Here is a 144179-nt window from a genome sequence, read left to right on the forward strand (position 1 = left end):
TTTAAGTCAGCTGAGAAAGCTGGTTCAAAAGGAGGTAGCTTAAGTTTTTCCAGAACAAAATTGAGGTCCCAGGTTGGTGTAGGTGCTCTCCTGGGGGGCCTAATGTTTTTGGCCCATCTGAGAAACCGCCTTAGAAGCGGATGTGAAAATAAGGGAGGATCCGTGTTGTAGTGAGCTGAAATAGCTGAGGCGTGGATTTTGATAGATGAAAAAGAAAGTCCTTTGTGTAACATCTCAGTTAAATACTGTAGAATCTGAGGTATGTCTGGCTGAAGGGTATTTTGGCCTTTAGCTTGGTTCCAGGCGCAAAACCTTTTCCATTTGTCTGAGTAGGCCTTCCTGGTGCTGGGCCTCCTGGCTTCCAGAATAACATCCATAACCGCTTGAGAGAGAGGAGCTGGCTGGTTGCTTAGGTGATTTGCCATGCAGCCAAATTTAAGGTTTTGAGCTGGCTGTGTAGAACCTGACTGTCTTGCTGTGTGAGCAGATGAGCAATTTGTGGTAAAATCCATGGTGGGCCCTGGGTCACATTCCTTAGTAGTAGGTACCAGTGCTGGCGTGGCCAGTCTAGGGCAATGAGTATCATTCTGGGTCTCTCCATCCGGACTTTCAGCAGCACCTTTGTGAGAAGGGGCAATGGAGGGAAAGCATATACTGTCAGGTTTTCCCAACTGAATGAGAGTGCATCCACTTTTCCAAGCTTGATAGTTTTGGGGGCTGGCAAACCGGTCTATGTCTGGGTGCCCCCATTTTTGAGTTATCATTGCAAATACTTGTAGATCCAGTTTCCACTCGTGGGGATCCATGATGTTTCTTGCTTAGGTAGTCTGCCAATCTGTTTTTTCCAGGCAGGAATTGAGCTTGCAGTTGAACTTGGTAAGCCAATGCTGTGTTCCACAAGGTCATTGCTTGCCTACATAGAGGGTAGGAGTGTGTACCCCCTTGTTTATGTACCACATTACAGTGGTGTTGTCCGTCCTTATTGTAAGCTGTCCTGGATGTAAGAGGTCCTTGAAGGCAGTCAGGGCATTCTGTACAGCTAGCATTTCTTTTCGACTGATGTGCAGATTCCTTTGATCTGCAGTCCATATGCCTTGAACGCACTGTCCTGCCATGTGTGCCCCCCAGGCATAGTCCGATGCATCTGTTGTCATAGTTTGCCTGGCTGGGGGTAAGGTGAAAAGCTGACCCTTGTTGAGGTGACATGCCTGTGACCACCATAGAAACTCTTGTTGAAGGCAGGGAATGAGAGATCATTGTGTCCAAGCTGTGGCTGTGTTGAGTCCATATACTTTTTAGGTACCATTGCAATTTCCTCATATGCAGTTTTGCAAATGGTATTAGTAGTATGCAAGATGCCATGAAGCCCAAGGCCTGCAGAATTTTTCTTGCAGGGAGTTGGGTCTTTTTTGCCAATGTTAAGAAGTATTGAGTCATTTGTAGTTTGTCTGGCATCAGATAAGCCATCTGGGCCATTGTATTCAAGCTGGCACCCAGGAATGTCATTTTGTGAGGGTACTAGTTTTGATTTTTCGTTTACTGTGTACCCTAGGCAACTTAGGTGTTTTACAAAAGCCAGATGTAAGAGAATGTCCTTGTTTTCTGCTTGGATGAGGCAGTCGTCCAGGTATGGGTATATTTGAATTCCTCTTTGTCTGCAGTATGCAATTACTGGTGCAAAGCATTTTGTGAAGACCCTGGGTGCAGTGGATAAGTGAAAGGGCAGTGCAGCGAATTGGTAATGGGTTGAACCTGCAATGAAACGGAGGTATCTTCTGAAATTTTGTCTGATAGGGACATGCAGGTATGCCTCCTTGAGGTCCAACGTTACTAGCCATGCTTTCTTGCCCAACATGGGAAAAAGCTGCTGTAGTGTTAGCATCTTGAATTTGGGTACTTGTAAGAAGGTGTTTAGAATTGAAAGGTCCAGAATGGGTCTCCAAGCATTGTCCTTTCTGGGGACTAGAAAGAGCCTTGAGTAAAATCCTTGGCCTTGCTCCCGTGTAGGTACCACTTGAATAGCTCTCATGTCCATGAGAGCTGTAATTTGTTTTTGTGCCTCTGCCCACTGATTGTGGCAGGTTTGGCATTCCTTTTATCGTTGGCAAGGTGTGGAAATGGAATCTGTATCCTTGTGAGATAATGGCTAGGACCCATATGTCCTTTGTGATGATGCGCCAGTTGTCTGAAAAAAAATGCTAACTTTCCTCAAGGGAGCTGCCAAGAGAGTTTTGCTTGGCGATTTGAGGTTTAAGTCATTGTGTTTGCCTTCTAGTAGTTTGGGACCTGTTTTCTCCTCCCTTCTGTGTTGCAGTGCCCCATTGTCGAGGTTTGTAATGGGTTTGTGCTTGTCCTCTGCCCCTCGGGCGTCTGTATTTACCCCTCTGTGGTCTATCAGTAACTGGAAAAGACCAATTTTTTGTTGGCCAATTTCTGCTGAAGCGTGGGGGGTGAACCTGTAAGAAATCTTTGACAGTCTGCATAGATTTTGCCTTATCCTCCATTTTCTTTAAGACTTCTTCTGCTTTAACCCCAAATAGGACATCCTGCTGTAAGGGTGCATCTAGTAACTTTGCTTAAACATGATCAGGCAGAGTTTGTTCCTTTAACCAAAAATGCCTACGTATAACAGACCCAGTAACAGCTGCTCTACAGGAAGCTTCCAAGGAATCAAATCCACATTGTAAAGTATGTTTGCCCACCTGTTCAGCTGCATGCAACAGATTCTGCATTTCCTTCAATTCAGACTGTTGAGGATGTGTGCTCATCTTTTGTTTTATTTGAGACATTAGGAATTGTTGGTATTTAAGCATGTGAAATTGACAATTTAGTGCTCTCATAGCTAGAGTGGCTGAGGTGGAAACCTTCTCCCCCCACCTATCTAGTGCTCTGGAGTCCCTTTCAGAGGGTACAGGATTTTTAGCCATGGAAGCCTTAGCTCCTTTGGGACCCTGGGAGATAGTCTCTGGGGGACTCTTATAAAGGAATTTGTGCGAGTCAGGCACTCTATAGTATCTATCTGGTTTGGCTGGAGCAGGAGGCAGAGAATCTGAATTTAGACTAGATTCTAAGTAAACATCATCCACAATGTCTAAAACTGGGGGGATAGCAAGTGGTTTGTGCTGGGGGAGTAAAAGAAACACTGAGCCTTTTCTTTGAGTCGGAGTAGTCCTGACCTTCCCAGTGGAAATGTTCCCTCATGGTATGCAAGGTTTCCCCAAAGGAATAGTCTTCAGGGAGAGAAGCTGAGGGAATGGAATCCTCAGCATCAGAATCTTCATAAGGGGGAAAATGAGTAATCTTGTTCCTCAGAGGAGCCTGAGGAAATAGACACTTGATCAGAGGAGGCATAATCCTCCTCTTGTCTAGGCCTTTTGTCGGGTGGGGGTTGGGAACCCCTGATTAAAGAAATCAAATCTTCAGCCATTTTAAGCATCTGTTTCTTAGGCATGGGGCCTTGAACTGGAGACTGAAGTGCAGTCTTTTGGTTTTAGAGAAGTCTTAAGCTTGGCATAAGATTTTATGGTGAGAGTAGTCTGTCTGAAGACACCTTCAGAAACCGAAGGTGTTTCTGCAGCACCGGCTTCTCCTTATGCAGTGTCATTGGTAGGGCCAAAAGAAAATGGCTGCATCTGCCTAGCTCTCCACCAGAGGATCTGAAGCGGTCTGGGGTTCCAATTCTGCAGTAGCCAGGGCTGCATAGGCGCCTCACTGAAAACCAGTGAACCAGCGACCGGCCCAGCCAAGGCCTCGGAGTCTGGCTTGGATCTAGGCTGCCTGTCCTTATATTTGCGTTTTTTGTGCATGCCGGTAGTCGGTTGCTCCGACGGCATAGTGTAATTAAATTTCCTACCGAAGTAGTGTCGTGCGAAATCAAAGTGTCGCTTTATAGTTCGCTTATTGAACCTAGCACAAAATTGACAACCAGTGATGTTGTGGTCTGGGCCTAGGCATGGTATACAACAAAAATGAAAATCCTTAGGAGGTATTTGCTTCCCACAAGAAATACAATTGTTAACTTTTTCTGACATCGGTCTGAGGCAAGAAAAGTTTCCCCAATGGGGTACTTAGCTTTATTGAAGACTTCGGATCTGAAATTAGACTTCGAAAATCTCAGGAGTCGGCCGACCGGCACTTGCGAACTGCTTCTGGTACCACGCGGCAAGAAAGACTGAAGAAAATGGCGTTGGATGCCTCCTATATACCCCTGATGCACTGACGTCAGGGAAGAAGCGACAGCAACCGACGCCGGACCAAGACTTTGGAATTCAGGCCGACTGCGGGACCGCCTGACGACAGGATAACCCAAGTGTGATGACTGCAGGAAGGGAACATGATGAACATCTATGACTTCATATTGTAACAAAGGCATAAAGTTATTTGAAGTATCTCAGTGTGTAAAAGTGATTACAGTGTGTGCTTACTACTGTGCATGCATTTTGAAGAGTTTGTGTGCAAGGTGCAACAACTGTGTGAAATACAGTCAAAGTACAACCATTTTGAAAAGTTTCTTGTGCTGGGTGCGTCCATTTGCAAAGGGCCACCATGACAGTGTTCCTTGCACTATAAAGAGTTGCCTAGCAAGATACTGCCATTTTGGGGACATTTCAGTGTGCTGTGTATAGTTATTCGCCAAGTGCAATTACTTTGAAAGGTTACAGAGTTTTGAGCAAAAAGGTCCTGTTTATTCACATTGTGCAGTTGATACATTTTTTACACTGATGATAGGTGATTTATTGCAAAAACGATATGACAGTGTTTAAGTGCCCGAGAAGATTATTTTGCAAAGTCCAGTTCTTCAAAGGTACTAAGAGTCCGTTCATTAGCATAATTTTGAAAAGCTCAAAAGGTATAAATTCAGAAGCACAAAGGCATTATTCAAATTTCAAAATACTGGCATACGTTTCTGGCATATGTGCATGTGTGTGTTTGTGCTCATTTGAAAAACCCTTCACTGGTATGTGTTAAGATGGCAGACTGATTTCAAAAGCCCCAACCACTTGTATTTGATTAGCATACTGTACAGAATTGGAGTATTTGAGCAAGAGTACAGTATTTTTATATAAGCAGCTTATGCAGATACACACACCAGTGCATTCATTTTGCTAAAACTAGCTGGGTCCGAGGACATAGAAAAAGCGCTCATTTGTGTATGCACCTACAGTATATGAAAGAGAAGGTGAAAACAGTCACATTGTTGTACAAACTGAATCAAGAGAAGACCCCAAGTGGTTGAAGTGCAAGTTCAGAGAAATGCGTAACTCCAGACAAATATTACATTAGAGAGGCACTTGTTTTACATGCGATCAGAAGCCAGGGGAAACAGCTTATAGAAAGTACATTTGTGTACACTTTACTGATGCAGTCATCACACTTGGGTTATCGGCCTGAAGGTAGCCCTCAGTCGGCCCGAATACCACAGACTTAGTATTTCTGCGTCAGTTGCTTTTGTTCCAGGTCTGACATCAGGTGTATAAAAACAGGCAGCCAATGCCATTACATCAATTTTGCTTGCCCCAAATGTCAAGAGCTCCCAGAGAGGGAGCTAAGTTATGGTGGAAAAATCTCCATCAGTAAAAAGTAAAAGTAAATACCAATACCCCTGCAAGGGGTGAGTAGTATACACAGAGAGGGGAGAGAGAGAAGGGGGCTGGAGGGAGGGAAACCAGGACTGCAACAGTGAATACTGTAACATCTACATTTATTTAAGTGTACACAACTGAACTATGTTCTTCGTGTTTCATTGTTGCAGTCATAACACTTGGGTTGATTCCCAAAGCTGTAGAAAGGGTGGAGGCAGTCAAGAAGTGTTTGGGCTGGCTAGTACACCCTGCAGAACTGCAGTTGCAAAACCCGCCCTGGATTTGGAAAATATAGGCAGGTGGTAATGCTTGGTTAATGTGTGCACAGAACTCCAGAATGTCCCTGGTAGGGACTCCCCTGAGGAATGTTGTAGAGGTAGAAGTTGCCCTAGTGGAATGTGTTCGGAACACCTGAGGGGTTGGTTTCCCATGGCGTTTGTAGCAGAAATGGATGCAGTGTGCTATCCATTTAGAAATTGTTTTGAAATGGCCTTGCCCTCTGCCCCTGGTGCAAAAGTGAGTAGTAACTAGCCAGATTTCCTGAAGGGCTTAGCCCTATCCAGGTAAAACCTGAGCTGTCTGTGCACGTCCGAGTGCACGATCCTTTCCCCTTTATTTTGATTAGGGAAGAAGGTTGTCAAATGGACAGCCTGTTTGAGAGCCACACTGGACACTACTAGTCATAAATGAAGGATCAGTCCTGAGGGAGACCTTGTCAGCATGAAAAAATGAAGGGTCCCACTGCCATAAGTGCTTGTAGCTCAGACACTTCTTGCTGAAGTGATGGCCAGGAGCAATGCTGTTTTCCAAACAGGAATTTTAAGCCTGCTGACGCAGCAGGCTCAAAAGGGGGTAGTGTGAGCTTTTCCAGTACAAAGGTAAGGTCCCAAGCAGGAATGGGTGCTCCTCCTTGGTGGCCTTAAAATTGTGTACCCCTCTCAAGAACGGTTTGATGAGAGGGTGAGAGAATAGGGGTGGCTCAGAGTTGTAATGAGCCAAGATGAGAGAGGCATGGATCTTAATGGAGGAAAATGATAGGCATCTGCGGAGTATTATCTGCCAAGTAATCTAGGATTAGAGGTAGGGAGGGCAGAGCTGTGTCCTCTCCTTTAGACTGAAACCAAAAGCAATACCTTTTGCACTTAGCATAGAATTTCCTTGTACTGGGTCTACTGGCTTCAAGAATGACGTCCAGCACCTGCTTGCTTAGGCTGGTTACTGGGGGAGATTTCAAGGCATAAGCCAGGCTGCAAGATTTAGGGTTTGCAGCTGCGGATGCAAGATCTGTCGCCCCTGCTGAGTGAGCAGGGTCAGGCTCTGGGGTAGGTGCCAGGGTAGCTCCAGTGAAAGGCTGCACAGGAGTGGGTACCAGTGCTGGCGTGGCCAGGCCGGGGCAATCAGAATTGTCCTTGATCTGTCCTGTCTTATCCTGAGCAATATTCTTGAGAGAAGGGGCAGAGAGGGGAAATGCACAGATTGAGAGGTTTACCCACTGGAAGGACAGGGCATCCACTTTCTAGGCCCTGCTGTGGTGTGCCTTGGTGCAGAATTTGCTGAGCTGGTGATTGCAGGGGGAGACAGATTCACCTTTGGGGTCCCTCATTTCTGAATCAGAAGACTGAAGGTGCTGGGCTCCAATTGCCACTCGTGTTGGTCTAGGAGATTGCTGCTCAAGTTGTCTGCCAGTGAGTTGTTTGCCTGGCAGGAACCGAGCTTGCAGATGGACCTGCATGTCCAAGGACATGTTCCACAGGGCCATGGCTAGCCTGCAGAGTGGGTTCCCACCTGCTTGTTGATGTACCACATAACTGTGTTGTCTGTTTTTATTAGCAAGAGTCCTGGTGAGAGTAGGGATCTGAAAGTTGTTAGAGCATTCTGCACAGCTAGCATCTCTTTTTGGTTGATGTACAGATGAATCAGACTTGGGCTCCAGTGGCCCTGAATGCACTTGCCGTCTAAGTGTGCCCCACCACCCAGGCATAGTGTCTGAGTCTGTGGTTAGGGTCTGGGCAGTGTGGGGTTGAGTAAAGGGCAGTCCCTTGTTGTGGTTGCATGCTGCTCCCCACCAAAGAAACTCTGTCCTTAGACAAGGTATGATAGGAATGACTGTTTCCAGGTCCTGAGAATGTTGGCACCAAAACTTAAGTACCACTGAAGTTTCTCACATGCAGTCTGGCTTATGGAATTAGTAGGATGCATGAGGCCATGAACTCTAGGGCCTTGCAGGATTTTTCTTGCAGATAGCTGGGTTCTGGTGGCCATTTAAATGAAATAGTCTGTCAGATAGGCTTGTTTTTCCTGGAGTAAGGAATGACATTTGGGATGCTGTGTCCAAGCTTGCTCCCAGGAATACAATCTTTAGACTGGGGACTAGTTTTGATTTATTTTCGATGATGTACCCCAGGGAAGTTAGTTTCTTTACAAAAGTCAGGTGCAACAGCATTTCCTGACTGCCTGAATCAGGCAGTCATCAAAGTACGGGTAAATTTGAAATATTCTCCGTCTGCCGTACGCAATGGCTGGAGCCAGGTATTTTGTGAATACTCTGGGAGCAGTTGATAAGCCAGAGGGAAGTGCACAGAACTGATAATGTATAGATCCTGCCCTGAAGCATAGATATTTCCTGCACGAGTCCCTTATAGGGATGTACAGATAGGCTTCTTTTAAGTCTAGGTTGGCTAACCAGGCATTTTTGGTCAGCATAAGAAGAAGCTGCTGCAGGGTGAGCATTTTGAATTTTGGTACCACCAGGAAGGTGTTTAGAATGGAAAGATCTAGGCTTGGGCACCAAGTGCCCTCTTTTCTGGGTACTAGGAAACGTCTGGAATACAACCCTTGACCTATCTGTTCTGCAGGAACAGGTTGAATTGCCCTTAGAGGCAGGGATTGAACCTGATTTTGTGCCTCTGCCCACTGGTTTGGAAGAAAGTCTGGGAACCCTTTTGGGGTTGGTAGTAAGTGGAAGTAAAATTTGTACCCTTGGGATACAATGTTGAGGAGCTATCATTCATTGGTGATGGAAGTGCAGTTTTATGCATGATGGGCAAGTTTTCCTCCTAGGGCCACAAGCAGTTGGACAGAGGTGGGGAGTGGAGTTGAGAAGTCATTAGGAATTCTTTCCTTATGAAGATGGCTTAGCACTCCCTGTCTTGGAGGTGGAAGCACTCCATTGCTTAGATCTCTGCATATCCTGAGACTGTAGTCTGGGGGGTCTGTTTCCCCTGGGTCTAGTTAGACATGGCCTTGAGGGGGCTGGGAAAGTACCAATGTTTCTAGGGGCATTGCCTACTGAATCTAGGAGGCTGTACTTGCAAGACATCTTTAACTGTCTGCATAGATTTAACTTTTTCTTCCATCTTTTTAAGAACCTCTTCTGCTTTGGTGCCAAACAGATTGTCCTTGTTCGAAAGAGCATCTAGTAATTTTGATTTAACATGGTCTGGCAAGTCTGCTCCTTAAGCCAAGCATGCCTTCTCGGTACAGAAACCAGTGACTGCTGCCCTGCAAGATGCTTCTAGGGTGTCAAAGCCGCACTGTAATGTATGCTTGCTGACTTGGCTTGCAGAATATATAAGCTCTTGCAATTATTTTCTGCACAGTCTGTAAGGTAGCTATTTTTTGCTTAATAAGTTACATATGTTGTTGGTACTTCAGTATGTGAAACTGGCAATTCAAAGCCCTAACGGCGAGAGTTGCTGAGGTATACTTTCTTACCCCATCTGTCAATCTCTGGAATCCCTGTCCAAAGGGGTGAGTTTCTTAGCTGTAGATGCTTCGATACCTTTAGGCCCCTGGGAGGTAACCTCTGGGTCAGCAGTAGGATGTCTGAAGAGGAATTTGAGAGAGTCAGGAACTCTGTAGTACCAGTCTAGTTTCTTAGGAGCAGGGGGTAAAGTATCAGGAGTTGAACTGGATTCCACAAAGATATCCACAACAGCCAGGACTGGTGGTATTACTAAAGGCCTATGCTGTGGCAAATCTAATAGTCTTGGCATTCCCAGTGGAAATACTCGTATGTAAGGTTTCACCAAAAGAAAAATCCTCTGGAGGAGAAGCAAAGGGAATGGATTCCTCTGCATCTGAATCCTCATAAGCAGATAGACGCGTCTTCATAATCGGATACCTCAGAGTCCGACTCTTGGCCTGTTAAACCTGCTGGGGACAGGTCTCTTCTCTTTGCAGGGGAAGACCGACTTCCCCTAATCAACATAAGGTCTTCTGCCATTTTAAACATTTGATGTTGTGGCAAGGAAACGGGTGCATGAGTTTGGGTAGCAATTTTTTTAGGCGTAGCGCGTACTCTTGGCTTTAGAAACTCTGTAGTTTTAGACGGAACTGAAGGAGCGAAAGAAGTCTTTGTCGAATATCAGTAGTGCGAAGAACTTGCTCAGAAGCTGGTGCCTGCTCAGTGGCTCGAGACACATCCAAAGTAGAGATATACGCAGGTTCCATAGTCGAAGAGTTTCGTGGCATTTCAGACTCCAAGTGGGTCTCAGTAGAGGCCTGCGAATCCACTGAAGTGGGCATCAGGGGCTGCATAAGCACCTCACTGAGTACTGGCGACTAGCTTAACTGAAGCATCATCGGCAGTTCTGGACCTGTGCGGTCTTGTCTTTACCCTTACATTTTTTCGGAAGATAGTCAGATGGCTCAAAGCCATTTCAGAATATGGACATAAAGAATGAAAATATTTAGCGACAATAAGGACCAGACGACAAACAGTTTGGGCGTTGAACAAGGCACAAAACCGACAACGAGGTACATCGTGGTCTGGGCCTTAACAGGTTACGCAGTAAGAATGGAAATCTGTGTGGTATTTGCTTTCCACAGACAAGACAATTAACTTTTTCTAACATCTGTTAGAGCAAGAGAAAGGATCCCCAACGGGATACTTAGCTTTAGAAGACTTCAGGATAATTCAATTTGAAAATGAAAACTCAGGTAGCGGCCAACCGGCACTCATGCAAACTACTTCAAGCTCCTTGGAAAGAAAGATATAATGGCGTCGGCTGCCTCTTTTTTATACCCCTGACGACAGACCTGGAGTGAGAGCAACAGACACAAATAGTAAGTTTCTGATATTCGGGGCAGACTGAGGGCTACCTGCAGGCAGATGCCCCAAGTGTGATGACTGCAACAGTGAAACACAAAACATCTGATCTGAGAAATAAAGCTAAAACATGTCCATTTGGTGACTTAAATGATGAGCTGATAATACAAGACAAAAGCCTGTCCTTTAACAGTGTTGCTGTGAGAAAGATTTCACTTTGTGACAGTGATTTAAAGTTGAACAAAAACAGAGATTTGTCAAATCCATGAGGTGACGCACACTAGTACACTGCGAGTGACAACAGCATGGTTTCAGTCGGCTCCAAAGCAAATGTAGATTACTATGCAAGACGTGGCGAACAAAAGCAGGCCCAAGCACATGGCAGCTATGAAGTTTCCAAGGAAGACGCACACAGCTTTCCAGTAAGTTCTATGAAAGGAGCTTGCTCTAGCTCAGTGCCAAGCATGAATCAGCAAAAACCCAAGTCTAGCTTTATCGTTAACTGTCGCAACTGTGGTGCAAATCATGAGTCTAAGAGAGAGAAGTGTGTAGCATTTGGTCAGCAATGTTACAAGTGTAAAAAATGGAACCACTTCCAAACGTTTTGCAAATCAAGTAAGCCTCACACAGTTGTAAAGAAAGGTCACACAGAAGCAAGTTGATCAAGTAGAGACGAAGCAGTTAGCTTTCTATGTAGACCGTTTCAATAAGTGCTTGATTAGAGTTGCAGTGAATTTTTTAACAGGGAGCAAAGTGTTTTGTACTGTCCAGATTAATAGAAAATACAGAGAGCTTAAAGTGGACACTGGTTCAAAGTGTTATATCAGCAGACATTTTCTAAAGCGAGAACGAACAACTCAATGTAGCTAGTAGTGCGAGACTTGTTGCTTATGGAGGTGATGGCATTCAAACCGAAAGTTCAATGATGCTTTCATGTTATCTGGCAAGAACAGTTACAACTTGTTATTCTACGCAGTCTGAAGACCAGTGCAATCTTTATTGGGTGGGTCTCAGAATGAATCTGCTTTCTTTTGCTAAAGTAGTTCATCATGAAAGTGCATTCCTGACTTCTAATTTTTCTGAAGCCATTTACTCAGAGTATGCTGATGTTTTCGATTAAAAGTTAGGCAAACTTCCAGTTGTGTATGCCATGAAGGTAAACCCACAGGTCACTCCACTGGTCAGACCAGCAACAAGAGTTCTGACAGCTATGCAGGATAAAGTTAAGGTTCAGTCAGATAAAATGGTGCAGCAAGGTGCGAGTTGCCCAGTCACAGAACCAACTAAATGGGTGCCATGGTAGCAGCTCACAAAAAAGGCTCAGATGAAGTTAGAATATGTATTGACCCAAGAGATCTGAACCAAGCATTAAAGAGACTATTATCCAATGCACACAGTCAAAGAGGTTGCAGCCTTAATACCGAATGCCACTGTTTTCTCCATCTTGGATGCAGAGAGTTCATTTTGGCAAGTGATGCTTGATTGCATATCTTCATTTCTAACTACTTTTGGTACTTCCATTTGGCAAATAGATTCCCAAGGATGCCATTTGGACTAAATTCTGCAAGTGAAGTCCTTTAGGGTGCACTGGAGCCAACTTTTTTCTGGTTATCCTTGTGCCTGAACAGATTTATTGGTTGGAGGCAATGATGAAGCAGAGCATGACAGAAACCAAGAAAATTCTAGACAGAGCACGTGAAGTAAGCTTGAAGCTCAAGCCTCTGAAGTACAAATTCAGACTTCCAGAAGTCACATACGTAAGTCACTTGTTCACAAGTAAAGGCTCGAGACCAGACCCGACCAAGCAAGCAGTTATTCTTCAGATGTCAGCACCAAATAACGTACAAGCTCTACAACATTTTCTATGCATGGTCTAGTTTATACCAGACTTCAGTGAGTTTGCAGCACCTTTAAGAGAGCTAAATGTTGCATGGTCATGGTTGGAACAGCACCAGAAGGCATTTGAAGACCTTAAGTAGAAAACGGACACCCCACCTACATTAAGATACTATGATGTGAACAAACCAGTTACATTTTCCTGTGATCCTTCAAAATTTGGTCTTGGCACAGTTATACTTCAAGAGGGAAGACCAGTAGCCTACGCATCTAGAACACTAACCCAAACTGAGATGCAGTATGCTCAGATTGAGAAGGAGCTTTTGGCAATAGTAGTTGCATGTTCCAAGTTTCATGATTATATTTATGGTCGAGCTATTCAGATTGAAACTGACCACCAACATCTAGTTTCTATTCTACAGCCTATGCATACCACTCCAGTGAGATTACAAAGAATGATGCTCAAACTGCAAAAAGTACAATTGCAAAAAGGCCTGCACGAAAGGCAAATTGCTCTATCCAGTTGATACCTTAACCACATTACCCAGAAATAGGACAGAACAGCTCGACAGAGAATTTTGACTTCTAGTGGTAGAAAAATTGCACACTGACATCACATAGATTGAGTTAAGAGGTCACACGCAGAATGATCTAATTTTACAGAAGCTCAATCACTACATTAGTTGAATGGCTGTCAAAGTAATCTAGTGTACCACCGGAAATGCAAACCTAATTTCCTTAGAGATGAATTGTTGATGGAAGATGGCATTTTCAAACGTTCTAAAACAGTTATGTACTCACCATAACGTTAGATGTATGTAGTCCATCTCGCCTCACTTTCTTCACTTGTGGGTTCAGAGCCGAAAGTCGGCTCCGACTCGGCCTATTTACTAGCTCGAAAGTCTTTGATTGGCTGGGCTAAGATGGTATTCCACAATACACTGCTCCACATCCCCAGATCTAGTTTGCTGCCAACATAAGTATCGTATCCATCGCCCAAACATACACACACACGCATAACAATGAGGTCCAACAAATTATCCAAAGGGACTCTAACATCAAAAGTACAAGGAGATCCTCCAAATCTTCCAGGCGTAGGGGACGGTGGGGGGTAATGAAGAATGTGAGGCGAGATGGACTACATACATCTAACGGTATGGCGAGTACGTAACTAACTGATGTTATGTAGTCCTCTCTCGCCTACATTCTTCACTTGTTGGACAGCGTCCCTAGCACCTACATCCTGGGTGACTCAATGGAAAATACTCCAGAGCACTGTGGAGCCAAAAGATGATCTGCCCCTGGACACCACATCCAATTTGTAATGGGAAACAAATGTGTGAGGAGAAGCCCATGTTGCAGCGGCACATATATCATCCATCGATAAACTAGCCTGAAAGGCTGTGGAAGTGGAAACTGCTCTGGTAGTGTGCGCTCTGACAGGAAAAGGCAGGCTCTTTCCCCCTGCCTGATAAATAAAGGAGACGCAATCAGCTATCCACCTAGAGATGGTGACCTTGGAAACCACAGACCCCAAGCGATTCTCCGAGAACAAAACGAAGAGCTGGTCTGACTTCCGCCAATATTTAGTTCTGTGTAGATAAAAGCTTCGTTCCCTATGAACATCTAACAGATGAAACTGGTACTCTGCCTTACTGGAGAAGTTGGGAAGAAGACCAGCAGCTCAATGGACTGATTAATATTAGATAAGGAAGCCACTTTGGGAAGAAAGGACAGATTTGGTCTGAGAGAGACACCATCTTTAAGGAATACCAAGTATGGGGGCTTGACTGATAGGGCCTGGAGTTTTGATACTAGTCTAGCCGATGTGATCGCTATCAAAAAGGCAGATTTCCATGCAAGAAATTTTAAATCACAGGAAGCCGCGGGCTTAAAGGGTGGGAGAGTGAGGGCCTGCAGAACAAAGTTGAGGTCCCAGGGCATAACAGGTTGAGATACAGGGGACGAAGGAGAAGAGTGCCTTTCAGGAATGCTCTACACAGCCTGTGTGCCATTAAGCTAGGTTCATAAGCCACATGATAATTTGAAAGAGCCGCCAGCTGAACTTTGATGGTGGCTGAGGCAGATCCTTGGTAGAATAAATGAGATAAAAAGTCCAACACAGAGTCAATGGGGGCTGTGTAGGGGTCAATTCCTTTGGACTGGGCCCATATCGAAAACCTTTTCCACTTGCTAGAGTAGATCTTCCTAGTGGACGGCTTATGAGAGGATGAAAGAATATGGACCACGTCTGGAGAAAAATCATGACACTTTACTAAGGATGGAAGTGGAGTAGCCAGGCGGTCAACCGGAGGGTCTCCAGGGAGGAGTGGAGCTGTCCCGACATGTGTGTCAGCAAGTCTGGACGAGGGTCCAGAGTCCAAGGAGCATCCACGATGTAAGGTTGAATGAAGGGGAACCATACTTGTCGAGGCCAGTGTGGCGCGATCAGAATTTGCTTCCCAAGGATAGCGCTTTCTGAATCACCCTCGAGATAAGGGGAAACTGAGGGAAAGCATACAGCAGACCAGAGGGCCAATTGTGCGCAAGAGCGTCCCTCGGAGATTCCCCCGGTGGGGGGGATCAGCGAGAAGTAGTTACTGCATTTCGCATTGAGGGGGCTGGCAAACAGATCGCAGCAAGGCTGACCCCATTTGCTGAATATACTGTCCGCCACCCGACGGTTCAGGGACCACTCTTAAGGCATGAGGATCGCCCTGCTTAGCCTGTCTGCAATCTCATTGGTTTTCCTCGGGATGTGCGTTGCCACCAAGGCCCGTTGGGATGCTATTGCCCAATTCCACACTCTCATGGCCTCCCTGCATAGTGGGTACGATCTGGTTCCTCCTTGTTTGAGATACACTCAGACAACATGTCAGTAGTGTGGTATCGCAATAGTTCCTAGAGGGAGGACATCCTGAAGTGCCTGCAATGCTAGGAGCACTGTCCTCATCTCCAAGACATTTATGTGCAAGTCTATCGCGTGCTCCTGCCACGTGCCTTAGACCATCCTGCCGAGATCCACCCTATCCGGGAGGCATCCGTGGTCACTGTGGCTACTGGGTTGGGTGGAACAAAGGGTTTCCCTACGTCTAAGTTGGTGGTGCATAGCCACCAACTGAGGTCCTGCTTGCATTTGCCTGTGATTAAGATAGGATGGGATAGCGGTAGTCTTTGGAAGGACCATTGGGCGAATAGGAGCCATTGTAGGATCCTCATATGTAACCTCGTTAACAGGACCATCAGGATAGTGGACGCCATTGTCCCCAGTAACTGAACTAGCCTTGCCCTCACACGCGCAAGAGACGTCATCCGAACCGGTCGTTGCAACCCTGTGATCCTCTCCATAGGTAGGAATGCTCTCAATCGAATAGTGTCCACCTCTGCTCCTATAAATGAGACACGCTGTGAGGGTAGCAAGGCAGATTTTTTCCAGTTTATTGTAATGCCTAACTGGTGACAGAGATCGATAGCAGTATCTCTGTTTTGAAGTAGTAGATGCTTGGTGGGGGCGGATAGGAGCCAGTCGTCCAGGTAAGGAAACACCTGGACTCCTTGACGTCTCAAGTGAGCAGTCACCACTGCCATGCACTTGGTGAACACCCTGGGGTCTGTGGCGAGACCAAAGGGCAGGGCTCGAAACTGGAAGTGCCTGGCCCCCAGCCTGAAGCGTAGATGACATCTGGATGCTCTGTCCATTTTGATATTGTAATAAGCATCCTTCAAGTCGATGCAGCACATCCATACTTCCTTTCCCAATAATGGGAGAATAGATTGTAGCGTGACCATCCGGAATTTGGACTTGTGTACGTAATGATAGAGTCAGCTGAGATCCAAAATGGGTCTCAGGTCCCCCGTTCTTTTCGCCACCAAAAAGAATCAAGTCCCCAATTCCATCGGGTCTGGGGGGGGACTGGTTGGATGACTCCTTTTATAGCAGCTGAGAAACCTCTGCATGACCCCTTTGACTGGGTGGACCGTCTGGGATCCTTTTGACGGGGGGGGGGGTTAAATGGGATGGTGTAACCTCTGGCGATTATCCCTAATACCCATATGTCCTGGGTGATGTTGACCCAGGCTTCCGGATACCGTGAAATTCAACCCCCGACTGGCTCCGGAGAAGCACAGCCGGGCACACCCACAGGAATGAGAGTACGGGGAGCCGTGAAAGAAATCACAATACCCAGAATTGCGGGGGTCCCTGCTGCCTCTGGGGCAACGTCTCCCTGAATATAACCCCCCTCCCCTGCCTCGGGGGGGGGGGGTGTCTCACCCTGTGCGGTAGGAAAAGACCTTTGAGATTTTTTGAACCATATTTCTCCCCCCTCGCTGAGCCTTGGGATAAGGCCTCGACGGGAGGGAAAACCTGACTCCCACGGCAGACAAAGTCTTTCCCTCTTGCTCGCACCTGGTGAGTGTGTCTTTCACTTTGGTCCCGAACAAGGAGGAACCATCGAAGGGGGCATCAGTAAAGGAAGACAAAGGCCTCCGCAGTGACACAGGCATAGCCAGGCTTGCCTCCCGAGGACCACCCCTGAACTAGCTGCCCTACTAGCTCCCTCGGCCGCGTACAAAATCAGTCGCATGGACGAGTTAGCAATGGAGTTGAGGGTAGAGAGCTGAGCGTTGACCGTCTGAGCCACCGCCTCTGGGACGTTACCCGTTAAGAGTATCTCCTAACCCTCAAGGAGGACTCTCTGGAGCAGTGTGAAATGAGACAAATAATTCAGCGACCGCAAGGTAAAGGTCACTGAAGACAGTGTACGCTTCCCGTACCGATCCATAGTCCTAGACTCGGTGTTGGGAGGATGGACCGAAGAGGAAGACTCAGCAACTTCCTTCTGTGTGGCAGCCGCCACCACCATTGCATCTACCGGGACTCCTTTGTCAAAAATTCTTTCCATGGGGGGAGCAGACAAATTTGTTGGGGTGTCGAGGAACAGGCACCACGGAGTCAGGAGTCTCCCACACCCTCCGACAAATAAGGTCCAGGAGCTCGAAGGGTGGAGACACCCAGGAGGCGGAGGGCTGAGTGCCAAAGGCCTTAAGGAATACTGACTCCTCCTCTGAGGGGGTTTTGGAGGGCCAGTCTCCTCTGTTTCAAAATCTCCAGTATATCGGAGAACGAAACGTCCTCAGAGGAAGACCTAGGGGACCCCTCAGATTCCTCGATGTCAGTATCGGAAGTGAGAGACTCGTCCTGGGAGTCTATACTTCGTGCAAGATTTTTCTGGGGGGTTCCTCAGGCACAGGCTGTGAGGGCCCCTCAGAAAGAAGGGGACTGCTCGTGGGGGTATCATTAGGCCCTAGCGCTCTGCTATCCAAGGATAGGTGGGTGTCAGAAGCTCTCGCCGGAGTTGTGGGGGACGGAAGAACCGATCCGAGAGAAGTAGCTGACCTAGCCAGCGCGCTCCGCATAGCCTCGAAGGCGGGACCTCCCCGAATAGGAGGACCGACCACCTTCCAAGGCCATGACCAGGACCGGTGTCCCCGCAGCCGAGGCACTAAGGGGGAGGCTCGGAACCGAAGGGTGTTCCAAGACACCCCTCTCAGGCCTGACAGAGGAGACCAGAGTCTCAAACCCTGTGGACGGAACAGACGAGGTCGGAGCCAATACGGGCACCGATAAACCCTGCTGGGGGATCGGCGCAGGAATTTCCCTCGGAGCAGAACTTACCGGCTCCAATGACAAGGATGCGCCTGGAGGAAGAATAGCAGGTACAACTAACAGAGCTGGCTCCGGAGCCGACTGGGTCGGAGCGGAGAAAAGTTTGGCCAACACCGGCGACTATAGGAGCCTCGGCACCACCCTATCTACATCCAAATCGGAAAGTCTGGAGGATTTGGAGAAAATGGATGGAGACCTGGACCTCCTATCTGGAGAAGCTTGCCTCAAACTTGGCAACCGGCTCAGAATCAGTTCCAAAATTACTGGAGCTGACGCAGACTCAGTCGACCCAGCTACCTCCTGCGGCCCCAATGTCGGTGGAGCCAAGGAAGCAGATTCGACAATGGTAATTTCACAAGGTGGCTCCTAAACAATACATGGAGCCGGAGACCTTCTTGGAATTGGAGGATTTAGACTTCGACTGGGAGCTAAACCTAAATCCTCTTCAAAGGATGGTTTTAGCAGTCCCTTAAGGATCAATTTGTTTTTCCTCTCTAGGAGCACCCGAGGACTAAAGGCATGGCAGAAACTGCATGACTCCTGAAGGTGGATGGCTCCAAGACAGTAAACAGACCGAATGTCTGTCTGTGATGGACATTTTATAGGCACACTTTGTACACTTCTTAAAGCCCGAGGGATTATGCTCTTTTTGTTCTTTAGACATGCAAAGCCAACAATTGTAGCAGCCGCTACTGACAAAAGGCAGGAAACCGCCAACACAGAAACCAGTGAACACGAAAAACACAAACAAGGCACAGGGGAGAACCTCTAAATAAAATGGTTCTCAACTTAAAATAAGAGAGACTCACCTAAAGACAGCCAAACACCACAAGGACGACTAGGTCCTCTAACTTAAACGGGCTTAGCCTGAGGGAGTAAGGGATACCACACACAAACACACTTGCAACCTACAAAAAGTAATGCAACAACACTAACGACGACGCTATTTGAATACACACAATTAGCTAAAAATCTTCACAAGAAAGTTTTTTTGCAACACTTGGCCACAGCCAAGGCAAGACCACGTCCGAGCTCTAAAAATGGCAAATGAGATCTGGGGATGTGGAGCAGTGTATTGTGGGATACCATCTTAGCCCAGCCAATCAAAGACTTTCGAGCTAGTAAATAAGCCGAGTCGGAGCAGACATTCGGCTCCGAACCCACAAGTGAAGAACGTAGGCGAGATAGGACTACATAACATTTGTTGTTCCTGATTCCTTACAAGAATATATCCAGGCTTTGTATTGTGGTCACCCAGGATCTGCATCCATTAATTGAAAAGCAAGAGAATTAGTATTTTGGCCTTCATTATCAAAAAACATCGATAAAGTACTTTCTTCTTCTTCAATATGCAATAGTACTAGACCACATTTGTAAAGACCCACTTCAGCCAAGTCCAGTTCCTGAACTACCTTGGTCAACAGTTGCAGCAGATTGGAACAAATAAACACTACTTGGTTTTGGTAGACTCTTATTCGAACTGGTTCGAGATTGCTGTACTACCTAACCCAACATCCACTGCTATTATTACCAAGTTGAAACGTCATTCCTCACAGTTCATGGTAGTCTACAAAGTTCTGACAATGGTACTAGATTTACTAGCCAGTTTCAGAAATTTCCAAAAGGATGGGACTTTGTACAACTGACTAGTAGTCCTGAATGCCCTCATTCAAATGGTCTAGCTGAAAGTGCAGTGCAAAGTGGTTACTTGAAAGGTCAAAGAGTGCCAATACTAACGTGTTCTTGAATTTGCTTAAACTCAAAAATGTAGCCCGTGACTATATTCTTGGCGCACCTGCTCAAAGACTGCTGTGCAGGCAAACTAGAACTATGCTACCCATTACTTCGTTTACTGAAGCCTAAACCTAATAAAACCATCAAGGCTCAATTGAAGAATATCCAGAAATCTAGTTACGACCGATCAAGCAGATTACTTCATCCATTAAGTTATGGAGAGATGGCACGAATCCAGACAACAAAAGGTTTGGATCAAACTGGACAGTTAACAGTAATCTGTGCAGAGCCAAGATCCTACCTGTAGACTCAGAGGGTGTAGAATATAGGAGCAACTGTAGACATCTTCCTGTACCAGAATCATTAACATCAAAACACTGTTTGTGATGCAGACAGAATCCGACACTGTTTCCATACCAAAAGGTGTTCAAAAAAATCTGATTCCATTCCAGAAAATGTTCCAGACATTCCACAGGTCAAACATTTTGCAAAGATGGTTCCTGTTAGTCAGTAAACTTCTATAGTGATGTGTTGGTATATAATAAAGCTGCCTGAACAAAACCCACAAAGACTCTTGTATTGTGCCCAAAGTAGGAAAGAGACAATAGTGAAAGTTCTAGTCACACAATTATTTGTAACAAATATGCACACATCTGGAGAAATTGAGATCAAGGTTAGTGGAGGGCGACAGCAAGTGTTATAAAATTTTGAATTAGTGTATGCTGCAGGAGAGCTGAAAGTGGTTGGAGGGGTGGTTAGTGAAGAACAGGACAAGTTTTGAATGATCAAGAAGGGTGATTTGCCCTTTGTGGGGATAGTAGCATTTGGCTTGAAATCAGAGATGAGAAAAGTTCATTTTTAAAGTTATTTAATTCAGTGTGCTCCTTGAGGGCTGAGAGGTTCCCAGAAAGGGAGCAAGTATGCAAAAGCCATGCTTTGTGGAGTGCAAGGAAGATCTTAGTGTGGACAGACAGGGGCCAGACTGTGATAGGCCACAAACGTGAGAACGATTAAATTTTTTTATTAAACACCAAGATGCAGCTGCAACATTGTCTTGGGGGGGGGGGGGGGGGGGCATGAAAGGGACAATATAAAGCTGTTTTACAGGTAAAATTGTTAACATTCCCCTGCAATTTCACAAGGAAATATGGGGACAGTCTGCTGCACAATGCCTCACAGTATTTCTGAATTCTTACCAGTTTTTAATGGAACAAAAAAACAATTAAGTGCATTTTTAACTATTTCTATAATTAGAACACTGTAATTATAACAGAACATTGTTCACCAAGGCAAACAACCTAATATACTTGCACCCCCATCCTTCTGCAAAACAAATTACACTGCAAACAAAAGCAATTCTAGGGACAATGAGAAAAACAGTACAGATATCAGACCTGCAGTGTTTGTGGAATGCGAGTATACAACTACCAGGCAGAGTTCATTCAAGTTAAAATGATTAACTCACCTACAATACATCCAAGAAGCTTGTCACCCTACTGGAATTTTCAGGCTTTTCAGTGAGTGCCCAGAAACACTGCATTGCACCTAAAAAGCATTTCTGCAGGTTGAGAGCCCCCCCCCCCCCCACACACACACACACACACACACCACTATCCTGTACTTTATAGAAGAGGGATTACTCCAAGACGCAGCAATTTCAGAAGAACTAGAATACATTTCGTGGATTTCCTCTACAACACGGTCAAATTCTCTTGGGAATTTTTTTTTTTGTATCCTAAAAAATACACAGGTTATGAATTACTGCTGTCACTCCTCCAGCTGAGCTCAAGTCTCAGCACAGCTGAATAAGCATTTTTTTTTTCTAATCGCACTATTAAATATTCTAGACGCATTTAAAGATCTCAACTGTATACCATCACCCAAGTCTGGAAACATCTACAAGCTGGGTTGTCCATCAAATCCTTGTTACAAACTTTTTTCTCAAAGTCAGGAAGATTCCAGTTAACAAGTGCCTATCACTGGAAATAGTATGGGCCTTTCAATTTTATTTCCATGAACCACATGGATTCAAAAAAAGGTTATATGTATAAAATCTTACCATGACATTAGATGTCTTCCTCTCTGCTGCAGTATTTTTTACATGAGGGCGAATGCAAAAGCTCATGAGAAAAACAAAGAGGAAGTAGGAGCAATGGAGCTTTCTAGGAAGCAGTTCAAAATGGCCCTAGTGAAGCCTGTCCTGGATTTTGTGTTCCTGTCCAGTTTGTAGTGCTCGGTGAACGTATGGACTGAAGACCAACTAGCCGCTTTCAGAATAGAGTTGGTGTCCAGTCCTTTGAAGAATGTTCCAGATGAGGCGGCTGCTCTCGTGGAGTGTCTCTTATTTTATTTATTTATTCCAGTTTGGTAACCAGGGAGGTCCACTGGGCCAAAGAGCCCATTTTCAGTGGAGGCCCGGGGAGAAAAGCTCCACAATACAATGTTACAAGACATAATAATTAGACATACAAACAAAATTCAAAGCTAAAAAATGAGTTGCATACAAAAGAACATTGTGTCAACCTACATCTTTAGATCACATTTTTAGAAGTACAAATAGAATTCAAAGAGAGAAAAATGATTTATATACAAAAGGTTGAATTACTTAAATCGTACGAGGGGAGGCATTCAAGTTGGTAGACTACCTCCTGCAAATTCCTTCAAATCAGTAATTCAGTAACATTTGAAGTTAAGGAAAGAGTCTAGGAAAAAAATTGTATAGGGTTAGCAGTAGTTATTTACCTTGGCAGAGTGTGACCAAGAGAGAACTAAGAAGGTAGTGAAGGTTAGCCAGGAGAGAAGGAAGAGGGGAGTTTGGGGGGTATAGAGTGAAGTCTGCAGTTACATTTTCGATGAGTATGCAGGTAGGAGAGGAGTTGAGTTTTGAAGGAGTGTAGGTTTGTCACAGGTTCTCAGGACAGAGGGAAGGGCATTCCATTTTTTAGCAAGGGAAAAGGAAAGTAAAAGTTGACCTGCTGGGCGTTTGGGTTTGTGGATGGAAATAAGGTTTTGGTTAGAAGATCTAAGGGGTCGGGGGGGGGGGGGGGGAGTAAGGTTGAAGAATATTGGATAGTGCGGGGCAGAAGGTGGGTTGAAAGATTAACTTGTGGGCAGAAACAATTTGGAGGTAGTCTAGTTGATTTGGGAGTTCAAGCCACTTTAGAGTTTGTAGTGATGTGCAGTGATGAGAGAGGGAGTTTGCCTTGGAGGCAAATTTTGAAATTTTATTGCAGCATACTTCCAGTTTAGAGGTTAGGGTAGAAGATAGATTTGTAAGCAGAGGGGCACCATATAGAAGAGATGGGAGGAGATATGTAATAGCTAAGGTATGACAAGGAGAGGGGGAGAGGAATTGATTATTTCTGTATAGCAGGCCGAGTTTTATATGGGTTTTTTTGATGTTAAGTTGGATAAGGGTAATGAATTTAAAGTGTTCATCGATTGTGACACCTAGGAGTTTAGCGGAGAGAACGGTGTTAATGTTGGAGTTAAGGCAAGAAATTTGAAATGAATTTTTTTCAGCGGTGTTGAATTTTGAGTGGGTAAAGAGAATCTTAGTTTTGTTAACGTTAAGTGAGAGGTGATTTTCATGCATCCATTTTTCTGTGGTTGTGAAAGCGGTTTGAGTTAGAGATTGGAGTTCTCTAAAGCTGGAAGCAGAGCAGATCAAAGTAGTCTCGTCTGCATATTGGACAATATTGGTATTGGGAATAGCTTTGTGGAAATCATTTACGAAGATGTTAAGTTTGTCTTAACTGAGGAAGAGGGGGTACTTCCATAGTATTCATAGCAAAAGGTTTTACATTTTGAGATCCAGTTGGAAACGGTTTGCTTAGAGACTGGAAGCCCTAGGGCTCTAGGATGGAAGGACACACAGTTGGGGTCAGATTTCCTGATTATCTTGGTTTTGTCAAGATAAAACCCAAGCTGTCTGTGTACGTCTAAGAGTATGCAGAGCTCTTCCTGCAGAGTTTTGTGGGGAAGAGAAGAAGATAGGAAGGTGGACAGCTTGGTTGAATGATGATTCATTTACTACCTTAGGCATAAAGGAAAGATTTGTGCAAATGGAAACCCTGTCCTTATGGGACACTAAGAAAGGAGCGATTGCCAGTAGCAGGATTGTTTTCCAGGAGCAGTATTTTAGAGAGGCAGAAACTGCTGGCTCAAAGGGAGCCAGGGTCAGTTTTTCCAAGACAAACTTAAGATCCCAGGGAGTGGAACTGGTTTCCTGGGAGGTCTCATGGGGAGGATGCCTTTCAGGAATGGTTTGGCCTCAAACCTGGAAGACAAGCGAGGTGAGAGGCAGATTGGCAGAGATGGCAAACATGTGCACTTTCACTTCAGAATATATTGGGCCAGCCTTCAGCAGTTCACACGGGTATAAGACTGTTGGGACTCTGGCATAAAATTGAAGTTCTAAGATGCTGTCTGAAAACTTAAGGGCCCTGGAATGAGGAGAGAAAGGCCTGAAGTGCCAGGAGTAGTGCTCTCATTTCTTTTATATGCTTATGTGATCTTTCCTTTGAGAGGGTGACCAGATGTCTTGTGCTTTCATGGTTCCAAAGGCTGCTCCCCAGCCTGTAGGCGTCTTGTGTACATCTCTTGTACTAGAGGCAGAGGATAAAGTGGGAGGCCTGGGCTGGCAGAGAGTTGTTAAATCTACCAAGTTACTTCCTTCAAGCAGGGAAGAAGGGGAAATGGGTACTGCAGAGGGTGTGCATGTTTCCACACCTACTTAAAGAACTAGTACCATTTTCTCATGTGCAGTTTTGCCAGAGGAAGCGTTGGGATGGTGGAAACCATAAAGCCCAGGGTCCTGAGAAAGGCTCTGGCTGAAATGTGGGACAGATGAAAGAGGTTCTGAAAAAAGGCAGTGATCTCCTGGACCTTCTGGATGGGGCAGGGAAACCTTCACGAGGTCAGTTTGGATCCTGTAGCCCAGAAAACAAATATGGTCCTGTGACGGGGAGAGAACTGATTTTTGGTAACTTATAGTAAATTCCAGGGAAAGGATGGAAACTGTGTGGTTGTGATCTTGCTGTAGCACCTCTGGAATGTGTGCTTGGAAAAGATCATCCAAGTATGGGAAGCTTTGGATGCTCTGCAGTTTGCAGAATGCCATCACTGGTGCTAGGCACTTTGTGAAAATGCTTGGGGTGGTAGAAAGACCAAAGGGCAAGGCAGAAAACTGAAATGAAAGTTTCCATAGGCTACAGAAAATCTTAGACATTTCCTGTAGCCAGGATGGATGAGAATATGAAGACAGGCATACTTTGAGCCCATAAAAGCTTGGGGTAAGATCAAAGGGAATAAAGTTTGTTGCCGAGAGCATCCTGAACGTGGGTACTTTCCTGTTGGTAGTTAGGAAGGGCAGGTCTAAGATGGGTCTCTCCACAGGTCCCCTTTCCTTGGGACCAACAACCTGGAGTAGAACCCCCTGCCTCTCTGATCCACAGGAACATGCTGAATGGTGTCTTGATCCAGCAGGGTTTGTAGCACCTGTGGAAACAGTGGTAGTTGGGGAATGCCCCTGAAGGGCAGCAGACTCCCAGACCAGGAAACATGTTCATTTATAATGGAAAACACCCAAGAATCTTGAGCAATGTTTTCCCAAGCTGGACTTGGAAAGGAGAGGGAAAGGGGAAGGGGAGCAATGGGGTCCAAATAGTCAAATGGACCCTGGTCTGGCTGGAAAGGGCCATTTTGGAGATGGGGTTTGTTGAGTCCTAAATGGTCACCGCCTCTTTCCAGATCTCTTGGTGTGACATTGAGCTGGCCTGGACTGTCTCCTGACAAAGGCTGGTATAGAAGGGGAATTTCTCTGGAACTTTGGGGCAGGGGATATCAGGTGGTGTTTTATGCCTTTCATTTCATTCCCTTCTCCTGCAAAGTTTTGAAAAAGGTTAGCAGTAGCAGTGCCAAAGAGGGCTCATTTGGCCAGGCGGGCATCCATGAATTTGGATTTGGTATCATCCTGCAAAGGTTGTAGTCTTAGCGATACAAATCTCGTAAGGTCAGACCTTGAGGCAGCTGCCCTAGAGGATGCCTCTGAGGCATCAAAGCTACATTTAGCCAAGTGCCTGATTACCTGAAAAGTTGTAGCCAGCAAGGATGTAGGTAAAGCTACTACAGGGTTGTCTGTGTACATGAGGCAATTGCTGCATTTTCCCAGTATGCCCAGATTCATCAGGTGGACAGGAAAAATCACGAAAAGCTGACACTTGGACATGCCCGGTTTGGTTAGGCTGTATAGTGCTTACGATTAATTTCTCCTTATTAACAAGGAGAGTTGAGTGCTTGTATCAGTTTAAGACTTCCTAGTGCTTTCCAGCAGGTTTTAAAGCAAGTGCTAGTCACAGGGATGCTTAAAGGCAAGAAGAAAAAAAATGGCTTATCCTAAACACTGCAGTGTGCACTACAGGAGTTAGATGTGAAAATAGGTAACTAAGTTTTACCTGTCTAAAAAGTTAAGTTTTAGTGGAGAGTCACTATTTTTAAAACGGAAAGATAGATTGAAAGGGGATGGTCACTTTGGTATTCTGGCACTATGGAATACAGTAGGATGGCCAATAAATTTAAATAGTTGAAGGGGAGTGATTTCACAAACTTATAATTTTGCACTTACTCACATAAGCCAGTAGAGAGAGGAAATTAGATATATAGTCAAATTAACATAAGGGGAAGGCAACTAGAAAGGCAGTGGTGTTTAAGAACACTACAGTACCCAGGTAGGAAAAAAAAAATCTGCCCGACTCATGATGCAGAGCTGTGGTCTCTTTTCAAGTTTTAATATGCAGTTAAAAGCAGAATACAACTAAAACAAAAGGTAACCAAAACAAATCACAGTATTCAAAATGGAAAAAGGTAATAAAGTAATACAGCAAATAAAGAGCAAACTAACCTTTCCCTCTCAGCAAAGTGTAGCAGAGTCTGGGTGAGCCTTTCTAGTAAAGCAATTGCCTCGTACACAGACTATCTTCTTTTCCTACCACACTACACTACAACCTGCAAGAGATGCACTTACATAGCCAAACTGGAAGCAAAGCTCTCCAACACCCAAGATTATGCCAGACAGTCAAGAGGAGAAAGTTAACACCCACACTACACCTCAAGCAAACATAGCCCTTCTAAACCCACACCACCAACACACACACATATATCAACACTAAACCCACATATGTGGAGGCCCGTAACAGTAACCTGCTCAAGCAACAAGGACCTCCTAAACTTAAACACAAACAATCACAACCAAAGTGTCACATAGCTCATAACATCAGTGTGCCACCCAACAACAGCCCCTAAGGTAAGACAATGTACCCAACACTTTAGTCATAGGTGACTATAGTCAGGCACACTGATGTCCCACTCACCAGACTGAACAAGGAGAAAATTTACAGTCAGCTGCCTGTCGGGTGCCAGGATCCACCACATAACGCATGCACTCAAGTCACTTCACAACAAGTACAAATAAGACTGTCACTGTCTATGTTGGAGTGAATGACTAGAGACATACCTCCCTGGACTACATGGAGAGACATGGAAGAGCTCTTGGATCATGTGGCCCAGGCAGGTATGACCCTAGCCCTGAGCAGAATCCTGCCTTCGACCAGAAAATGAAACCACAGTATAAGGACAAAATGATTGACTTCAACAATTGGTTAAGCTTCTGGTGTCATTCAAAGGGGGTCCAGTATCTGCCTGGGACGACATGATCGACAGACAAAGATGTTTTGCCAGAGATGGTCTGCACCTGTCGGCCCTGGGATTCAGGTTACTAGCCAAGGCTTTTGCCACCCCTACAGTGACGTTTTTAGGCAAAGTTCAAAGGACAAAACCACCACCGTAACAGGTACAAGCATGCAAAATCTGAAGGTAATGCTACTCAATGCTAGAAGTCTAAACCTCAAAATGCACTCTCTCGAGGCACTCCTACAAATGGAGAACACTGAATATCTGTGCAGTAACTGAGACCTGGTTCAAGGCTCCAAAGAGTACCCTTGCAATACCAGGCTAAAACTCTTACCACACTTTTCGGCCACCAAACCAGGACCGAAACACTAAAGGTGGAGGAGTGTCCATATTCAGCAAGGATATTCACAACACCAGGCTAGCTGCCCAACATGAGTCTGATATTCTCCAGGTGCAACGAACACAAGGTAAGACTGCAATCCAAATTGTAGCTTGCTACAGATCCCCCACCATGCCCCAAGATTCTCACTACACCTTTCTAAACATACTGGAAAATATTAAGATACAATCAAACACCCTAATACTGGGTGATTTCAACTACCCTGCCATCAACTGGGAAAACTACTAGTGTACCAACACCTTTGCCCAACGGTTCTTGGAATTCATAAATTCCAACCCTCTGGATCAACTGAGCCTTAGTCCCACCAGGGGCTCCAATATACTAGACCTGGTCATTACCAACATGGGAAATAGATTATCCACACCTATGGTCACCCCCTCGTTGGTCAGGTCTGACCACAAGCTAATCACCCTTGACATCCACATCCCACCCCCCCACCCCCCAGTAAAAATTCTCCAAGGCCAACTTCATGCTACTTATGTAAAAAGTGATAAACTTCATGACACCCATGCAGACGGGAACTGAAAGTTCAACTGCTGAATCCTGCACTAAGACATTGTGCGAGCACATCCACTAGTGCATGAATCGTGCCATCCAATAGAACCAAGATGCTCTCCTCCAAAAAAATGAAGCCAATCTGGTGTTCCCTTGCCATAAAAAAAATATGTACTCACCATAACGTTCCATGTTTGTAGTCCATCTCACCCTTCATTTTTACATATGGGTTCGGAACCGATCCTCTGCTCAGACTCAGCCAATTTTCAAGCTCGAAGACTTCTGGTTGGCTCGTGGCTAAGCAGGTATCCCATGGTGCACCAGTGCAATCCCCATATCTTATTTGCTGCTCACTAGAAATAGAAAGAAACCCCTAGCCAACAAACCAATACTAAAGGGTCGCCAACCAAGAAATTTACAGTATTACCTCCAGATCTTCCAGGATGGGGGCAGGAGGGTGGGTTGGTAAAAATGAAGAGTGAGGTGGACTACCAACATGGAAGGTTATGGTGAGTACATAACTTTTATGGTGAGTACATAACTTCTTTATGTTAGGTAGTCCAATCTCACCATTGTTACATATGGGACAGCGTCCCTAGTGCCTTATTCTTGGATGGATCATTGGAAGATGCTCCTGAGCACCGTGGAGCCAAAGGAGGCTCTACCCCTAGAAGCCAAATCCAACTTGAGTAATGAAGGTGAGGGGTAGCCCACATAGCTGCTGCACAGATATGATCAATTGGTACCCTGGCTTGAAAGGCTGCAGAGGTAGACAGAGACCTGGTAGAATGAGCCTTGATCCTGTGGGGTAAAGGTCTGACCTCTGAACTGTAGATGAAAGCTATGCAACTCGAAATCCAGTTAGACAATGTCACCTTAGAAACTGGTAAGCCCAACCTTGAAACAGAAAAGGAAACAAACTGGTCTGACTTCCAAAATTCTTTGGTCCGCTGTAAATAAAAACGTAGCTGCCTGTGAACATCCAACTGGTGGAAACGAAACGATATTCAGCTGCATTGCTATGACTGGGAAAGAAAACTGGAAGCTCAATGGACTGGTTCAATGTGGCAGAAGAACAAACTTTGGGAACAAAGTATTGGTACGTAAAAAAACCCTGTCTTTAGGAAAGACTAAATAAGGTGGCTTAATAGACAGGGCATGTAGCTCAGAAACACGTCTGGCTGATGTAATAGCTACCAAGAGCGCATTCTTCCAAGACAAATATTTTAAGGAAGCTGAATGGGACGGTTCAAAGGGAAGGGATGTTAGTTTGGACACAATTTAAGTCCCAAGAAGCCACAGGTTCCTGCAATGGTGGTCTCAGTAAAGTGGCTCCTCTCAAGAAAGTTTTGCATGACTTATGAAACATAAGGTTGACATTTGGAGAACCCAAATAAAAATGTGAGATAGCCGCCAACAGTACTTTGATGGTGGCTGCGGCAGATCCCTGCTGAAAAAACTCCAAAAGAAATTCCAGAATCACAGGAATGGGAGCGGTGTACGGAACCACTTACATTTTCTGTGCCCAAATAGAGAACCTTTTCCATTTACTGTGAGACAGCCTTCTGGTTGATGGTTTATGCGAGGATAAAAGAATATGGGACACTGATGACGAAACATCATGAAGCCTGACTAGAGATGGAACTGGAGCAGCCAAGCTGTCAATTTGAGGGTGTGGAGAGAGGGGTGTAGCGAACCAGACGTGGGTCAACAGATCTGGAACTGGGTTCAGGATCCAAGGAACGTCCAGGAAAAGAGGCTCGAGGAAGGGGAACCAGACCTGACGAGGCCAGTAAGGAGCAATGAGGATTAACTTGCTTCCCAGTCGGTTGGCTTTCTGTATCATTTTGGGGATAAGAGGGAATGGAGGAAAGGCATAGAGAAGTCCCGTGGGCCAATCATGGATCAGAGCAACTCCAGAGAGGTAATTGGGGAAAAACAATTGCTGCACTTGGCATTGACTGAACTGGCAAAAAGGTCACAGCAAGGTTGTCCCCATTTTCGGAAAATTTGTTCCACTATTTCCCATTTCAGAGACCACTCGTGGGGCAGCAAGATTGCCCGGCTCAGCTTGTCGGCTATCATGTTGGTTATCTCCAGAATGTGCGTTGCCACCAGAAAGCACTGGGAAGAAATCGCCCATTCCCAAACTCGCATGGCCTCTCGACAGAGTGGGTAAGATCTGGGACGGCCCTGTTTGTTGATATACCACACAACAGACATGTTGTCAGATTGTATCGCATCATCCCTAGAGGAAGAAGGTCCAGAAGTGCTTGCAATGCCAGCACCGCTCATCTCCAGAATGTTGATATGCAGATGAGCCTCGTGTTCTTGCCATTGACAGTCCTGCCAATATAATGCCCCCAACCCAACCTAGGAGGCATCCGTGGTCACAGCGGCAAAGGGATGGGTAGGCACAAAGGGAGCTCCTGTGAACAAGTTGTTGGGGGCTATCCACCAACGAAGATCCTTTTTGCATGATTCCGTCAGCAGAACAGGGTGATTCAACGGTAGATATGGGACGACTACTGGGAGAACAGGAGCCATTGAAGGATTCTCATGTGTAACCTGGCTAAAGGTATTAACAGAACGGTTGAGGCCATCGTTCCAAGAAATTGAAGAATCCATTTTGCTTTGACCTTCCGAAGCGGAAAAAGATGCTGAACTTGTGAGATGAGGTTTTGTGCTCTTTCGTCGGGAAGACAAACTATCATATCCACTGTGTCTACCTCTGCGCCTATAAAATTCACAGATTGCGAGGGTAGTAATGCAGATTTTTTTCCCAGTTTATGGAGATCCCTAGTTGAGCACAAAGCTGGATTGTGGCGTCCCTGTTTTGGAGAAGTAGATGCCTGGTGGGGGCGGTCAGGAGCCAGTAGCCCAAATTCGGAAACACCTGGAATCCCTGATGTCTCAAGTGAGCTGTCACTACTGCCATGCATTTGGTTAACACCTTGGGGGCTGTGGTGAGACCAAAGGGGAGAGCACAAAACTGATAATGGCTGGCTCCCAGCCGGAAGCGCAGATAGCTCCTTGACGCCTTGTCCATTTTTATATGGTAGTAGGCGTTTTGGAGATCCAGAGAGGACATCCAATAGTCCTTCCCTAACAATGGAGTATCGACTGCAGTGTGACCATCCGAAACTTGTCCTTTTTCACGGATTCGTTTAATCTGCTGAGGTCCAATATTGGCCTCCAGTCTCCGGTTCATTTTGGGACTAAAAAGAACCTGGAGTAAGTTCCGGATCCTGTCTGGTCTGCTGGGATGGGCTGGATGACTCAGAGCAACTTGTTTATTTCCATAGTTGCCTGATCACTGTGAATGGTTGGAACATCTGGGATCTTCTTGGGAACAAACAGTGGAAGAGAAAAGGGTATGATTATAGCCTTTGGTAACAACTCTTTGTACCCACTTGTCTTGGGTTACATTTAGCCAGGCTTCTGAATACAAAGAGATGCAACCCCTGACTGGCCCCACAGAAATGCAGTCGGGCCCCACATCAGGAGCACTGAGGCCGCCCTAGAAAAGAACCATGGCCTTGTTGGCATTGGACCCTGCCTCTAGGGCGACGTCTACCATTTCCTCCTACTCTGCCTCTGAAGGAGTATTCACTGTGCCCGGAAAGGCCCTCTGGGACTTTTTAAACCACATCTCAACTCCTTTGACATTTGGGGTATGGTCGAGAGGGGATGGTAAAACAGACTCCCACAGCACAGAGAGTCGTTCGTTCCTGTTCAGAGTGTGTCTCTTTCACCTTGGAACCAAACAAGGAGGAACCATCAAATGGGGCATAGGTGAAGGTGGACTTAAAGGCTCCACAAAGTTACACAAGCGCATCCAAGAGTGACACCTATGGGCAACTCCTGAACCTGCTGCTCTGCTTGCTCCATCAGCCGCATGACAGACAAGTCGCACGGAGGAGTTAACTACCAAATTTAAGGTGGACAACTGAGCAGAGATCCTATCAGGGACTCCATCAGGACAAGCACCCTGTATGGAATCTCCTAACTCCTTGAGGAGATCCCTCTGCAACCTCGTGAAATGGGTAAGATAGTTCAGAGATCGAAGTGTAAAAGCCGATTAAATACACGCTTCCCAAATCTGTCCATCTGTCGAGACTCATTGTTTGGTAGATGAACAGAGGAAGAAGTCTCCGCAAACTCCTCCTTCGTGGCTGCCGCCACCACCATGACATCTACGGGAACGCCCTTAGACAAGAATTCTTTTCCAGGAGGGGCAGACAGGAACTTATTTGGTCTTCTAGGGACTGGCTCCATGGCATCGGGAGTATCCCACACCTTCCAACCAGATCCATTAGCTCGAAAGGTGAGACCCCCAAGAGGTAGAGGGTTGAGACCAGAAAGCCTTCAGGTACACCGACTCCACATCAGAAGGGTTGACAGTGGGCCAGTCGCACCTCTGTTTAAGGATGTCCACAAAGGAGACAGAGGATGACTTGGGGACCCCTCAGTCTCAAAGTCAGTGCCGATGTCACTCATCCGGGGAGTCAATATGCTTCCTCTTGCATACTCCACCGCGGGGGATCCTCGAAAGGACCTTCTGGGGAGGCCCCGGAAAAGTGGGCCTCTGTCTCCGGCATAGGCACCAAGACCGTAGGCACTGAGACCTAAGTGGGAGCCCTGGGGGAAAGAGCATTTGTATCACTGACAGGGGCTGTAGATTGTAACAGCACACTCATCACCTCAAAAGCAGACCTCTCCGGCTCCAAAGACCGTCCCCGCACTGAAGAGAAAAAGGACGGTGCTGGAGCCCGAGCCATAGACTCAGAAATAGATGCAGGGTCCAAGCTCACCCTGGCAGAAACACCGAGAGAGGAAGGCTTGGAACCGACTAAGACAGATTCAAACCCTCCCCCTCGGCGCCAACAGAAGAGCTTCGGTCCCTGGACACGATGGATGGAGCAGAGTGTCTTGAGTAGAGCTCTGCTCCAATGAAATAGCAAGGGGAACAGAAGGTTCCTCCGTTGGTAACAAGCACTCCGGCTCCGAAAAACCAACATGGCTCGGAGGAGGAATCACAGATAAGGACAACACTGGTTCGAGTGGGTCGGAGCCAAAAAAAACATAGGCAGGGCAGACTACTTCAGGAGTCTCAGTACTACCCTCGCCACATCTTCCGAAAGAATCCTGGAAGATCTAAAAGAAAGTTGGGGATTTCAACTTAGCAGGCACTGGAGACTTGACCATCAAGGAGACCAGTAGGGACTCTACAGACCGGCTCCGAGAAGCAGAGTCAACTATTTCCAGGGGATCAGCAGTCGGCACTGAAGCACCTGTGACCGACAAACCACGGTGCTCTCCTTCGCCTCCGGAGACGGAGTCGTCGAGGAGGCAGATTTTGTTAATTTGGCAGGCGACTCCAAAACACTAGCCGGTGCCAGAGAAGGCCTTTTTGAACCTTTTGATTTTGAGTCAGATATTGACTTTGAAGACTTGCACGAGGAAGCCAAAGAACCAGATAAAGCTTCCTCGAAGGTTGGCTTCAGAAGACCCCTGGGTATCAGTTTGTTCTCTCTCTCCTTCAACACTCTAGGAGAGAAAGCATGACAGAACAAACATGCTTCTTGCAAATGGATGGCTCCCAAGCAGTAGACAGCTACTGTGGCCATCCATCAAAGACATTTTCTGGGAGCACTTCATACATTTTTTAAACCCAGAGGGTTTGTGCTCCCCGCTATCCTTAGACACTGCAACACACAAGCAACGAGAGGAGAAAAGAGAAAGAATGACTGAGGACTAGGTCCTCTAACTAAAACGGGCCTAGCCCTGCAGAAGAATTACACAAGGACTAGGTCCTTTAAGTTAAATGGGCCTAGCCTGGTGTAAGAAAAAAAAAAAAAAAAATAGGTCTTTCACTAACAGACATTTAGCCACACAGGAAATATTTTCAAACAAAAATACAGTGGAGTAAAAACATGAGGACTAGGTCCTCTAAGTTAAACGGGCCTAGCCCTGTGAAGAACTGGGTCTTCCAATTCAAACAGGCCAAGAATACCACAACACACACAAAAGGTAGGAGACAAATCACTGTAAAGTGATTAAGACTTTAGCGGGTCCCCACTAAAGACCACCAGTCAACCAGAAATCAGGAAAGTAATCAAAAGGAGCCCCTATCGATTAAGAACGGTGAAACCACCAAAACTAGACAATAAATCTCAACTGTGCCTAACTACTGATACACAGGAGATTACTGCTCCTGGTCACACAAGACCACAAGGCAATTAAGGTAAACCCTATATGTATACTTCCAGTAAACAGGAAAATGGCGAAACCGCTAAAACTAACGATTTATGCAAAAAGCGCAACTGCGCCCAATGACTGGTACACAGGATACTACTACTATGGCCACACAAGACCATAAGACAATTAAGATAAAGCCCTATATATGTATACTTTCATTAAATATGCAAAAAAAAACACTAATGAAAAATGCAAAAACTTAACCAGAGCCAAGAGAAGCACGTCTGAACTCCGACGCGGCAAACGAGATCTGGGGACTGCACTGGTGCACCATGGGATACCTGCTTAGCCACGAGCCAACCAGAAGTCATAGAGCTTGAAAATCAGCAGTGTTGGAGCAGAGGATCGGCTCCGAACCCATATGTAAAAATGAAAGTGAGATTGTACTACCTAACATCAAACTTTACAACAAAAGTAAGAAACTGTTGCGGAAGAGGAAAATCCCAGGATGCAAAAAACTCCCCTACCAGCCTCAGTAATAAGCTGCGACCCCTCAAAATCCTCCAAAGCTAGTTACGAAAATAAAATTGCCAAAGATTCCAAAGACAACCACAAGGCATTTTACAGCCATTTCAAGAATAGTACAGTTTTGTACCTACCATAAATGTAGATGTTCAAGGATCCACATTGCTGCAGTCATAACCTGTGGGTAGTCCGCTGTCCTCGGTCAGCCCGAATACCAAAGTGTTAGGCTGGCGTCGGTCATGGGCACTCAGAACTGACGTCAGTACGCAGTAGTACTTAAGCGCATGACCGACACCATATCCTCAGTCTTTCTTGCCCCAGATGTCAGAAGGCCTAAAAAGGAAAGGCCATAGCCAAAATAGAAATACCCAACAACCAACCTAGATAACATAATAAGAACCCCAACAGAAACAAAGCAACCCCAAACTATAGAGGGGAAGGAGGGAGGGAAAATTGGACTGCAGCAATGTGGATCCTCGAACATCTACATTTATGGTAGGTACAAAACTGTACAATGCTCTTCCGTCTCACATTGCTGCAGTCATAACCTGTGGGTAGAATCCCAAAGCAAAGGTAAAGGGAGGCTGGCAAACAAAAACATTAGGAGCTGCCAACATGCCCTGTAAAACTGCAGTGGCAAACCCAGCCCTAGACTTAGAATAAAGAGGGAGATGGTAATGTTTAGTAAAAGTGTGCACTGAACTCCAAGTAGCTGCCTCCAAAATATCCTTAGTAGCTACCCCCCTTAAAAAGGCAGTAGATGTGGCGGTAGCCCTAGTGGAATGAGGTCCGATCCCAGCAGGAACATCCTTTCCATGATGAGAATAACAAAATGCAATACAATGGCCAATCCACTTAGAAATAGTTTGCTTAGAAACAGCCTTCCCCTGTGAACCCAAAGCAAAAGAAATAAATAACTGTTGAGTCTGCCTGAATTCTTTAGTTCTGCTCAAATAATAGCGTAACTGCCTGTGAATATCCAAAGAATGCAAGACTTTTTCCCCTTTATTTTGGGGATCAGCATAAAAAGTAGGCAAATTAATAGACTGGTTTAAGGCCACATTAGAAATAACTTTAGGCATAAAAGTAGGGTTAGTGCAGGACACCCTATCCTTATGAAATATCAGGAAGGGTTCAACTGCCATGAGAGCCTGTAATTCAGATACCCTCCTAGCAGACGTAATGGCCAACAAAAAGGCAGTCTTCCAGGACAAAAACTTCAACTCAGACGTAGCAGCTGGTTCAAAGGGAGGTAAAGTAAGCTTTTCCAACACAAAATTGAGATCCCAAGAAGGAGTAGGAGCTCTACGTGGGGGTCTTATGTTCTTTGCCCCTCTAAGAAATTGTTTAAACAAAGGGTGAGAAAATAAAGGAGGGTCACAATCATAGTGAGCAGAAATGGCTGCAGCATGAACTTTCACGGAGGAGAAAGACAAACCCTTGTCTAATAATTCAGTAAGGTACTGTAGTGTAAAACTCAAATTAGGCACTGAAACATCAAAGCTCTTTGCTGTGCTCCAAAGAAAAAATCTCCTCCATTTATCAGCATAAACTTTTCTAGTACTAGGCCGTCTGGCTTCCAAAATGACATTCAAAACTTGTTGAGGAAGCTGAGCCCCCCCAGGATCTAAAACAGAATACGCCAGGCTGTCAGATGCAGGGACTGTACCCTGACATTGAGAAAATGATTGCTTGCCTGGGACAACAGGTGCGGAATTGGTGGCAAAGGCCAAGGAGGCTCCTGTACTAAACTCCTCAGCAGAGGATACCAGTGCTGACGTGGCCAATCTGGTGCTATTAGAATCATGCAAGGCTTGTCCTGTCTGACTTTCAAGAGTACCTTGGGAAGGAGAGGCAGAGGAGGGAAAGCATAGACGTGAAGTTTGTTCCAACTGAAAGATAGAGCATCCACTTTCCAAGCTTTTGGGTGAAACATCTTTGTGCAAAATTTTGGCAGTTGGAAATTTAGTGGAGAAGCGAACAGATCTATGTCTGGAGTTCCCCAAGCCACTGTCAACTGTTGGAATACATGAGGATCCAATTTCCACTCGTGGGGATCCACAATTTGTCTGCTCAAAACATCTGCTAAGGAGTTCTGTGCTCCTGGCAGAAACCGTGCTTGAAGAGTGATGTGCAAACTCAGAGCAGTCTCCCACAAAATCATAGCTTGTCTGCAAAGAGGGTAAGAATGGGTTCCCCCATGCTTGTTGATGTACCACATGACTGTTGTGTTGTCTGTTTGAATCAACACCTGTCCTGGTTGAAGTAGATCCTTGAAGGCCATCAGGGCAAATTGGACTGCTAACATCTCCTTCATGTTGATATGCAAATGCTGTAGTCTGGGAGGCCACGTGTCTTGAATCCATTTCCCATTGAAGTGTGCTCCCCAAGTCAGGTCTGAGGCATCCGTCATTAAGATCTGACTCGCCTCTGGTCGGGTCACAGAGTCCCTTGTTTAGGTGACATTCCTGAGCCCACCACAAGAATTCCTTTTGGATGCAAGGTATTATCTGAATGACAGTGTCCAAATCGTGGCAGTGTTGAGTCCATACACTTTTGAGATACCATTGTAGCTTCCTCATATGCAGTTTGGCATTGGGAAGTACCAGAATGCAAGATGCCATGAACCCCAAGGCTTGAAGGACTGTCCTTGCAGTCAGCCTGGACATTAGGGATAATTGCTGGAAGTATAGGTGAAGATTTCTTTGTTTGTCCGGGGTCAAAAAGGCCATCTGAGAGGCTGTATTCAGTCTCACACCCAGAAAGCACATGTCCTGAGAGGGTACTAGACTGGACTTTGTTTCGTTCACAGAATACCCTAGGCACCTTAAAACTGCCATTACATACTGTAGATGTTGAAGTAACTTGACTTTGTCTTGAGCAAGAATCAGGCAATCGTCCAGATAAGGATAAATTTGTATTCCTCTCAGTCTTAAGAAGGCTATCACAGGAGCCAGGACCTTTGTGAACACCCTGGGCGTAGTAGATAAGCCAAAGGGCAATGCAGTGAACTGATAATGAAAAGTACCAGCCAGCGCAGGAATCTCCTGCAGCTGGGCCTGATAGGAATGTGAAGATAAGCCTCTTTGAGATCCAGAGTTACCATCCAGTGATCTTTGCCTAGCAGAGGCAGAAGTTGCTGTAAAGTTAACATCTTGAACTTTGGAATGTCTAGGTATGTATTGAGAATGGACAAATCCAGAATTGGCCTCCAAGTGTTTCCTTTCTTTGACACAAGGAATAGGCGAGCATAAAACCCTAGGCCTACTTCTGACGGAGGTACCACCTGGATCGCCCCCATTTGTAAAAGTAAAGAAATCTGTTTGTGAGCCTCCAGCCTTTGCTGAGGAGGTACATCTGGCATGCCTTTGAAAGGAGGCAAGGTGTGAAAATAAAACTTGTAGCCTTGATTTATAATGTCCAACACCCATTTGTCCTGGGTGACCAAAAGCCAATTTTGTTTGAAAAGTGCCAACTTTCCTCCTAGAGGAGCTGCCAGACAGGAAGAATCTGGCAGCTGGAGATACAGGTCATTGGGTCTGTTTACGAAAAGGCTGACCCCTGCCCTCACCAGAAGATTGTGCAGGAGATCTCCAAGTCCTAGGTCTGAAAGAACCCTGAGCATGAGCTCTGCCCCTACCACGTCCAGACCTGCCCTTAGACTGAAAATCGGAAGGGTAAGCCCATCCTTTTGCAGGCCAATTCCTGCTAAACTTAGGGGGCTGCACTTGTAAAAATTCCTTAACCGTCTGTATGGACTTAGCTTTGTCTTCCATTTTTTTCAAAACTGACTCAACAGGAGAACCAAAAAGAACTTCAGATTGAAGAGGAGCATCCAAAATTCGAGCTTTAACATGCTCTGACAAATTTTGATCCTTAAGCCAGGCATGCCTACGAATAACTGAACCAGTGGCAGCCACCCTGGAAGAAGCCTGAAGAGCATCGAAGCCACACTGCAAGGAATGCTTACCAACCTGATCTGAGGCATGAACTAAATCCTGCAATTCCTTACACTCTATACCCTCAGCTAAAGCATCTACCTTAGATTTCAACTGACTTAACAGAAAGTTCTGATACTTCAGCATATGAAACTGGCAATTTAAAGCCCTCATAGCTAGCGTGGAGGAGGTATACACTTTTTTACCCCACCTATCCAAAGCCCTAGAATCTTTATCCAGAGGTACTGGATTCTTAACTACAGAAGCCCTGACACCCTTAGGTCCTTGACTAATAGTTTCGGGTCAGCTCTAGGACTCTTATACAAATATTTATGAGCCTCTGGAACTCTGTAATACCTGTCTGGCTTGACAGGGGCAGGGGTAAAGAATCAGGATTAAGGGAAGCTTCAGAAAAACATCCTGAACAACATCTAAAACAGGGGAATAGCCAAGGTCTATGTTGTGGCAAAACAAAAATTCCCTAAGCCTCTTACGAGAATCTGAAAATCCTGACCTTCCCACTTGAAATGCTCCCTCATGGAGTGCAGGGTTTCAGAAAAGGAAAAATCCTCTGGAGGAGAGGCAGAAGGACAGGAATCCTCTGCATCCGAATCAGAATAGGGAGGAAAATCCTGAATGTCCTCAGCTGAAGACTCAGAGTAATCTGAGGAATGCTCCAATCCCTCCACATCTGTCTCCACCCTAGGCCTCTTGTCTGGAGGGGGCATAGAACCCCTGATTAAAGTAATCAAATCCTCTGCCATTTTCAACATATGTTTTTTAGGAACAGAGCCCGAAGAACTAGGGCTGATACCTGTACCAGAAAGACCGGGCCTAGCTTTAGCAGGGCCCTTAGTGACAGAAGTAGAAGGCCTAATAACCTTTTGTAATGATGGAACTACAGAAACTTGAGAAGCCCCTTCGGCCTGACCTGACTCTTGAGAGGCCAATTGCTGTAAAATTAAAGGTTCCCCTGTGATTCAGCCGAGACCTCGGCTGGATCCACAGATTCAACCGTAGTTTCCATAGAACCGGCGTCCGCAACGGACTCATCCTGTTTAGACTTTAACGATTTATCTTTTCGCTTCTTTGCTGGCGGGTGGCGCCGGAGGATCCGACGGCATGTTGTAGTTACACCGCTTACCGAAAACAAGCCTAGCACAATCTAATCTGCGTTTAATGGTGCGCTTATTAAATCTAGCGCAAAAGCGACACCCGACTACGTCGTGCTCAGGCCCCAAGCAAGGAATACAGAGAGAGTGATAGTCCCTACGAGGTATCTGTTTCCCACAAGAAATACAATTATTAACTTTTTCTGACATCCGGATTAACTGAGGCAAGAAAAGACAAAAATATTCCCCAACGGGGTACTTAGCCCAACTTGGTCTTCGGTCTGAAACTCGAAAAACGAAAATTTCAGGACGCCGAAAGGCACTTGCAAACGCTGCTTCTGCTTTGGACCATGCGGCAAGAAAGACTGGGGATATGGCGTCGGTCATGCGCTTAAGTACTACTGCGTACTGACGTCAGTTCTGAGCGCCCATGACCGACGCCAGCCTAACACTTTGGTATTCGGGCCGACAGAGGACAGCGGACTACCCACAGGTTATGACTGAAGCAATGTGAGACGAAGAACATCTAAATGGCAATGCTCAGATAGTACAGTTTTGTACCTATCATAAATGTAGATGTCCGATAGGTATGCATCTGCAGTCATAACATATGGGTTGTCCTGCCTCAGGCAGCCCTTCGGTCGGCCGGATTCCAAAGTCTGGGTCTGGCCTCTGCTGATGTCGCACTTTCCCCGACGTCAGAGCATCTGGGGTATAAAAGCATCTGCCGACGCCATTTTCCTCAGTTTTTCTTGCCCGAGATGCCAGGTGCCCTCTAGGAAGGCTAAATTTGGATAAATGCTGAAAAGTTCCAAACATTTGCAAATTATATACATGTATAAACAAACAAATACACCATAATAGATTCCCCCAGCTAGCTAAAAGAGGGGTAAGCACCCTAGGAATACCACAGAGGGGAAGGAGGGAGTAATCCTGACTGCAGATGCATACCTATCGGACATCTACATTTATGGTAGGTACAAAACTGTACCATGTCCTTCAAGGATGCATCTGCAGTCATAACATATGGGTAGAATACCACAGCCAATCTGGGGGAGGAGGTACTAAGAAAAGGATGGTGTAGTTAAGATCCCCTGCAGTACTGCAGTTGCAAACCCTGCTCTGGATCTAGAGTATAAAGGTAGATTGTAATGCTTGGCAAATGTATGCACGGAGCTCCAAGTAGCAGCTTCTAAAATGTCCTTGGTAGCCACCCCCCGTAGGAAGGCTGTAGTGGTGGCCGTGGCCCTTGTGGAGTGAGGCCTGATATTTTCAGGAACCGTCTTTCCATGAAAGGAGTAGCAAAAACGAATGCAATTTCCTATCCATTTTGAAATTGCCTGTTTGGAAATTGCTTTTCCTTGCACCCCAGTTGCATATGCTACAAAAAGTTGGTCAGTTTTTCTGCTAGCTTTTGTTCTGTCCAAGTAGTAGGGTAGTTGCCTGTGTATATCCAGGGTGTGCAAAAGTTTTTCCCCTCTATTCTGTGGATTAGGGAAGAACGTAGGCAAGTGAATAGTTTGGTTCAAGGATACTCTAGATACCACCTTTGGCATAAAAGTAGGATTGGTTCTTAGTGACACCCTGTCCGGGTGGAAAATAAGAAAAGGCTGCACTGCCATTAATGCTTGTAACTCAGATACTCTTCTTGCTGAAGTGATTGCCAGAAGGAATGCAGTTTTCCAAGATAGAAACTGTAGATCCGCTGATGCTGCTGGCTCAAAAGGAGGTAGCGTCAGTTTCTCCAGCACAAAGTTGAGATCCCAGGTAGGTAGAGGGGGTCTTCTTGGAGGTTGTATATATTTTTGATCCCTCTAAGAAATTGTCTGAGGACAGGGTGTGAAGATAGGTGGATCCACATTGTATTCTGCTGAAATTGCTGAAGCATGAATCTTAATGGAAGAATAGGACAGGTCATTGTGGAACAATTCTGCTAAGTATTCTAGGATATGTGTTAGGTTTGCCACTGTGACATCTGTGCCCGTTGATGTGCTCCAAATGTGAAATCTCTTCCATTTTGCTGAGTATGTCTTCCTTGTGGAAGGCCTGCGAGCCTCCAGGATAATGTCCTTCACCCTCGGAGATAAAAAGTACAGTTTTGTACCTACCATAAATGTAGATGTTCGAGGATCCACATTGCTGCAGTCCTAACTATTGGGTAGTCCGCTGTCCAGTCGGCCCGAATACCAAAGTATATGGCTGACGTCGGTCACGGCGCATTAGACTGACGTCAGTACGTCAGGGTACTAATGCGCATGACCGACGCCATATCCTCAGTCTTTTCTTGCCCCAGATGTCAGAAGACCCTACAAAGACAAGGCCATAACCAAAACACACCAAACATACCTGCACCAAAAATATATACAATATATACAAAGGTACCAGAATATAATCTCACCTACACAACCACCCCTAAACACAGAGGGAAGGAGGGAGGGTAATTGGACTGCAGCAATGTGGATCCTCGAACATCTACATTTATGGTAGGTACAAAACTGTACTATGTTCTTCATTCCACATTGCTGCAGTCCTAACTATTGGGTAGAATCCCAAAGCAGAGGTAAGGGAGGCTGGCAAATCATAAGGAAGCAGGAGCTGATAACATGCCTTGCAAAACAGCTGTGGCAAAACCAGCCCTAGACTTAGAGTAGAGAGGAAGGTGGTAATGCTTAGAGAAAGTATGCACTGAACTCCAAGTAGCTGCCTCCAAAATATCCTTAGTTGCCACCCCCCTTAGAAATGCTGTTGAAGTGGCAGTAGCCCTAGTGGAATGAGGCCTAATCCCAGCTGGAATCTCCTTGCCATGATGGGAATAACAAAATGCAATGCAGAACCCAATCCACCTAGAAATAGTTTGTTTTGACACAGGCTTGCCCTCTGAACTCAAAGCAAAAGAAACAAACAACTGCTGAGACTGCCTAAAATCCTTAGTCCTGCTTAAATAATAACGCAATTGCCTGTGTACATCTAAAGTGTGCAAAATCTTTTCCCCTTTATTTTGGGGATCTGCATAGAAAGTAGGCAAATGAATAGTTTGGTTTAAAGCCACACTAGAAACCACCTTAGGCATAAAGGAAGGATTAATACGTAATGATACCCTATCCTTATGAAAAATCAAAAGGCTCAACCATAAGGGCCTGTAACTCAGAAACCCTTCTTGCAGAAGTAATGGCCAACAAAAAGCAGTCTTCCATGACAAGTATTTCAGTTCAGCAGTAGCCTTGAGGCTCAAAAGGTTGTAGAGTAAGTTTCTCCAACACAAAATTGAGATCCCAAGCAGGAGTAGGAGCTCTACGTGGGGGTCTTATATTCTTTGCCCTCTAAGAAATTGCTTGAACAAAGGATGTGAAAACAATGGTGGGTCACAATCATAGTGAGCTGAAATTGCTGCAGCATGAATCTTAATGGAAGAGAAAGACAAACCTTTGTCCAATAACTCAGTAAGATATTGAAGAGCCACACTCAAATTAGGCTCAAATCTCCAAATTCTTCCGCAGACCAAAATAAAAATCTCTTCCATTTTCTCATACACTTTCCTTGTACTAGGTCTTCTGGCTTCCATAATCACATTTAAAACTTGTTGAGGAAGCTGAGACCTGCTGTCTTTCAAAACAGAATATGCCAGGCTGTTAGATGAAGAGAGTGAAGCTTGACATTGAGCAGATGACCGTCCCTCTGAGACAACAGGTGTGGAATCAAGGGTAAAGGCCATGGAGGCTTCCTTACCAGACTCCTCAGTAATGGGTACCAGTGCTGCCGAGGCCAATCTGGAGCTATTAAAATCATCCTTGGCTTGTCTTGTCTGACCTTTAGAAGCACCTTTGGGAGAAGAGGTAGAGGCGGAAAAGCATACACATGAAGATTTTTCCAACTGAAAGAAAGAGCATCCACTTTCCAAGCTGTGTGATGAAATCCCTTCGTGCAAAACTTTGGCAGCTGGTGGTTTAGTGGAGAAGCGAACAGATCTATGTCTGGAGTTCCCCATGACACTGTCAATTTTTGAAATACATGAAGATCCAGTTTCCACTGTGGGGATCCATGATTTGCCTGCTTAACACATCTGCTAAGGAGTTCTGTGCTCGGCAGAAACCTTGCCTGAAGAGTTAGTTGCAAGCTGAGCGCAGTCTCCCATAAAATCATTGCTTGCCTGCACAATGGGTAAGAATGTGTTCCCCCTTGTTTGTTGATGTACCACATGACAGTTGTGTTGTCTGTTAGAATCAACACCTGCCCTGGAAGAAGTAACTCCTTGAAAGCCATTAATGCAAACTGGACTGCTAACATCTCTTTCATGTTGATATGTAGATGCTGTAGTCTGGCAGGCCACTGGTCTTGTATCCATTTTCCATCTAGATGAGCTCCCCAAGCAATGTCTGAGGCATCTGTCGTTAGAATCTGACTCGCCTCTGGCCGGGTCACAGAGAGTCCCTTGTTTAGGTGACATTCCTGAGCCCACCACAAAAATTCCTTTTGAATGCAAGGTATTATTTGAATGACAGTGTCCAAATCCTGGCAGTGCTGTCCCCATAGATTTTTTTAGATACCATTGTAGCTTCCTCATATGCAGTTTGGCATTGGGAAGCACCAGAATACAAGATGCCATGAACCCTAAGGCTTGAAGGACTGTCCTTGCAGTCAGCCCGGACTGAAGAGATAGTTGATGGAAGTAACTGGATAGATTCTTTTGTTTGTCCGGGGTTAAAAAGGCCATCTGGGCTGCTGTATTCAGTCTCACACCCAGAAAGCACATGTCTTGAGAGGGTACTAGACTGGACTTTATTTCGTTCACAGAATACCCTAGGCATCTTAGCACTGCTATAACATATTCCAAATGCTGTAGAAGGTCTTCCTTTTCTTGAGCCAGAATCAGGCAGTCGTCCAAGTAAGGATAGATTTGAATTCCTTTTAGCCTGAAGTAAGCTATCACTGGAGCCAGAACCTTTGTGAATGCTCTGGGCAGTGGATAAGCCAAAGGGCAATGCAGAGAACTCATAATGAGAATTTCCAGCTCACAAACGCAGATACTTCCTGCAACTTAGCCTGATAGGCACATGAAGGTAAGCTTCCTTGAGATCTAAAGTTACCATCCAGTGATCTTTGCCCAGCAGAGGTAAAAGCTGTTGTAACGTCAACATTTTGAACTTGGGAATGTCCAGATAAGTGTTGAGGATAGATAAATCCAGAATTGGTCTCCACGTGTTCCCCTTCTTTGGTACTAGGAACAGGCGAGAATAAAATCCTAGGCCCCTTTCTGGCACAGGAACTGACTGAATGGCTCCTATTTGGAGCAACAGAGAAATTTGCATGTGAGCCTCTGTTCTTTGTAGAGGAGGAATGTCTGGCATGCCTTTGAAAGGAGGCAAGGTATGGAAATAAAACCTGTAACCATGGTGAATGATATCCAGAACCCATCTGTCTTGGGTAATTAAATCCCAATTTTCTTTGAAAAGAGACAGCCTTCCTCCCAGAGGTGCTGCCAGGCGAGAATGTACTGGCAGCTGAAAAGGCAGGTCATTGGGTCTGCTTACGAAAGGACTGACCCCTGCCCTCACCAGAAGTCTGAGCAGGTGAACTCCCTGTCCTAGGCCTAAAAGAACCTTGAGCTCTGCCCCTACCACGTCTAGACCTACCCCTAGACTGGGAATCATAAGCAGGATAAGTCCACCCCTTAGTAGGCCAATTTCTACTAAACTTGGAGGCTGCACCTGCAAAAATCTTTAACAGTCTGCATAGCTTTAGCCTTGTCCTCCATTTACTTTAAAACTGCTTCAACAGGCTAACCAAACACATCAGACTCTTAAGGAGCATCCAAAATCCTTGTCTTAACATGCTCAGCTAAGTTCTGATCTCTCAACCAGGCGTGCCTACGAGCACAGAACCAGTGGCAGCCACCTCGAGGAGGCCTGCACAGCATCAAAACCACACTGCAAGGAATGTTTACCCACCTGTTCAGACACATGAACTAAATCCTGCAACTCTTTACACACAATACCTTCTGCCAGAGCATCCACCTTAGATTTCAATTGTGAAAGGAGGTAATTCTGATATTTTAACATGTGAAACTGACAATTCAATGCCCTCATGGCTAAAGTGGAAGAAGTATACACTTTCTTTCCCCATCTATCCAAAGCCCTTGACTCTTTATCAGGAGGAACAGGATTTTTAACCACAGAAGCCTTCACACCTTTAGGCCCCTGAGAGACAGTTTCGGGTCTGCCCTAGGACTCTTGAAAAGATACTTATGAGCTTCAGGCACCCTATAGTACCTATCCGGTTTAACTGGTGCAGGAGGCAAAGAATAAGGATTCAGGGAAGCCTCTGCAAAACATCTTCCACCACATTCAGAACCGGAGGTATAGCTAAAGGCCTATGCTGGGGTAAAACAAGAATTCCCTAAGCCTCTTCCTGGAATCAGAGAAATCTTGACCTTCCCATTTAAAATGCTCCCTCATGGAATGCAGAGTCTCTGAAAATGAAAAATCCTCAGGAGGAGAAGCTGAAGGAGTAGAATCATCCACATCAGAATCAGAATAAGGAGGATACTCCTACAAGTCTTCAGCCAAGACTCAGAAGCCTCGAAACAGTGCTCAAAACTCTCAAACTCAGGTTCCACCCTAGGCCTCTTATCAGGAGGGGCATAGAACCTCTAATCATAGTAATCAAATCCTCTGCCATTTTAAGCATATGTTTCTTAGGCAAAGACCCTGAAGCACTAGGAGAAACCCCACTGAAGCTACACTAGGCCTGCCTCTCAAAGAAGCCTTGGAAACAGAGGGAGGCTCTAACCACCTTAGGAAGAGAGGGAAGAACAGCCACCTGAGAAGCCCCTCAGCCTGGCCTACTTCCTGAGAGGATACATCCTGTAACAATAAAGTCTCTCCCTGAGACTCCAAAGAAACACCTGGCAGAACCTCCGGCTCCACTGAGCCTTCTAAAGAACCGGCGTCAGGGACTGTCGGTTCTTCCACTCTAGGCTTTGCTGCTTTATCCTTGCGCTTTTGCGAAGCGGGCGTCGGAACATCCGGCGGCATTTTATAATTACAACGCTTCCCAAACACTAACCTGGCACAGTCTAACCTTCTCTTAATAGTGCGTTTGTTAAATCTTGCACAAGAGCGGCATCCAACAACGTCGTGCTCAGGCCCTAAACAAGGTATACACAAAGTATGGTAATCCCTATGAGGTATCTGTTTCCCACAAGAAATACAGTTATTCACTTTTTCTGACATCCGTTTAAATACTGAGGCAAGAAAAAACCAAAATATTCTAACGGGTACTTAGCCAACTTTGATTCGGTCTGAAACTCTGACTTTAGAAACTTTCAGAACGCCAACCTGCACTCGCAAAATTGCTTCTGCATCTGACCATGCAGCAAAAAAGACTGAGGATATGGCGTCGGTCATGCGCATTAGTACCCTGACGTACTGACGTCAGTCTAATGCGCCGTGACCGACGTCAGCCATATACTTTGGTATTCGGGCCGACTGGACAGCGGACTACCCAATAGTTAGGACTGCAGCAATGTGGAATGAAGAACATCAGTTTGATTGGGGTTTAAGGAATTTTCCAGGCAGTTAGCTGCAATGTTTTCAAGTTGGGATGCAGGGTCTTGAAATAGTTCTGCGTCAGAAGAAGAGGCCATAGGGGGAAAGGCCATGATTTTGCTTGAGACAGGCTTCTCAATAATGGTTACCAGTGTTGTCTTGGCCAGTCCAGAGCTATTAGTATCACTTTTGGCTGCTCCTCCCTGATCTTCAGTAGAACCTTGTACATCAATGGGAGAGGTGGGAAGGCATATACTGTTAGGGCTTTCCAGCTGAAAGAGTGTCCACCCTCCAAGCTTGTGGGTGGTATGTCCTTGAGCAGAATGTCTTCAGTTGATTGTTGAGTGGGGAGGCGAACAAATCTATTTCCGGCATTCCCCATGTCTTTGCTATGAGTTGGAAGATGTCTGGGTGCAGCATCCATTCGTGTGCATCCATGGTAGTTCTGCTTAAGTTGTCCGCCAGTGTATTTTCTTTCCCTGGCACGAATTGGGCCTGTAGTTGGATATTGAGATTCAGGCATAGTTCCCACAGATTCATAGCCATCCGGCATAGAGGATAGGAATGTGCACCTCCCTGCTTGTTTATGTACCACATGACCGTGGTGTTGTCTGTCCTTATTAACAGGTGTCCTTGTTGGAGGAAGGGTTTGAATGCCTCGATTGCATGCCTCACTGCCAGCATTTCCTTTTGGTTTATGTGCATGCTTAGCTGTCCTTGAGGCCATAGGCCTTGGATACATTCGTCCTCCATGTGTGCTCCCCATCCTCGGTCGGAGGCGTCCGTGGTGATGGTCTGCCTTGGTTTTGGTTTGTTGAAAGGCAACCCTCTGTTGGACTGGCAGGCCTGAGCCCACCACAGGAATTCCTTTTGTAGGCATGGAATGATTGGTATCATGGTTTCTAAACTGTGATTGTGCTGAGACCATACACTCCGGAGGTACCATTGTAATTTCCTCATATGCAGCCTGGCATGTGGTATTAGAATTATGCAGGATGCCATGTAACCCAAGGCCTGCAGGATTTTCCTGGCAGTAAGCTGAGTTTGTCTTGTCAGAATCATGAAGTAATCTGGAAGTTGTTTTTGCTTTTCTTCTGTGAGAAAGGCCATTTGGGTGATTGTGTCCAGATCTGCACCCAAAAAGGTCATCCTTTGGGATGGTACTAGTCTTGACTTTTGGATGTTGACTGTGTATCCCAAGGACTGTAGCAGGTGTATGGCATAGGCCAAGTCCTTCATTAACTTTTCCTTGTCCGCTTGTATTAGGCAGTCGTCCAGGTATGGGTAAATTTGAATTCCCTGTAGTCTGCAATGTGCAATTACTGATGCCAGGCATTTCGTGAATACTCTGGGCGCAGTAGATAAGCCAAAGGGCAATGCTGAGAATTGATAATGCTCTGATCCTGCAAGAAATATGAGGTGTCTTCTGCAGTTTGGTCTAATAGGGACGTGCAGGTATGCCTCCTTGAGATAGAGTCACCAGCCAAGACTCCTTGCCCAACATGGGAAGAAGCTGCTGTAGGGTCAGCATTTTGAATTTTGGCACAATGAGATAAGTGTTCAGTGCGGACAGGTCGAGAATAGGCCTCCATTGATTTTCCTTTCTTGGTACAAGGAATAGTCTGGAGTAAAATCCTTGGCCTTGTTCTGAGCATGGTACCTTTTCTATAGCTTTCATCTGAAGTAAACTGCTGATTTGCTTTAAAGCCTCTGCCCTCTGATTTGGTGGAAGGTTTGGCATTCCGCCTCTTTTTGGCAAAGTGTGAAAGTGGAACCTGTATCCCTTGTCTATTACTTGCAGTGTCCATGTATCCTTTGTGATATAATGCCAGTTTTTTGAGAATAAAGCCAGCTTTCCGCCAAAGGGTGCTTCTAGTTGATCCCTGGTAGGCGGAATCAAGAGTTAAGTCATTGACCTTGTCCTGGTGTAGTAGTTGTTGCTGTTGCACTACTCCTCTGGTTGGCAGGCTGCCACTGACGGCCTCTGTATGAGCCCTTCGATTGACCTCTGCCTCTAGGGCACCTGTTCCTGCCTCTCTGGGCTCTGTCCGAGTCTGGAAAGGACCAATTCTTAGTAGGCCAGTTTCTGCTGAATCTCGGTGGTTGAACCTGCAGGAAATCTTTAACTGTTTGCACAGATTTTGCCTTTTCTTCAACCTTTTTTAAGATCTCCTGAGCAGAGGAGCCAAATAAATTTTGTTTCTCCATTGGAGCATCCAGGAGTTTAGCTTTGACATGGTCCGGCAAAGATTGCTCCTTCAGCCAGGCATGCCTACGAATAACTGCTCGAGTCATAGCTGATCTAAATGAAGCCTCCAGTGCATCACAGCCACATTTTAAGAAATGATTATTAACCTGTTGCGAATTGTGTACCAAATCCTGAAGGGATTTACGGTCCAGGGGTTCAGGAGAAGAAAGTTTCTTACTCAGTTCATCTAACAAATATTCCTGGTACTGTATCATATGAAATTGACAGTTTAATGCCCTGACAGAAAGAGTTGCAGAAGTGTACACCTTCTTTCCCCATCTCTCTAAAGCTCTAGACTCTCTGGTCAGAGGGTAGGGGATTTTTGGCAGTTGCGGCCGCAACCCCTTTAGGGCACTGAGAAATAGTTTCTGGGTCTGCAGAATGGGCTTTATACAGGTGGAAATGAGAATCCGGAACCCTGTAGTATCTGTCAGGTTTGGCAGGGGCCGGAGGGAGAGCATCAGGGGCTGTACTGACCTCATTGTACACATCATCAATTACATTCAGAACAGGAGGTATAGCCAAGGGCCTATGCTGAGGCAAATGCAAAAAGGTCCTTAATCTTTTTCTAGAATCAGAGAAATCCTGACCTTGCCATTGAAAATGCTCTCTCATGGAGTGTAGAGTCTCACCAAAGGAAAACTCTTCAGGAGGGGTGGCCGAAGGGATAGATTCCTCTGCATCTGAATCCTCATAAGGAGAGTAAGCCCCTTCCTGGTGGTCTGACAACTCAGATCCATCCGTGGAATCATCTGAGGAGTGTGGATCAGAGGGGTCAGTCCTGGGCCTTTTGTCTGGAGGAGGTTGAGAGGCCCTGTCTGGGTGAGGTTGTGAACCCCTAATTAAGGAAATAAGGTCCTCAGCAAGGCTGAGGCTCTGTGAACTAGAGGTAGGCCTCTGGGAGGTAGATTTGGCAGGCAAAGCTTTTGAAAGTTTGGCAGCTTTAGCCCTTGAAAAGGCCTTGATGGACATGGAAGCAGGGGGCCTAGCTGCCCCACGTGCAGGGGTAGAAATGTCCAAAGGTATGGTGTCGGACAATTCCTGAACACTAGTTTCGGTAGGTAGTTCTGAAGCACTCAGCCGGGGCCTCTCGGGCCTCGGTGGTCGGAAGTAAGGTTTCGGAAGAAGGAAAAGTACAGTTTTGTACCTACCATAAATGTAGATGTTCGAGGATTCCATTGCTGCAGTCCTGACTATTGGGTATAGTCCGCGTCCCAGTCGGCCCGAATACCAGAGTATAAGGCTGACGTCGGTCAGGGCGCATTAGACTGACGTCAGTACGTCAGGGTACTAATGCGCATGACCGACGTCATATCCTCAGTCTTTTCTTGCCCCAGATGTCAGAAGACCCAAAAGACAAGTCCCAAAACAACCTGCACCAAAAACATGTATAATATATACAACAAAATATGTATATAAAAATATAAGCCTGTAAACTCACCTACACAACCACCCCTAAACACAGAGGGCAAGGAGGGAGGGTAAATTGGACTGCAACAATGGAATCCTCGAACATCTACATTTATGGTAGGTACAAAACTGTACTATGTTCTTCGTCTTCCATTGCTGCAGGCCTGCCTATTGGGTAGAATCCCAAAGCAGAGGTAAGGGAGGCTGGCAAATTATAAAGTAGTAGGAGCTGACAACATGCCTTGTAAAACAGCTGTGGCAAAACCAGCCCTAGTCTTAGAGTATATAGGAAGGTGATAATGCCTAGAGAAAGTATGCACTGAACTCCAAGTAGCTGCTTCCAGAATATCCTTAGTTGCCACCCCTTAGAAATGCTGTTGAAGTGGCAGTAGCCCTAGTGGAATGAGGCCTAATCCCAGCTGGTATCTCCTTGCCATGATGGGAATAACAAAATGCAATGCAAAAGCCAATCCACCTAGAAATAGTTTGTTTTGACACAGGCTTGCCCTGTGAACTCAAAGCAAAAGAAACAAGTAACTGCTGAGACTGCCTAAAATCCTTAGTCCTGCTCAAATAATAACGCAATTGCCTGTGTACATCTAAAGTGTGCAAAATCTTTTCCCCTTTATTTTGAGGATCTGCAAAAACGTAGGCAAATGAATAGTTTGGTTTAAAGCCACACTAGAAACCACCTTAGGCATAAAGGAAGGATTAGTGCGTAATGATACCCTGTCCTTATGGAAAATCAAAAAGGCTCTACTGCCATAAGGGCCTGCAACTCAGACACCCTTCTTGCAGAAGTAATAGCCAACAAACAAGCAGTCTTCCATGACAAATATTTCAATTCAGCAGTAGCTGCAGGCTCAAAAGGTTGTAGAGTAAGTTTTTCCAACACAAAATTGAGATCCCAAGCAGGAGTAGGAGCTCTACGGGGGTCTTATATTCTTTGCCCCTCTAAGAAACTGCTTGAACAAAGGATGCGAAAACAAAGGTGGGTCACAATCATAGTGAGCTGAAATTGCTGCAGCATGAATCTTTATGGAAGAGAAGGACAATCCTTTGTCCAATAATTCAGTAAGATATTGAAGAGCCACACTCAAATTAGGCTCTGAAATCTCCAAATTCTTTGCTGTACTCCAAAATAAAAATCTCTTCCATTTTTCGCGTACACTCTCCTTGTACTAGGCCTTCTAGCTTCCATAATCACATTTAAAACTTGTTGAGGAAGTTGAGACCTGCTGTGTTTCAACACAGAATATGCCAGGCTGTTAGATGAAGAGAGTGAAGCTTGACATTGAGCAGATGGCCGTCCTTCTGAGATAACAGATGAGGAATCAGAGGTAAAGGCCATGGAGGCTTCTTTACCAGACTCCGTAGTAGTGGGTACCAGTGTTGCCGAGGCCAATCTGGAGCTATCAAAATCATCCTTGGCCTGTCTTGTCTGACCTTTAATAGTACCTTTGGAAGAAGCGGTAGAGGTGGAAAGGCATACACATGAAGGTTTTTCCAACTGAAAGACAGAGCATCCACTTTCCAAGCAGTGTGATGAAACCCCTTTGTGCAATACTTTGGCAGCTGGTGGTTTAGTGGAGAAGCGAACAGATCTATGTCTGGAGTTCCCCATGACACTGTCAGTTTCTGAAATACATGAAGATCCAGTTTCCACTGTGGGGATCCATGATTTGTCTGCTTAACACATCTGCTAAGGAGTTCTGTGCTCCTGGCAGAAACCTTGCCTGAAGAGTTAGTTGCAAGCCTAGCAGTCTCCCATAAAATCATTGCTTGCCTGCATAGAGGATAAGAATGTGTTCCCCCTTGCTTGTTGATGTACCACATGACAGTTGTGTTGTCTGTTAGAATCAACACCTGCCCTGGAAGAAGTAACTCCTTGAAAGCCATTAATGCAAACTGGACTGCTAACATCTCCTTCATGTTGATATGTAGATGCTGTAGTCTGGCAGGCCACTTGTCTTGTATCCACTTTCCATTTAGATGAGCTCCCCAAGCAATGTCCGAGGCATCTGTCGTTAGAATCTGACTTGCCTCTGGCCGGGTCACAGAGAGTCCCTTGTTTAGGTGACATTCCTGTGCCCACCACAAAAATTCCTTTTGAATGCAAGGTATTATTTGAATGACAGTGTCCAAATCCTGGCAGTGCTGTGTCCATACATTTTTGAGATACCATTGTAGCTTCCTCATATGCAGTTTGGCATTGGGAAGCACCAGAATACAAGATGCCATGAACCCTAATGCTTGAAGGACTGTCCTTGCAGTCAGCACGGACTGATGAGATAGTTGATGGAAGTAAAGTGACAGACTCTTTTGTTTGTCCGGGGTTAAAAGGCCATCTGGGCTGCTGTATTCAGTCTTACACCCAGAAAGCACATGTCTTGAGAGGGTACTAGACTGGACTTTATTTCGTTCACAGAATACCCTAGGCATCTTAGCACTGCTATAACATATTCCAGATGCTGTAGAAGGTCTTCCTTTTCTTGAGCCAGAATCAGGCAGTCGTCCAAGTAAGGATAGATTTGAATTCCTTGAAGCCTGAAGTAAGCTATCACTGGAGCCAGAACCTTTGTGAATACTCTGGGCAGTAGATAAGCCAAAGGGCAATGCAGAGAACTGATAATGAGAATTTCCAGCTCGAAACCGCAGATACTTTCTGCAACTTAGCCTTATAGGCACATGAAGGTAAGCTTCCTTGAGATCTAAAGTTACCATCCAGTGATCTTTGCCCAGCAGAGGTAAAAGCTGTTGTAACGTCAACATCTTGAACTTGGGAATGTCCAAAACGTGTTGAGGAGAGATAAATCCAAAATTGGTCTCCACGTGTTCCCCTTCTTTGGTACAAGGAACAGGCGAGAATAAAATCCTAGGCCCCTCTCTGACACAGGGACTGGCTGAATGGCCCCTATGTGAAGTAACTGTAAAACTTGCTTGTGAGCCTCTTTTCTTTGTAGAGGAGGAACGTCTGGCATGCCTTTGAAAGGGGCATTGTATGGAAATAAAATCTGTAACCGTGGTGAATGATATCCAACACCCATTTGTCTTGAGTAATTAGATCCCAATTTTCTTTGAAAAGAGACAGTCTTCCCCCCAAAGGAGCTGCCAGACGAGAATCTGCTGGCAGCTGAAAACAGGTCATTGGGTCTGTTTACGAAAGGACTGACCCCTGCCCTCACCAGAAGTCTGAGCAGGTGAACTCCTGTTCTAGGCCTAAAAGAACTTTGAGCCCTGCCCCTACCACGTCTAGACCTACCCCTAGACTGAGAATCATAAGCAGGATATGTCCACCCCTTAGCAGGCCAATTTCTACTAAACTTCGGTGGCTGTACCTGCAAAAAATCTTTAACAGTTTGCATAGACTTAGCTTTGTCCTCCATTTTCTTTAAGACAGCTTCCACAGGCGAACCAAACAACACATCAGACTGTAAAGGAGCATCCAAAATCCTTGTCTTAACATGCTCAGCTAAATTCTGATCCTTCAACCAGGCATGCCTGCGAAGAACAGAGCTGGTAGCAGCCACCCTCGAGGAGGCCTGTACAGCATCAAAACCACATTGCAAAGAATGCTTACCCACTTGTTCAGACACATGAACCAAATCCAGCAACTCTTTACACTCAATACCTTCCGCCAAAGCATCCACCTTAGATTTCAATTGTGAAAGAAGGTAATTCTGATATTTTAACATGTGAAACTGACAATTCAAAGCTCTCATGGCTAAAGTGGAAGTAGTATACACTTTCCTTTCCCACCTATCCAAAGCCCTAGCCTCTTTATCAGTGGGGACAGGATTTTTAACCACAGAAGCTTTTACACCCTTAGGCCCCTGAGAAATAGTTTCTGGGTCCGCCCTAGGACTCAAACAAATATTTATGAGCTTCGGGCACCCTATAATACCTATCAGGCTTAACAGGAGCAGGAGGCAAAGAGTCAGGGTTCAGGGAAGCCTCTGCAAAACATCTTCCACCACATTCAACACAGGAGGAATAGCTAAAGGCCTATGCTGGGGTAAAACAAGAACTCCCGAAGCCTTTTCCTAGAGTCAGAGTAATCCTGGCCTTCCCATTTAAAGTGCTCCCTCATGGAATGCAAAGTCTCTGAAAATGAGAAATCCTCAGGTGGAGACGCTGTAGGCGTGGAATCATCCACATCAGAATCAGAATAGGTAGGATACTCCTGCAAATCTTCCACAGAAGATTCTGAAGCCTCAGAACACTGTTCAAAACAATCAAACTCCGGTTCCACCCTAGGCCTCTTATCAGGCGGGGCATAGAACCCCTAATCATAGTAATCAAATCTTCTGCCATCTTAAGCATATGTTTCTTAGGTACAGAACCTGAAATGGTAGGAGAAGCCCCACTGAAGCTGAAGTAGGCCTACCTCTCATAGAAGTTTTGGCAACAGAAGGAGAGGCCCTAACTACCTTGGGAAGAGAGGGAAGAACAGTCACCTGAGAAGCCCCCTCAGCCTGGCCTACCTCCTGAGAAGGCACATCCTGTAAGAGTATAGTTTCTGCCTGGGACTCCATGGAAACTCCTGGCAAAACCTCCGGCTCCACTGAGCCTTCTAAAGAACCGACGTCCGGGACTGCCGGTTCCTCAATCCTAGGTTTCACTGTTTTATCCTTGCGCTTCTTGGAGGAAGCGGGCGGAGCATCCGGCGGCATTTTATAATTGCAACGCTTCCCAAACACTAACCTGGCACAGTCTAACCTCCTCTTAATAGTGCGTTTGTTAAACCTAGCACAAGAGCGGCAACCAACAACGTCGTGCTCAGGCCCTAAACAAGGTATACACAAGGTATGATAATCCCTATGAGGTATCTGTTTCCCACAAGAAATACAGTTATTCACTTTTTCTGACATCCGGTAAAATACTGAGGCAAGAAAAAACAAAATGTTCCCCAGCGGGTACTTAGCCAACTCTGTTTCGGTCTGAAACTCCGGTTTGAAGTATTTCAACGCCAACCTGCACTCGCAAAACTGCTTCTGCATCGGACCATGCGGCAAAAAAGACTGAGGATATGACGTCGGTCATGCGCATTAGTACCCTGACGTACTGACGTCAGTCTAATGCGCCCTGACCGACGTCAGCCTTATACTCTGGTATTCGGGCCGACTGGGACGCGGACTATACCCAATAGTCAGGACTGCAGCAATGGAAGACGAAGAACATCGCCAAGGACTCTGTTTCGGCCGAAACAGAGACACTCGCAGTAGGCCTAGCCGTGGTTTCATCCGAAACCACAGGCCGCGAGTGTCGGTCCTTTTCCTTGCGTTTTTTGACCATATGCGAAGTCGGAGTCTCCGACGGCATTTTATAAGCAAAAGCGGCTCCAAAAAATTCCTCTGCAAACTCAGACTGACGTCTAAGAGTTCGTCGGTTGAAGGAGGCACAGGCTAAACAGGCCGAAACGTCGTGGTCTGGGCCTAAGCAAGGAAGGCAGTAGGAATGGAAATCCTTATGAGGTATTTGTTTCCCACAAGTTAAACAATTATTTACTTTGTCTGACATCGGCTGAGGCAAGAAAGAGTCCCCAACGGGGTACTTAGCTTTTTTCGAAGTCTTCGGTAGCTGGAATCACTGGATCTGACCAACCGGCACTTGCGAACAGCTTCTGCTTCGGGCACCGCGCGGCAAGAAAGACTGAGGAAAATGGCGTCGGCTGATGCTTTTATACCCCAGACGCTCTGACGTCGGGGAAAGTGCGACATCTGCCGAGGCCAGACCCAGACTTTGGAATCCGGCCGACCGAAGGGCTGCCTGAGGCAGGACAACCCATATGTTATGACTGCAGATAAATCCTTGAAGGACATCTGCTCTGAGCTACAAGAGAATGGCATTAAATATACTGATCCCAAGGATATTGCCAACATCCTGGCAGATTGGTTCAGTGCAAACTTCACCCCCCTTAATCCCCTAAAGGGCCCATCTCAATACCGAAAGATTGACAAATCCCGGTAATAACGACCATACAGGTAAAAAACGCACTCTCCAAAGCTAAGAATACAGCATCCATGGGACCAGACGACATCCCAGGCTGTGTACTACATGAACTACAAAATGAATTGCCACCGCACCTAAGTGTCATGTTTAATCATAGCCGCAACCTCAGGCTTCGTGCCCACTGAGTGGCACACAGCTACAGTTAACCCACTCCCCAAGGGGGGGGGGGTCTACCTTGGATCCAGGGAACTACCGCCCCATCAGTCTGATGAGCCTAACTTTCAAGGCAATGAAATGTATTGTCATGGAACTTAAAGACATTGGCAACCTTCAAACACTGGACCCCTCCCAGTCTGGGTTCGTGAAGGGCTGATCTTGTCTCCTGAACCTGACTGATGTCTTTGAATCAGTCTCCAGAGCAGTAGACAAGGGTAAGGTAGTCCACACAGCCTATCTGGACCTCACCAAGGCCTTCGACACCATCCCCCACTCTGGAATCAGAGATAAACTCACTAAGCTGGGCATTAATCCCTACATCACTCGATGAGTTGCCAACTGGCTTACTGACAGAACCCACAATGTAAATGTAGCAGACTCCAAATCCAGCTCCAGACAAGTGACAAGTGGAGTACCTCAGGGTTCAGTCCTGGGACCGCTCTGGCAACTACTTCTCTGAAGTACAGGCCAACACTAAGGACTCTGGCTAACAAAGTTCGCAGAGGACTGCAAACTGGGAGCCATTATTGAATCCCCAAATGATGTGGATATTCTACAAAAGGGCCTTACAGAAACAAATGCTTGGTGCCAGAGCCATTGGCTCAAGCTCAATGCCAAGAAATGTAGTTATCCCCTTTGGGAAAAAACATGTACCCGTGAATTACCACATAGGTGGCAGTACACTAAATACCGAAAATATGATGAGACTTAGGGACACAGGTGGACAGTGGTCTCACCTTCGATAACTACATCGCCACAAGAGTCAGGAAATCCTGTGGCACACCTCATCACCAAGGGCTTTTCATCCAGAAAAAAGGAGGTCATTGACCCACTGTACTCATCCCTCATTAGACCCATTAGAGTACAACACCCTGTTTGGTATGTACCTCTCAAAACATCTGCAACAACTAGAAAGGCCGCAGAAATACCTCACTAAAAGAATCACAGACCTAAAGCAGATGCCGCATGCAGTCAAAAAAAAAAAAAAAACAAACCTATACTCTCACATATCTACTCAGAGGCAATCTCTGCTTAGCATACAAGGCCATGTCAAACCCAGAGTTGCTGGACATGCTACACTTAAAAAAAAAAAAAAAAAAAAAAAAAAATCCCAATCCCTCAGAGAGGCACGCTCCAGGGATCTAAACCTTGTCATCACAATGAACAAAACATGCTGGAGGGATGGTTCCTGACCCAGACACTCCCCAGACTCTGGAATAGACTTGCCCATACAGGTCAAGCAGAGCGCCTCTTTAGCCCTCCTCAAAAGGAACCTTGACTGGATGGGAGAAGGGAAATTCACCCCGGGGATCACGTCAGTTGCCCTGCTAGATAGGAGTCCAAGGAAGTAAGTACTGTAGGAAGAAATGGCCAGGGAATTGTTATGGCTAGGCTTGTATAGGCCTCAGGGCTGATGGCCTAGTAACCTATGAACCTATTCTTGGATTCGGGCAGGTCAGAAATTTAGGTAACTGTGATAAGAGCTTTGAATATTTTGTCACATGGGTTTGGTAGCAGATTGCCCTAGAAATTCAAGGGTGGCAGATGTATATACTTTTTTGCCCAGTCTCTCCAAATGCCTGCTGTCCTAGTCAGAGATTAGCAGGGTGGTTAAGGGAAGAAGCTTTCAGGGTTTATCTGAAGACTCAGTGATGACAGATGTGTCAAACTAAGGGTGCTCTGAATAAAAACTTGCAGTCTGCAGCACCTTATAAAATGTCTATGTGCCAGAAGCTGTGAAACTTGAGTTGTTAGATGCAAACACATCCAAGAAAGCAGGAAGGATAGGGGGAATAGCAGAGGGGCTGGGGGTGTACACTTGTTGCAGCAAGTCGTACATTTTTGAAAATCTGTCATTTCAGTTCTTTCCCATTTGAAACGTTCCTGCATCCTTGGTTAAGGTGTCAATAAAGGAACTCCTCTGCTGGAGAATCAGCCCCATTAGAGTCTTCCTCTGGGAGGCATAACCTGGTGGGCAGGGGATCTGGGTTGAATATGCCAGTGACTCTTCATCAGAAGAATGTTCCGCTTCTGAAGTTTCTTCCCTTCCCCTCTTTTGAGGAGAAGCATTCCAGAGGATTATAGGTACTATAAACTCTTGGGGGTATGCGAGAAACATAACAGCATTAAAGATGCTTTGAGAAAAGGCTTGCCAATCCTTCTGGAGGATCAGGAGGGGAGGACAGGTGTTTAGTCTCATTTCTTTTTACTAGGCATATCCATTCTATGAAGCGACGGTGGGCTGGATGTAGGCTTATATTTGATCATGTCCGAATCCAGCACCTCCCTAACTAGAATGGTCAGAATCCCCCACCCCAAGGCTTTCAGAAATGAGTTGGGGTTCCCATCGACGTCCAATATGGATGCCTGCGGTATCTCCAAGGGCATGGTGCTATCCTCTTACAAGGTGACCTCAGTTATGGGTTCAGCCTGTGGTTCGGAAGGCCCTGATCGAATCTCTTGACTCATGAAAGTCTTAGGAGATGCGTCTGGCACTGGAAGTGAAGCTGAAGCTTGTGGCCTGGATTTCTTGGCCTTCCTCTTCGCTAGTGACTCCACCTTTGAGCCAGATGGACCAACCATCCTTATTTTAGCAAAAAAAGTTTAACGGCTGATTTTCCAAATAGATGTAAAGGGAATTAAGCCTATTCAAGGTTTTGGGAATGACATATTAGCAAGTAGGGCAGGCCTTAGGGTCGCGGGAAGTCCCAAGACAGAAAAGGCACTATTGGTGGTTGTCCTTAAGTGGAATCTAAAGCCCACATTGGCATTTGCCCTTCTTGGACGATATTAACCTTTAGATATAAATCAAAAGCAAGAAAAGGATTCCAACAACAGGGCACTTGTCAGACATGGAGCAGAAATTTCTTTGGCAATCAAAGCTATGTACAGAAAACGCGTTCGGTCTGGCAGCAAGAAGTTCTGAAGATGGTGCATGTGTACATCGCTTTTATGGCCTACATCTGATGTACCACACCTTAGGGTCTAAAGACATTCGTATACTGGCCGTCGGGTCACCTAACATTCAAGCTCATTCATGTAATGAATACTGCAACAGCAGAATAGGGCATCCTATGTTTCTCTGACCATGCCATGTCAACAATACTAACTGCCCTACTTCAACACTATATAAAACTTGGCCCGTGTCCAGGGGGTCAAAATGTTTTCACTGGATGTTTTGCTTCAGTCTGTGCACTATTCAAAGAAAGTGCAATCACTCAGAGGTTGCCATGCCCTACTGTGTACCATGACTCATCCAAATAATGCAGTAAGCATGCAATATTAGGGAAGCACCACGTTACCAAATTCATGTGATTAACTTTGTATACTGTGGAGGTACCACAACATTTTATGTCTGGACAGCTATGGATCAAAGAGAAGTACCTCTATTTGTGGCATTTGCATGGGGAAAAATGAAAAGCTAAGGTGATGTCAACCACTGAGGAACTTCCAGGCCTTGTGGAGCACTAGGATGCACCTGCACAAACTGTGCCAGGTAAAGTACAGTTAGTCGTGCACCTACCATAAAATGTAGATGTTAGAGTGTATTCACTGTTGCAGTCATTACAATTGGGTTATCCTGCTGGCAGGCTACCTGCAGTCGGCCTGAATTCCAAAGTCTAGGTCCGGCGTCGGTTGCTGTCGCCTCCTCCCTGACGTCAGTGTGCCAGGGGTATAAAAGATGCAGCAGACACCATTTTCTTCAGTTTTTCTTGCCCCAGATGTCAGGTGCCCCCAAAAGGTTAGGCTAAAAATATGTCAAAGCATGCATGCACCAAGTAACAAGTTTCCTTCATCTACAAGCAAATACACCACATAGGTTGTATAGAATAGAGAAGGACAGATAAGGTCCAGCAAAGAAAAGGGGGATGGTGGGTGGATAACCTGGACAGCAACAGTGAATACACTAACATCTACATTTATGGTAGGTACTCAACTGTACTAAATTAATCGTGTTTCATTGTTGCATTCATTACAATTGGGTTGAATCACAAAGCTAAGGTTGGGAGGCTGGAACTAAATAGAATTAGGAGAGGCTATGAGGCCCTGCAGGACTGCAGTGGCAAAGCCTGCCCTGGATTTGAAGTAGAGTGGTAAGTGCTAGTGCTTTGTAAAAGTGTGCACTGAACTCCAGGTTGCAGCCTCTAAAATGTCTTTGGTTGGCACTCCTCTGAGGAAGGCTGCTGAAGTGGCTGCTGCTCTGGTTGAATGTGGCCTAATGCCCTTAGGCACTTATTTGCCATGTTGAGAATAGCATAAACGAATGCAGTGACTTATCCATTTTGAAAGTCTGCTTTGAGATGGCCTTTCCTTGTGATCCTGCAGCATATGCTACCAATAATTGCTCAGTCTTTCTGAAAGCTTTGGTTCTGTCCAAGTAGAAGCGCAACCATGTATGTCCAAAGAATGCAGAAGTTTCTCACCCTTATTCTGTGGGTTTGGATAAAAGGTAGGCAAATGCATAGTTTGGTTGAGGGCCACACTGGACACTACCTTAGGCATAAATGTGGGGTTTGTCCTTGGAGAAACCCTATCTGGATGGAAAATAATAAAAAGGTTCCACAGCCATGAGTGCCTGCAGCTCCGAGACTTTGTCTTGCAGAGGTTATTGCTAGGAGCAGAGCAGTTTTTCATGATAAAAATTTTATATCAGCTGTAGGGGCTGGCTCAAAAGGAGGCAGAGTGAGTTTTTCCAAGACATAATTGAGGTCCCATGCAGGTATTGGTGATCTCCTTGGAGGCCGTAAGTTTTTGGCTCCTCTGAGGTACTGGCCTTAATAAAGGATGAGAAAAAATAGGTGACTCTGTATTGTAATGAGTTGAAATGGCAGAGGCATGAATCTTAATTGCTGAAACAGATAGGCCTTTGTCCAGCATCTCAGTTAAGTATTGCAAAATCTGAGGGATATTTGGAACAATCGTGTCAATTCCTTGTGCCTGGTTCCAAGCACAAAATCTCTTCCATTTTTCTGCATAATATTTTCTGGTACTGGGCCTCCTGGCCTTCAAGATAAAATCCATCACCGCTTTAGAGAGAGGTGTATTTTGGAAAGCTACATTATCCGCCATGCTGCCAGATTTAAGGTCCTGAGTTGGCTGTGCAGGATCAGATTGTTTTGTTGGGTCAGTAAGTGAGGAATTTGAGGTAATGTCCATGCTGGGCATTGGATCAAGTTCCTTAAGACTGGGTACCAGTGCTGGTGGGGCCAGTCTTGCGCAATCAGTATTATTTTTGGCTTCTCTTGTCTGACCTTTAGGAGTACCTTGAGGAGGAGAGGCAGTGGGGGAAAGGCACATACTGTTAAGTTTTTCCAGCTGAAAGATAGAGCATCCACTTTCCATGCTTGCTTGTGATAAGTCCTTGTGCAGAATCTTTGTAGTTGGCAGTTGTGAGGGAATGCAAATAGATCTATGTCCGGGCATCACCAATTTCTTATGTTTAAGACTTGTGGATCCAATTTCCACTCGTGGGGATCCATGAGATTTCCGCTTAGTTCGTCTGCCAGAGTATTTATCTTTCCTGGCAGGAATTGTGCTTGCAAATGTACTTGGTAAGTCAATGCTGTCCCCCACAAAGTCATGGCTAGTCTGCAAAGGGGGTAGGAATACGTGCCTCCCTGCTTGTTTATGTACATGACTGTAGTATTGTCTGCCTTTACCAGTAGTTGCCCTGGATGAAGTAGATCCTTGAAGGCTGACGGGGCATTTTGAACAGCTAGCATCTCTTTTTGATATGTAGATTCATTTGGATTGCAGACCATGAGCCCTGAATACATCTTCCTGCCATGTGGGCCCCCCAGGCATAATCTGATGCATCTGTTGTCAATGTCTGCCTGGCTGGGGGTATGGTGAATGGCTGCCCCTTGTTGTGGTGACAGGCCTTTGCCCACCATCGAAACTCCTGTTGCAGGCAGGGAATGTGTGTAATTATTGTTTCCAGGCTGTGGCAATGTTGAGTCCAAACACTTTTTAGATACCATTGTAGTTTCCTCATATGCAGTCTTGCATATGGAATTAGCAGAATGCAGGATGCCATGAAGCCCAAAGCCTGCAGAATTTTTCTTGCAGTTAACTGGGTGTTTGTTGCCAACATTTTGAAATAAGTAGTCAATTGCCTTTGTTTATCTGACGTGGGATAAGCCATCTGGGCAGTTGTATTTAAGCTTGCACCCAGGAATATTATCTCGAGAGGGTACAAGTTTTGATTTTTTTCGTTTACTGTGTACTCTAGGCATGTTAATGATATTTTTACAAACGCCAGATACTGTAGTACGTCTTTGTTCTCTGCTTAAATAAGGCAGTCGTCCAAGTAAGTATTTGTATTCCTCTGTCTGCAAAATGCAATTACTGGTGCCAGGCATTTTGTGAAGACCCTGGGCGCAGTAGATAAGCCAAAGGGCAGTGCAGAGAATTGGTAGAGCATTGAGCCAGCTATTAATCTGAGTTATCTTCTGCACGATTGTCAGATTGGGACATGCAGGTATGCCTCTTAGGTCTAAAGTTACAAGCCAAGCCTTCTTGCCCAGCATGGGCAGAAGCTGCTGCAGAGTCAACATTTTGAATTTTGGAATATCCAGGTATGTGTTTAGAATAGATAGGTCCAGTATTGGCCTCCAGGCTTTGTCCTTTCTGGGCACCAAGAAAAGTCTTGAGTAAAATCCTTGTCCCTGCTCTTGCTGTGGTACTTGCTGAATGGCCCTCATGTCCATGAGGGATGAAACTTGCTTTTGTGCCTCTGCCCACTGATTTTTTGGCAGATCTGGCATACCGTTTACCCTCGGCAGGGTGTGAAAGTGGAACCTGTAACCTTGTGACACTATATTCAAGACCCATTTGTCCTGGGTGATTAGGTGCCAGTTCTGAGAAAAAAGTGCTAGTTTTCTCCCTAAAGGAGCTACCAGAAAATAAGTGCTTGGCGCTGGCAGGAGGAAGTCATTGGGACTGCTTTCTGTATGGCTGTGATTTGTCTTCCCCGCTTTTGGAGGTAGAAGCATCCGATTGTTTAGACCTATATGAGCCTTGGAGCTGGGATCTGCCTCTAGGGCGTCTGTATCTGGCTCTTTGCGGCCTGTCTGACACTGGACAGGACCAACTCTTTGTAGGCCAGTGTCTGCTAAATCTTGGAGGCTGTACCTGTAAGAAATCCTTGACTTTGCATAGATTTGGCTTTGTCCTCCATTTTCAACACCTCTTCTACTTTAACACCAAACAAGGTATCATGCTGTAATGGAGCATCTAATAATTTTGCTTTAACATGATCAGGCAGATTCTGTTCCTTTAACCAAGCATGCTTCCTAATGACAGGACCCGTAACAGCGGCTCTGCAGAAGGCCTCCAAAGAATCAAAACCACATTGTAAAGTATGCTTTCCAACTTGTTCAGCTGCATGCAATAAATCCTGCATTTCTTTATTTTCTGTACATTCAGAATTTGTCAACATTTTCTGTTTAAGCAGTGACAATGTATTGCTGATATTTAAGCATATGAAACTGACAATTTAAAGCCCTTATAACCAAGGTAGCAGAAGTGTAAATCTTTTTTTTCCCCATCTGTCCAGTGCCCTGGAATGTCTGTCAGAGGGGGTAGTCCTGACAGAGTTTCTGGGTCAGCAGCAGGGTTTTTAAAAAGAAATTTGTGGGAGTCTGGAACCTTGTAGTATCTGTATGGCTTAACAGGAGCTGGAGGTAAGGAGTCAGACTGGACTCTGAAAATACATCTACAATGTCTAGCACAGGTGGAATAGCAAAGGGCCTGTGCCGAGGCAGTAAAAGTCTGAGCCTTTTCTTAGATTCTGAATAATCTTGGCTCTCCCAGTGGAAATGCTCCCTCATGGTATGCAACGTTTCCCTAAAAGAATAATCCTCAGGAGGAGAAGCTGAGGGGATAGATTCTTCAGCATCAGAATCCTCATAAGGAGGGAGAGAGTATTCCTGATCAGAAGAGGAATCAGATGAAATGGAAACCTGACCTGAAGATTCATATTCTCTCTCTTGCCTAGGCCTCTTGTCAGGAGGCGGATGAGAACCTCTGATCAGAGTAATCAGGTCTTCAGCCATTTTGAGCATCTGTTTTTTAGCATGGGGGTCTGTCCATGAGGCTGTTGTACTCGTTTCTTTGTCTTTAAAGCTGCTTTAGTGTTTGCCTTTGAAGCTGAAGTTGTTTTAACATGTAATTGTGTAGGCCTGAAAACGCCCTCAGAAGCCGATGCCTGCTCAGCGACTCCGGACCCATCAGAGGGAATGATTTCCGAAAGTCCAATACCTTGAGTTTCTGTAGGCCTGGTTGACTCCACGTGGGAGTTTGTATCGGCCTGCGGCTCTAAAGTAGCGGTAGTCAGGGGCTGCGAAAGCGCCTCACTGAGAACGGGCAAACCGGCGACTGGCCTAGAAGAAGCCTAGTCGGTTTTGGACCTCTGATGCCTGTCCTCCTCTTTGCGTTTTTTGTAAACTCCAGTAGTCGGTTGTTCTGACGGCATTATATAAATTAAATCTTCTGCCAAAGTAATGAAATGCAAAATCGTGCCGACGCTTAGTGCGTCGGTTAAATCTAGCACAAAACCAACAACTAGCAACGTCGTGGTCAGGGCCTAGGCAAGGAATGCAGTAAGAATGAAAATCTTTATGAGGTATTTGCTTCCCACAAGAAATACAATTATTAACTTTCTGACATCGGTCTGGAGCAAGAAAAAAAGTTTCCCCAACGGGGTACTTAGCTTTTAATGAAGACTTCGGATCTGAAATTCGAACTTGAAGATCTCAGGAGTCGGCCGACCGGCACTTGCGAACTGCTTTTGCTTCGGGCACCACGCGGCAAGAAAGACTGAAGAAAATGGTGTCGGCTGCATCTTTTATACCCCTGGCGCACTGACGTCGGGGAGGAGGTGACAGCAACCGACGCCGGACCTAGACTTTAGAATTCAGGCAGACTGCAGGTAGCCTGCCAGCAGGATAACCCAATTGTAATGACAACAGAGAAACACTATGAACATCTGATTTCCCTCATGTATCTGAATTATTGGTCAAAGTTTGAATGCCAAATCAGAGATACTCATGGTTTCTCTCGAGAGAGTAGAACTTTATTCCCCCTACTTTGTTGACGTACCACACTTAAGTGCTGTGTCGTCCAACTGAATTAAAATGCGACTGGGGAAGGGGGACAACTGTTTCTTAGCATTTATAAGAGAGTTTGATATACATACAACTGACAGTGCTATCCTCACTCCAGGGAGGATGCATCTGACTAAGTGTAGACTGACAGGAGAGGAGTGACTATAGGATTTTACAAAACAAACTGGTTTCATCCATCAACAAGGAGGTCCTTTAACATGTGGAAAACCTGAATGGGGGAGCCCGCAGATACGAGTACTAGAACTACTGAATCTTGTGGGTCCAATATACTGCGATCATGTGGAATCCTGCATACACATCAAAACAGGAGCCACAAGACTCAACTCTAAAGAAGTTTGCCCGAGAGCTTAAACAGCAGCCTGCTTGTTCCACAAAAAGTAGTCTCCTGCTGGCTACAGTTCCCCAGTTGAGGTCAGGTGTTCTAAGACAAATGGTGTCATGTGCAATGGTGAAGTTAAGGTTAACAGAGGAAAAAAGCACAAAGTACCGGGGGTTATCCTTTTCTCTACCTTGTTGTGGAAAGATATTAACCAAGATACAAAAGAAACACCAAAGTGGGACATCAGCAAAAAGTATACAAAATATTAATCCTGTGATTTCTTACAATTCAGAACACAGCAAATCACCACCTGCACAGGCATGAAAACGGATTAAAAAAGCCTTCATACAGCACAGCCCAACTGAGGCTTTACCAAGTAGCTGAATATAGGGACCACAACCTCTTGCACTGACTGCTTACAAGGAAGCTATTATCCAGCTAGGTGGTAAGACAAACTACTCATCCAACGTCCTGTTCTAAGAGAAATGATATGCTGAACTAAATCATGCCAGACTTCTCAGATTTCCTTTACAGTGGAAGGACAGATGCTAAAACTTAAGTGTCTACTCCCTTACTTCCTAGGGGTACAACCCACCCCAAAAAATACAATTTTATTTCCAGCTTCCCAACTAGCCCCAAAGCACAAGCTGGACTGCTATTTTAACAGCTGAAAACTGAAATCCAATACATCACACCTTCTCCTATGATGTCCCTGATACAATTATCTTGGATTGCTGAAAAGCATCCTCGCTGCTGATTCTGAAAATCATGGAAACTGAGCTGTTACTACTGTGGATCCTAAAAAAACTACTCTTTGTCCACTGGCTATGCTGCAAGCAGATGGTCCTGGAAGCAACTTCTCCTGACTTGTATGCATTCATTTGCTTACTCATTTTACAGTAAGCAAGGACTTGAGAGCTTCAGCCGGGTAGTGACAGAGCAGTAAAAACCTCAAACATAACCAGATGTGACTCATGCAGATGAAAGCTATACAAAACAAAAAGTTTCTACATTGGATAATATATGTGGCACATACAAGGTTGACAAAACAGAAGGAATAGGTGTAGAATAAGGTACATTCATTTGTACCGTACACTATCTTCTCAGTTCAAAGGAACATCCAACTGTTACAGGTTGGATGAGACATTTTTGTGACAACATAAAAACAAAATTATTAGTTTCATCAGAATTTTGGGTTTGGGAATCTGCAAGAGAAACTGCCCAATCTCTGTTCATGACCAAATCTTCTGAAATTTCCCCACAGATAATCCTGGTGCTCAAAAATCCTTAACTGCCCGTTAATAAATGTCTGGCTAATCTAAGAAAATTCTTACGAATATTTACCATATCTTCAGTTGAATAATGTATAATCTTCTGTTTTTTCTTTGCAGATAACACCCTAAAAGAAACAAGGAGATGGCACTTCAGTCCTGTCAAGAGGTCTTTCTCCGAGAAAGACCTCTTGACAGGACTGGAGTGTTTCCAGATCCAAAGATTATGGTTCTTCCAAGCCATAATTGAACACTGAACAGAGGACTTGGCTAACCAGCAATCCATGGTGGCTGAAAGCAATGCACCAGAGGAACATGAAGCAAATGAGTGGTCTGAACAGCTAGCCACTACAGGTTTAGTCACCAGCAGATTAGCCACCGTTTCTGCCCAGTGTGGTGTTAAGTGCTTTACATTGTTTCATCTTTACAGGTACAGCAGGAGAAAAGCCAGAAGGACTGGATCAAGTATCTATGTTGCAGCAGAGGAAGATGTCTAAATGCCACTAAGCAGTGCTGGAATGAGCCAGTCAGAAGCTAAGTTCACACACACACACGAGAGCATAAGCAAAACACAGAAAAGCCTGCCAAAAATAAAAGGCACCCGTCTTCAATGCAAGCTGTCAGTGTACAGAAACAAAAAAAGGTTTTCTGCCATCAAAACCTTCCCAATCATCACAAAAGGAATCAAATGCTTGCAAAAACAGTACACATTTAGAAAAACAGCCCCAAAATAAAAAAAATAGGTCATTGGCTAAAACTAGCAGTCTCTAACAAGAAATTTCTGAGAAAAAAAAATAACCGGTTTCTCAAGAGGAAACATTTTCTTAAAAGGGCAACAATTTCTGTGTGAAAGGGTTCCCGTGTGGGGACTTACTCATCAGAAATAAACACTGAAGGCTGACTGCTGCTCCTATACAGCCACAGAACTACTTCCTCTTGAGGTGACAAGTATGAGATTTCTTCACTCTGCTGATTTTTCCTCCAACTAGCTGGTCAATCAGCACTCTCAACTGTAAGTTAGAGAGGGGAACCCAAAGCTATGAAGCTGGCCAGTTGTAGTATCTGTAGGATACAACACATACAGCCAAAAGGTTACTACAGCAATGAGAATGATTAACATATTCATACAATTCTGTTCGTTAATACCACATATTTATTATGTGGAGTTTTTAAATATGCCAGTCACTCATATGTATACAGCCACATCTTAAAGATCCACAAAAGGGTCAATTCAGGCAAATGGGACCTTAACAGAAAGGCCAATTAAGTGCACCCCCCACCCCACCCCACGAAGCAGACCTGTACAGGAATATTTTTCAACTAACATGTCCAATGCAGGTTATGTGCTGCACCTTATGAAAAGGACTTCAGCTTTCATTGCTGTGTAAGGTGCAAGCAAGTTTTCAAAAAGCGAACACTGTTTAATTGTTATAATATGGGATCAACAGCTCCTGCTGCAAAGCTTATAGGACAGGCTGGTGGACATTAGTACCATTCAACACTTAGAAAAGCTCTTTCCCAGGTTGCTATCCTCACCTCTCAATCTTACTGTTCCTGATTTGTCCTGTCGCCTGTTTTTGGACTACACAAAAGCTAAAAACAACAAAGAGGCTGGAGCAGGGTGGAGGATGGGAGCTGGTTCGTGAAAGCCAACCCTCTTAAAATTTCAGAGTCAAGAGTATCCCTAAATTTCAAATCAGATACAAGAGCTCCAGCTGCAGAAAGTACAGTTGTGTACACTTATAAGTTATGTACTCAATATAACGTTCGATGTATGTAGTCCATCTCTCCTTACATTCTTACCCACGGGTTCAGAGCCGAACCTAGGCTCCGACTCTGCCATACTCTAGCTCGAAGTCTTCAACTGGCTCATGGCCAAGAGGTATCCCATCATGCAACAGGTCTATTCCCCAGATCTTGTTTGCTGCAAGCTCTTACACATGCACACTGAGAACAACCCCCCAAAAGAAAGGACTACTGACACCTAGAGACGATACCTCCAGGTCCTCTAGGAGGGGGAAGGAGGGAGGGTTAGTAAGAATGTAAGGCGAGATGGACTACATACACCAAACGTTATAACGAGTACATAGCTTCTTGATGTTATTAGTCCAATCTTGCCTTCATTCTTACCTGTGGGACAGCATCCCTAGCACCTTGATATTGGGTGGCTCAGTGAAAAATACTCTTGAGCAACGTGGAACCAAAGGAAGATCTGCCTCTAGAGACCAGGATCTAATTTTTAGCGACTAATAAAGGTATGGTCCATGTTGCTGCAGCACAAATATCATCCACAGGCATCCCAGCCTGAAACGCAGTTGAGGTAGCCACGGAACGTGTAGAATGAGCCTTCACTTTAAAGAGGAATTCTTTGCCACTGGAGCATAAATAAATGAGATGCAATCGGAGATCCAGCGAGATAAGGTTACCTTAGAAACCGGAACCCCAAGTCTAGTGTCTAAAAACGAGACAAACATTTGATCCGATTTCCTGAAATCTTTTGTCCTATGTAAATAGAAATGCAATTGTCTGGACATCCAGCTGATTAAACAATTCTGCCTTGTTGGAGAATTCAGGAAAAAACACAGGCAACTCAATGGATTGGTTGATACTAACAAGAGGCAACCTTTGGAACAAAAGAAGGGTTTGTTCTTAAGGAGATCCTATAGTTGTGAAACACCAAATAAGGTGGCGTAATCAATAATGCTTGGAGTTCAGAGACCCACCTAGCTGAAGTTATGGCTACCAAGAATACGGTCTTCCATGACAAGAACTTAATGTCACACATAGCAGCGGCCTCAAAGGGAGTTGAGGTGAGCTTCTGTAGTACAAAATTGAGGTCCCATGGCATCATTAGATCAAAGACTGAAGGTTGGAATAACAATGTCCTTCTCATAAAAGCCCTACAAAGACTATGAGCCATAAGGTTGGGCTCATTAGCAATGAGCAAGAGAGAAATTGCTGCCAATTGCTCTTTAATGGTTGCCGCAGCTCAACCCTGACTAAACCGTTGAGAAGGAAATTTCAATATTGCCGAAATAAGCACTGTATATGGATCAATATGTCTCTCACGGGCCCAAATAGAAAATCTCTTCCATTTACTGGAATAAATCTTCCTGGTAGAAGGCTTGTGGGAAGATGATAGAATATGGACCACTTCCAGGGAAAAATCATGAAGCCTGACTAAGGACGGAACTGGAGCAGCCAAGCTGTCAACCTGAGGGTCTGGATGGAGGGATGGAACTGTCCTGACATATATACGAGTCAGCAGATCTGGAGCTGGGTCCAGAATCCAAGGCTTGTCCATTGGATAGGGCTGAAGGAAGGGAAACCAAATCCGACTAGGCCAGTGTGGGGCAATGAGGATCATTTTGTTCCCCACAGACTGCTTTCTGAATGACCTTTGATAATCAGAGGTAACGGTGGAAAGGCACAGAGAAGACTGGAGGGCCAATCGTGAGCCAGAGAGTCCCTGGGTGTCTCCCCCTCCAGGAGGATAAGGGTGAAGTAGCTGCTGCATTTGGCATTGAGGGGACTGGCAAACAGATCGCAGCAATGCTGATCCCATCTGTGGAATATCTCTTCCACAACATAATTGTTCAGGGACCACTCATGAGGCATTAGGATAGCTCTGCTCAGCCCGTCGGCAATCACGGTATACGCGTTGCAACTAGAAAGCGTTGGGAAGACACTACCCACTGCCAAACTCGAAGTGCCTCTCTGCAAAGGGGGTATGATTTGGTTCCTCCTCGTTTGTTCAGGTACCACACTACCGACATGTTGTCTGAGTGGATTGCAATTGTCCCTAGAGGGAGAGCTCTGAAGTGCTTGGCAACATAGCACTGCTCTCATCTCCAAGACACTGATATGCAAATGGATCCTGCCATGTGCCTTGGACAGTCCTGCCAAGATAAAGCCCCCCCCCATCCGATCTGGGAGGCATCCATGGTCACTGTGGCAACTGGAGAAGATGGGACAAAGGGCTTGCCCACGTTGAGATTGCTGGCCTGAAGCCACCAGCATAGATCTCGCTTGCACGTGTCCGTAATCAGAAAAACATGGGAGAGTGGGAGATGCTGCAGGGACCATTGGGCAAAAAGCAGCCACTGAAGAACCCTCATGTGTAGTCTGGCAAGGGGAACTAGCATGATCGTGGCAGCCATGGTCTCTAACTTATGGACCAGTTTTGCCCTGATCTTCCTCAATGGAAATAAGGTAGTAGACCTGCTGTTGTAGAGCCTGAATTCTCTCTTCTGGTAAGAACGCCCTCATGAGCACCGAATCTAGTTCGGCGCTGATAAAAGTGACACGCTGCAAGGGCAACTGGGCAGATTTTTTCCAATTTAGAGTAATTCCTAACCGTTGGCACAGTGTAATGGTGGTGTCCCTGGTCTGTAACAGTAGATGCCTGGTGGTGACATTAAGGTCCTAGTCATACAGGTGCAGAAACACTTGGAATCTCTGACGTCTCAAGTGAGCCGTTACCACTGCCATGCATTTGGTGAACACCCTGGAAGCTGTGATGAGACCAAAGGGCAGAGCACGAAACTGAAAATGACTGGCTCCCAGGCGGAAGTGTAAATGACTTCTCGATGCCCTGTCCATCTTGATATGGTAGTAAGCATCTTTGAGGTCGATGGAGCACATTCACACATCTTTCCCTAACAGAGGGAGTATTGACTAAGGTGACCATGCGGAACTTGGACTTTTGTACATGAAGGTTCAATCGGCCGAGATCCAAGTCAGGTCTCCGGTCCCCTGTTCTTTTCGGCACCAAAACGAATCTGGAGCAAGTCCCAAATCCTACTTAGTCTGTGGGGACAGGCTCGATGGCTCCCTTTGAAAGCAACTTTTTATTTCTAAAGTTGCGGAATCCCTGTGACTGGGTGCAACGTCTGTGATTCTCTTGGATGGCGGGGAGAAGGGGATATGATAACCTCTGGAAATTATCTAACACCCACTCGTCTTGGGTGACTTCTTGCCAGGCTTGTAGGTATAAAAAGAAATGCGACCCCCGACCGGCTCCAGAGATACACAGTCAGGCCTCCCTTCAGGAGCACTGGTGGGGAGAACCACGAAAGGAATCATGGTCCTCTTGGTTACACGGACCTCCTCTGCCCCTAGGGCAGCGTCTACCCGAATTTCCACCCCTCCCCTGCCTCTGGAGGGGGACTCACTTTGTGCGCCCTGAAAAAAACCTCTGCGACTTCCTGAACCACATTTTCCCACCCTTCTTGCCCTTGGATAAGGTCTAGAAGGCATGAAAAACAAACTCCCACGGCAGACAGGGTTTTTCCTTCCTGCTCGCACCTAGTGAGTGTGTCCTTCACCTTGGTTCCGAACGATGAACCATCAAATGGGGCATTGGTGAACGTGGACTTGAAGGCCTCTGCAAAATTGCACAGGCGTATCCAGGAGCGTCTCCCAAGAGAGACTCTGGAACCCGCAGCCCTACTCGCTCAGTCAGCTGCATACGAGATCAGCCTCATGGAGGAGTTGGGTAAGGGAATTTAAGGCAGACATCTGTGCATTGACCTTCTGTGCCACGACATCAGAAATGTTACCCTGTAGAGAATCTCCTAGCTCTTTTAGGAGATCTCTCTGTAGCCTCGTAAAATGTGTCAAGTAGCTCAAAAACCGCAGTGTAAAGGCCACCGAGGTAAAGACACACTTTCCATACCTGTCCATAGCCCGGGACTCCTTGTAGGCAGATGGATGGTAGACAAAGTTTCAGCAAGTTCCTTCTTGGTGGCCGCTGCCACCACCATGGCATCTACTGGAATGCCTTTAGCTACTCCTTGTCACAGGGGGTGGAAAAAAACTTATTGGGTCTCCTTGGGACCGGTTAGGTCTAATAGCTCATCAAAAGGGGGAGAAACCCAAGATGCGGAGGGTTGAGACCCAAAAGTCTTAAGGAACACAGACTCATCAGAAGGGGGTTTGGAGGGCCAGCCACCTCTCTGCTTCAAGATCTTTAGGATATCTGTAAAAGAGATCTTCAGAAGACTACTTGGGGGACCCCTCCAACTCCTCAAGGTCTGTGTCTGACGCGAGAGACTCATCCAGGGAGTCAAGGTGTTTCCTCTTACACAATCTCTTTCTGGCGGGCTCCTCAGGCAAAAACTCTGGGGAGATGTCAAAGTTGGGGACCACTCAAGGAGATATCCTGAGGCTTAGGGTCTCTGCTGCCCAAGGATAGAGCATGAACCGAAACGGACACCAGTGCTGGAGGGGGCAGAGTATCGGTGCCGTAGGATGCAGTTGATTACCTGACCAGCACACTCCTCATAACCTCGAAGGCTGATCCCCCGGCTCCGAAGGCCAACTAACTGTAGGGGAAACCGTAGTAGCCCTCAGCACCAAGGAGATGAGGTCCGAAGTAGATGTCCGGTACAAGCTCACTTGAGCCGAAACACCGAGAGGAAGGCTCGGAACCGATGATCGCTCCGACCCCTCCCCCACCGGTCCAACCGGAGAACCGTGAACCTTCGACCCCGTGGACAGAGCTGACTGGGTCGGAGAGGAAATCAGAACAGAGAGGTGAGGCTACTGGAACTGACCTAATGGCACCTGACGGAACTGACAAGTCTGGCTCCAAAGGCCAATTAAGGCTCAGAGGAACAAGAGGCCACAGGCTCCGGTGCCAACTGGGTTGGAGCCAAAATCAATTTGGGAAACACAGATGACTGAAGCAGTTTCTTCAGCACCCTACCAATGTCCTCATCAGAAAGGGTCCTGGAAGATAAAGGAGATCTGGATATTCCTACAGAAGGGGACTTGCGTAAAGGAGAACCCAGTCGAAAAACTGGAGACCAGCTCTGAACCAAAATATCCGTGACCAGCTCCAAAAGGCTGGGAGCCAATACAGAGTCAAGAGACTACCTTCTTTCAGCACAGATGGCCAATGGAACCAAAGGAGAAGCTGTTCTAGCAACTTTCTCTGGTGGCTCCGAAGAAAGAAACTGAGCCGGAGAGTAATTCTTGGAAGTCTTTTTGTCTTTTTTTAGCTGGAGAAGATAATGCACTGGAAGACTTGGCCAAGTCTTCCTCGGAGTGCTTAAGCAGTTTCAAAATGAGCTTGTTCTTCCTCTCCTGTAGCACACGGGGACTAAAGGAATGACAAAACAAGCAGGACTCTTGGAGGTGAATAGCCCCCAAGCAGTACACGCACAGTGTGTCCATCAGTTAAAGACATTTTATTGCTGCATTCAACACATTTTTTAAAGCCCGAAGGTCTGTGTTCCTTAGGATCCTTGGACATGCTGAAAGGAACAAATTAATACGTACACGCACTAGACCCAACAAACAAGAAATGGAGCCTCTAACTCAAGCAGCCAAGAAATCGGCAGGAAAACAACAGTGAAGACTAGGTCCTGTAACAAACAGACCTAGCCCAGGGAAACAACAGCAGGAAAGCAACACTAACCAGACATAACACTAAACTCACAGAATGGAGCACCAAACCAAAGACCACACAGAAACAATGGGGAGGACCAGGTCCTCTAACTTAAACGGGCCTAGCCCGTGGGGAAAAGAAAACTAACGGGATACCCAAACAGCCAGACAAGGGCACAAAAAACAGCCAGAGAAACAAATACAGGCGGTAAAATACCACTACCACTACCACACACAGCTATGAAAATAGCTTTTTTGAGCAACAAGTCAAAAGTTTATAAAAATTTTATAAACAATATACTTAGCCACAGCCAAAAGCGAGACCACGTCTGATCTTAACAAGTGGCAAACAAGATCTGGGGAAAAGACATGCTGCACAATGGGATACCTTAGCCATGAACCAATTGAAGACTTTGAGCTAAAGTATGGCAGAGTCGGAGCAGAGGTTTGGCTCCGAACCCACAGGTAAGAATGAAGGAGAGATTAGACTACATAACATCTGTACTTTCTGCAGCTGGAGAAAGTACAGTTGTGTACACTTATCCTAACTGTAGAGGTTAGAGTGTATTCACTGTTGCAGTCATCACATTTGGGTTATTCCCGCCAGGGTAGCCCTCGGCCAGCCCAAATACCAGACACTTAGTATTTCTGCGTCGGCTGCTGTCGCTCGGACTGACATCAGGTCATCGGGTAGTATAAAGTAAGGCAGCCGATGCCATTACATCAGATATCTTGCCCTAACCTGTCAGGAGCCCCAAGGTAGGAGGCCAGGCTCAGGTGGAAGAAACCCACCAGTGGAAAATAAATACCAATATGTCCCTTGTAAGGAAAGGGAAACAATAAGGAAGAATGGTAATAAAAGGAGTAAGAAAAGGGGGTGGAGGGAGGGAAAAGTACAGTTTTGTACCTACCATAAATGTAGATGTCCGATAGATATGCAACTGCAGTCCTGACATATGGGTTGTCCTGCCTCAGGCAGCCCCTCGGTCTGCCGGATTCCAAAGTCTGGGTCCGGTGTCGGCTGATGTCGCCTCCTCCCCGACGTCAGAACGGCTGGAGTATAAAGGCATCCGCCGACGCCATCTTAATTTGAGTAATCGGGGGATCCGACGGCATAATGTACGCAAAATCTGAGCCGAAAAACTGTTCAGCAAACTCCGACTGACGCCTAAGCGTTCGTTGGTTGAAGGAAGCACAGGCTAAACAAGCTGCTACGTCGTGGTCTGGGCCTAAACAAGGTAAGCAGTAAGAGTGGAAATCTTTATGAGGTATTTGTTTCCCACAAGTTAAACAGTTATTCACTTTTTCTGACATCGGCTGAGGCAAGAAAGAGTCCCCAACGGGGTACTTAGCTTTTAGAAGTCTTCGAAGTAGTATTCGGTAGTAGTAATCTCTGGATCTGACCGACCGGCACTTGCGAACAGCTTCTGCTTCGGGCGCCACGCGGCAAGAAAGACTGAGGAAAATGGCGTCGGCTGATGCCTTTATACCCGAAGACCAGCAGAGATGACGTCGGGTGAAGTGCGACACCAGCCGAGGCCAGACCCAGACTTTGGAATCCGGCCGACCGAAGGGCTGCCTGACGACAGGACAACCCATTTGTAAGGACTGCAGATGCATCCTTGAAGGACATCAGATATCCCCAGCTAAGAAGGAGAGGGGGAATGGACCCAAGGGAAAAACAGAGGGAGGGAAAACCTGACTGCAGTTCCATATCTATCGGACATCTACATTTATGGTAGGTACAAAACTGTACTATGTCCTTCAAGAATGCAACTGCAGTCCTGACATATGGGTTGAATACCATAGCCAAGCTGGGGGTGGTAGGTTCTAAGCAAGGGATTGTGTAGCTGAGAGACCCTGCAGGACTGCAGAAGCAAAGCCTGCACGGGATCTGGAGTATAAAGGCAGGTTGTAGTGTTTGGTAAATGTATGCACGCAGCTCCATGTAGCAGCCTCTAGAATGTCCTTTGTAGCCACTCCTCTTAGAAAGGCTGTTGAAGTGGCTATAGCTCTGGTTGAGTGTGGCCTAATATTGGCTGGCATACCTTTACCATGGTATGAATAACAGAATCTGATGCAGTGTCCAATCCATTTTGAAATTGTTTGTTTGGAGACTGCCTTTCCTTGCACTCCGGCAGCATAGCCTACAAATAGTTGGTCAGACTTTCTGGTGGTCCTTGTTCTGTCCAAGTAGTAGCATAATTGTCTGTGTATGTCTAAAGTATGCAGCAGCTTTCCCCCCTTATTTTGAGGCTTGGGAAAGAAAGTAGGCAGGTGAATTGCTTGATTTAGAGACACCCGTGATATCACTTTTGGCATGAAGGAAGGATTGGTCCTTAGAGAAACTCTGTCCTGATGAAAAATGAGAAAGGGAGGTACTGCCATGAGGGCCTGCATCTCCGAGACTCTTCTTGCTGAGGTAACTGCCAACAGGAAAACCGTTTTCCAGGAGAGAAGTTGCATTTCTGAAGATGCTGCTGGTTCAAAAGGAGGAAGAGTTAATTTTTCCAAGACGTAGTTGAGATCCCATGCAGGAACTGGTGGTTTTCTGGGAGGTTTGATATTCTTTATCCCCCTTAGAAACTGTTTTAACAAGGGATGCGAAAACACAGGTGGATCGCAGTTGTAATTTGCTGAGATTGCTGAAGCATGAATTTTAATGGAAGAATATGAGAGGCCACTATGAAACATTTCTGCCAAGTAATCTAATATCTGAGGTATGCTCATCAGTGATGTATCCTGGCCTTTTTTGACATTCCAGATGATGAATCTCTTCCATTTGGCCGAATAGGTTTTTCTGGTGGAAGGTCTGCGTGCTTCCAGCAAGATTTCCTGAACCTTTTCGGAGAGGGGAACATGGGTCAAAGTCATGGAACCCTCCAAGCTGTCAGCTGTAATGTTTGCAGGTTTTGATGAACAGTCCTGTAATTGTGTTGAGTCAGGAGTCGAGGCCATTGGGGCAAGGGCCACAGCTTGGTGTGAGTTATGCTCAGTAGCAAGGGATACCAATGCTGCCTCGGCCAGTCTGGAGCTATCAATATTCCTTTCGGTTGCTCTGCTTTGATCTTCAGTAACACCTTGGTGAGTAATGGTAGAGGAGCGAATGCATATACTTTTAGGGTATTCCAGCTGAAGGAGAGAGCATCCATTCTCCAGGCTAGAGGATGGTGTGTCCTTGAGCAGAACTTGTCCAGGTGGTGATGAGAAGCAAAGAGATCTATGTCCGGTCTTCCCCATGCAGCTTTTATTTGTGAGAAAATGCGTGGATGCAGCATCCATTCGTGTGGATCCAGGAAGTTTCTGCTCAACCTGTCAGCCAGAACATTGTCCTTGCCAGGCACAAACTGAGATTGCAAATGGATGTTCAGTTTCAGGGATTTTTCCCAAAGAGTCATTGTTAGTCTGCAGAGGGGATACGAGTGAGTGCCTCCTTGTTTGTTTATATACCACATGACAGTGGTGTTGTCTGTTCTTATTAACAGATGGCCCTGTTGAAGAGATTTTCCAAAGGCTTCTATTGCATGAATCACTGCCAACATCTCTTTTTGATTTATGTGCAGAGGCATTTCTGTGGGAGTCCATTGACCTTGAATGCATCTGCCCTCCACGTGAGCTCCCCATCCATGATCTGAGGCATCTGTTGTAATGGTTTGACTTGCTTGAACTTTGTTGAAAGGCATGCCTTGGTTTAAATGGCTTGCTTGAGCCCACCACAGAAATTCCCTTTGTAGGCATGGAATGAGTGGTATTACGTCTTCTAGGTTGTGGCTGTGTTGAGACCATAAGCTTTTTAAATACCATTGTAGCTTTCTCATGTGTAGTCTTGCCAGAGGGATCAGAAGAATGCAAGATGCCATGAAACCCAGGGCCTGCAGGATTTTCCTTGCTGTCAGCTGGGTAAGTTTTGCTAGGCTTTTGAAGTAATCTGGTAAATGCTGTTGTTTCTCCTCTGTGAGGAAAGCCATTTGTGATTGTGTGTCCAGTTTTGCTCCTAGAAAAATAATCTTTTGGGATGGCAATAGTCTTGATTTTTGAATGTTGACTGTGTATCCCAAAGACTGTAGCAACTGAATGACATAGTCCAAGTTTTTTATCAAGATTTGTTTGCTGTCTGCTTGTATGAGGCAGTCGTCCAGGTAAGGGTATATTTGGATCCCCTGGAGTCTGCAATGTGCAACTACTGATGCCAGGCATTTTGTGAATACTCTGGGCGCAGTAGATAAGCCAAACAGCAATGCTGAGAATTGATAATGCTCTGTTCCTGCAAGAAATCGGAGGTATCTTCTGCAACTGTCTGATTGGGACACGCAGGTATGCCTCCTTGAGGTCCAGAGTAACCAGCCAAGACCCCTTGCCCAGCATGGGAAGGAGTTGCTGTAACGTCAGCATTTTGAATTTTGGCACAATGAGAAAGGTGTTTAGAACTGACAAATCCAGTATAGGCCTCCATTGCTTTTCTTTTCTTGGAACAAGGAACAGTCTGGAATAGAATCCCTGGCCTTGTTCCTGAGGAGGAACCTTTTCTATAGCTTTTATTTGTAACAGCTTTGAAACTTGTAAGAGAGCCTCTGCCCTTTGATTTTGTGGCAGGTTTGGCATGCGTTGTTTCGTTGGTAAGGTGTGGAAGTGGAACCTGTAACCTCCGTCTATTATGTCCAGAATCCATTTGTCCTTGGTTAAAATGTGCCAGTTCTTTGAGAATAAGGATAACTTTCCACCTAGAGGTGCTTCTCTTGAGCTTTGGTAGGCGGAGTGAAAGCCAAGTCATTGTGATTGTCCCTGTGGTGCGGGTGAACTCCCTGCGCCACTTCTCTGGTTTGGTGCTTGCCATTGGTGGCCCCTGTAGGAGCCTCGGTATTGCCCTCTATCTCGAGCACGCCTGTTTTCTCCCCTTTGAAACTTGTCCGAGTCTGGAAAGGACCAATTTTTTGAAGGCCAATTCCTGCTGAATCTGGGAGGCTGAACCTGGAGGAAATCCTTGACAGTCTGTACAGATTTTGCCTTTTCCTCAATAGACTTCAACACATCCTTTGCATTAGTACCGAAAAGCTTCTGTTTTTCCAGAGGTGCATCCAGGAGCTTAACTTTAACATGGTCTGGCAGTGGCTGTTCTTTCAACCAAGCATGTCTACGTATAACTGCCCCTGTCATGGCTGCCCTACATGAAGCTTCCAATGCATCACAACCACACTGAAGAAAATGATTGCTAACCTGCTGAGTGTTATGAACCAAATCCTGCAATGCCTTTCTTCTATCTATAGGCTCAGGAGAGGCTTTTTCTGCAAATCATCCATTAAGTAAACCTGGTACTGAAACATATGAAAAAGGCAGAGTGACCTCATGGCAAGAGTGGAAGAGGTATAAACTTTTTTGCCCCATCTCTCTAGGGACCTAGCTTCCCTGTCAGCGGGCAGGGAGTTTTTGGCAGAGGAAGTAGCCACTCCTTTGGGGCCCTGTGAAATTGTTTCTAGATCCACAGAGTGGGCCTTAAAGAGATGCTTATGGGTTTCAGGGACCCTGTAATATCCATCAGGCTTGATAGGAGCAGGAGGGAGTGCATCAGGCGAAGCACTGGAGTCTGAGTATACATCAAGGACATCCAACACATGAGGGATAGCTAAAGGTCTGTGTTGGGGTAGCTTAAGGAAGGTACGTAGCCTTTTCCTGGAGTCAGAAAATTCCTGACCCTGCCACTGAAAATGTTCTCTCATGGAGTGGAGAACTTCACCAAAGGAAATATCCTCTGGAGGGGAGGCAGAGGGAATCGAATCCTCAGCATCCGAATCCTCATAGGCCTGGAAGGATTCTTCCTGGGTATCTGAGTGCTCTGAATCCCCAGAGGCTTCATCTGAAGAGAGGGTGTCTATCTGCTCAGTTCTAGGCCTTTTATCAGCAGGCGGCTGAGAACCTCTGTCAGGGTGCGGCTGAGAACCCCTGATGAGAGAGATTAGATCTGCAGCAAGAGTCATGATCTGTCTATCAGAAGAGGAGCCCTGAGAAGTAGATTTAGGATGGGCCTTGGCATGTGCAAAGGCCTTGATGGACATGGATACCGGAGGCCTAGCTGCCCCACGTGCAGGGGTAACCTTGTCCACAGGAATGGTGTCGGGTAAATCTAGAGCTTCGGTTTCTGGAGGAAAATCAACAACCGGCACCGTTGAAACCTCCGGAACAGAAGACTGCGTTAAAGCCGTGTAGTCGGCCTGGAGCGGTTGAATTACCGCTTCCGAAGGAACCGATGCACTTGTGGAGGGCTTAGGCGTGGTATCGGTGGAAGACGCGGGCCAAGGATGTCGGTCCCGGTCCTTGTGTTTTTTGGTAGATTGCGTTGGTTGTTCAGACGGCATGATATAGGCGAAAGATTCGCCAAAAAAGTCTTCGGCAAATTCTGCCCGGCGCCTGAGTGTGCGCTTATTAAAGCAAGCACAGGCAGCACAGGCAGAGACGTTGTGGTCTGGGCCCAGGCAAGGGAGGCAGTAAGAATGGAAGTCCTTATGAGGTATTTGTTTACCACAAGACAAACAATTATTAACTTTTTCAATTTTTTCTGACATCGGCTGAGGCAAAAAAAAATGTTCCCCAACAGGGTACTTGGCTTTTAGATGACTTCGGTATGTGAAAACACAGGAGCTGACCGACCGGCACTTGCGAACTGCTTCTGCTTCGGGCACTGCGCGGCAAGAAAGACTGAAGATGGCGTTGGCAGATGCCTTTATACTCCAGCCGTTCTGACGTCGGGGAGGAGGCGACATCAGCCGACGCCGGACCCAGACTTTGGAATCCGGCCGACCGAGGGGCTGCCTGAGGCAGGACAACCCATATGTCAGGACTGCAGTTGCATTCTTGAAGGACATCCAGGACAGCAACAGTGAATACACTCAAACCTCTATATTTATGTTGTGTACACAACTGTACCATGTTCTTCGTGTTTCACTGTTGCAGTCATCACATTTGGGTTGATTCCCAAAGCTAAGGAAATAGGTGGAAGCAGTCAAGGAATCTAGGGGCTGGCTAGGATGCCCTGCAAGACTGCAAAGGCAAACCCTGCCCTGGATTTGAAGACAGGCAGGTGGTAATGCTTGGTAGAAGTGTGAACAGATGGCTAGGTGGTAGCCTCCAGGATGTACCTGGTGGGGACTCCACTGAGAAAAGTTGCAGAGGTGGAGGCTGCTCTGGTGGAGCAGAGTCCTGACCCTCTTGCGGGGAGGCTTTCCATGCTGTTTGTAGCAGAAATGGATGGAGTGTGCTATCCATTTGGAAATGGTTTGAAGATGGCTGCCTTCTGGCCCTGTGGCAAAGCTAACCAGCAATTGATCAGACTTTCTGAAGGATTTAGTCCTGTCAATCTGAGCTGTCTGTACACATCTGAAGTGTGAAGAATCCTTTCCCCCTTGTTTTGGGGATTAGGAAAAAAGGTGGGCAAATGAATGGATTGGTTGAGAGCCACACTGGACACCACCTGGGACATGAACGATGGGTTAGTTCTGAGGGATACACTGTCTGCATGGAAGATGATTAAGGATTCCACAGCCATGAGTGCCTGCAGCTCAGACTCTTCTGGCTGAAGTGATGGCCAGCAGGAATGCCATCTTCCAGAAAAAATTTTTTAGCTCTGCAGAAAAAACTGGTTCGAAAAGGGGCAGGGTTGCCTCCCATTTCCAATACAAAGTTAAGATCCCAAGCTGGTGTTTGTGCCATTCTGGGTGGCCTCAAGTTGCTAGCCCCTCTTAGGAATTTGTTTGATCAAAGGGTGTGAGAAAAAAGGGTACTCAGTGTGAAAATGAGCAGAAATAGCAGAGGCATGAATTTTTATAGAGAAAGAGGCCACTGTGTAGTAGGTCAGTCAAGTAATCTAGGATGAGGGGGAGGCTGGGTTGTGTCATATTGGCTCCCTTAACCTGGATCCAGGTCCAGAAGCTTTTCCATTTATCAGCATAAGACTTTCTGGTGCTAGGACGTCTGGCCTCACGGATAACATCCAGAACCGATTTACTGAGGTTGGCAGATTGGCTTGGGGTTAGGGAATAAGCCAAGCTGCCAAATTGCGTGTCTGGAATTGGGTATGCATTAATTCCCCTTCCCTCTGGGTCAGGAGGCTTTGAATTTAAGGAAAATGCCATGGAGGCAGCGGGGACAGTCTGCACAGCAAGGGTAACAGTGTTGCCGGGGGCCAGTGTGGAGCTTTAAGAATGGTCCTTGTTTTGAGCAGTACCCTGGGGATGAAAGATAGGCGAGGAAAGGCATAGACCAATAGAATGACCCAGGGGAAGGACAGGGCATCCACTTTCCAAGCCATGTAGTGATGCTCCCTAGTGCAGAATTTGCTGGGCTGATGGTTGGGGTGGGAGGCAGCGAGGTCTACCTTCGGGGTTCCCCAATTCTGAGTTATTAGGGTCAAGGTACTTCTGTTGAGTTGCTACTCATGTGGGTCCAGAAGATTTCTGCTTAATTGGTCTGCCAGAGAGTTGAGAGCGCCTGGTAGGAATTATGCCAACAGGTGTAGTTGCATGGCAGAGGCTGTGTGCCAAAGGGTCAGAGCCAGCTTGCATAGAGGATAGGAGCGAGTCCCTCCCTGCTTGTTGATGTACCACATCAGTGGTGGTGTGTTTTGATCAAGAGAGCCCCTGGAGAAAGAAGAGACTTGAAAGCTATTAAGGCGTGCTGCACAGCCATCAACTCTTTTTGATTGATGTGCAGAGGGATTTGCTGTGGGCTCCACTGGCCCTGTAGGCACCCCAAGCAGAGCCTGTGCTGATGGTCTGGGCAGGAGGGGGTGGGGAGAAAGGCAGTCCCTTGTTGAGGGAGCATGCTGTTGCCCACCAAAGGAAATCTTTTCTGAGGTAAGGAATTAAAGTTAGAAGAGTTTCCAGGTCTTGAGAGTGTTGACACCAATGGCTCTTTAGGAACCACTGAAGTTTCCTCATATGCAGTCTGGTATATGGAATGAGTAGTATGCAAGACGCCATGAATCCCAGAGCTTGCAGGATCTTCCTTGCAGACAGCTGGGGCCCGGTGGCTAGTTGAGAGAAGTAGGTTATCAGCAAAATTTGTTTCTCTGATGTAAGGTATGCCATCTGGGATGCTGTGTCCAGACTTGCTCCCAGGAAGACTATCCTTTGGATAGGCACCTGCTTGGACTTATTTTTGTTGATTGTGTACCCTAGAGAGGTTAGAAGAGTCTTTACAAAGGCCAGTTACTTGAGCAGCTTTTCCTGGCTGTCTGCCTGAATAAAGGCAGTCATCCAAGTATGGGTAAACCTGAATATTTCTTTGTCTGCAAAAGGCAATGGTCAGAGCCAGACATTTTGTGAAAACTCTGGGAGCAGTAGATAGAGGATGGGGGTGTCAGGTGCCCTCTTTTCTGGGTACCACAAATTGTCTGGAGTAGAAAAGTACAGTTGTGTACACTTACCATAAATGTAGATGTTAGAGTGTATTCACTGTTGCATTCATTACATTTGGGTTATCTGCCTGCAGTATCCCTCAGTCGGCCTGATTAACAAAGTCTTGGGTCCTGGGTCGGTTGCTGTGCCATCTTCCATGACGTCAGGTCATCAGGGGTAAAAAAAACATGCAGCAGACACCATTACATCAGTTTTTCTTGCCCAGATGTCAGGTGCCCCCTAATGGGAAGCAATTAAAAAACTATAATACAAGGATATACCTCCAACAAAAAAGCAAATACACCAAAAAGCTTTTTAAGCATAGTAAGTGAACGTAGAGGTATAGCCAAGAGAAGAAAGGGGGCTGGAGGGAGGGTAAAACCAGGCCTGCAACAGTGAACACACTAACATCTACATTTATGGTAAGTGTACACAACAGTACTACGTTCTTCGTGTTTCACTGTTGTAGCCATTACATTTGGGTAGATTCCCAAAGCTAAGATTGGGAAGAGAAATTTAAATAGAATTAGGACCAGCTATAAGGCCCTGCAAGACTGCAGTGGCAAAACCAGCTCTGGATATGGAAAAAATTGGCAAATGCTAATGCTTGGTGAAAGTATGTACAGAACTCCAGGTAGCTGCTTCTAGGATGTCCCTTGTAGGAGCGCCCCTAAGAAAGGCTGTAGAGGTAGATGCAGCCCTGGTTGAATGGGGTCTGATGCCCTGTGGGATAGGTTTTCTATGGTGCTTATAGCAGAATGAATGCAGTGGCCTATCCATTTTGAAATGGTTTGCTTTGAAATAGCTTTCCACTCTGTCCCTGCAGCAAATGCCACCAGCAGTTAGATTTCCTTTGAGGTTTAGTCCTGTCCAAGTAGAATCTAAGTTGTCTGTGCACATCTGAATGCAGTATCTGTTCCCCTTTGTTCTGTGGGTTAGGAAAGAAGGTAGGCAAATGAATGGACTGATTAAGAGCCACAATGGATACCACCTTGGGCATGGAGGGATTGGTTCGGAGGGACACTGTCCGCATGAAAGATGATGAAAGGCTCCACTGCCATAAGGGCCTGTAACTGATACCCTTCTTGCGGAAGTGATTGCTGAAAGGAAAGCGGTTTTCCAGGAAAGGAACTTTAAATCTGCAGTAGCAGCTGGCTCAAAAAAAGGAAGAGGGAGTTTCTCCAAGACAAAAGTTAAGGTTCCAGGCTGGAGTTGGAGCTCTCCTCGGTGGCCTTAAATTTTTGGAACTGCTTGAGCAGTGGGTGAGAGAAGAGGGGAGGCTCTGTGCTATAATAAGCTGAAATGGCTGAGGCATGAATTTTGATTGAGAAAAGGACAAGCCCTTATGAAGCATCTCAGTCAAATATTGTAGAATCTGAGGTAAACTGGGCACTGCTGCATTCATCCCTTGAGACTGGTTCCAGGTACAAAATCTTTTCCATTTTGCAGCACAAGATTTTCTAGTACTAGGCCTCCTAGCTTTACTGAGAGGTGGTAAAGGAGAGATTAGGTGATTAGCCAGGCTGCTAGGTTCAGGGTTTGCAGCGGAGGGTGCAGAATCTGGTTCTCCTGCTGAGACAAGAGGGAAGAAGTCTGAGGCAGGTGGCATGGGGCCAAGTGTGACACTGAGCAGGAGGGGATACTAGTGCTGGCGTGGCTAGTCTGGTGCAATTAAAATCGTCCTTGGCTTGTCCTGTTTGATAGTTAGTGGTATCTTGGAGAGCAGAGGAAGAGGAGGAAAGGCATAAACTGATTGGATGCTCTACCCTTCAGCTGGAAAAACCGCTTTCCAAGCTAGTTTGTGGGGAATCCTTGTGCAAAAATTGTCCAATTGATGGTTCTGGGGAGAGGCAAAACGGGTCTATACCTGGGCAACCCCATTTGCTTGTTAACATGTTGAAAATCCTTGGTTCCAGTTTCCACTCATGTGGGTCCATGAGGTTTCTGCTTAGTCCATCTGCCAGTGCATTTAGTTTTCCTGGCAGGAATTGAGCTTGTAGATTCACCTGGTAGCTCAAGGCTGTGCTCCACAATGCCATGGCTAGTCGGCAGAGGGGGTAAGAATGTGCACCTCCCTTGCTTGTTTATGCACCACATGACCGTGGTGTTGCCTGTTTACCATTGGTTGTCCAGGAAGAATGTGGTCCTTGAAGGCTGTTGGAGCATTCTGTACAGCTAACATGTCCTTTTGATTTATGTGTAGGTGCATTTGACTCTGGTTCCCATTTGCCATGAATGCACTTCCCTGCCAGGTGAGCCCCCCATGCACAGTCTGATGCATCTGTTAAGGTTTGGGCGGCAGTGGGTAGTGTGAACGGTAGTCCCTTGTTTTGGTGGCAGGCCTCTGCCCACCAAAGGAACTCTAGGCGTAGACAAGGTATGACAGGAATCATAGCTTCTAGATCCTGTGAATGCTGACACCACAGGCTTTTGAGATACCATTGCAGTTTCCTCATATGCAGCATTGCATATGGAATTAGAAGAATGCAGGAGGCCACGAACCCAAAGGCCTGCAGTATTTGCCTTGCAGATAACTGGGTTTGTGGCCACTTGTTTGAAGTAGGTTGTCAAATGAGTCAGTTTCTCTGGCGTGAGGAAAGCCATCTGGGAAGTTGTATTCAAGCTTGCTCCCAGGAATATAATTTGTTGACATGGTACCAGATCGGATTTATTTTCGTTTATGGTGTACCCCAGACAAACCAGTACCCTATGAGCAAAGGCCAGATGATTCAAAAGTATGCCCTGGCCTTTTGCCTGAATTAGACAATCATCCACATATGGATATATTTGAATATTTCTTTGCCTGCAGAATGCAATGACTGGAGCTAGGCACTTTGTGAATACCCAGGGCACAATAGATAAGTCAAAGGGCAGTGCAGAGAAAGTACAGTCATGCACACTTACCATAAATGCAGATGTTAAGAGTGTATTCACTGTTGCAGTCATTACATTTGGGTTATCTGCTTGCAGGTAGCCCTCAGTCGGCCTGATTAACAAAGTCTTGCATCCTGCGTCGGTTGCTGTCCATTCTTCCATGACATCAGGTCATCGGGGGTATAAAACATGCAGCAGATGCCATTACATCAGTTTTTCTTGCCCCAGATGTCAGGTGCCCCCTAATGGGGAGTAATTAAATATAAAAGTACAATGATATACTTCCAACAAAAAAGCAAATACACCAAAAAGGCTTTTAAGTATAGCAAAGGAAAGTAGAGGTATAGCCAGACGATGTTAGGGGGTTGGAGGGAGGGTAACCAGGACTGCAACAGTGAATACGCTAACATCGACATTTATGTTTGTACACAACTGTACTATGTTCTTTGTGTTTCCCTGTTGCGGTCATTACATTTGGGTAGATTCCCAAAGCCGTGGTTGGGAGGAGGAATTTAGATAGCATTAGGACCAGCTATAAGGCCCTGCAAGACTGCAGTGGCAAAGCCAGCTCTGGATTTAGAGAAAATTGGCAAATGGTAATGCTTGGTGAATATGTACAGAACTCCAAGTAGCAGCTTCTAGGATGTCCCTGGTAGGGGCGCCTCTGAGAAAGTCTGTAGAGGTAGATGCAGCCCTGCTGGAGTGAGGTCTGATCCTCTGGGGGATAGGCTTTCCATGGTGCTTATTGCAGAAATTAATGCAATTGCCTATCCATTTAGAAATGGTTTGCTTTGAAATAGCCTTCCCCTCTGCAGCAAATGCTACGAGCAGTTGTTCAGATTTCCTTTGAGGTTTAGTCCTGTCCAAGTAGAATACAAGCTGTCTGTGCACATTAAGGAATGCAGTATCCGTTCCCCTTTGTTCTGTGGATTGGGAAAGGTTGGCAAATGAATGGTCTGATTAAGAGCCACACTGGATACCACCTTGGGCATGCAGGATTGATTGGTTCTGAGGGACACCCTGTCCGCATGAATGATTATGAACGGCTCCACTGCCATAAGGGCCTGTAATTCAGAGACCCTTCTAGCTGAAGTGATTACTAAAAGGAAAGCTGTTTTCCAAGAAAGAAATTTTAAGTCTGCAGTAGCAGCTGGCTCTAAAAGGAAGTAGAGTGAGTTTCTCCAAAACAAAATTAAGGTCCCAAGCAGGGGTTGTAGCTCTCCTGGGTGGTATCAAATTTTCAGCCCCTCTGAGGAACTGCTTGAGAAGTGGATAAGGGAAGGGGGGCTGTGTTATGAGCTGAAATGGCTGAGGCGTGGATTTTAATGGAAAAAGAAAATAGGCCCTTGTGAAGCATCTCAGTCAATTATTGTAAAATGCGAGGTAAATTGGGCGCGGATGTGCTCATCCCTTGAAACTGGTTCCAGACACAGAATCTTTTCCATTTTTCAGCATATGATTTTCTAGTGCTAGGCCTCCTTGCCTCTAAAATGATATCCATCACAGGTTTACTGAGGGATGGTAAAGGAGATATTATGTAATTAGCCAGGCTGCAAGGTTCAGTGTTGGAAGCTGAGGGTGCAGAATCTGGTTCTGCTGAGACAACAGGGAAGGAGTTTGAGCCAGGTGACATGGGGGTAACTGTGACACTGCGCAGGAGGGGGTACCAGTGTTGGCGTGGCCAGTCTGGAGCAATCAAAATCATCCTTGGTTTGTCAAGTTTGATTTTTAGTAGTACTTTGGAGAGCAGAGGCAGAGGGGGAAGGCATAGACCGATAGGTTTTTCCAGCTGAAGGACAGAGCATCCACTTTCCAGGGTTGTGGGGAGTCCTTGTGCAAAATGTGTTCAATTGGTAGTTCTGGGGGAGAGGCAAACAGGTCTGTGCTCCCCCATTTGCTTGTCAACATGTTGAAAATCACTGGTTCCACTTTCCACTTGTGTGGGTCCATGAGGTTTCTGCTTAGTCAGTCTGCCAGCGTATTCAACTTTCCAGGCAGGAATTGAGCTTGTAGGTGCACTTGTTAGCTCAAGGCTGTGTTCCACAATGCCATGGCTAGTCTGCAGAGGGGGCAAGAAGGTGTACCTCCCTGCTTGTTTATGTACCACATAACAGTGGTGCTGTCAGTCTTTACCATTAGTTGTCCTGGAAGAACGTGGTCCTTGAAGGCTGTCAGAGCATTCTGTACAGCTAACATTTCTTTTGTGATTAATATGCAGGTGCATTTGACTTGGGTTCCATCTGCCCTGAATGCACTTCCCTGCCAAGTGAGCCCCCCATGCATAGTCTGATGCGTCTGTTAGAGTTTGGGCAGCAGGGAATGGTGTGAAAGGTAGGCCCCTTGTTTTGCTGGCAGGCCTCTGCCCACCAAAGGAACTCTAGGCATAGGCAAGGTATGACAGGAATCATTGGTTCTAGATCTTGAGAATGTTGACACCATAGGCTTTTCAGATGCCACTGTAGTTTCCTCATATGTAGTCTTGCATATCGAATTAGAAGAATGCAGGAGGCCATTAACCCTAAGGCTTGCAGTATTTGTCTTGCAGATATAGCAGGGTTTTTGTGGCCACTTGTTTGAAGTAGGTTGTCAAATTAATTTGTTTCTCTGGCGTGAGGTAAGCCATCTGGGAAGTTGTATTCAAGCTTGCTCCCAGGAAAATAAATTTGTTGGCAGGGTACCAGGCGTGATTTCTTTTCGGTTATGGTGTACCCCAGACAAGTTAGAACCCTTCGTACAAAGGCCAGATGATTCAAAAGTATGTCCTGGCTTTCTGCCTGAATTAGACAATCGTCCAGGTATGAGTATATTTGAATATTTCTTTGCCTGCAAAATGCAATAACTGGAGCTAGGCACTTTGTGAATACCCTGGGCAGAGTAGATAAGCCGAAAGGCAGTGCAGAGAACTGCGTGTAGCCTGCTTTGAAGCGTAGGTATCTTCTGCAAGATTCCCTGATTGGGATGTGCAGGTATGCTTCTTTTAAATCTAGTGTTGCCAACCAGACATCTTTGCCTAGCATAGGAAGTAATCTGTGAAGAGTCAGCATCTTGAATTTTGGAATCTCCGAAAAGGTGTTTAGAGTAGACAGGTCCAGGATAGGACGCCAAGAATGGTCTTTTCTGGGTACCAGGAAAAGTCTCTAGTAGAAACCTTGTCCCTTTTCCTCTTTTGGTACCAGTTGAATAGCCCCCATGCTTGAGAGAAAGTACTTGTTTTGGGGCCTCTGCCCACTGATTTGGGAGTAGGTCCGGCCACCCGCTTGGTGTTTGCAATATGTGTTAAGTGAAATCTGTACCCCTTGGACACTATACTTAAAACCCATTTGTCCTGGGTAATAAGTTCCCAGTTCTTTGCATGAAGAAAGTACAGTTGTGTACCTACCATAAATGTAGATGTTAGAGTGTATTCACTGTTGCAGTCATTACACTTGGGTTATCCTTCTGGCAGGCTACCCGCAGTCAGCCTGAATTCCAAAGTCCTGGTCCGGCGCTGGTTGCCGTTGCCTCTTCCCTGACGTCAGTGTGCCAGGGGTATAAAAGATGCAGCAGACGCCATTTTCTTCAGTCTTTCTTGCCCCAGATGTCAGGTGCCCCCAAAAGGGTAGGCAAAAAAAAAAAAAAAAAAAAAAAAACACTGCTTATAAAAGCATGCACTAAAATAAACAATATCTTCATCTACAAGCAAATACACCACATAGGTTGTATAGGATAGAGAAGTATAGAGAAGTACAGGTAAGTCCCAGCAAAGAAAGGGGGATGGTGGGTGGGTAACCTGGACTGCAACAGTGAATGCACTAACATCTGCATTTATGGTAGGTACACAACTGTACTATGTTCAAAGTGTTTCACTGTTGCAGTCATTACACTTGGGTTTAACCCCAAAGCGGAGGTTGGGCGGCTGGGTCTAAATAGAATTAGGAGTGGCTATAAGGCCCTGCAAGACTGCAGTGGCAAAGCCTGCTTTGGATTTAGAGTAAAGAGGCAAGTGGCAGTGCTTAGTAAAAGTGTGCACAGAAGTCCAAGTTGCAGCCTCCAAAATATCCTTGGTTGGTACTCCTCTGAGGAAGGCTGCTGCCCTGGTAGAATGTGGTCTAATGCACTTAGGCACGGACTTGCCATGTTGTGAATAGCAGAAACGAATGCAGTGTCCTATCCATTTTGAAATAGTCTGCTTTGAGATGGCCTTTCCTTGCGATCCTGCAGCACATGCCACTAAAAGTTGTTCACTCTTTCTGAAAGCTTTAGTTTTGTCCAAGTAGAAGCGTAGCTGTCTGCATGTCCAAAGAATGCAGAAGTTTCTTCCCCTTTATTCTGCGGGTTTGGGTAAAAAGTAGGCAAATTAATGGTTTGGTTAAGAGACACACTGGACACTACCTTAGTCATAAATGTTGGGTTTGTCCTTACAGAAACCCTGTCCGGATGGAAGATAATAAAAGGTTCCACAGCCATTAATGCCTGCAACTCAGACTCTTCTTGCTGAAGTTACTGTTAGGAGCAGGGCTGTTTTCCATAAGACCTTTACTCCGCCAGTTAATGGCTTTACCACAGATATAAGTGGTGGCAACGAAGGTGCTAAAAATGCTTCATTTTTTACGGATGCTAACGGTCGCTCTGGTGGGTCTAAATCTGTTTTCCGCGATGACAGCGGCTCCTGATACTGTGGTGAGATCGAAGGTTTCCATGGATGCTTCTGGTGTGCTTCCCGCGATGATGGCGATTCCTGAGGCTGTGGTTAGAGCGAATGCTCCTATGGATGTTTTGGGTTCTTCTGTATCTTCGGATACTCTTCAAGGCAGCAGGTCTCGGTCCACAGGTACAGCTACTAATTTTCATCAAGTGAAACCTGGAGAGAATGTGGCACCTAATGGTAACGTTACTTCAGAATATATTTCTAAATTTTTTCAAGAAAGACAGCAGAAATTTGTGAATCCTTTTGATACCTTAGGTGGCCGTATTAACTCTGCATTTCCACAAGAAGTTCAGGATACTGTCAAAGAATTTGTTATTTCGGGAAACACGTCATTTTAACTTACTAGGATTAAATAGGTATGTTGAACTTGACATTTCCCCACGGGGCTTAAGGGCTTTTAAAAGCCCGGCGACACCTTTTGATAATGCTGACAAAGATGATTTAGTGTTTAAAGACCGCTGGCTTTTGGCAGCTCATAACTGTGCAATGGAGTGGGTGAAGATACTTGTGGACAGAGAGCAATTGCTTTTACAAAAATTACAAAGGCAATTACATGCCATGCATTCTAGATTATTAGTAGATATTGGTACTGGCAAGGTCAATGATATTTTTGTTAACTTAAAAGAAAACCTTAATAAGTATGAGACTGAACAAATACAATATAAATCAACGAAAATTGAGAGATATTAAAGACTATGATAATGGGCGAGCGTTTCTTTGGAAACGGAAACAATCTTCCCGCCCCTTTAAAAGACAGATAAATACAAGTAATAAAAAACAGCTTTCTGTGTCATTTGCTTCTTCGGAAGGTTATGGTCTAACTACGGACTCAGATGCTGATAATGATTTTCCTCCCCTTCCGGCTGCAACAGATTCTTTAGGTCACCAACAACGTTTTCGGAATGAAGGCAATAATTCCAAAAGAGGAAATAAAAAGAAAGACTCTGGAACGGGTTCTTCGCCGGGTGAAGGAAATCTAAACAAGCATTTAAGAGGGGTAGATGGAACTGATTTCACGGACTCTGCTTTATTAAAGGAGTCTAATGTAGTAAATATTTCTGGCTGTAATATTTCTAATGAAGAAATATCTGTACTTAATCTGGGTCTTAAATTTGTTCCTACTGTTTTACCCAGACATCATTTACTTAAACAGACTTTTAAATTCGTTAGAAAACTTCATTTGAAATATTATTTCTCAAATGACAAAAAAGTCTCTCTGCATGATGATTTTTGTTTTGATGTAGTTAATAGTGATACTACTGTGGACAGTTATTATTCTTGTCTTTTGGATGAAATGTTACTATCTATGTATTCTCAAGCATATTCTTTACCCAATACTGATGGTATTGATTTTCATAGCAAATTTATACCTCCATATAATAATTCTACCATTATTCAGTTTTTTGAAATGGTACATTTCTCTATTCAAGAAATGATGACATCAGCTAATAATGGTCGCTGGAGGTATAATATGACAAAAAGTGAATGGGATGCTTTGAAAATATCAATTAGACATGACATTGTTATCAAACGGTCTGACAAAGGAAACAAAATAGTATTACTTAATCACAAGCAATAGATGTGTATGGAACATTTAAGTAACCCTTTAACATATGAATAATGTCCACAAAGCAGCTACACCAGATCGGAATCACCAGGACACGTTTACTCGCAATAAGGTACTGACCACAGGCAAGGTAACCACAATCTGGTTCAACAGCCCTTACGTCTGGTTACTATCTATGGACGTAATACACGGGGCTTTATGAACATTATACAGACACATTGGAATGTGTTGAGGGCTGACACTAAATTAAATTATTTTCTTCTAAATAGATGTTCCTTTTCATTTAGGAGGGGTCAGACTATTGGTTCCAAACTTAGTCATTATAAGAGGGTTTGTCCTGATACTACATTTTCCACTCAATTTTCTCTTATAGGTGGACCTGTCTTAGGATGTATTCCATGTGGTCATTGTTCATTTTGTACCCGTGTTTTACATACTAGGGAATTTAGCAGTAAAAACACTTCTGAGGTCTTTGATATTAAATTTTGGGCCAATTGCAGTACTGAGTGGGTCATATATTTGGTGACCTGTACTTGTTCTGCCTTTTATGTGGGCCAGACCTCTAGAGCGTTTCGTCTTAGAATGTGTGAACATTTGAGTGACATTAAGAACAAACGCCTGACCAATGCACTGTATAAACATTGTCTACAACATGCAACAGCTTCCTTCAAGTTTGTTATCATTGATTGTATCAAAGGCATTTGTAAAGACAAACATCATTGGCATGAGATGCTTTGTTTTAAGGAGAAAAAATGGATTGTAAAACTTGGAGCTCTTTTTCCACCTGGTCTCAATGAATTTTGAACTAAGCATTTTGATTGGTTCATGTGGTTTTCCATCATATATATGTAAGCATCTAAATATTTTGACTGTGGAGCCGAAACTGGTCTGAATGTGTTATTTCAGTCTCATGATTGTATTTGAATCATAGGGGGCTTTGTCCCTTTTTGTTAATAAATTCTTTTTGTATGTTGGCACTTTCCAACACTTGCTGGCTTTTCGTTTTTTGGACTTATGTTTTTGGCCCCCCTGAGGAACTGCCTAAGAAATGGATATGAAAAAATAGGCGGGTCTGTATTGTAATGAGTTGAAATGACAGAGGCGTGGATCTTAATTGATGAGAAGGATAGGCCTTTGTCCAGCATCTCAGTTAGATATTGTAAAATCTGAGGAATATTTGGAACAAGCGTATCAATTCCTTGTGCCTGGTTCCAAGCACAGAATCTCTTCCATTTTTCCGCATAAGATTGTCTTGTGCTTGGCCTCCAAAATGACATCCATAACCGCTTTAGAGAGGTGTATTCTGAATGGTTACAGTATCTGCCATGCAGCTAGATTTAGGGTTCTGAGTTGGCTGTGCAGGATCTGATTGTTTTGTTGGGTCAGTACATGAGGAATTTGAGGCAATGTCCAGGCTGGGCCTTGGGACAAGCTCCTTAAGATTGGGTACCAGTGTTAGCGTGGCCAATCCGGGGCAATCAGAATCATTTGTGGCTTCTCTTGTCTGACCTTTAGGAGTACCTTGGGGAGGAGAGGCAGTGGAGGAAAGGCATATACTGTGTGATAAGTCCTTGTGCAGAATCTCTGAAGTTGGCAGTTGTGAGGGGAGGCAAAAAGATCTATGTCTGGGCGTTCCCATTTTCTTATGCTGAAGATTTGTTCATCTAGTTTCCACTCGTGAGGGTCCATGAGGTTTCTGCTTAGTCTGCCAGAGCATTTGTTTTTCCTGGCAGGAATTGTGCTTGCAGGTGTACTTGGTAGGTCAATGCTGTGTTCCACAAAATCATGGCTTGTCTGCAGAGGGGGTAGGAATGTGTGCCCCCCTGCTTGTTTATGTACCACATGACTGTGCTGTTGCCCATCTTTATCAGCAGCTGTCCTGGATGAAATAGGCCCTTGAAGGCGGTCAGGGCATTTTGTACAGCTAGCATCTCCTTTTGATGTGTAGATACCTTTGGCTTGGGGGCCATGTTCCCTGAACACATTTTCCTGCCATGTGGGCCCTCCAAGGCATAATCTGATGCATCTGTTAGTGTTTGCCTGGCTGTGGGTAAAGTGAATGGCTGTCCCTTGCTGTGGTGACAGGCCTGTGCCCACCATCGAAACTCCTGCTGCAGGCAGGGAATGAGTGAAATTAATGATTCCAGGCTGTGGCAATGTTGAGTCCAAACACTTTTTAGGTACCATTGTAGTTTCCTCATATGCAGTCTTGCATATGGAATTAGTAGAATGCAGGAGGCCATGTAGCCCATAGCCTGCAGAATTTTTCTTGCAGATAACTGGGTGTTTGTTGCCATGTTTTCGAAGTAAGAAGTCTGTTGCCTTTGTCTCGCGTGAGAAGCCATCTGGGCAGTTGTATTTAAGCTTGCACCCAGGAATATTATCTCTTCAGAGGGTACTAGTTTTGATTTATTTTCGTTTACTGTGTACCCCAGGCAAATTAGTAATCTTTTTACAAACGCCAGATGCTTTAGTAGAATGTCTTTGGCCTCTGCTTGAATAATCCAAGTAGGGATATATTTGATTTCCTCTGTCTGCAAAATGCAATTACTGGTGCCAGGCATTTTGTGAAGATCCAGGGCACAATAGATATGCCAAAGGGCAGTGCAGAGAATTGGTAGTGCATTGACCCAGCTATGAATCTGAGGTATGTTCTGCAAGATGGTCCGATTGGGACATGCAGGTATGCCTCTGAGGTAGCTGCTGCAGAGTCAACATTTTGAATTTCGGAACATCCAGAAAAGTATTTAGAATAGACCAGTCCAGAATTGGTCTCCATGCTTTGTCCTTTCTTGGTACTAAGAAAAGTCTTGAGTAAAATCCTTGTCCCTGCTCTTGTCATGGCACTGGCTGAATAGCCCTCATGTCCATGAGATTAAACTTGGTTTTGTGCCTCTGCCCATTGATTGTGTGGCAGGTCTGGCATACCTTTTGCCTTTGGAAGGGTGTGAAAGTGGAACCTGGAGCCCTGAGAGACTATATTTAAGACATTTGTCCTGGGTAATCATGCCAATTTTGTGAAAAAAGTGCTAGCTTCCCCCCAAGGGTGCTGCCAAAAGATAAATGCTTGGTATTGGCAGAGGGAAGTCATTGGGATAGTTTCCTATATGGCTGTATTTTGTCTTCTCCGCTTTTGGAGGTAGAAGCACCCTACTGTTTGGGCCTGTTAGGAGTCCTGGGGCTGTTGTCTGCCTCTAGGGCATCTGTATCTGCCTCTTTGTGGCCCGTCTGACACGGGAAAGGACCAATTTTTAGAAGGCCAGTTCCTGATAAATCTGCGTGGCTGCACCTGTAAGAAATCCTTCACTGTCTGCATAGATTTAGCTTTATCCTCAGTTTTCTTTAACACCTCTTCTGCCTTAACACCAAAGTATCATGCTGTAATGGAGCATCCAATAATTTTGCTTCAACATGATCAGGCAGAGTCTGTTCCTTTAACCAAGCATGCCTTCTAATGACGGAGCCTGTTACAGAGGCCTCCAGTGAATCATAACCACATTACAAAGTATGTTTTCCCACTTGTTCAGCTGCATGCAATAAATCCTGCAATTCCTTGTTCTCAGCACATTCAGAATTTGTCAACATTTTCTGTTTTAACAGAGACTTTAAATATTGCTGATATTTAAGCATATGAAATTGACAATTTAAAGCCCTTACAGCCAAGGTAGCAGAAGTGTAAACTTTTTTCCCCCATCTGTCCAGTGCCCTAGAATCTCTATCGGAGGGAACAGTTTTTTTTGCAGTAGCAGCCTTGACCCCTTTGGGACCCTGTGAAATATTTTCTTGGTCAGCTGCAGGGTTTTTTATATAGAAATTTATGAGAATCTGGAACCCTGTAGTATCTGTCTGGCTTAACAGGTGCAGGAGGTAGAGAGTTGGGCGACAGGCCGGACTCTGAAAATACATCTACAATGTCTAGAACAGGAGGAATAGCAAGAGGTCTGTGCTGAGGTAGTAAAAGAAAGTCACTGAGCCTTTTCTTAGAATCAGAATAATCTTGGCTCGCCCAGTGGAAATGCTCCTTCATGGTATGCAAGGTTTCCCCAAAATGAGTAATCCTCAGGAGGAGAAGCTGAAGGAATAGATTCTTCAGCATCAGAATCCTCATAGGGAGGAATAGAGTATCCCTGTTCTGAAGAGGAGTCAGAGGAAATAGAAACCTCATCAGAGGAATCGTATTCAGTGTCTTGCCTAGGCCTCATCAGGAGGGAGATGGGAACCCCTGATCAAAGTAATTAGGTCTTCAGCCATTTTGAGCATCTGTTTCTTAGGCATGGAAGTCTGTTATGGAGAGTACTGCACTTGTCTTTAAAACTGTTTTAGTCTTTGATGCTAAAGTTGGCTTGATATGAAGCTGTGTAGGTCTGAACACCCTCAGAAGCCGATGCCTGCTCAGCGGCTCCGGAACCATCTGAGGGATTAGTTTCCAAAGGCCCAATACCTTGAGTATCCAGAGGCCTAGCCGTCTCCACGTGGGAGTCTGAGGCAGCCTGTGGCTCTGAGGTAGCGGGTATCAGGGGCTGCGAAAGCGCCCGAGAACTGGCGACTGGCCTAGAAGAGGCTTTGTCGGTTTTGGACCTCGGATGCCTGTCCTTTTCCTTGCACTTTTTATGAACTCCAGTCGGCTGTTCCGACGGCATTATGTAGTTAAACTTTCGGCCAAAGTAATGAAAAGCAAAATCGTACCGACGCTTAATAGTGCGCTGGTTAAATCTAGCACAAAACAGACAACTAGCAACGTCGTGGTCAGGGCCTAGGCAAGGAATACAGTAAAAGTGAAAATCCTTATGAGGTACTTGCTTCCCACAAGAAATAAAATTGTTAACGTCTTCTGACATCGGTCTGAAGCAAGAAAAAAAAAAAAGTTTCCCCAACGGAGTACTTCGCTTCATAGAAGACTTCGGATCTGAAATTCAATTTCGAAAATCTCAGGAGTCGGCCAACCGGCACTTGCAAACTGCTTTTGCTTCGAGCACCGCATGGCAAGAAAGGCGGAAGAAAATTGCATCTGCTGCATCTTTTATACCCCTGGCGCACTGACATCGGGGAAGAGGAGACGGCAACAGATGCCGGACCAAGACTTTGGAATTCAGGCCGACTGCGGGTAGACTGCCAGCAGGATAACTCAAGTGTAATGACTGCAACAGTGAAACACGATGAACATCTGGAGAGCGCAGAAATCTTGAGAAGAGCTCGCAAATCACGGATCACCCATAAATACTGCAAGGAAGGGGGTGAAAAAAAACATCTTACCTTCCTTAACACAAGAGGCCAGGGCACACAACTGAACGTGGCAGCATTCCTACTGCTGTCCATTACGATCATGCAGGAGTGCATTTCACCACTATGAATTCCTTCTAGCAACAAACTACCACAAAGGGCAACTGTCACAGAAGGCAAGTTCCTCTACCCTGCATAAATCTGAATTTCAACAAACCTGATATATTCCAGAAAAGACTGATAAGCCTAGGCCTTCTAACCTTCTACAACACTGTAGTGTTTTAATTCCAATTAACTAGTTTTAGCCAGAAATTCCTTGGGTGTCAAGTTCAGGACGTCAAAGACAGCAGAAAATGCAGTTTTATTGTGGCAAGTACATACATAACTTGTTAAGTGTTAGCTCATGTCCCACAACAGCAGGATTAAGGCAAGCAAGCAGGATGGATGTTTTTCCAGACTGGGAAGATTCTCGCTCAATGTTCACTGATGCCAAGCCACTAAAGACCTCCTCTGTGTGTCTAAATATTATAACAGAGAAAAAACTGACACTAACATACAAGACAATAATTACACAGGTCCACTACTCCAAGTATGAAAGCAATGCACAGACATGTACGTGCCGAATGGCAATCTGACTGCATTAAGGTAGATAAATACAGTAAATCTTCTGAAAGTGAAATGTCGTTTGACTGTAAGAAAGCTAAATATTTTCTAGTTCAGGTATGGGGGACTGGGTTCAAAAGTGTGCGACAGCAAGAGTGAGTAAGAGAGATGGGTCAAGGGACAGATTTTGTACTAGATGCAAGTGCAAGCATTTGCTGGTTAAAGTTACAACAAAGGACAAGTTAAGTCATGTGAAAATGTTTCTGTGTTAGGATTAAACTAAGTGTTAGGTAAGGGGATTGATGCATTTTTCAGTGCGAGTATGTGTGGATGTTAGTGCGTGAGCAAGTTTGCCAAACAGCAATTTGTTCGATACTGCTTTTATGAAGGTGTGTGCACTCAAGTGTTTTAATAATTATAGTAACAGATTAGTGGATAAATTGTCTTGTGTGCATTCCATGGTGCACGTCTTCTCATGTGTCTTAAGTAGTGGTACTGTTAGGAAAAGGGTTTGTTGCGACAGTGTACGAGGCTGGACCCTGACCCCTCCCCCATGGAGCGCAGTCTCTCAACACTGATCAGGCTGCTGCTACAAGAGACAGGACTGACGCAGTCTGAGCCAAAGGGAGAATCCTTCTAGGCACCAGAGCAAATCATACACTTACTCCCAATCATCCAGTACTGCAACAGGGCCCAGGGAACGAACACAGAAGGAAGTGTGCCAAGGTTCAGACCTGCTCACTTTAGAGACGGACAAGGATGAAGATGCCCATTACAAAATTAGTGCTTTAAAAATGCCCTCACTGTGCTCTCCAAATCCTGATACATGCACTTCAAATCATGTTATGAAGGACCAACAGATCTCACCACACAAGACTCGGGGGGGGGCATATACTGATTCCATACATCTGAATATTTCCTTCTCCAAAGAAAAGCTGCTAGCTCTTCCTTTGAGAAGGATCCAGGACAATGACTGACGGGAAGAATCATCCCCGGAAGGCAGTGAGGAAAGGATTCGTAAGAGGTTCTAGACAGGGGTGACTTGAGTCGGTCTTCAGGACCAAAGTGGAAGATGAAGCTTGTGTTTCCACATTATGAGGTTTCAGGATCAAAGTGCCCTGAAGAAGACAGTGTGATACAAAAGGGGGTTATGTAATCTATGTAAGCAAGAATGGAGACCTATCAAAGAGACACTTACCCAAGAATTGTGGAAATGAAACCGAATGTCAGTGCACTGTGGGAGAAAGAGGACAGGCTCAAGCTGTTTGCAGGAGAGTGGTTTGCCATGTTGGTGCCTAGTGGGGAACCCATTCTATCCAGTGATGTGAAAAGATTGGATAATCCAGTATCATCTAGAATACATACTGGTTTAGCTATGACTTGTTATTAAAGTGGGTGTGAATGCTACCTTGAGTCTCCTCTGGACAGAGTCAGCTCCCCTACTGGGGCCAGCCTGGTCAATTAAATGTAAACATTTAGAACAGAATGCAGGAGTGAATTGGAAGAAACGAAAAGTGGACACACTAGTGACATACAAGACTAAGAGGGAGACACTAAGAATGAAATGTGACCAGTGGGAGGAGAAGCTAGGAAAAGGCAGCAAATGACATAAGAGTTATTACCTAAATGGAAACAGGATCTGGCTGTAGAAAAAGTTCGGTCTAGGAGGGTAAAGTAGGAACAGCAGTAGACAGGCTATTAAAAGGAGGGCAATGAGTACAGGATGAATGAAAATAAGCAGAGATTTTTCTTTTTGCACACTTATGTGGTGGTTTGTGTTGAGAGAGAAACAAATGGGCGATAGCTTAAGGGATTGCTGTGAGAGAAGCATCTCAAAAAGGTGACTGGACTACCCCCCAGGAATCTCAAAACAAGGAAAGATATTCAAGTGATAAGCTGTTTGAAAACCATTTCAGTAGGTTGACATTAAAACTGTAAATGCTCCACAGTTCTACAGCTCTTGCAAATGCACACTGGTAGGTTTTTAATAGCAGGGAAAATGGAGAAGTTATAGGGGAAAGGTGAACTTTCTTCCCCCTGTGGAAGGACAGCTATCACTCTGACATCAGCTGGCAGCCTAAAAATCCTGACAGATGAACGCACTGCATTTTTCTTCAAGGCTGAGGCAATGGGGAGGTTGAGAGATTTGGCTGCTACTTCAAGATTCTCTCAAAGAATATTACAAAAGGAGGTCAGCTGGCTTAATGTTGAAATAGTACTACTACCAGAGAAAAGGGCAAGAAATACTAGTAGTGTATTTTGGGCATATAGGATCTTTGTTAATTTCGCAGCAGGCAAGATGTTGGCAGTAGAGAAAGTACAGTTGTGTACACTTACCATAAATGTAGATATTAAAGTTTATTCACTGTTGCAGTCATCACATTTGGGTTATCTGCCTGCAGGTAGCCCTCAGCCAGCCTGAATACCAGTGACTTGGATTCCTGCGTCAGATGCTGTCTCTTCCATGACATCAGGTCGTCAACGCCATTACATCAGTTTTTCTTGCCCCTCCCCCCGAGATGTCAAGAGCCCCCACAATAGGAAGCAATTACGTGGTGTGGAACACCCCCAGTAAAAAGTTAATACCAATGTTATAAGATACGGCCAAACAAAAAAGAATAGGTAGAAGTATAGAAAGAAGTCAGGGGGCTGGAGGGAGAGTAACCAGGACAGCAACAGTGAATACACCAACATCTACATTTATGATAAGTGCACACAACTGTACTAGGTTCTTAGTGTTACAGTGTTGCAGTCATATTTGGGCTGACACCCAAAGCTGAGGATGGGTGGAGGTAGTCAAGAAGCATTAGGGCTGGCAAGAAGGCCCTATAAGACTGCTGTGGCAAATCCAGCTCTGGATTTAGAAAAGATAGTCAAGTGGTAATGCTTGGTGAAAGTGTGTACAGGATCCAGGTTGCAGCTTCTAGGATGTCCCTGGTAGAGACTCCCCTGAGAAATGCTGCAGAGGTTGATGTAGCCCTAGTGGAATGCGTTTTGGTCACCTGTGGGGTAGGTTTCCCATGGTGTTTTTAGCAGAAATGGATGCAGTGCGCTATCCATTTAGAAAAGGTTTGCTTTGAAATGGCCTTGCCTTCTGCCCCTGTAGCAAAGCTGACTAGCAGCTGGTCAGATTTTCTGAAAGATATAGTCCTGTCCAGATAGAACCTAAGCTGCCAGTGCACATCCAGGGAGTGCAGGATCCTTTCCCCTTTATTCTGAGGATTAGGGAAAAAGGTTGGCAAGTGAATGGATTGGTTTAAAGCCACACTAGATACCACTTTTGGCATAAATGATGGGTTAGTCCCGAGGGAAACCCTGTCTGCATGGAAGATAATTAAGGGTTCCACAGCCATAAGGGTCTGCAATTCAGATACTCTTCTTGCTGAAGTGATAGCTAGAAGTAAAGCTGGTTTCCAGGAGAGGAATTTTAACACTGGTGAAACAGCAGGTTCAAAAGGTGGAAGTGTGAGTTTTTCCAATATAAAGTTAAGGTCCCAGGCTGGAGTGGCAGCTCTCCTGGGGGGGGGGGGGGGGTCATACATTTTTGCTCCTCTCAGGAACTGTTTGACCAGAGGATGAGAGAAGAGTGGTTGGTGGCTCAGTATTACAATGAGCTGAGATGACAGAGGCATGAATCTTAATTGGAAGAGAAGGATAGGCCTTTGAGGAGCATTAATGTTAAGTAATCTAGAATATACGAGATAAGCTGGGCACTGTGTCCATTCCTTGAGACTGGCTCCAGGAACAGTATCTTTTCCGCTTTTCTGAATAGCATTTTCTAGTACTAGGCCTCCTTGCCTCAAGGAGGACATCCAGCACCCATTTATTGAGGACTGCTGGTGATGAGTCAGGCTGCTAGGTTCAGGGTTTGTAGCAGAGGATGCAAAATCTGGCCCTCCTGCTGGGACAGCAGAGAGGGGGGTCTGAGGCAGGTGCCATGGTGGCAGTACTGTCAGACTGCGCAAAAGTGGGTACCAGTGCTGGCGTGGCCAGTCTGGTGCAATCAGGATTGTCCTTGGCTTGTCCTGTCTGATCTTTAGTAGAACCTTCGAGAGGAGGGGCAAAGGAGGAAAGGCATAGACAGAGGTTTTCCTATGTAAAGGACAGAGCATCAACTTTCCATGCTTGGCTATGGTGAGCTCTGGTGCACTATTTGCTCAACTGAAAGTTCCGAGGGGAAGCAAAGAGGTCCACCTCTGGTGCCCCCCACCTGTGGATCAGAAGCTTGAATGATTTGGGTTCCAGTTTCCACTTGTGTGGGTCCATTAGATTTCTGCTCAAGTCGACTGCCAGTGAATTTAGTTTGCCTGGCAGGAATTGAGCTTGCAGGTGCACTTGAATGCTCAAGGCTGTGTTCCGCAGAACCATGGCTAACCTGCAGAGTGGGTAGGAATGGGTTCCCCCCTGCTTACATACTGCATAACTGTGGTGCTGTCAGTCATCAATAGTTGTCCTAGAAGAAAAAAGCGTTTGAGGGCTGTCAGAGCATTCTGTACAGCTAATATTTCTTTTTGATTGATATGCAGGTCCATTTGCTTTGGGCTCCATTTGCCTTGAATACATTGTCCTGCCATGTGAGCCCCCCCATGCATAGTCTGATGCATCTGTTATTAGGGTTTGGATGGCAGGGGGTTGAGTAAAAGGAAGTCCTTTGTTGTGGTAGCAGGCTTCTGGCCACCAAAGGAACTCTGCTCGGAGGCAAGAAATGAAAGGAATCCTTGTTTCCGGGTCCAGAGAATGTTGATACCAGAGACTTAAGGACCACTGAAGTTTCCTCATATGCAGTCTTGCATATGGAATTAGTAGAATGCAAGATGCCATGAACCCTAGGGCTTGCAGTATTTTTCTTGCAGATAGCTGGGTTTTGGTGGCCAGTAGACTGAAGTAGTTTGCCAAATTAGTTTTTCTGGAGTGATGAATGACATCTGGAAAGTGTTCAAGCTTGCTCCTAGGAATACAATCTGTTGGCTGGGTACCGGATGTGATTTCTTTTAGTTGATGGTGTACCCCAGTGCAGTTAGAAGCCTTTTTACAAATGCCAGGTGCTGAAGCAGCAATTCCTGACTGTCCGCCTGAATCAGGTAATCGTCCAAGTATGGGTAAACTTGAATTTTTCTCTGCCTGCAATATGCAATGGCCGGAGCTACGCATTCTGTGAATACCTTGGGCACAGTAGATAAGCCAAAGGGAAATGCAGAGAACTGATAGTGCATAGAGCCTGCTCTGAAACGTAGATATTTCCTGCAAGATTCCCTCATGGGGATGTGCAGATAAGCTTCTTTTAAGTCTAGGGTGGCTAGCCAAGAGGTCCTTGGCTAGCACAGAAAGCAGCTGTTGGAGAGTAAACATTCTGAACCTTGGAACCACCAAGAAGGTGTAGAGAATAGACAGATCCAGGATAGGGTGCCAAGAGAATAACAAACAGTCTGGAGTAAAAACCTGGTCTCCTTTGCTCTGCTGGGACACTGAATAGCCTTGATACTGACAAGAGAAAGTATTTGCTTTTGGGCCTCTTCCCACTGGTTTGGGGAGGACTGGCCATCCGCTTGGGGTTAGCAGTGAGTGGAAGTAGAATCTGCATCCCTGGGATACAATGTTCAAGACCCATCTGTCCTGTGTGATGTACCCCCAGTTTTTTGCATGTAGAGCAAGTTTTCTTCCTAAGGGTGCAAGTACTTGGGCAAGGCTTGGAAGAATTAAGGATAAGTCGCAGTGAGATTTTGCCATAGGATGGTGGCTTACTACTCCCTGTTTTAGAGGTGGGAGCACTACATTGCATAGATCTGTTTTGTAATCTGTCCAAATATTTCAAGCCCCACTGGCCCAAAGTAATTTAAAAGTTAAGGTGTACTTGGCATGATCAGTATGACTAATTCAGTCACTGAGAACTCTCCATACTAACTACTTTTGTTATTGTCAAATGGACTTGACTCCAAATAATCCATACTTTAAATAATCCAAATGGAAAATGCAAGCCAAGCCTGTTACTCATATTCACTGTTAAAACTCTCAAACTAAGAATAAAAACTAAACTCCTCAAAAAATTACCTTCACAAATTAGTGTCAGCGATTAAATAATATTTAAACAGATTTTGTACCCCCCCCACCTCAAAAAACACAAGTGATTCGAAACAGAACCAAATGTTTATTTTTCTAGAAAAATGGCACCCACAGCAGTTCCGATAACTTGGTAAAGTGCCCCTCAAAAACAACAATACAGAGTCAATCCGAAAGATCACCACCATGCAGGAGGAGAGCTCTACATTTCAATGCAAGTCAGTTTCAAGGCTACCTACACAGACAGTAGCCCAGCACATATCCAGTTCCAAACAACTCCTTGTATCTTCACTACAAGAAAATGTTGCTAATGCAGTGCATTAGAAAACCATTTACTAATCCACCAATTTTCTCCAAATAACCTGGCCTCCAAGAGATTTACTAATATTCTTATGTACCTTAGAAAGGCAATAAAATGTAAGAAATTAAAATTTTTTTTACTACTTCCTCGAATATCAACACCTTTCTAAAAATTAAAAGGTCTGTATCATTGCAATTTTATGACAAAGTCTACATCCACTTAGATGCGTCAGGCGCATCTCCATACACCGTACAATATAACCACACGGTTAAATCAGCTGATTTTATTACTTGTTATATGATTGTTCTGGAATTCCTTTTAAAATTCCATATTTTGTCTAAACCAGTTGTACATATTTTCCCAAAAACATTTTAAACAGAAATAGTTAACAATGAAAAATCAATAATATTCGTGAAAGACATCACAAAATCATGGCATTAATTTTCTCTCATGTGGGTCGAAGCTGGGCATTAAGTTTTACTATTAAAATTCATTAAAAAAGTGTCATCAAAATCAGGTTCAGACTAAGCCGGTCTCCTTGCACCAAAATGCTTCATATTAAATCAAGTTTGTTAAAAGCAATCCAATACTTCTGGAATCCAATCCTTTCAAAAAGCCACAGATGAATCCAAGGCCCTAGTAAAAATCAGCCTAGAATCACTTCTGGAAGTGTCTTCTTATGGTGGGTATAAGACAAAGTAATAGCACGACAAAATTTGGAAATAGTTTGTTTTGACACAGAAAAATGAGCAACCTATCAGAGAGTTGCTGAAAATTTGTTTCTTCAACATTGTAGCAAATCTCTTTGGACATCCAAGGTATGACGTACTTTTCTCCATTTTTAGCTTCTGCAAAGACGACAGGGAGACCGATAGCTTTGTTCAAATTAAACTTTGATACCACTACAGACATTAAAGGATTGGTTCTTAAAACCCCATCTCTGTGGAAAATGAGAGGCTGAACCACTAAAGTTGCAACTCTGACCTTCTTGCAGAGATCATAACAAACACTTTTTACCACATTAAAATACCTTCTGCATTATTTGCAGAAGAGAAAGACAAAAAAAAGGGAAATTACCAAAAGGTATTAAAATTCTATTATCCAATCAATCATCAGTTGTTTGGGATTGAGGTGCATCAAAAATATCCCTCGTCTTGCGAGACTAGGCCAGTCTGAGGACTCTTGCAGCAATTATCCCTGGGCATTTCTAAAAGGGAGAAACATGGACACCTGGGACAGAAAAAAGGAGTCACCAGTGATCTTTGGAATCCTTCAAAATGACCCTGAACATTAGTGGAAAAGGGTAGAAGAGCATACTGAAAAATCCCTTTCCAAGGAAAAGGAAACAGTCTTCCAGGTTTCTTGCATGGAGTCCTGGAGAATTTTGCCAAATGATTGTGAGTGGACGAGAAAAAGGTGTACTTGAAGTATTCCCACAGCTGGATCAACTCCTGGAAGGCCCACTAACTCAATTTTCTTTTACAAGTCTCTGCCCTGGGGCTCTTCAGCTTGTCGGCTACACAATTTTGCTTCAACTGAATGTAAGATGCCCAAATAGTTTGATTGCGCTGAAAAGCTACACACCAGACAGTGGCTAGTCTGCACAGATAGCAAGATCTGGTTCCCCTGTTTATATAAGTCACTGGGGTTGCTAAGACTTCTTGGGGACCATAGATCAAGAGAGTGGAAAGCACTTACGAGTGCCAACAACTTTTACATTTACGCATTTTGGTCCTCCTCATCTGTTTCAAAGGCCCTGCACTTTTATCCCCATGGGCACTACTCGCAACACTAAGTCTGAATCATCTGTTACAGACTACGCTGCTTCTGGGATGGAGAATGGAAGACCTGTATTCTGGTATATTCTTGCATTTACACACACATTCATTTTTACACCACCAGCACTGGAATCTGGAATGTTAGTGGATGCTGATGTTTGGACCACAGATTTCAGGTAACTTTGGACCTAGTTTTCAGATGCAGTCTTGTAAGAGGAATCACAGAAGCAAGGAGACCCAGAACCCAAGAACTCCCCATTTTAATATTTTAATGTAAATATTTTGCGGTTAGCAGTACGCTATCACAGACGTTAGACATTTTATGAATTCCCTTGGGGCAGTGGACAGACCAAATGAGATCCACACAGAAAACAGGATGGATAGCAATGTGATGATATGCACCTTTTAAATCTAAGGTTACCATAAAACTCAGATGGGGAAATGGACAACATGAGCTGTTAAGAGAACATTTTGAACTTTGATGGCATCAAACAGATTCAGAAAGGAAAGATCCGAACTAAATCGCCAATAATTACCTCATTTTCACACCAGAAATATTATTGGATAAAATCCTTCTCATAACTGAGGAAAAGGGACTTCTATTATCCCTGGGACAGCAGATGCTGAATGACAGGAGGGAGGAAAAAAGGAGTTTGGTCTGGCAGATGGGGAAATCCCTCAAGGAGGAGGAAGACTCTTACTGCTATCTGTAATGCTGTACAGACTTCAGAACTTACCTGCCTGAAAAAGTCATTCAGACTTATCATAGTCCTTTGTACTGGGGAAGGGGTTTGAAACCTCACTGCCATTCATAGTCCTTTGTACTGGGGAAGGGGTTTGGAACCTCCCTGCCATTGTGTTTTAAATAATTTGCCTACCAGCAGCTTGCAGAGTTTATTTTGCTTTTTAAAGATTGTAAGGGGTAAACATCAATGCATTGTCAAATGTGGAGAAAGGCGGCGGAAAAAAAAAAATTCAAATTTGACAGCTTGCATCTCTCTTAACACTAAAGGACCCCATACAGCAGATGGTCCGTAAACACACTATCCAAAGGAGAATTAACAATTTCAGCATTAACATCTAGGTTTAGAGAACAGAACCAAGCAAATCTTAATGCCGGTTGTGCCAGCAACAGCCTCAAACTGGCATAAGCCGACTCATAAGCACATTTTAAACAGTGAGTGGTCCCTTTGAACACAGAAGCAATAAAGCTGCAAAAAAGATTTTTCCCTCATAACAGGAAACAGATGTTTATACTAGGCTATCTGCCCTAAGGCATTTATAAGCCTAGCCCAAAGTTTTGTGGCTTACGCCACCCCTTATATGAAAAAATATTGTGCCCATTAGTTTGTTGTGCCTCTGTTCAGCAGTGACACAGAGATGATTCCTGGGGTAAACCTACAATCTCCCATCCACAGGTCGAGATTTCTCTTGAACAGAGCCAGCGAGGTGCTCTGCCTCACATGGACCGGGATTTTATTCCACAGCATAGGGAGTCTGAGTGATAAATCTATCCCTCCAGCACGTCCTATTTATATCCGTGCTAAGGTTTAAGTCGCTAGCTCTAGTGGTTTTGGTGGATTTGGATTTTTTTGAGGTGGAGCATGTCCATTAATTCCGGGTTGGACATGGCCTTGTATGTCAGGCACATGTCACCTCTGAGCAGACTGTATGCGACTGAATAGACCTGGAGTTTCTTCAATCTGGCAGCATATGACAGATTTTGGAGTCCCTTTATCCTTTTGGGGTCTCTCCAATTGCTGCAGATGTCAGGTGAGATACATCCCGAATGGGGCATTGTATTCTATCATTGGTTTGATAAGTGAAGAGTACAGGGGAACAATGACCTCACTAGATCTGGATGTGAATCCCTTCATGATCAGGTGGGCAATGTAGAAGGTGTTTCTAACCACTTTAGCAACGTGAGTGTCAAAAGAAAGGCCACTGTCAACCTGGGTCCCCAGGTCCCCAATAACCTGTGTGCTTAGTGGATTGCCACCTATATGGTAGCTTGGGGTTACCTTATTTTTCCCGAAGGGTATGACTATACATTTTTTGGCGTTTAACTTCAGGCCATGGCTCTGGCCATATTACTACTCATATTCAAGACAAGCCAGCATAAACTCTGATATAGGAGCATGACACTTGGGAATTCTGTAGTAGTTATTTTAGAAGAATATGCTTTTACCCCCCCCCCCCCATCCTTATTAAAAGCTTTCCAGTCTTTGACAAGAAAAAGTTCAGAATTAACCAAATGTTTAACGTCTGCTGAGTTTACTAAAGCAACAGCTGTTGGGTTTGAGCTGGAATGAATGTATGAAAAAATCTTTTCATAATCTATTTTGAGGGGAGCAGGCCAGCTGTCAGGTGATTTACAGGCTGTGAGCGCCACCAATGCTAAAAGAACAGACAGAGGCAGGAATATTAATGTGTGCCTATGATTTTACCAACAGGTACTTCTGAAGCAGACACTTTTGCCAGGAAACCTCCCTAGAGACGGGCATAGCTTTCGGGCTAGGAACAGTGGTATTCCCTACCACTTCTGAGAAAAAGGCTTTCCCTTGCCACCAAGGGCACTCTCAACGGGCACAGATGATGTAACTAACCCCTGTCCATGGTGGTTGTAGGGACTACACTAGTGAAAGCCAGGGGGAAAAAAAAAGATGGAATGGTCTAAGGAACCAGAAATGGCCACAGCTGTCTCAAAACCTGTGGTTGAGGCACTTAAGCAGTCTGCTGTGGTGGCAAAGTCTGCTTCATAACTTTAGTTTTGTGGCTAGAACGAGGAAAAACTGCCAAGATTTCCTGGGAAACAGGAAAGTAGTAACTACTCAGTGAAAGAAAAATGCACCTTCTCATGCCTCCCAAATTAAACTAATTTTTACAAGAGAAAAGTAGTTTAAACAATTTTTTCTCCACAAAACTAAAAATTAGCACTCTCAAGATTACTGAAAGTAATGCAACAGTCAAACATACTTTAGCCTGGCTTAAAATAAATGTTTTCACGGAATAAAGTTCACTTTCAGTCATAAGAAGTTAAATGTGGAAGGTTTTTGCCTCAGGGGGACTTGTCTGTCGAACAATGGAAAGTTAGCAAACCATGAATCCTCTAAAGCCTGCAAGATGAGTGCTCTTTAGCAGCAGGAAAGAGCTGGAGGGCTTTGTGCCCAAACATGTCTTTTTAGTTAACTTAAGCAATTTGGGCGCATGAAAGGTACCCTAAAGCTTTGGAAGCTGGATGACTTGTATCCTTTGAAGGATACATCCCACATAACCAAGTCTATTGCAGCAGCAATCCCAATGATTATCATCAAGTGCTTCTTGAATGTTTTGTACACTAAAAGTAGGCATCATGCTGACTACCATGCAAACTTTATGTGGAAACACACTGAAAAACAGCCTAAACGGTTAAAGAAAAAAAAAAAAAAAAAAAAAGAAAGAAAAAACAGAAAAAAAAAACAACCTGAAAAGCCAGTCTCTCAAAAGATAAGTCAGTGCTTCTATTTAATTACTTTGATTTGTACTTGGTTTCTTGGTCCACTTAAGATTTTCTTCAACAGAAGAATAGGGGGTTAAGTATTCTAATCTGTAGCCCATAATTTGGGGACAAAATTGTAGTGAGGCAAAGTTTTCAGCTTTGCACTGGCACTACAAAACATCCAAGTAAGGTGAATAAGACAAAACTTCAGGTAGATTCAGTGCTATAGTCAAACTGATAACATTTTGTGAAGTGCGTTTCTTTCCAGTCAGTTTACTTAGCGCGAGTGATGCAATACAACTCATCCCTGTTACTCAGATTTCTCAAAGTCTTTGGAAGAAACAAATTCACATTACTTGTTTACAGCATGTCAGAGACAACAAAATCTCAGGATGCGATACTGTGGGTGATTACCAACAGCATTTCTACTGCTGAGACTAGGTTACACAAGAACAGACATTCCCTTCCAAAACTACGTTAAATTTGAAGAAAAACGGGCTCTTCATCACCTGTGGAAGGAAATCTAAACACAATGACTACCACACTTAGCTGAGGACAACCTTCAAAAAGACAAAAGTGGTCAGTGAAATTAGGAATGTAGTACAATAGCTTCTCTTAGAATTACATTTGTCAGAGGGCTGAGAGACTCGAGAGCCTTCAGTTTGAGATCTCTGCATTAGAGAAAGTAAAAACTACACTGGGATAAATAAAAGTTACGTACTCACCATAACTATATTTATCTGTGCTGTCCATTTTCATTCCTCAACAAATGGGTTGACACAATCCTCTGATTAGACTGCCACATCTTGCGAGTTAGATCCTAGAATCTAAAGTTCCTCCCTTAACCAATAATGTCCCCGCCTACCACCTTACTTCAGAGAGTCTGCTACTAGTACACAACTTTTCAAATAAGAAATTTTGTTTGTGTCTTTCAGCTTTTCCCTGTTAGGGGTCGCCACAGCGGAACTCCGGTCCGTTAATGATTGGCAGTAGATTTTTACGTGCTGGCTTGCCGGGCCTAACGCACAACCTTCAACGAAGGAATGCCCATTCATGCATGTCGCCACACAGAAGACACTCTGAGAATCGAACGGGCAACGTCTGTGAGGTGACAACGCTACCACAGCACCACCACCGCAGTAAAGAAAATACTACAAAAAGGAGAAGAGTCAAGAGAACTGAGGCTCAAACATGAAAGTACAGGTTGTGTAAAGTCTTGCCATAACACTGGATGTCCTTTTCTTCACTGTTGCAGTATTCATTACAATAGGATCCCAATGCCAAGGGCAGCCAGATGTCCAGCCAGTATACCAAAGCCTTTCAGTTCCTTTAAAGGTACACTGTACATCACATGTATGCTCCTCACATAGCACAGGGCACAAAAGGTGACATCTGGATGTACCAACCTCAGATCAGAGAGCCCCAGTAGAACACCAGTCCACAGAGTATAGAAGTAATCAGTACATCCAGTAATCAGTACATCCAGAAAAGAAATGGATGGGGGGGGGGGGGGGGTTAATACTACAATAAGTAAAGAGAAGGACTTCTACTCATGATAAAATTTTAAAGAACTGTACTATGTCCTTCCATTTCACTGTTGCAGTACTCATTACCACAGGGAGTGTGTCAAAGCTCAGGAAGAAGAGAGAGAGGACCAGCAGAGCTCTCTAGGAAGCCAAGAAGGATGGCCCTAGCAAAACCAGCTCTAGCTCTGGAAATTCAATCCAACCTGTAGTGCTTGGTACATGTATGCACAGAAGCCCAGGTAGCTGCTTCAAGAATAGGGTTAGTACCCAAACCCTTGAAAAAAAGCACCAAAAGAAGCCACAGCTCTAACAGAATGAGCCTTAACAAAAGGAAAGCTCTTACCATGAAAGGAACAAAAAAAAAAAAAAAAAAAAAAAAGAAAGGGCTTTAGAAATCCAAGAAGAAATAGTTTGCTTGGACACAGCCAAGTGTCATCCACTTTGGTAAAAACTCTGCACCCATGAACTACCACAAACGTCAGTATACTGTGTGATGAGACCTTGGGACCCAAGAAAACAGTAGTCTCTCCTTTGATAATCACATTGCCACAATAGTCAGGAAATCCTATGTGGCACACCATCACAAAAGGGTTCTCAAAGGAAAAAAAAAAAAAAAAAAGATCATTGTTCCCCTCTACTCAGCACTCAGACCCATTACAGAGTACAATGCCCCTTTTGGAATGTACCTCAAGACTTCTGCAGTAGCTGGAAAGGCCACAGAAGTACCTCACAAAGAGGATTACTGGCCTAATAGATGCACTACACAGACAGTCTCAAAAAACTCCAGCGTTACTCTGTAGCATATTGCCTACTCAGAGGAGATCTCTGCCTAACATATAAAGCTATGTTAAACCCAAAGCTGTTGGACATGCTACACCTGAAGAAATCCCAATCCCTCCGAGCTACACGCTCTAGGGACCTAAACCTTATTACCACAACAAACAGGACATGCTGGACGGATAGATTCCTGTCCCAGAGACTTCCTATACTCTGAAACAAGCTACCCATCTATGTCAAGCAAAGTTCCTCACTACCACTCGAGAAAAATCTTGATAACTGGATAGGAAATAGGAAAAACGCCCGGGATTACTTCTGTGGCTCTGCTCGACAGGGGCACAGGAAATTGACTTTCTTGGGTGGCATAAGCCAGGGAACCTTGTTGGCTAGGCTTACTCAGGCCCTTGGGCCGATAGGTTCATAGGTAGGTACTAGGCTATGAACCTATAAGGACAGAGAATGAAAAGAAACAGAGCTGATCAGATTTATGAAAAGTCTTACTCTTATCTAAATAAAATCTGAGTTGTCTATGCACATCAAAAGTGTGCAGCACCTTCTCCCTAGCAGACTACAGAGAAGGGACAAAGGGGGCAAATGAACAGAGTGATTAAAAGGACAACTCATTTACCACCTTGGGCATAAAAAGGAAGAGGAGTACTAAGGGACACCCTGTCCTTATGAAAAAACGAGAAAAGAAGGACAAGCTACAAGGGCTAGAAGCTCAGACATCCGTCTGGCAGAAGGGCCAACAACAGTACAGTCTTCCAAGAGAAATGTTGCAAGGAAGCTGAATGCTCAAAAGGAACCTGGGTCAACTTTTCCAAAATAAAATTAAGATCCCAGGCAGAGGAACAAGCTTCCTGGGAGGCCTAATTTGCATGACACCTTTAAGAAATTGTTTTGCTTCAAACTTAAAAGCTAAAGGAGGTGATAAGGCAGATGAGCAGAGATTGTAGGCCTTAAAAGAGTAAGCCAACCCAGCACTGAGCAGTTAACACAGAAGAACCCAAGGAACATTCACAGAATGTGGATCCAAATTATGAGAAAGACACCAAACAGAAAACCTCTTCAGCCTCCTGCAGGACCCTAAGGATGTCCTCGGGGGGAGGGGAAAAAAAAAAAAAGGAAAAAAAACATTTTGATCCACAGACACCCATCACCCTCAGTGCCAAATGGAGTGAACAAGTGGGGATGGATGAAAGATCCCTTTGTCTTGTGCGAGTAGGTCCACCCTGGCAGGTAACTTGTGATGACTGCCCTTGGCTAAACGCAGAAGAGGGAAGCAATGCTGTCTTGACTAAAAGGGAGTCACGAGACAGATTTTAGGAGCACCCTTTTATATTTTGAACAGGACATTTGGAATGAGAAGGGGAGGTAAACAAAAAAAAAATTCACCCCTTCCAGAAAAGTGAGGATGTCCACCTTCCAAACCGGAGGAGTTTGACTCTAGCACAAAGAGAGAAAGTTGTCTGTTCGGATGGGAGGCAAAAAGATCCATTTGAGGAGTACCCAACTAGTGGATAATGTCCAGAAACAACTCTGTGAAGCATCCATTCATGAGATTGTGTTATGGGTTTGCTCAGAGGTCGTTAAAGTTTTTGACCTGAAGGAATGTACACTACCTGAAGTCACTTATTATTGGATAGTTACTTCCCACACTAGGAGTGCCCCCCCCCCCCTTTGTCTTACCACGTCAATGCAGTATATAGTCTTTAAAAAGACCTTGCCCCCCCCCCCCCATTTGTTGACTTACCATAGCACTGTGGTATATAGTTTTTAACACCTTGAGGAGGTTCTGGGGAGAAGAGGATGAAAGGCCTGAAAAGCCAGCAGAACAGCTCTCATCTTGACATGGATTAACATGGATGTGGTCTGTTGATGAAGTGACCAGACTCCTTGCACCTTTACGGAGCTGAAAACTGCTCCCCATCCCTCATCTGAGGCATCTGAACAGCTCCTGAGGGGGAAAAGGTGAAAAACTGGAGCCCTGGATTGAGAGTCATATGCTTAATCAGAGACATGGAACAGGAGGAACTAAAAATCAAGGGGATGAGAATGTTGAAGCCAGACTGACTTTAGAAACCACTGAAGTTTTCTCATGTGGAGTTTGGCAAGAGAGCATAGGGATGGTGGAAGCCAAAAACCCCAGAACTCCAAGAAATTCCTTTGCTGTTAAGAGTCCAGAGGAAGAAGGGACTGAAAAAATGGGAGAGAGTTGAGGCCTTTGGAAGAGGCATGGATGCCAGTATAGGAACAATCTGGATGCTGCACCACAAAGATACAACCCTGAGGGGTCCAAAAGGACTTTCTGAAATTTATAGTGAACCCCAGGCTCTCCAGAAGGGAGACTGCAAAATGTAAGTTTTGCAAAAAAGTTTTTGGGGATAGCCTGCAAAAAAAAAAAAAAAAAAAAGAAAAAGAAAGAAAAATCACAGGAGCAAGGCATGTGGTGAATACCCTTGTGGCACTAGAAGATCAAAGAGCAAAGCAGAGAAATGTAAAAACTTTCAGAAAATGGGATGAATTGGGATATGGAGATAAGCATGGGACACCAAGTAAGTCTGATGAAGCAGAAGTGGGAACAAGTCTGAAGAGAGAACATTCGAAAAGAGGGGACCTTCAGAAAAGTATTTAGAGGAGAGAAGTCTAAAATTGGTCTCCAAGTACCCAGTTTCCTGGGTGCTAGGAACACACTGAAGTAAAACCCCCTTCCTCCTTTGGAAAACTGAACTTCCTGAATAGTACCCTGAATCAAAAGGATCTCCAAGCACCCCCTAGAAAGGACAGCTGTTCCTGAGGGGGCTGAGGAATTACCATAAAAAGTGGGCCACACCATAAAAAACCATTGGTGGATAACTGACAGAACCCAGGAGTCTTAGAGCAATCTTTAACCAAACAGGTGGAGAGGGAATGAAAAAAAGAGGAATGTGGCTGGAAGAACAGGGGGGCACATCTCCATTTTGTAATGAAGTGTATTTAAGCAAAGTTAATGTTTTCTAATTGATTAATTTATTGGTGGAATTGAGTGTGGTGTTGGGACTATAAAAAGCTGCCTGATGTATTCATTCCATTGAAGGCCGGTGGGGCCGAGGTACCAGAATGTGTTAATAAAGAAAACTTGGCAGTTACAGCAGTGCTCTGTGTTTTTTGGAAGAACAGGAGAGTCGGACAGCACCCGGTTTATCAGGAAAAGGAGACTTCTGGGGTACACCTGAATAGTTTTAGCAAGAGGAGCCCACTTTCCACCTTTCTTGCCCTTGGGAGAAAGGCAAGACTGCCTACGAACAAAGGTAGGCTTACAAGGGTAATTCCTTTGAAACAGGAGAAACAATATTGTTGTAGTTCCTAAATCCTTGCCCTTATCCTGAAGGGACTTTGCCAAACAAGTGTTTATTATCGAAAGGAGCATCCATCAACTTAGCCTTAATATCAAAGTTTGAAGCTGAAGCCAATACCACATCACAGACCCAAATGCAGCACCCCTAGAAGAAGAATCTGCTGCACCATAACTACACTTCATGGAATAACGAGCCACCCGAGAGGAAGCTCCAACATAGAAAGAGCAGAAGTCTTCCCTTCAGAGTCTGGAAGCTCAGACAAACCTGACAGGCCTGGAAAGAGAGCCAAAATGTAGCTGGACATATGGGTCCGATAACTGACCACCCTGAAAGCTACAGTAGAAGAGGTATAAACCTTTTCCCCAACCATTCCATGCTTCTGCCATCGTTATCAGAAGGCAATAACTGAGAAGGGAGAAACTGAGATGGCTTGTCAGAAGCCAAAGACACCACCAAGGGGTCAGCAGAAGGGCACTTACAAGAAAGTTACAGTCCTCAGGCACCCTATAAAACTTATCAGGTTTCTTAGGGGCAGGGGGCTGGGAGTCATGAGCCCTAGAAGCATTAGAAAAAGCATCCGACAAGGCAGCAAAAGACAGGAGGGGACAGCAGAAGGACTGGGAGAATCAGCAAGAGTTCATACTACCTCTTCTGCATTTCAGAAACCCAAGCACAAATCACCTTTAAAAAAAAAAAAAAAAACCTCCAACATTAGAGATCGAAAATAATTTTCCTCAAAAGTTTCACAACTAGAAGATTCCACTGTTAGACCTATAACCTAACCTAAAAGGAGAGGGAATACGAGAGGAGCAGGCAAGGGATTCCTCACCTGAATCTGCTTCTTCAGAGGAATCCTGTTCCCTAGGTCTTAAGGGGAGCATAGGACCATGGAGGAGCTGGAACACACACCCAGAGGAGGTTTTAAAGCCATTAAAGCATAAAACAACCCTTGAATACTATTTTGCCACTCACTCTGTGGGTCATCAGGGAGCTGGAGGAATAGGTTTAGTTTTCTGCTTTAAAAGGACATCTGCCTTATGAAATGTAGAAGGCTCTGACCCCAGACAGCATTCAATAATGGTAATAGGGATCTCTTCTCGGACTAAAATTTGAGAACACCCCTAGGAAATAATCAGCTGCGGTTCCCCCTGAACGTCTGACGTGAACATCTGCAAGTCTCTGAAGGCATGCCCAAGGTGGATCCCCACTGGCCTCCAAAATGGTCATAGCCAAAGAATGCAACGATTCAGCCAGCCGAACCTCCAGGTTTTCACTTGCCTCAGGAGAGGCATCCAGCAGAAGAATCTGGCCTAGATTTCTTGGCTGCCTTCTTCCTGGATGGCTGCCCCTCAGAGCAGGACGTTCATTCCATAGCATCTTTAGATAAAAGCTAAAGACGCTGACCCTCTAGATACAACTCCAAAGAAGTTTACTATGGAGATCTTGGGAACAAAAGCCTGACAGTGAACAGGACATACGGTCACGGGAAGCAGAGAGGCAAAACAGGCACTGCTCATGACAGTCTTTATGGGCAAATTGTCTCCCACACTGGCATTTACCCTTCTTGGAGGACATGAAACCCCTCAAGCAACAAAGAATAAAAAAGATAATATACAAAAAACCCCAACAGAGCACTCATCTGCAATGGCTTGGTGATCCAGCAATGGAACGGGTGTTCAGACCAAAGAGATGGCATTCGGACTGACAGCACAGAATTTGAGGTTGATACATCATGACCTCACCTTTATGACAGACTTTACGCGAGGAGCATACAGGTGATGTACTGAGTATCTTAAAACAATCTAAAGGTTTTGGTATACAAGCCAGAAGTCAGGCCACCCTTGGCAGGGGATCCCTACTGTAATGAATACTGCAACAGTGAAATGGAAGGACAACTGTGGTTCCTAACAAAATTCCATCAGACCTTTCCCAAGGAGATGGCCACAGGGAAGGAGGAGTGGTGGAGGAGGAATGAATATGGACAACACAGATGCACATTTATGGGGAAGTACATAACTTGTATCAGATATTCTCATTTTCATTTGTTCCTCAACAAATGGGACAGAGTCCCCACCTACAGTAACTTTAGGTGGCCCTCATAGAAGGATGCCCCGGAGAACTGCAGAACCGAATGCAGCTCCGTTTCCTGGAGAGGATATCTAACTTGTAATAAAGGTATAAGCATTAGACAATGTGGCAGCTGCGCAATCATCAAAAGAGGCTCTGGCCCACAATGCAGCAGACTTGGCCATTGACCTGGAGGGGTCTTTTTTTTGGTTGTCTTGGTAAGTTAAACCTCTAGAAGAGTAACCACAACAAACGCAATCTTTTATCCATTTGGACAGCACAGTTTTTAAGACAGGTGATCATAGTTTGTTACTGGAAAAGGAAACAAAACAATTGAGTCACTTTTTCTAAATTCCTTAGTCCTATGAAGACTAAAACAAATCTGCCTATGCATATCTAAAAGATGAAGCGTGTATTTTCTTCTACTGTCAAGGTTTGGAAAGAAAACAAGCTTATCACCTGATTAATGTTCACTTCAGATGCATCCTTGTGTAAAAAAAAAAAAAAAAAAAAAAAAAAAAAAGAGGGGTAGTATGTACGGAAACCCTAACTTTATGGAAAATCAAATAGTGGTTTTAAAAAGAGCACTTGGAGTTCAGAGATGCACCTCACCAGAGTTATAGCCACAAGAAAAAAATACCCCCCCCCCCAAAAAAAAAAAAAAAAAAAATAAAAATTTAAATTTGCTTTAGCCAAGGACTCAAACGGTGACTGTACTACAGAGCTCAAGGGTAGTGGGACCCTTAATCGGAGGGGTCCAAGTAAAACTGTACCTTTAAGAAATGCTTTACATAACTTGGATGGGGCTAAAGGGGAAGCATAGTCTCCCATGTGGCAGTCAAGAGATGGCTGGCAGCTGAACTTTGATGGTGGAGAAACTCGCACCATTTTGAAAAATAGACATTAAACCAAAACAGCACAAAGTGGAACAGTGAAAGGACCCAAGTCTGAGCTCAAAAAGAAAACCTTTTCAATTTTCTTTTATAATTTCTTCTTATAGAAGGCTGAGATGAAGAAAATTGTGAACAGCTGAGGAAAGCCTGGAATTTCTTGCCATCACTGGAATTTGAGAAGCCATATGGGTAACCTGAGGCCTGCAGTATCTAGATAAATCACCCGCAACGGATGTAAAAGGCAGTCTGGCAAGGGTCCAGTGTCCAAGGAGGACATAGTAGGCAAGACCACAGAAAGGAGAAACACTTGCCGAGGTCAGAAAAGGGCAATTAGGATCACTTTGCTCATCAACCAGAGTGCTTTCTGAAGGAATTTGGGGGAATAGAGATGCAGGAGGCTAAGCATTCAAGAGACCAGAGGGCCAAACAGACTACAGCATCTCTCGGTGACTGTCCCAGAGGGGGAATTAGGGCAAAGAACCTGCTGCATTTGTTGTTTGGGGGGAAAAAGTGAATAGATCAAAGCAAGGTTGACCCCATTTATGGAAGCTCATGTTGGTCATTGACAGGACACTCATGAGGCATCAAGGTGGTCCTGCTGAGTTTGCCCGCTAGAAAGTTGGATTTCCACAGGTGTGTGCGTTCACTAAAGAAAGCAGTTGGAGGCTATCACCCACTGCCAAAATCTCAACTTCTCAGCAAAGGGGGTAAGATCCGGTTCCCCCTCGTTTGCCGATATATCAAACTGCAGATATAGTGTCAGTTTGGATAGCAACTGCCCCTAGAGGCAGAGAATAATGAAGGATTTACAACGCTGAAAGGACTGCTCATCTCAAAGACATTTACATGCAATTTGGTCTCTTCTGGGGACTACCTGCCTTGAACAGACTTGTCAGAAGAAATGCCCTTCCCCACCCAGTTGGGAGTTATCAGTTGTCAGCAAGGTGTTTGGGGGAGGAAGGCTAAAGGACATCCTCGACAGACTGCATCCACCACAGTAGGGATGCCTTGCAAACCTGAGACAGTTTTATTGGAAGATACAAAGGCTGCCGATGAAAGGACCATTGTACTGCTACAGTCCACTGGAGAATTTGCATGTGAAGGCAAGCAGTTAGTATCAAGAAAATCGCTAAAGACATCGATCCTAGGGCTTTGAGAAATCAGTTTTGCTGGGGGAAGAGGGGTGAGAAAGAACTTGTCTAACCTCAAGGTAAGAGCGAGAAAACTGACTAATTAGGCAAGCCCCTATAAACTCCAAGACTTGAACTGGTTGAAGGTGGGACTTTGAAAGATCGACTGAATCCCAGGAACTGGGACAACTGAATCAAGTACTCCCTGGCTTTTTCTAGGATATGCCTTGTTGTTGCAGTGATGAGCCAGTCTAAACAAGAAACACTGAATCTGTGCAGTCTTAGATGAGCTGCTACCACTGTCAAACATTTGGTGAACTCCCTGGGGGTTGTAGTGAGACCACAGGGCTGTGAACGGACTGGCTGGGAGCCAGTCAAAGCATAGGCATCTTCCTAGAGTGCCTGTTCATTTTGATGTGATAGTATGCATCCTGAAGATACAGAGCACATCCAGTCATCTTTCAGTAAGAGGCAGAATGGACTGAAACGTGGCTGTCTGGAACTTGGAACTCTTTACGAACTGGTTCAGATAACAGATCCAAGATGGATCTCAAGTCACTTGTTTTAATTTGGCACCAAAGAACCTTGAGTAAATTCCAGATCCTCTTTGGTCTGGATGAACCTCTAGGATGACTCAGGGCGAAACAGAGACTCATTTTCTTTCATTGGGGAACCTGTAAAAAGGGAAATGTCCTCTGCACACAATCCTTTGCACTCATGAATCTTCTGTGATGACCGCCCAGGCTTTTAGGTACAAGGATAGGCACCCCCTGCCTCCAGAGAACAACAGGCTGGCAACATTTCAGGAGCACTGAAAGGGGCTGTTCGAGAAGGAATCTCGAGACACTTGGTTTTGAGGACCCCCTCTGTCACGCAGGTGGCAGCTTCCACAAGTTTCCCCTTCTACCTCTAGGAGGAAATTCTCAGCATGATTCTTGAAAAGTCTGAGATTTCCAAAACCACATCTTTTTAACCACAGCGCTGGTTCCTAGAAAAAGGTCTCTGCGGGGCAGAAAAACAGACTCCCACAGCAGTCAAGATATTTCCATCTTGCTCACTGTGGGAAATAGTCTAAAGGTGGGCCCAAGCAAAGATCATCCAGCAAAAGGAGTGTTGATGAATGAAAGGGCTCTGCAAAACATCACAACCTCATCCAGGCAGGTCTCCCAATGGCTATGCCTGAACTAGCGGCCCATGAGGAACCTTCAGCTGCATGCGAGATTAGCCTCATGGACGCATTTGATATTGAATGTAGGATGGCCAGTCGCAAGGAAAGACTTTTGTCCCTCTGCTTAGATATACTCAGAGTTAGAGAGAGTTCCTTAAAGTCCCTCTGTAACCTAGTAAAGTATGCTACGTAGTTAACTGTAAAAGCAAAGTTCGATGAGGTATAAACTTGCCTCCCATACCAGTCCAACGCCCAGACACACTATTAGGGGAATCAACAGTGAAGCTCTGCTAGCTTCTTTTGGGGGGCTGCCACAACCACCATGGTGTCCACAATGACCCCTTTATTTCAGTATTGCCCATCTGCAAGAGCACTCAGTCTTATCAGGGAATCTAGGGATCAGTTCTACAGTACCCAGTTTCTTCCATGCCCAGCAGGAGACAAGATCCATAAGCTCATCCATGGAGAGGGTAACCCAAGTAGTAAATGGGCCAGACACGAAGGCTTGAGAGCACAGATTCCTCGTGGAATGACCAGCCAGCTTTCTGGCATAGGATTTCTAAAATGTCTCCTGAGGAGACATAAGGTAGAGATCCAAGAAAACCTTCCTCTTCAAAATTGGTGCCTTCTGAGAGAGATTCCCGTGGGGAATCCAAGTGCCTCCGTTTGTACAACCCGTTTCAGCAGACTTCTTCAGTGGGGTGTTCTAGAAAGGTATCCAAAGAGAGTTCCCAAAATGGAACTACCTGAAAGCTCATATGGGTCATCTGATCCAGAGGGATAGATAAGTAGACTCAGACACAGGATCCAAAGGAACAAGGACTGGATCCGAAGATGTAAGACTAGAAACTGCCTTCGAGGTGGAGAGAGTTCTCTCTCACCCAAGAGCCGAGGTACCAGGAAAAACAGAGGACAATCCAACTGGAGCAGCAACTCAGCACAGACGATTCAGGGCTTTCCCCAACCCTCCATGCAGAGGGAGCAGCCAAGATGTCCAGCAGTGATGCCTCGAGGGGAAGAAACAGCTCAGAACACCTTCGAGTTGAAGTCATCCCCTCAGATCTGAAGCTTCGGCTCAAAGACGCATCCAGCTCCAGGAGAGTCAGAGAAATGGATCAGGGCAGAAATTAGAGTCGAAGATGGAGGTAACTTCGACTTAGACTCTGAGATCTTGGATCAGAGGGCTCCAAAAACAGAAGGTCTGTTCAAAGGAGGAGTAATTATTTCATGAGGGGGAGGTTTCAGGCTTGCAGATGTGATGGGAGACTAATAGTAAGACCCCATCCGAACAATGTTCTGAGAAATTCTCTCCTCATCCTATCCACCTCTGCTTCAAAAAGACTTTGGGAGGACCTGACAGAAAAGGAAGTGGAAGGAGGCCTAGATTTCTTTGGAGTCTCCTGAAGGAAAGGAAAGCTCAATCTCTAGGACAATGGCTCCAGGAGAATCATGGGCTTCAGATTAGAGGAAATTTCAAAGCTGCAGGCATCGGATCTGAGGGCTTTGGATCAGCGCTTTTAGAAATTTTGACTGGCTGTTCTGAAGCCAGAGCAGACTTGGGAGACTTTGTAGGATAGCGTTCTCTATGCTCCCCTGTCTCCTTAGAGACTTAAGACAGTAGGTTTGAGCTTCTGATATAGGATGTTCCGGAAGAAGGAGCAGAAACAAGAACAAGGCCCTTAAGTACCAGTTTGTTCCTTCTATCGGTAATGGCTCTGGCATTGAAGCAAGTACAAACATTGCAAGAGGTGTGCAGGTGTGAAGGGCATAAACACTTCTTGTGGGCAAAGTTTTGCATCATATACCCAAATTGCACTTTTTAAAACCAGTAGGCTTTTTGGCCCATACTGTGTGAGAAAGCCCAAGTAGCAAAAGGCAGACAAGGTATATAGATAAAGCGAAAAACTAGAACGGTACTTCTAAATAATAAGTTACGTACAGAGAAAGATGAAAGGTTAACAATGGTAAATACCACCAACATAAATTTAGTAAAAAAGCTAAAATATAGAATAAGAGATATACTATAAAAAGTTAGTAAACACAATAGAAACAAAGTTAAGAGAATTACACACACACACCTACCTTTTAACTGACTACAACCAAAATGAGCTCGGTAGAATGCAATCTTGAGCAAATTGTAGAGCAGCAAATGAGATCCGAGGTATGCTAGTGATCAAGGGCATTATGGTTAAAGGGAGGAGCTAGAGAGTTGGATCCTGGAATCTACAGAAATGTGGAAGCATCAGACCCGAACCCATTCACTGAAGGATGAATGAAAATGACATAACCAGATACACTGAGTAGAGATTTCCTTTAAATTTAAAGCTTTCTAGGTACATTTTTAACAGGTAACTTGGCTTAAGGCCTGAAGAGGATTTCTTTAACCAGTCTAGTGCTTCTCTTCTGTGTCTGGGAGACTTGTCCCAAGCAACAGCAGGTACAGCTTTGGGGAACCAACTATGAAACAACCATTTATATACTGAATACTTGTAGTAGCTTTCACAGCAATTGCACTGGAAATATACTGTGCATTCTCCTCAGATTTAGTGTTTTGAGGATGCAACAGGACATATCAAGAAAAAGGTACACACAGTTACGGCCAGCATCAACTAAGGCCACATTGGCCAAAGGAGCCAACAGGTACGTCAGAAATCTCAATGCATCATGACAATAAGACAAAAACATATTATATTAAAACATACAACACGATAATAGCCGATTTAACTCTCCACCTCCACTGCTCTGAGATGTGTATTTCTAGAAGAAATTGCAATCCTAATTGTTCTCTGACTTGCTCAGATATGCCCATATATTTTCCCCCTAAAAATAAACAAAATTTAAACCACTTTTATGTTATTAAAGATGAAACAAAGTTTCTCAAAATGTAGTATAGTTACAACATCCATAAATATTCAACCCAATTTGGTCCAACTTTACTCGTACTGTAGCCTGCTTTTGATAGATTCTTGAAATAACTGCATTTTAATACAGGAATACTGCCATTTAAAATACTACCCAAAAGCTCACTATTTTTGAAATAAAAAATAAATCTGCTGTGAGACAAGAGTGGGACACAAATACTGCAAGCTGTTACAACTGCATCCTCACAGCATTCTTCAAACCCCTCCTCGTCTCTGCTAATACACATGCCCAAAGTTTCAAAATGCAGCTTTCTGACCAAAGCAGAAGGCAGTGAAAAAATCCAAAATTGTCTGTTGCTGTGACAAAAACAAATTACGTAAGATATGTTTGTGTTTAAGAAGAGATAAAAGTACGAATTTCAGCTGCACACCTTTTTTTCTTCTAAACATTACTTTCATAAACATTACTTGCAAAAGTAAAACAAATTTTTCTCAACAGAACTTTAAAAATCAGATGACACTCACGGCTCGATGAACATCAGGCTTTTTACTGCAACTCCCTTGCAGACTGATGTAGGCAGGCAAAGATACAACCTTCATAAATAAAATGAAAGGGCCACAACTGTTCAGTTTGCACAATAAAATGTTCTGGGAAGCAATGCAGAAAAAATAACTAAACATTACAAAATAGAACAAATTATCCCTGCCTACCACCCTAACATATGAGAGCATCATCACAAAATGACGTTTTAACATTAACTTTCAAACATGCTACGCAACATTTCATACAAATTCTGCATTTATCCATCTACCCCAAAGGAATTCCACCAGATTCTCTGTGCACAAGTCAAGATTTTCTGCTTTATGCATCCTACAGATCAAAGCTTGCAGGCAGAATCAATCCACTCCTTGCATTGATAAATGAAACCTAACTATAATTCTACAGTGTGTGCCTGAATTGCACTGTTCCTTACCTTTAAGATTAACAACTGAGTACTAAACTAGAATAATCCCAAGACCTGAAGGATAATCAGGAACTGGCCCTCAATACCATGAAAATAGCTCCAGAACAATGTAAACAAGCTCTGCCCCCACCCAGACCCCTTTTAAAAAGAAAGGGTTCTTCTTGTTGACAAAGAATCTTCAATGAAATACTGTCTTCATCTGACAGAATAATGGCAGGTAATTTATGGCCAATACTGCAATGCTCCTCTGACATTTTTAGCCAGCTTTATTGTAACTAGAAAAATAGAGACGCCACTATAACCCATGCAAACAGAGTTAAATTTTTATCTGCACAAGGGAAAACAGGAAGTAGTCTTGCCTCTCAAGAGCAAGTGAGAGGTGTATGTGCCTGGCTGCACTTTCTACAGCAGCATCCCGTGAAAGTGCCGTCTACAAGTGAAGGAAGCAGCACAGTCATTTGATTATACATGCTCAGAGGAATGTGTGTATCACGACAGTCCACTGCCCACTAACCCTCTGGATGCTTCAAATATACACAGACAGCTAAAATCCCAATCATTCCAGACCAGGAATGACCGCTCTCATTCCTGCTGCAATTACTTCTTGTCCAAGAGGAAGGCATGGGCTGTAGGCCACCGAAGTACATACAATTGCGCGAATTCCTACCATAACACTAGATGCTCTCTTTCTGTTTAAGTATTCTTTACATAACGGATTGCCTGCCAATGACAGCCCAATGCCCAGCCAGTATACCAAAGCCTTTATATTTTAAAGGTGCCATATACATGTCACATATGCTCCTTGCGCAAGACGTATGGTGTAAAATTTAACGGATGGACACAAACATTCAAAAGAACTGCCCCAGGAGGAAAACACCACCTTCAAGGACAAAGAGAACATGTACGACCAGAAGGAAAAAGGACACAAGGGAAGAGGAAGAAAGGGTCCCTCAGCCAGGAGGGCAACATAAGCACAGGTTAAAGAGCTGGGAAAGATGGGATGGAAGGAAGGACCAAATACTACAACAGTGAAGAGATGGACTACCAGGTTCAAAAGGAGCCAGAGTTAATTTCTGAAATACAAAACTGAGCTCCCAAGAAGGTGGAAAAGGCTTTCTGGAAGGCTTGACAGGAATGACAAATTCCTTGATCTCAAAACGAGAGGCCAAAGGAGGAGTTAAAAGAGCAGTCAAGCAGAAGTTGCACAAAAGGTGAGCTTTAACTGAATGGAAGACAGTGCCAACCCAGCATGGAGCAGCTCTCACAAAAACAGAACCTGCACAGCCTCCACCAAAAAGGGGATCCTGATGGCAAGCAAGACACCAGACCAAAAAAAACACTAAGTAATTTTCTGCTAGTGCATTTCTTGGCCTCCTGAAGAACCTGGAACACACCCTCAGAAGTGTGTGCCCAAAAGGAATCAAAACTACCAGAGTGTCGTTGAAAGAGTCGATAGGGGAGGATGGATAAGAGACCCCTTGTCTTGTGTGAGAAGACCCACACACTAGGTTGTGGTTTGTCTTTTCGGATTTTCCCGGTTAAGGGACACCACAGCGGAACTCCAGTCCGCTAATGATTGGCAGTAGATTTTTATGGTGCTGAGTTGCCAGCCCGATGCCCATCCTTCAGCGAAGGCACGCCTATTCACGCAGGTCCTTCGAACGCCACTCAACTGTGGGGAGGACATGCAGACTCCACACAGAAGGCACTCCAGCAGAGAATCGAACAGGAGAACCTCTTGCCGTGAGGCAACAACGCTACCGCTGCACCACCACGGCTCACCCAGGCAGTAAGTTGTGCTAATTACCCTTGGCCAAGTGATGAAGGGGGGGAACCAATGCTGTCTGTGCCAAAAAGGAGTTACCAGCAAGATGTTTGGGAGTACTGCCCGATTTTGTGCAGAACTTGAGGCAACAGAGGAGGGGGGCATGTAGAAACACAAGGAAGAGACAGGGCACCCGCTTTCCAAGCCAGATGACTTGGTACCATGGCACAGAAGTGGAAGTTGTCTGTTCAGAGGGGTGGAAAAAAGATCTACTTGAGGAATATCCCACCACCAACGGACAATATCCAGTAACACGTCCGTGACACATCCATTTGTGAGCCTGTGTGCTGGACATGCTCAATCTGCTGCTAGACTGCGCTCTGAAGGAATGCAAACTGCCTGAAGAGTCACTTGATACTGGACAGCTAGACGTCTGAGGAGTTACTCTGTAAAGAGAGGACCTCGTGCCACCCTGCTTGTTGATGTAACACACCACAGTGGTATTCTCTGTGAAGATTTTGAGGGGGCCGAGATTGAAAAGGGGAAAAGCTTTCAGAAGCAGATCGCTCATCTCTTATATTGAGATGATCTGACCTCTGAGGCGGCAGCCAGAGACCCTGAACCTTTAGAGGGCCACAACAGACCACCCACCCCAAGTCTGAGGCATCTGAGTACAGTTCTTGAGATGGAACAGCAGTCTGGAATGGAAAACCCTGGAATGAGAGAAAGCTGTGGAATTTGCTGCCGAAATTGGAGTTCGAGGCAAGGAAGAAAACAAGGGAGTGGCAATTTTGAAGCTCCACTGACTTGGGGCACCACCTTAGAAGCATGGGAATAGTGGAGACCACAGACCCCCAGAACCCAGAGAAATTCTCCAGCCATAAGAGAGGACAGAGCAGTGAGAGACTGGAAAAAGGCTGCCAGAAACAAAACCTTAGGTGCAGGAAGAGAAACCAACATGGAAAGTGTCTGAAACTGGCATCCTAGGAAAATGGGTTTATATCATGTTCGAAATATGAAAACATCGAACACAATAACATCGAACTTGAAACCTCAAAAGCGTAATACTCCGAAAGCGGAGAACAGCGATTTTTTTCCCCTGGGGAAAGAAAAAAAAATATCACTGTTCCAACAACACACACACTACAAACCATTTTCTAACGTGGGGGGGGGGTGCTCCCCACACCCCCCTACTTAAATATACCAACTCAGAGATTGCACCACAGTGGAGGAAATAGTGAAGCCACAGAAACGGCCCACTGAATTCTTTCCCTGGGAAAGAATTCGATGTTCCGCGGTTTTGCTGTTGTCAGTCTTCGAGGTTTTGGATTCGATATTATACCAATCAAAGTTTTGCAACTTCGATGTTATGATATAGACCCTAGGAAAATACGACGCTGGGAGGGTGTCCTAACAGACTTCTGCTGATTAATGGTGAACCCCAGACAGTCCAATGGTAAAGTGGAGATCCCACAACAGACTGCTGGGAGGGGAAGCCTGAATTAGAAGGTCATCAAGATCACTGGACATAGATATGCCCCCAAGTCTGCAAAAGGCAATGACAGGAGGAAGGCATTTGGTGAATACTTGAGGCAATAAAAAGGCCAAAGAACAAGACAGAGAACTGATGAGAGGAAGAAAAAAAAATGTAAAATTGCCTCAACAGATGGTGAATTGGAATTTTGAGGCAAGAATCCTAGAGATCCAGGGAAACCAAGGCGGCCTGGACAAGAGGAGGTAGTCTGAAAAAACAGCATTCGGAAAGAAGAACCCTGAGAAAGCTGTTTAGCAAAAAAAAGATCTAGAATTGGTCTCCAGGTATCCTACTTTCCAGGAACCAAAAGCAATCATTCTGGAATAAAATCCCTTTTCCAATTGGGAGGGTGAAACCAGCTGAATGGTGCACTGATCCAAAAGGGACTGCAAAACCTCTGGAAAAGGAGGAAGCTGTTCCTGAAAGGGCTGCGGAATGGCCAGGGGGAGGTGATTTCCAAACCATGAAATACCACTGACAAATTATGATAGTTAGCACCCAAGCGTCGCAAATGATCTGATACCAATTTGAAAGGGAAAGGTGGAGAGACAGGGGAACCTGGCTGAGGGAGGAAGAGGAGGCCAACTATCAAATGGAAACAGGCTTACCCTGAAAGGAAGGCACCTGAGTGGATTTAACAGGAGGAATACTCAAATCCTTTCTTACAATTGGGAAGTGGGCAAGTCTGTCTGCAGACAAAGGTGAACCTGGAAGGTCAATTCCTCTGGAATTTAGGGATAGGAGCAACAAAAATACGTTTGAGCTCCCGCAAGGCCATATCCTTACCTTGAAGGGAGGTAAGTCAGCAACAGCCGTCGCAAAAAAGATTATCCAGAGGCGCATCCAAAACCTTGGCTTAGTATCAGGTAAAGCCTGTAGACCTAGCCAAGAACAACATTACAGAACCAAAAGCAGCAGCCCTGAAAAAAGTATCAGAAAAAGCTTAACTGCATTATATAGTGACTGGCAATCTGGGAAGTGGATGCAAGGAGGGAAAGACCTGAAGCTTTCCATTCAAAATCAGGAAGGTTAGAGCCCAAAGTAGCCCAAGAAGGAAGGGGTAAAACATACCTGGTCATGTGGGTTTGTAGTTACTAGTCCTAAAAGACAAGGTGGAAGCAGAAAAACTTTTCCCCAACCTCTCCACTGCTCAACTTTCCTTACCTGAGAGAAGGAACTTAGTAGGCTTATCACAGGAAACTGAAACCACTGAAGAATCAGCAGAAGGGAACTTGCTCAGAAATTTGCAACCATCCAGTACCTTATAGAATGTGTCAGGTTTCTTAGGAGCCAGGGGGTTGACAATCAGGAGCCAGAGGCAGCAAAAAAAAAAAAAAAAAAAAAAAAAAAGTGTCCAAGAGCTGCTAAAACAGGAAGAACAGCACATGGCTTAGTAGACTCCATAGGTATAAGCTCATATATTTTCTGAAGGTCAGAGACTTGGAAGCAATCGCATTTGAAATACTCAGTCACACCAGCAAAAGTACCCCCCCCCCAAAGGGTAATTCTTCCAAGTAGTAGTAGTCTTCTTTCGGCTTTCCCCAGTTAGGGGTCGCCACAGCGGATCACCAGTCTGCTCATGACTGGCAGTGGAGTTTGTGTCGAGTTGCCAGCCCGGCACCCAACCTTCCACAGAAGGCACACACACCTAGGGCCAATTTAGAGAGTGTCCAATCCACCTACAGCATGTCTTTGGGATGAGGGAGGAAACCCACGCGACCACAGGGAGGAGATGCAGACTCCACACAGAAGGCACCCCAGCCAAGGATCAAACCAGAGAACCTCTTGCTGTGAGGTGGCAACACTAACCACTGCACCACCGCGGCCTGCCCAATTATTCCAAGTAGTCTGGACAAAAAAAAAAAAAAAAAAAAACCTCAGAACCACAGTCGACAGGGGAAGGAATATGAACTGAGTAAATTAGGGATTCTTCCCTAGATTCCACATCCTCATCTGATGAATCCAATTCCACAGGCCTCTTAAGTTTGGAAGTACAGGAAGGAGCAAGGAGAGATGTCCCTTGAGGAGGTTTCAAGGACATTAAAACACTGATTGGACCTCAAGTAAAACTCTGCCATTCACACTAAGAATCTTTAAGAGGGCAGTGCCCCCCCATTTCTTCTTGAGTGGGACGTCTGCCCGAAAGGCACAGTGGTTCAAATCCTTAAGCTTCAATAATCATAGCTGGACTCTCTTCCCTTACCAAAATCTGAAGCATTCCGCCCCTCAGAAATAATCAGCCGAGGTTCCCCCTCAATGTTCAGAAAGATCAGAAGAGGATGTGCAAGAAGCTACATCCATACTGTTGTCCCACAGTGTCCTGCAGAGAGATCCAAGACAAGCACTGGACATTATTAAAAGGCCTTCACTAGCTTCTAGAGACTACACACACCTAGCGAAGGATAGACGGCAACCTAATCAGGCCTAGCATTCTTAGCAAACAGATCTTCAGGACTGGGGGATTCTGTCAGAGTGCCTTGAGCACACAGCTTAAGTTATCGGTTCCCAAGGTATATGGCCAAGGAAGATAAGCGACTACAAAGGGTCTTAGTAACACACACTTCACAAATGGAGCACTGTATGCACCCATGTGAAGCACCTAAGCAAAAAGATACTGGCCGTGATAGTCTTTATGGCGAATCTCCCACATTGACCATTTTCATTCTTGAACATGAACACAAGTACAATAAAGAAAAAACACAGTAGAAACCTCAACAGAGCAAATATCTGAAGACAGCTTGACAACCAGCAACTGCAGAAATGTGTTCAGAATGACTTTCTACAAAAGCATTCGGACTGGCAGCAAAGTTGTTCTGAGTGACTGCATATGTACGTCACTAATGCCCACCTTAAGCTGGGAGCACACGTGACAGACATGCCACCTATAAAATTTAAAGGCTTTGTTATACTGGTCGGACTATCCTTGGCAGGAGGTCCCTTATGTAAGGTATACTGCAACAGTGATATGAAAGGACATAAAAGTGTTCTACAGAGCAGCTGGGCAGGCATGTTAGTGGGAACCTAGCCAAAAAATAAAGTGTAATGCAACACACTGACAAAAACAGAATACAAACTCCATGGATAAAAGCAGAACATGTAAAACCATAAATAGGGGTAATAGGAATCATGAACACACACACACCTTTGATGCTACTTTCATTACCAAATGGTAAGAAACTTTTTTTAAACAAAGTTAGCTAATCCCCGCACCACTCCCAACTACTGACTTACTGCAGAATAGCTTGATGAGGCAGGCATGTTTTTCAGTTATAGTTACTCTTCCAACAATGCACTGCCCCCCCCCCCCCCCCAAGAGGATAACCTTTTCCCCAGTTTTCTTTCCATAATCTATTCACTCAGAACACAGTACTCTGTTACTACAAACTATAGACACCAACTGTCTTCTTACCATCTTCCAGACACTGTGCAATGGTTCCTTGCTTTGTACAGCTGCAAGCTCTGCTTTATTGCTTGCAAAACCTAAAAATGTCTAAATTGTAAGAACTTCACCCCACTTACTCTAAAATGCTTGACATTTTCTATCATTCATGCTGATCTATGAACAATGCAGAGACGGCACACTCAAGGAGTTCAGCATCTATACTGTCTGCGCCAGCAAGGTTACGGTTTACTGGCCACAGACCAGAGCATCCTGTCAACTAGGTCTCTCTAGTCCCACGATAACCATATTAGGGTTAAAAGTGGCACAGTTAAAATGCAAATGGTTTCATGCTGTCAAACAAAAATGTTTACCTGATTTGAAAAGACATTTTAGATCTACACATTTAAGGAAGGATGAAACAGGAGGGAAGAGAGACAGAGAAGTGTGTGTGTGTGTGTGTGTGTGGGGGGGGGGGGATTCTGGATGAAGATCCCCAAGGAGAACCAAATAAAGACTATTCCAAGGACTAAGCCAATACGAGATTGGAGAAATGAGATTTTGCCAGCTGGGATGACTGCAAGTAGGGGTACAGAAAACAGACAAGATGGGGGGGGGATTCTGGATGAAGATCCCCAAGGAGAACCAAATAAAGACTATTCCAAGGACAAAGCCAATACGAGATTGGAGAAGGGAGATTTTGCCAGCTGGGATGACTGCAAGTAGGGGTACAGAAAACAGACAAGATGGAGCTGGAATTTACTGGAGAAACCTGAAAGAAACCAAGATACTAGGAGAAAATAAATCAAGCGGGAAAGGTAAGAGGCTAACAAAGTCCAGAAGGTTTAGGATCTTGGACTGGAAGTGTGCGCATAGGTATTTTTATAATTAAAACAGAATTCAAAAGAATTTTTTCTAAGGTAAACAGCGAATGTTAGGTGTGTGATAGAGAAGATTTAACATATGGTTTGGGAGTGTAATGAGTTAGACGACTTTAAAAATTCATCACAGAGTGCTCTATCAGAAATATTGGGCGAGCAAATGGCTGCAAGGAAATTACTGCCTAGACATAAGGCGTCAAAATTCTGTTGGCTGCTACAAAAATAAAACAAATAAAACAACAAAATTACTAGAAAATAGAAATCAAAGTCTACACAAACTGTACTTTAGGTGTTGAATATTATAAGAAAAAAGAACTGGAGAGGGATTTTTAGAAACGGAAGGAACAAAACTTCAAACTAGTGGAAACTGTGGGAACAATATATGCACAATGTTCAGGAGGAGCGAGGTTCAAGGAAAGGCAAGAATTCAGCAATGTTTGTAATGCTGGACTCAAGATACAAACTAAGAATGCATGATGCATACAGTACTTGCAGTTTTTCTTCTCTGTTAATGTATATTTGTCCAAGTCTTGATTTAATAAAAATGTTACGCAACATATTTACAAACTCTGGATTTGTTCTGAAAGACTTGGCCTCATGCTCTACATGCCGACTTAGAATTTCTTGACATTCGGAAACTGCCTTCTGGGCTCATCAGGCAGTTTCCAATCTGGACAGTCTACTCTGACCTCGCCTGTTCTTGCCACATGCAAACCTAGAAAAAAGGCATGCAGATTACAAGCACAAGGTCTACACCAAGGCTCAAGTCGCCAAGATGAAATTTAGGAAACAATCTGGTGAAAAGACCTACATAAATGGGCTGGCGGTGAACTTGGTAGCAAATCCAGAGCAAAGGCAAGCATTTTGCATAATCGGATCTGATTTTAACACCCCTTGGTGCAAAGAATACTCTCCGTACACAACCTAAAATAGTACCCCAGACCAGTCCTGTTAGAGGACGGCCCCAGGCAGTAGTACTGTTCAAAAACTACAAGTTTCAGATACAATAGCAGCACAAAATTTAAATATGGCATAAAAGCTACATCTGGTAAACAATTATGTCACACTGCAAATACCCTCCAAAGTGTTCTTGGAAAGAGGCAACACACCACCCTGCTCAAGCGGGTTATCAAACAAAGCAAGATGGATTGGCAAAATTGAAGTGTATTAACCCACCACTGAGATCGCGCAGAAATGGGCGTGCCCACAGTGATTGACATGCCGGAGGGCGGGGATTAACAGCAATGTGCCCTGATTGAAACGCAATGCAATTCATGTTAAAAACAGAGCATTTAGTAAGCACAATGACACAAATGGCCTTTCCATTTAAATGTTCCACAAGCATCATGACAACCGCAAAACAGAATAAGCAACAAAAATGCTACAAGAATAAGCTTTTATTTAGGCAAAAAAGTGAAGTTCTGTCCTTTGTAGTGGCCGTGGGTATGTTTTGAAAACGTGGGTATGTTTTAAACACAGACTACCATAGCCAACTATATTTGAAAGGTGGAGAGAGTCCAGGAGGCCGACTACCATAGCCAACTATATTTGAAAGGTGGAAGGAGTCCAGGAGGCCCGAGAGAATGGTCCTAGTAAAAGCTTGATCTGTACCTGGAGAAGGAATAATGCTTGCAAAATATGTACAGAAGACCAATTACCAGCTTCTAGAATACCTCGACTCCCAACTTTTACAAAAACGCACAGATGAAGTCAAGGACCTTCACTAGAAATTAATAACCAGTTCCAAAAAGCTGAAAGACTTGGTTCTGTCAGGTTAGTAACAGAATTGCCTGTGCACATCCAAAGGATGCAAGTATCCTTTCTCCCTCATATTTAGGCTCATGAAAGAAAATGGGGGAGATGGATAGTTTGGCTTAAAGTAAATGCATACATCACTTTAGGAATAAAAAAAGAAAGAAAAAAAAAAAACAAAAACTCTGCTCCTGTGGAAGACTTGACAGGGTTGACCCACAAAGAGTTTGCAACTCGGCTATCCTTCTTAAAAACAGACAAGAGGAAATCAGTAAATACCACCATTTTCCATGTTTGAGAACCTCATGTCAGCCAGATTAGCTGGTTCAGAAAGAGTGAGTGTTCTTTTCCCGAACACAAAATTAAGATCCCAAGAGGGGCTGCTGATTTTCTTGCAGGCCTCTTGCAAAACTCCATTCAATAACACTGAAAGAGGATTCCTGGGTAGACATGCTGAAATGGCCAATAAAATGAACCTTGAGAGAGCAACAAGAAAGGCCATAGGACTGCAACGCTCACGTGCATTGTAAAACAAGAACACTAGTCCTGAATGGGTACTGGTTATGTTGACACAAACTAGAAAACCCTTTCCCATGTGTAATAAATGATTTTCTAGTAGCAAGACTTCTAGCCCCCATTAGTACCTGCTGCACACCTCTCAGTACACAGGTGTAAAAAAGGAATCCAGATCATTATCCTGACAGTTGACTGAATATTGATGTCAGGGTGCATCAAACAACTCTGCAATTGCTGTTGGCCTTTGTCTAAAAAAGTAGAACCATGGTTACCTGGCCTAGAATGGGGTCACCACAATGATCTTGTGGAATTCCTACCGAATCTTTAGACGCATCCTGGATACAAGTGGAAATGCATACTGGAAAATTCCTGACCACAGCAGAAAAAGGCATCCAATTCCAGGCTTTCTTGCATGTAGTCCTGGAACAGAAGTTTGTCAATTGGTAGTTCAGAGAGGAGGCAAGGGTAGTCTACTTGAGGAATTCCTCATAGATCTAAGACTGCCCCCCCCCCCCCATCTAGGTTTCCAATCTGCCCTGGTCCTGCCACATGATTTTGGAATGTAGGAGACTGTGCTGTGAAGATGTATTGCAAGCTAACATGGCTTGTCTGCAAAATGGGGTATGACTTGGTCCCCCCCCCACTTGTTAATGTACCACATGACCCCACTTGTTAATGTACCACATGACTGCAATACTGACAGAGACCAAAGATGGCTCAGAGTTGACTGTCTTGATCATGGCACACATCTCCTTGATACTTACATGGCTGCATCTGTCCTCTGTGCCCCACACCCTCCTCCACTTTTCTCTCTCTTCATCTGCTCTCCAAGTGAAGTCTGAAGTGTCTGTGTTGACCGCTCTGGAGCAAGGAATGAAAAAAGGGGGAGACCCGGTTTTAAGAATTGCAACTGAAAGCCCTCCAGGTGTAGCATTTCTAAACCACTGAGGACTTTACCGCTTTGGGTCCCTCCCCCCTACTTGAGAGCAAGGAATCTTCTCACTCCAGCTCAAAGCAAAGAAAACTAACGAGCAATCATCCAAAAATAGACTGCAGCCCCTGGTTTAACTCCAGGAACCTTGCTGTTGCCGCTTGTGTAGTGTAGGTGCCAGCTTTTGTAACTACTGTTATGCCTTGTTAAAATAGGTTACAGTCAACCTGAGAGCATACCCCACGGGCAATAGCTGCAAAACTTCCTCTTACCCCACACCCACCCCTTTCGTTCCATTTCACCATTGATAATTTGTTATATGTGAAGGTATTTATCCCCTCTCAATAGTCAGCCTTCAGTCCCTCCTCCTCAATACTTGTTCTTCACTTAACACCAAACAGAGGTGCAAAGACTGCAGCTGCTTTTATCTTTAGCTACACTGTGTGCAGCAAACAACAAGCAAAGGGGAATACAAATATAATATAAAAGAAAATAAAATCTGCCATTGCAGACTAGTAAGCACCATACAACTTCCACATACGGTGTATTCCTACACAGCTTTTCTTGGTGAAATCTTCCAGTCCTTGAACAAGGGTGCCTGTATGTTCATCCTTGGCTGTCCTAGTCCCTTGGATTTATTTATTTATTTATTTTATTTTACATTTGTTTATGGATTCTCCCCTGCTACTTTAAATTCCAACTGAAGGTTTCCCTCCCTCACCCCCCCCCCCCAAGTGATTGCTCAGGTACAACACCAAAGGTTTTAAAAACCTTGGATGCCACATTTGCTCTAATTGCAACTGAAAGCCCTCCAGGTGTAGAATCTCTAGTGATAGTATTATTCTTTTTTTCAATGTTCTATTCCACACTGTAATCTCATTGTCCCTGCATAGAGTAGTACAGTAATTTCTCTCTACGGTAGCTTTCCAGTTATTTATTTTTGCTGGTATAGTTTATATTTGGATATTAGAAGTTTGTTTTTGTTTGCTCCCAATTTCAGTAAACCTGATTCAGAGTTCCACTAAATGACAGTTTAGACTACTTTTATAACATCACAGTACTACTAGCTTAAAAGTGATTCCAATAGCTTAAATAAGGGCATGAATATAAGCTACTTTGCGTCTTCATGAAAAGATTTTTTTTTAATTGTCATAACTACCTATGTGCGAACTCTCTCTCTCCTCCACGTTTGTCTCTCTCTTTCTCCCTAAAGTACCCTGCTCCCCATTGCGCTGTTCCTAATATAGTCTCCAAGAACCTACCTACCCTACCTGGTGACAAAGGACCCTATCAAAATACCTGCGGTCTCATCCAACAGCCTTATTTTCTCTGCACCCTCTTCTCAAGGAAGCAAGAAAGTATGTGGTTGTCTAAGTCCTGCTTGTAAAGCCGACTACAGTCTACTATTGCTTCAGAGGTTCTAAAGTACGCTACAAGCCTGAAGAGCCAGCAGCCTTTACCCTCCTATCTACCCTGTATAAATCAAACCTCTTCTACTTTATAATAACCCCCTTTACTAGCTATCACTCCAGCTAGAGCGTCTTCTGCGTGGAGACATGCGTGAATGGGCATACCTTCGTTGAAGGTTGTGCCTCAGAGCTGGCAACTCGGCATGCAAAAATCTACTGCCAATCATTAGCGGACCAGAGTTCTGCTGTGGTGACCCCTAACCGGGAAAAAGCCGAAAGAGACAACAACTAGCCATCACTCCTTCCCTAGTTCTAAACCAGCTAGCTCCCTTACATACTCACCTGCAATACTAGATCTGCCCACTAGGTGTCACCCTTATCCCAACCCTTCATCTCCTGCTTATCCTGCTGTATTTTTTCTGTAATTACACTACATCTCAAGTCCCAGACCTGCTCTTATTTTCTCACTTGCCCTTTACTACAACTGTCTACACCCACCTTTTTTCTCAGACTTCTGTTTTATCTCGGATCTTTCCCACTCCTGACTTGCCTAACCTTCCCTCAGTTACTAGCATTGCTGATAGTTTCTACCCGCTCCGTTCGCCCTGCGGGCTCACTCCGCTCCCCTACCCCCCAAATCTCACCCACCCCCAGAAGTCCTACTCTCATACCATCCAACACCCCTTCCCTCTTCCACCAATCACAAACCATTCACCACTGGCCACAACTCCAATTCCCTCCTTTCAATTACCACTCCCTATCTCTCCCACCACACCCTACACATATTCTCCCACCACACACTCCACCTATTCCTTTCCACACCTAGTATACCTCCGAGCCTATAACAGCAACCTAACAACTTAGACTTCCAGATGTATATGCTACCCACCCCAGCCCTCTTAGAGTTTACTCATACTTGCACTTCTACCACCTCTAACTTTAGCTCACCTGCTAACCTCTTATGAACACCCATTATATCCACACCTTCTCTACCTCAATAAAGCTACCTACCTCTCCTCTACCTATTTTCACCAACCATGTTAACATAACATCTACATCCAGCTACTAGCAAAATACCATAGGATAGCCCACATTAGATATGACTCTCCCAATCCCAGAAAATCTCTACCTCTATACAGCAAATTCCCAAATCCTAGACTTCAAACACTACTCTTCTCTTTAAAAGATGCAGACATTCACCCTAACCCAGGCCCAACAACTGCTACTACCACTCAACTCCTCAACCCTAACCCCTCTACTATCCATTCCCTTACCAACACACCTAACTCACTCTTATTAGCTCACCTCAACATAGGTAGCATTAATAACAAAAAGTTGCACAACTCCATGCTCTCTTGAAGTCTACTCCTTTGACATTCTTCGTTTAACAGAAACTTGGTTAAAACCTGTAACGAAAGACAATGAGGTCATCCCACCCAGTTATAATATTTTAGGACTTGACCGTGCAACCAAAAAGGGGGGTGGTGTAGCTATCCTATTTAAATCTGGGTTACAGATTACTACCTACAACGATAAACCACCTCAAGATAAACCACCTCAAGACTCCAACGCTGAAATTCTTATTACCAAGCTTCAACTTAACACATTCAAATCCATCTATATTATCTGTATCTATCGTCCTCCTGGTAACAACACTGCCACCATAACCTTTGTTGGTTATCCCAAAGTTTATCCCAAGAAACCACAATCCTAGGGGATTTTAACATTGATTGGAAGCGTTGTAGCAGTAGCCAGCCTACCAGCCCATATTAACCTTTTGTTTTTTCTCAAACCATTCTCCCCTACCAAGATAAACAAGCCTAATAAGAAAAAGTACCTTAGACTGGATTCTCATAAATAATCATCCCCAGACATATGAAGCTGGAACCCTCCCTGATGATGTAAGTGACCACTCACTAACCTACATCATCAGGCTTAAAGCCAATCTACCTAATCCAACCATATCTAAGACAATTAGAACCAAGAAAAACTTCTACCTAATCCAACCACATCTAAGACAATTAGAACCAAGAAAAACTTCAACCCCGATCTCTTCTAGAGAGAACCAAGAGCAAGTAACTGGTCTCCCTTAAAATACCTCACACTGGAGGAAGCTGTTAATTTCTTTAATTCTAACTTTCTAGCCTTACTAGACCACCATGCACCAACATGCTCTATTAGAATGAGAACTAAATCTGCCCCATGGCTTTCAAAAGAAACCAGGCAAAAAATCCATCTCAGAAATAAATACTGGAATAAATCTCTTAACTAAAAACCCAGTACACCAACAAAACTTAAGACAGCTGAGAAATGAAACAAAAAGCTATACTGTGACAAGAGAATCTACCTACAACTCCAGCAGACTAACCATAAAAAACCACAAAGGTTCTGGGAGAGTATTAAATAAATTACACACAGGTCAGTCCATCACACCAAACCCACAAGGCACAGACCAGGAAAATCCCAAGCAGACTGTTAACACCTTTTAATACCTTTTTCACAGAGGCCATTCAAACTCTTGCCAGTCAGTTATCTACTCAGAACTTAACTATATCAAACTAACTCTAACCCATCCCCTCCATTTAACTTCCAACCAGTCCCAACAATATATATTCATCCACTCCATTTATCTTACAACCAGTCCCAACAATATATATTCTTACCCTTATCCAAAAACTGAAACTGTGCACTCCTTCAGCAGACCAACTACCTGCTGAATATCTACAAAAGGCAACCAAATCCATCGCCTATCCCATTTCCATTCTCATCAATAGAACCATCAGTGAAGGACATCCCTAAAATCTGGAAAGTATCCCATATTATCCCCCTTCACAAGGGTGGGAACTCTACTGAACTCTCCAATTACCATCCCATAGCCCTACTTTCTCCCTTAGCAAATATCATGGAAAAATGCATCCACATAATTGCTAGAGCACCTAATCCAAAACGACTTATTTTCAAACTCTCATCATGGTTTCAGACCTTCCCACAGCATTACTACTGCCCTCCGTTCCTTTACTGACTGTATTAACAAAAACCATAACCTTAATATGCTTTCCTTTGCACTGTTTATAGATCTAAGGCATTCAATATGGTAAATCACCAGATACTTAAATATCCTCAAATCCCAGTCACTAGATCCACGAGCTATAAAATTGTCCCAGTCCTACTTAGATAAACAGGCTGAACTTTGGCATAACATTCCATCTACACGTTAACATTGTTCCTCAAGGGTCCATATTAGGACCTCTCCTGTTTTCTATATTTACCAACGACCTTCACCTAGCAATCCCCCAAGCTACATGCATACAATATGCAGATGATTCCACACACATGCTCAGCCACATCTATATCTGAACTTCACTCCCTTACCAAAAATGTGTTTAACACAGTTGAACAATGGTTTACACAGTGCTGTCTCCTTCTGAACCCCCAAAAAACTAAGCTCCTTTTTACCCCTACTTTTAAGTCCCCCCAATAGACTTCACAGTAACATCCAATAATGGTACTCTTATCCCCAGATCCAACTACCAAACTACTAGGTATCACCATAGATGACCTTAACTTCCACACCCATATTAACAATACTCTAAAATCTGTTAATACAAAAAGTACAGTTTTGTACCTACCATAAATGTAGATGTCCAAGAGGTATGCATCTGCAGTCCTAACAAATGGGTTGTCCTGGCCTCAGGCAGCCCTTCGGTCGGCCAGATTCCAAAGTCTGGGTCTGGCCTCGGCTGATGTTGCACTTCACCCGACGTCATAGCTGCAGTTCAGCGGGTATAAAGGCATCAGCCGACGCCATTTTCCTCTGTTTCTTGCCCCAGGTGCCCTCTAGGAAGGCTACATTTGGATAAATGCAAATGTTTCCAAACAATAGAGCAAATAGAAATAAACATGTATATACATATATACAAACAAATACACCATAATAGATTCCCCCAGCTAGCTACAAGATGGGCAAATACCCTAGGAGTACCACAGAGGGGAGGAGGGTGGGTAATCCTGACTGCAGATGCATACCTCTCGGACATCTACATTTATGGTAGGTACAAAACTGTACTATGTCCTTCAAGGATGCATCTCTGCAGTCCTAACAAATGGGTAGAATACCATAGCCAAACTGGGGGAGGAGGCACTAAGTTTATGGTGTAGTTAAGATACCTTGCAAAACAGCAGTGGCAAAACCTGCTCGGGATCTGGAGTATAAAGGTAGATTATAATGCTTGGCAAATGTATGCACGGAGCTCCAAGTAGCCGCCTCTAAAATGTCTTTGGTAGCCACTCCTCGTAAGAAAGCTGTAGTAGTGGCTGTAGCCCTTGTGGAGTGAGGTCTGATGTTTTCTGGAGTTGCCTTTCCATGAAAAGAGTAACAAAATCTAATGCAATTTCCTATCCATTTTGAGATTGTTTGTTTTGAAATTGCTTTTCCTTCCATTCCTGTTGCATATGCTACCAGAAGCTGGACAGTTTTTCTAATTGTTCTTGGTTCTGTCCAGGTAGTAGCGCAATTGTCTGTGTACATCCAAGGTATGCAGCAATCTTTTCCCCCCTGTTCTGTGGGTTGGGGAAGAATGTTGGTAGGTGTATTGCTTGGTTTAATGATACCCTGGAGACCACCTTTGGCATAAAGGTAGGATTAGTTCTCATGGACACTCTATCCTGATGGAAGATAAGGAAGGGCTGTACTGCCATTAATGCCTGTAATTCAGAAACCCTTCTAGCTGAAGTGATTGCAAGCAGGAATGCAGTCTTCCAAGATAAGTACTGTAATTCTGCTGTTGCTGCTGGTTCAAAAGGGGGAAGTGTCAACTTTTCTAACACAAAGTTCAAGTCCCATGTAGGCAATGGTGGTTTCCTTGGTGGCTTTACATTTTTAATTCCTCTGAGAAACTGCCTGAGTAGAGGTTGAGAAAAGACTGGAGGATCCATGTTGTATTCTGCTGAAATTGCTGATGCATGAATCTTAATGGAGGAGTAAGAGAGACCATTGTGGAAAAGCTCTGCTAAGTATTCCAGGATGTGAGCTATGTTTGCCAATGATGCATCTACTCCTTTTGTTGCACTCCAAATGAGATATCTTTTCCATTTTGCTGAATAAGTTTTCCTTATTGAGGGTCTGCGAGCCTCCAAGATAATGTCTTTAACCCTTTGAGATAAATCTGGGTTATTTTTCCTTATGTAATGTTCCAAGCAGCTAGCTGCAGTGTTTTCAAGTTTGGATGCAGGATTTTGAAGTTGTTCTGTGTTAGCAGTAGAGGTAGTAGGGTAGAGGCCATGCGTGTTCCCGGGACATACTCCTCAGTAGCGGGTAGCAATGTTGCCTCGGCCAATCTGGAGCTATCAAGATTGATCCTCGGGTGATGATCTTTGATCTTCAGTAGCACTTTGTGCATCAAAGGAAGAGGTGGGAATGCATATGCTGTCAGGTTTTCCCAACTGAAGGATAGGGAGTCCACCTTCCAAGCAAGTGGGTGGTATGTCCTTGTGCAGAATTTTTTCAATTGGTGGTTGTGTGGGGATGCGAACAGGTCTATTTCTGGCAGTCCCCATTTCCTTGTGATGGTTTTGAAGATGTCTGGATGCAGCATCCATTCGTGGGCATCCGTGGTGGTTCTGCTTA

The sequence above is a fragment of the Protopterus annectens genome, chromosome 5.part1, assembly GCF_019279795.1.
Source record: "Protopterus annectens isolate FY-2018-M chromosome 5.part1, PAN1.0, whole genome shotgun sequence".
NCBI lineage: Eukaryota > Metazoa > Chordata > Ceratodontiformes > Protopteridae > Protopterus > Protopterus annectens.